This window comes from Astatotilapia calliptera, chromosome 6, assembly GCF_964374335.1.
Source record: "Astatotilapia calliptera chromosome 6, fAstCal68.1, whole genome shotgun sequence".
In the NCBI taxonomy this organism is placed as follows: Eukaryota; Metazoa; Chordata; class Actinopteri; order Cichliformes; family Cichlidae; genus Astatotilapia; species Astatotilapia calliptera.
In genome coordinates, this window is record NC_137427.1 from 42,709,191 (window position 1) to 42,853,369 (window position 144,179).

The window sequence follows — 144,179 nt, forward strand, 5'->3', positions numbered from 1 at the left end:
CTGAAAACATAGTTTTTGTTTGTTTTTTTAAAATGTCAAATATTGCATAACAAGACAAAACTGCAAACATGAACACAGTGTGTTTTTCTCACTACAGGAGTGAAGTCTGGAGACAGGCTAGGGTACTCCATGTGCTCTTTATCCACGTTTTTGTTGCCGTCACAGTGTGTTTTGGTTCATTCTAATGCTGGAAGACCCATCCACGACCCATGTTCAGTGTTAGGGAACACGAGACTTTCACTACATGGTTGTGTCCATTGGCTTCTCAGTGCGGTGAAGTCATCCTGTACCCTTAGCAGAAAAACAACCACAAAGGATAACGTTTCCACAACCATGCACAGCTGTGGGGATTGTGCTCTTTGCATCATATGCAGCATTTCTCACATTCCCAACATGGCAGGTCAAAGAGCTGCAGTTTGTTTGATCAGACCTCAGCACTTTCTGCCAAGTCTTCTTAAACCATGTAGATATTCACTGGCAAACTTGAAATGGGTCTCAACAAATGCCTTTGTGAGCAAGGGCAAGTGCTGCAAGATTTTAATGCTCTGCCTTCTGATTATTCACACCCCATGAGGCAAGACTTCACAGAGATTTAAAAACAAAAAACCCCTTCAACCTGGCAATTTTGGTTCAGGAGGCCCACCACGGTCCAGTTAAATGTGTGCAGATTTGTGCAATTTCTTAAAGCAATGGAACAACTGAGTAATACATGTAAAAAGGGAAATCAAGTAAATATGGAAACATCAAAATAGCCATTATTTTAACTGAATCCTTGCATCTCTCCCTTCATCTGTTTTCTTACATCTTTATCTGCAGGTAGTCTTTATCCTTCGAGCCTCTACCAGAGGCCTGGGAGCTCCAGGGTCTGCTGTCCTACCCCTGCACTCTTCTGGATAGAGATCAGGGATGTTGTTCCTGGGCTCTACTGGAGCCACTGGCCCAGTTTGGACAGTTCAGACGACCACTGTTGCCTTCATGAGTGTATTTGTTTATCCACCTTGAGAAATCACGAACACTTCATCTGTGATTGTTGTTTTTTTTCTTACCACTGTTCCTGCTATGGCGTTACCGCCCATCTCTGATGATTACCATCACCATAGCAGGAAAAAACAGTGGTAAGAACACCCCCCCCCCACTAACTAAGAATAACAATAACATAAATAATATAATGTGTAACATGGGCAGTATTAATGTGTCCCAGTTTTTTTAGCTGCAGTGACAGTTGACATGGCTGTGAGCAGTGTTTCCTACCTGTGTGGGCCTCAGTGGTGCACGGACACAAAATAAACAAATGATTCGTTTTCACGCGTGTTTAATGAATGAAAGATTTACTGTGGTACAATCAAACATTCTGTTACAAAGGTCCAAAATAACAACGGTGTGCTCTTGTTTCTGACACTTGACTCCAGCTGCAGTAAAGACATTCTTCACTACAGAGGAGGCATTAAAGAGTAGAAGTAAAACGTCAGGGATGGGGTCAAATTTACAGACATTACTTTTGGTAAACAGGTTTGATGAACTTAATTGCAAATAATATTGGCAGCTTCCAGCGTCACACCTCATCCTGTAGTAGATGCAGCTGCACTACATACACGGGGAAATCGTCCTGACTTATCACCAAGACTTAAAACTTGACCTCTGACACCGACTTTGAGGTCAGATGTTGAGGTCACCAGGATTCGACCTCATCCAAGATCTTTAGTCGCTGCACCTACGTCACCTGGATCTGCAGTAATCATATTTACAAAAATACACAATCAGCCTTTCACAGCTTGTTTGCTTAATTAAAACTAGCATTTGGCTCTAATGAGTGATGAGGCTCAGCTGCATGAAGCTAACTCGTATTAACAATATTAAAGCCCAGTATTGTAGAGGTGGCATCAGCCGAGAGGAGGGAAGTAGTGATAAAATACTGAATGCTGAAGCTCCGAGTGCCAGCAGTAATGACAGCATCTCCCAGTCTCAGCTGTGAATGTGAACAAAGGTTAAGTGATCTTCATGGAGGAGAACGAGCCTGGAAGCTTGACAGAAACAGATTTCTGATTTACTCACAACAGTTTGTTCATAAGCCTTATGAATTCCTTGACCCAGAGGAAGTTTTAAAAGAAAAACGTTAAAGCAGCAAATCAAAATATCTAAGATGCCAAAGTCAGGTTATCCTTGAGTTTTCCTTTGGACAAAGCAGGAGGCGAGAAGACAAACACAAAAAGAGGCATCAAAGTCCCTTTGACTCACTGCCTCATTCAACAGCTCCCCAAGGTGAGGCATTTGCATTTTCACTTGGTTGCACAGTTCAGCATTCCAGAGCAGTTAATGGAGCTAAAATCAATGACAATCTCAGTCCTCTTGGGCTTGAACTGCCTGTGAAAACACCAAACACACACAGACTGGTCAGAGACGCACCTTTACACACAGAAAATGCTTAAAGAAAAGAAAATGCACCTTTGAAAGATTTTTATTGGCCTCCTACTCTGATAAGTTATAACAAGGTTCATGTAGAGGTTTGTAACCACAAAAATCCATAGTTCAGCTCACAGACACGTCTTGGGATCTTTTTAAGCCACATCGAGCATCATAACTTGGGTCTAGCAGGTGTTCCTGAAACGGCCCCCGAGTTGCACAGGCCTCCCCGAGTCTTGTCTGTATGATGAGCTTTCTAGAAGTGCAGGGTTACGATACTCGTTTGAAACAACTGTGATACAAACAGTGCTGTGGCTGCAGACAGACACAGCTCTTCCCCTCACTAACAGCAGAGTCCAGACTGTAGAGAACTAATCGTAGCAAATAAAGAGTCGAATCCAGAGCAGCACAGCTGCAACTCAGGCCTGAACAGAGAGGCTGCATGCAGGTCTGTACAAGATAATAAAGTTGATCATTTCTACCTTTACGATTATTTATTAGTGTGTTTCTTATTTTGTTGTGACCAGCTGTGTTCTTATCTTTAAAATGCAGGTGTGATCAGTGCATCGTTCACAGTGAGTGCTCTGGCGGGTACCTTTTTATTTTAGTCTAACAGCAGACCTTATCTACAGCTCATTAGATCTTGTTTTAACATATGGCATCGAACCTGAACATTTAACAGTGTTTCCTGAAAACCCTCTCCTGTCTGATCATTTCCTGATAACATTTACATTTACAATAATTGATTACACAGCGGTGGAGAGTAGACTTTATCACAGTAGATGTCTTTCTGAAAGCGCTGTAACTAAGTTTAAGAATATAATCCACCCACTGTTATCATCTCCAATGCCCTGTACCAACACAGAGCAGAGCAGCTATCTGAACGCTACCCCAACAGAGGTAGATTATCTTGTTAATAATTTCACCTCCTCACTACGTACGACTCTGGATACTGTAGCTCCTGTGAAAACTAAGGTCTCTAATCAGAAGTACCTGACTCCGTGGTATAATTCTCAAACACGTAGCCTAAAGCAGATGACTCGTAATCTGGAGAGGAAATGGCGTGTCACAAATCTAGAGGATCATCATTTAGCCTGGAGAAATAGTTTGCTGCTTTATAAGAAAGCCCTCCGCAAAGCCAGAACATCTTACTATTCGTCACTGATTGAAGAAAATAAGAACAACCCCAGGTTTCTCTTCAGCTCTGTAGCCAGGCTGACAAACAGTCAGAGCTCTGTTGAGCCAACCATCCCTTTAACGTTAACTAGTAATGACTTCATGAACTTCTTCACAAATAAAGTTTTTATCATTAGAGGAAAAATTACCAATAATCATCCCACAGATGTAATATTATCTACAGCTACTCTTAGTACCATCGATGTTAAGTTAGACTCTTTTTCTCCAATTGATCTTTCTGAGTTAACTTCAATAATTACTTCCTCCAAACCATCAACGTGTCTTTTAGACCCCATTCCTACAAAACTGCTCAAAGAAGTCCTGCCATTAATTAATTCTTCGATCTTAAATATGATCAACCGATCTCTAATAATCGGTTATGTACCACAGGCCTTCAAGCTGGCTGTAGTTAAACCTTTACTCAAAAAGCATCTCTAGACCCAGCAGTCTAATTATAGGCCAATCTCCAACCTTTTTTGCTTTAGTAAAAAACAAACAGTTAAATGTGTAACTTCTTTACACTGACAGAAAAGAGTTTCACTGGTCTGGCCACCTTAGGATCAAAGTGAGCTGTTTGTGGTTGTAAAATGTAAAATGACTTTGATCCCTCTGGTCTATAGGGTTGGTGAAATCTTGATTTGGTACTTTCTTGGGATCACCAGCAGGTGGAGCTGTGGCTGCTCTGCACACCCTTGATCCTATTTTTCAGCCGTTCATCCCAGCTGAGGAAAACGACACGTTTCTCCCGCTGAAACAGGCGCTTTACTTTTCTTTACATCTTCTTTTCCCTTTAAATCAAATACATCAATCATCCTTTTCTGACCTCCATAACAATTCCAACCCTTTCACCACATTTTCACTTGCACAGTTCATTTGTTGTGCTCCCTTCCATGTCTGTCCGCTTAGTTCTCAGATCTGGTGGTCCTTTGTTTATACTGACTTATTGTAAGTCAACACGTCTAAAAGATAGCTGTTGTTGTTAATTGGGGCTATGTAAATAAGCGTACTGTATGTCTTGATGCATGCTCAGTCATCCAGGTAAATCCCACAGTTTGATTGTGTTCATCTGGACGCAGCGCTGTCAGAGGGAGAAACCTCTCGTCACTCATCCAATTTACAAATGCAACCTGAATTTTGTGAATTTGCAGAGTTCTTGGTAACTTTGTAAAGCAATCAAATAGAAATAAAACAAAAATACACCCACTTTAGCCTCTGCACTCAAGAAATGTTTTATTGCAACTGATATAAAATCTGAAGTTTAAGATTTGGATGCAGTTCCACTTACTCGTGCTATTGGATTTAGCATGCATCTATTGGGCAGTCTCAACTACAGTCACAGTATGACAACATTCACAGAGATTTTTCTCTGTACTGAATGAAGGAGGAATTGTGTGAAATTTAGGTGAAGCACCATCATCACAACAACTTTTAAGAACAAGCACAAGCTTTCGTTTTGCTATTTGGCCATAATATCTGCAGCAGTGGGATTCTGCAAGCATGGAAAAGCTTCCTGATACATCCTGAGTTACAACATTCTGAAAGTGTCCGAGACAGACTACTGCAGAAACGTAACCACCGCCTGGCCTGAATTCAGTCTCTGGTCCGGAGTAGTTTGGCCGTACTTAAGGCAACAAAGCATCAGTTTCTCCTTCTAGACTAACGTGTAACTTACCTGCACTCGATCTTTGCCATACTGAGCAGCCTTCTGGAAGCAGTCATTTCAGGTGTGTCATGGTACTTATCAGAAAGATACACCACCTCCTTCAGACCTGGAGAAAGTGAGGGAGGGGTCATAAATTAATCTTATTTGATATTACAGAGGATGGAATATTGCAAATCAATTAAGGTTAATTGATTAAACACTAAGTAACAGACACACCGATGAGGGTTTAACACTTTTTAAATATACACGCTTTTCTGTTCCAAAGGACTGACCCACTCTGCAGCCTGATGTAGCAGTGAATCACATTCTTAAATGTAAAAAAGGCCATCTATGTCCACTGTGAATGACCATTATTGAACAGAGGTGGTGGCCACAACCCACACTCACACTTTGCACCAGGTTACATCGTGTATGTCAAGTTTATTTATAAAGCACATTTAAAAACAACCAAGGCTGACCAAAGTGCTGTACAAGAAAATACAAATATAAAATACAATAAAACACAAGTACATAAAACACCTCACTGATAAAACAATAAGTTAAAACAATAAGTTAAACCTTGCTAAAAGCCAATGAGAAGAGGTGAGTTTTAAGAGCAGTTTTAAAAGTTCCTAGGCTTGTGGAGAATCACAAGCGTGAACCTTTAATCTGACAAGTAAGTCAGGTGATAGGATGTGGCTCACCTGAAACCCCTGGAGGTAGTAATAATAATAATAATAATAATAATAATAATAATAATAATGGATTGCATTTATAGCGCTTTTCAAGACCCTCAGAGCGCTGTACAATTCCACTGTTCATTCAGTCTCACATTCACACTGGTGGAGGCAGCTGCAGGTGTAGCCACAGCTGCCCTGGGGCAGACGGACAGAAGCGAGGCTGCACCACCTCCGGTCAACACCAGCAGGTGGTAGGTGAAGTGTCTTGCCCAAGGACAAAGACAGACAGAGCTGGGGATCGAACTGGCAACCTTCCGGTTACAAGATGAGCTTCCCAACCCCCTGAACCACGGTCGCCCCCTACGCCCTCTTATCACACCTTGGCTCATATGATAACACTGATGACTAATAGATGGTCAGCGACCACTGGGGTTTAAACACTGTTGGTTTGAAAACAGCCTCTCGTCCTCTTGGATGAGAGGCTGTTTTCATCTTCAAAAAACCTAAAGAAGTCAAACTGCCTTCCTTTCAAGCTCCTAAGACGACCACATCCTGGGTGACCGAGTACCTGCACAGACAGCAAATCGCATTGTTATTATAATTTATGTCTTCTCTGAGCAGTCTAAATCATCTAGAACTAAATGAAAATGTGAATAACTGGGTGGTCTTTGAAACAAATAGGGGGAAAGATGTTGTTCTCACGATGTGGTCAAGCATGCTGCAAACACTGGTACTTAGAAAATGTGCCAAGAAGAGGCAGAAAATGAAAGCTGACTGAAACAGATGCCACACACCTCAAACTTTTAAGTACTGGGAGAGAAAAGAAGATTACTGCTACGAAGAAGTCTTAACTAGTCTGAGAAGATTTTCAGAATGACCATAATGAAGAATAGCTGCTAAGAAGCAGCGACTGAGCATTAAGGAGGTCAACAAATGTACAGGAAGACTTCAGATCTGTCAGGGAGCTGCAGGTGACTGCTACTAGGTACTGGTTCCTGTGCCCACACACACACACACACACACGCACGCACACACACGCACACACACACACACACACGCACACACGCACACACACACGCACGCACGCACGCACGCACGCACGCACGCACGCACGCACGCACGCACGCACGCACGGGGGGTTACATTTCTGGAAACAACATGGGGAAATTTGTGAAAATTGACATTGTCTACAACAGCATCTTGTTGCATCATGGAAACCCTTCTGGACTGTTGTGGGCACCAACAAGACAAAGGCCACAAGCAAACTTTAAAGCGACGCCGAGCTTAACTAACCAAGAAAAAGTAACTTTGATTCGGACAGTCCGTCAGTTCAAGTACTCAAGTGTGGACTTTAATTCCACTGCACACTTTTGGGATTTGGTGGATTTGGATGGATCACACAAAGTTTCATCCAAAGCAGGTCGATGGGAACAGCTAGAAACCTTTTGTAAGTCACTAACAAAAGAGCATCACAGCAAGTACAAGAGCAATGCCAGAAAACATGCAAGCTGTTATCAAAGCCGAGAGAGGCCATAAAAATACTGTTTCTAACAAGTTTCTTTGTAGAATAATAGCTGGGCACAAATGGAAATGTGCTTTAATCACAATTTTTTAAATAGTTTTGACTCTACTTGACAACATATTTTAAATCAGTCATTATGGGATGGAGGTGTGGACTTTTAACTGAATATATAACTCTTACAAGGGACAAGTCACAGAAAGACAAATACAGTCGTCTGACTTTGTTGGGTGTCTGCTAGATTTGTTATTCAGACAAACTGGTGATGGCTAACCAATCAGACCATAATAATCCATTATTATTATTATTATTATTAAAAATGAAGTGAGTTCTGCCAACATTGGCGGCTGTGACTCCTAATATTATTACCTGGACCTTCATGAATCAGTATGAATGTAGAAACAGTTACAGTGTGTGCTGTTAATACTCACCTGCCTGAATAATGAGCTTGGCACACTCATTACAGGGGAACAGCGCCACATACATGGTGCAGTCCTTCACATCAGCACTGTTCTTATTCATAATAGCATTCAGCTCTGCGTGGCACACTGTGAGACACGACATCGAAACAAACCTCAGTCACTAAAACACACTGCAAGTTTGATAGCACTTCATCATGTAGCCTCTGCTGCCCCCAACTGGCCAAACGTTTGAAAATTGTTCCACCCACTTCCATGATCACAGGTGCATAAAATCACACACAGATAAACATCTGTGAAAGAATGAGTCGCTCAGGTGTGAGGGCAGATGAACAGATACTTTTGGCAGTATGGTGCAAATGTAGATAGGATTTGGTTTACTCCAGACATTCTCCCACACATAAGGTGGATGAAAGCAGGAGTGCTTTGTTACTTTAATGCACCAAATACACCATTTTAAAACAAGCTGTTGTAGAAGAAAGCAAAAATGACAGTGTGCATTCTCACCATAAGGGTATTTAGTGTCAAGCCGGTCATCAGCAGAGCGAGACCATGGCAGCAGGTCATCATTACAGCCATTAGGCATACCATTGTAACCGATGCCCACTATCTTATTCTCCTGGTTCACTATACATGCTCCCACCTGTGAGAGACACCGAGACAGAGGGACATAAAGAGAGGGACACACACAAAGAACTGATTCCTATATTTATAAAAACAAGACCATCAAATTAAAATTATTATACCACCACGTCCTATTTTACAATAAGGCATGCCCCAAATTCGCTCCCTGACAGACTTTCTAATATTCAGCTCACCTTAAATTTGTGTGTGTTTTCTCTTTCTTTCATCTGCATATTTAAATTGGGAGGAAATACAATTTTTGGGGCACGTTCAATTTTTCCCTGTTTTTCTTTCCTTCAGAGTCTGAGTAACTGTGTTAAATAATCATTACATCAACAGTGAACATCACATCTGAGCAGGCCTAAACCTTGTCTCCCTGTTTTTGGACAGCAAGAGGAAACAAACTAAACTAGGATTGTGCGAAGACAGCTTGACAATGAAGGTGACGTTTGACCGTTTTCACATTAAACTATTGCATTAGAAACGTTCCTGCTAATACATTATATTTTAACACAATGGGAGATTGTGCCTTTCGGCCGGCCTGGGAGCTCCTCAGTGTCCTCAGACAGCTGGGGAGAGATGAGCGAGCAACCACACATTCTCATGCCAACATGCAAATGACAACAACAACAGTAAACTCATAGTAAAAGACTCTTCTAAACCTGAACCACACCTCAGTTCTGTACACCAGAAATTTGGATATGAACTCATAGTAAAGTATCTGTTTCAGCCCTGACAAATAAGCAAACGCAGACGTACCTGGGAGCTCGGGTCTTTGCTTCTTTGTGCTGACAGAAAAGCCACAGCCATGAAGTACTCTGGCCACTCAAGGTAGTCCTCTCTTTTCTTGGTTTTGCCACTATAGAGAAAAAACCCAAGAGATTTATGAAGTTATGTGAGAGAAAACAAAAACTGTCCAATTCTGGTTTAAGGGACTTCACAGCTTTGTGAGCCGTCACTCTGGTACCTCACCATCAATGTTACGATTCAGTTTGTGTTATCTGATGTGTACATTCGTATGTATTAATTGATGAGCTGCCAAAACAATCATTTACATATAAACACCACAGAGTCTCCTGAGTAGAAGCTCAATGTGCATAACCTTTAGTAAAAGCTTGAACATAATGGTTTTCAGTATCAGCACTTGTAACAAGACTGATACTATTCAGATATACACCAATTAGTCACAACATTAAAACCATGTCACTAATACTCTGTAGATCTTCCTCCTGCCCCAAAATCAGCTAAGCTGTCAGAGTATGGAAAGAGTGGACACAGTGCCTGTTGTGTCTGGCACTGGGATGTTGCTCTGGCTGCCCTCTGCAGCAGTTTACAGGGATGGTAGGGTGCCAGCGTTAGTGTCCAACAGACAATGACAACACTGAGAGTTTTTAATTGTATTAAAAGATGAATAAGAATTGTATTACTATTTAGTATTGCACATTATTTTTTTAATTAACATTATGAATAATAAAAATAATATTTCCCCCAAAATGACTCACATAAGCCCCCTGACAAACAAACCTCTGTACTGAGCCACAAACGATAACACAAACTACTGAGAGCCACGGGGCTTATGTTTGGAGAAACAAGGGCCAGATGTGCAACCAAAGAAAACTGTCCCAGCAGAGAAAAAGCAGAGGCGGCAGTGTTAGGCTGTGGGAGATACTTCCTAGTGTCTGGAAAGAGGGAACTCATCGAGGTGGAAGAAATCATGAAGACAGAAGGATAATGGGAAGATGATGAAAGCTTTAAGCAGTCAACAGCAAAACTGGGTCTGTTGTTGCAACAAGGACCAAAACATGTGTCGATCTCGGAAAACTCCACTTCAAGCGAGACTAAACAGATAACCTGGAGTACAGGAAGTGTATTTGGGACTGACGTCACTCCCGATTATCGTGTTTGAGAGAATAAATGTAGAAAAAACGGGATTTAATTTGGTTCTCGGCAAGGTAGAGCCGTGCAGGTATCACTGGGAGCAGCATCAGGAATAGAGCCTCTGCACACGGTGAGTCAAAATCCACAACAGTGCAGATTAAAGGTTCACGCTTTTACTATTGGATCGGTAACTTGGGGTATGTTCCGACCTTTTATGCAATTTTTTTTTTGGCATTCCACAAAATCTCTCCAACTGGGAACTTCCGGCGATGCAGGAACGCACCATAAAACTCGAAACGTCACTAACAGCCCAGTGAGACAGTTTTACGACCTCCGAGCATTAAAAATAAATGTGAAAAACACTGTGACGGACTGATAAATGAAAGACATTGGCTCAGGGTGGAACATATACTAAAACACTACGTAACAGCGCACCACACGCGGACAGACTCAGCTGCTTCTCGGTGGAAATCCGAGCCTTTCCCGTCACGTGTAGAGAAAGGTTACCTGTTTAAACTAGAACGCTGTTGGGTTTCTTCCATATTGTAACAAGTAACTGGTATAAATCCCTCTGACAACGGCAGCCTTTGTTGATACCGCACCGTGAACCACGTCACAACACAGGAAGAAATCTCCCGCGCTTAAGGCCGGACTGTGGGAGTTTTTCTGCCCTGACTTTTGCTTCAAAGGACTGCAGCTTCTTCGGTCACAGTGGCGGATCGAGAAAGTCTTACAGGGGTGGGGCAGGGTGGCATATACGTCTTTGGTAAAGTACGTGAAAATCACCTATATGTAAATGGAGCCAACAAAGCACTTTAAAACTATTTATTATATCATTCTCTCCACAGCAGGCTGAAGAGCCTCCTGTAGACCCGCCCACATGTAACTCACACTGGGTTGATTGTGTTAGAGGACAGGACAGTGCTCTTCCTTGATAATTATTCACACAATGACCATATGACACATTTATAGTAAGTTTAACATTAATGACGTTTCTTATTGGCCAAAGGTCCTTGTACCCCCTCAACTGAACTGTACAGATCCACTTCTTTGAACTATGACATTCAGTCATAATGAAAACGATAAACACCCACATCACTAATTACTTGAGCTCAAGCTCTAAGAACATAATTAGAAGGTTAACAGCTGCCATATAAAGAGCAGCACTTGTGAAGTACACTTCATGTCTGTTTGGCACTAACAGGTCATTCATCAGCTTGTGCAGCTACACTATAGAGATAAAATTCAGGTATTTGCAGTCAACAAGCTACAAGGGTATAAAAGTGGCTCATTCTAAGGAGCTCTGAATTCTGAGCACGGTAACGTAATAGCATGGCACCTTTGCAACAAGTCCCTCTCTCCTATATTCTGTGACCAGCTGTAAGTAGTATTACTGCAAAGTAAAAGAGTTCAGGAAGCCCACCAAATCTGTAGCCAAACGTTAAAGAGGGAGGGTCACTGACTGATGAACTCATGGTGCACCAGGACCTTTATTAAGACAAAAGTAACAAAAACATCATGTGAAATCACAATTTTCCATTTTAGTGCTGGAACTGGTGACACCAGCAGACTCTTGTATGCGAGGCTCTCCCAGAGCGCTCTGTTTCTGGTGGAATGCCGTTCAGTCGGACGCAGGTCAGGTGACTGATAATATTCAGTCTTTACCCTAAAAAGCTCTTTGTCTGAATCGTTGTGCTGATAACTTTCTGTTGATGCATTGAGCTGACTGTGAGTGCTCCGGTTTACATCTCTGCATGAATTATATTGATGCTGTCAAACCTTTTACTCCCTTTGATATCTCTGTCTGTTTGTTAAGCCTCACTATTTTTCTCTGATTAAACTCATTAATGGGTGGATATGTACCTGTATAATAAGTATACAGTATACTAAAGTATAGTAAAGCTTTAGTGCACTAAAGCTTTGAGTGTTATTATTCAGTGTTCAGTGTGCAACAGACTGGAGGTGCTCTTCAGCCTGCAAATCTCACAGTTAAAGAAGTATAACTGCATCAAAACAGCTTTACACTGAAAATCAGGCTGCTTCTACTGCAGAAGTACAATCAGGTACTTACAAGTTGGCAACGTTTTGTATCCCGTCAGTAGCCCATTTACACTCTTCCTAAACAAACAAACAAACAAACAGCAGGTTAAGAAATAAACACTTCAATTTGGACACCTTGGAAAGTTTTCTGTTTTCAAATGACACAATCTCAAACACACACACACACACACAGGTGATGGCAAAGCTGCGTGTAGCCACAGCCACCCTGGGGCGCACTGAGGAGAGGCTGCCGGACACTGGTGCCACCGGGCCCTCTGACCACCACCAGTAGGCAATGGGTGAAGTGTCTTGCCCAAGGACACAAGGACCGAGACTGTCCGAGCCGGGGCTCGAACCGGCAACCTTCCGGTTACAAGACAAACTGCCCACTCTTGAGCCACGATCGCCCAAATAAATAAAATCCAGGAATAATGTTCTCAATTGGTCAGTAAATGGTGATTTCCTACCAAGTTTGGTCTACAAAATAAGTTTCTGTAGTGATAGCAGAGATAAGCCAGAAGTCGTCCTCATATGCCCAAATATGGGCCTTGTACCAGGAAGCAAGTTTAACATACCCAGGGTATCTTTTTGTTCTGGATTCACTGACACTAACATCAGCAATCACGGTGAATGGTCACATGAAGCTGGTTACCAACCTGTTAAGTTACCCTGGCTTTCCTAATCTAGGTACACGCGCGTGCAAGGGGTGACACTGGCAACATCTGACCAATCCCACTGAATACTGAGCAGCAGCTTTAAATGTGTCAGACAGTAAGACTGGAAAAAATCTACTATAAAGAAAGAAAAGAAAAGCTGGCAAAAATGCCAACAGACTTATTCCATTAAATGAACGTTTAAATTAGCATAAGACAGTTTTGTATTTTTTAGCTGCATCCCAGATGGTGTTGAACAGTCTGATGGAAAGCATAAATATAAAAACATAATTAAGTGTAAGTTTATTCTATTTGCGACTGATATAAAGTACAATTAGGTGTCCTGAGACTTAATTATAGGCAGTGATTTAATGATTCCACAAAATCCCAGAACACTCCAGGTTAGTGACTGAGCAAAACTACAAACATCTCAAATGAATTTTCCTAAACGACTGTGTGATTTCTACCATATCATGTTGAGGTTTCTCTTTAGATACGTGTCACTGTGACTCGCAGCCAAAGAAGTCGTGGAGGTGCCAGCAGGTCTAAATGAATGGTACTTAATTGCATAGACAGCATAACAGAACAGAATTTAAAATAATAACACAAAATTTAAAGTATGGTTAACTCATTCCAATCATGAGAAAGCTTGAAAACATAAGGTTTTCAACTCAGCTTAATTACCTTTTTTTCCAAATTACTCAGTGCACAAACAGTCAAGAAGGTCACATGTCTACACTTTGGTCTATTACGACTACAACACAGGACAGATAAGGAGCAAATTACTCACCTTTGAAGGATCAATTGTGTAACTGGAAGCATGTGATGAGGTAGACGACTGGCATGGCTGTGTATTGTGCACCTAAAAAAAGACGAGAAGGCAAAAGGAGATGCAACTAAAATGGCCATTTTTAAACCATTTGGGTAAACTGGTTGCAGATTACCAATCGTTTAGAAAAGGTGGTTTAATTTAATCTGAAAAAGCCGATTCACGAGGTCCTGATTCGATTCAATTAAATTTGGACTCAGATATAAAAATATGGATATGCACTTATAAATGATCAGAATTATAATATATTTCCTGTCTATGTATAAAACCAAAGCTGACACTGTGAGACTTCATCAGAGGTGTGAGCATCACAGCAGAGGCCTTTGTGTCAAAGTGACTGAAGATCAAACAGAGAAACATGAAGCAGATTTTCCTGGATTGGCTTTTTATAGCAGATAATCTTAAAAATATTCTGCAGTAGAACAAAAACGTAAGAAAACCATCAATCAGCATCTGAACATGGCCTGATGCTGCTGAAGTGAAGCAGAGCAAAGTTAGAGGTTTGATTACAGACACAGCTGAGAGTTTTGCAATTTGGCATCAAGTTTACATTTGTTCGATATAAATTTGATTTGAATCAGGAAATCAATGTTTTAAACCCACCCCTAATCAATTGCCACGTATCAACAGAATTACAGGGAGAAAAGCATGTGCACACACCTACCTCTGTATTTCTCTGTTCGAATTTTGTTTCCAACAGCAGGACTCTGCTTATCAGCTTTTCCCAGCTTTCTCTGGATACGGTGACGACTTCTCCCACATTCTGGAAAAGAATATGATAATTACAGAAAAGAAGCGCTCGGGTTATTCTCTTTCCTGTTGTCTATCAGAGAGAAGACTAAAACAAGACTAAAGAAAGGGCAACATATTTTAAATAAGTAGGGAGTATCTTAGCTTTGTCTGTTTTCCTGCCTTGCTCCAGGCGTTTCTCCAGAATACTGACCTTGCTGAGGCCAGACACTGCATAGCTGAGCTTTTGTTACCATCCCTGAGTTTGGACCCAGTGTTTTCAGTTGAACGTTTTTCAATATTGATATTTTAAGCGAAGTAGATGAGCGCTTTCTCATCTACTTCAGTTCTGGGTTTTAGTTTATTTTGCATCCTTAGGGTCCCCAATGAATCTTGTTTCCACTGTGGTCCCTGTGCTTCTGTAGCTTTGTCTGTTTGTGATTCCATGTTTTGTTACTTCCTGTACTTAAGTAGGCTTTTGTCTCCTGTGCTTCAATGTCCAGTTTAGGTCCAGTTGCCTTGTCATGCCTTATTTGTTCCCTTTGTGTCCCTCTGTAGTTACTCTCATCTCCTCAGTCAGTCATGTGTCCATGTATTTTGACCTTTTGTCTGTGTCAAGTAAGCATATGAATGCTCAGTTGTTCTCCCAGTGTCTCCCAGTTTGTTCCTGCCACTCTTCTTCCTTGTCCTCATCACCTGCCATGTTTCTATTGTCTCCATGTGTGTTCTTTGCTGTGTGACTCCTTTGCTACCTAGTGCCATGGTTTTCTCTAATTGCCTAGTGTTCTGTATTCCTGGCTCCAGTGAGCTCTTTATTTTGCATTTCTGGAATGTCACATGCAATAAAGCCGTTTTTGAGTTCAGGTTTTGCCTCTCGAGACCTGCATACTGGGTCCAAAACTTGTCTGCCATATACACCACTCATGGTGTTGACATGTGTTCAACCCTGAACATATCCTCAGACTTTCATGCCTATTAAACTTTGAGACGCACTGAATCTTTTAAGATTTTTTGACATCATTTGTTAAAGAATGTCCAGTATATTGGACATGATACACCCACCCTGCTAGGGAAAACAATGTGCATTTCCCGACTGGTTGTAAGTGACTGCGGGAGGTGACGGTAGCAAAACTTCAGAAAGTGTGACACAAGCTTCAAAGTGAAAGAGCTGTACCCAACATCTCTCAAAGCACAAATGGTCTCAGTTTCCAATTTGCACTTTCCACAGATTCATTATAGCTTGGAGAGTTGCCAGCGAGTGTTTATAAATAAATTTGTTACTTACGGACAACTATGGCAACTATGGGGCGATCGTGGCTCAAGAGTTGGGAGTTCGTCTTGTAATCGGAAGGTTGCCGGTTCGAGCCCCGGCTTGGACAGTCTCGGTCGTTGTGTCCTTGGGCAAGACACTTCACCCGTTGCCTACTGGTGGTCAGAGGGCCCGGTGGCGCCAGTGTCCGGCAGCCTCGCCTCTGTCAGTGCGCCCCAGGGTGGCTGTGGCTACAATGTAGCTGCCATCACCTGTGTGTGAATGGGTGGATGACTGGATATGTAAAGCGCTTTGGGGTCCTTAGGGACTAGTAAAGCGCTATACAAGTACAGGCCATTTACCATGCTTGCCAACAAATCAATCACACGGTGCTGTTTGCCAACTGGTGAGCGAATCACAGGTCTGTCTGACCGGGGCTTTACCAGAGATGTTCCCATCAACCTCGAGTAACCACTTGCAATTGGTCAGGGAGTACCCAGTTTCCCCCTCACAACCGGTACTTGCCAGATGGCCACTGACTATCGTCAAAGCCTGTGTGATTTGGGCCTTATTCATTTTATTCTAAATTATCATCACGATTTTCACGGGTGGAGACAAGTTAATGTCACATGGTTAGCAGTCACGTGTTAGTAAAATCTCAAATAACCAACATCTGTCACAGGAGTTCACTAACATGGAGGCTGTTGTCCTTATCCTCTTTTCCTGGCAGCTCTGCAGCGTCACTGCTGGAAGAATCAGGGGAGTGTACGTCACCAGAGGCACATGTTCCATTATACAAGGACAATGGTTTAGTATGGGAGGAGTTTGTGGGAGATGTCATAGGATTTTCCATGTGATGTATGACAAATGACTTCCTGGATACCTAAAATAGATAAAAACACAACGATCAGCTGTTAATGTTACATTATTATCGTCACGCCTCTCTGTAAACGTGATCCTCCAAACATCTGTGAACGGCTTTCAGTTAACAAAGACATGACTTTCTTTGAGTGCCTGTCGCATTGAGTAAACTGCATCACTGATGTACAGTTGTGTACAATGCTATGCCATTCTCTGGACATCAGCTGGTCATGTACGACTCCACACCAGACTTAGGTGCCAGAGCATTCGACTCTGGGCTACAGGACTGCTGTATGGTAACCGTTTCTCACACTGTGAGGTGGAACTATGGGCTGTGACTGATGAAGCTTCCAAAGTCCACAAGAACACACAAGTACGCATATTGATAAATGGCCCACGAGTGGGGTTGAGCTGTACCATACAGTGGAAGAAATGCATATGTACTTTATTGTTACCATTTTTTAAACTGGCAAAAACAAAAAAAAGCACATGGGTGGCAGTTCTGTTTTATTTTTTAACTGGCAGGTCCACTGGCACGATTATTCAGCAGCAACCACCCCATCTCATGTCCATAATTTGTCTCTTTTTTCCACTGCTGGAGAATATCAAGGCAGCTCTCTGATGTTATGAAATGTATTGAATGCCAATGAAGTAAATGACAGTGTATTTGACCACTTTAGCACCTCTGCTGTTTTCTGTGTGGCTGCAAACTGTGGTACAAATGGTATTTCTATTTATCACTGTGAGAACAAACAAGTCTGACTTTTAAAAGTCAACACACTTGTATTTGGTTCAGAAAAATCATCAGAAACATTCTTAATATTAGACTTTTTTGGCCTAATATATTCATCCTATACTACATATGATTTGTGGTGAGTATGTAACAGTTATAGTTTAATGTAGTAACTAATAATCAGTACATTACACTGCTGTGTTACACTGTTACTCAGCTGAATTGTGTGTGTCTCAGTGGTTTGTCCTCTGAGCCATTCAAATGTTTTGGGGGGGTTTTTTCGGGGCTATTTTCGGGGCTTTTCTTTATTTCTTTCACTGTCCTTTCTTTACTGAGACAGGACAGTGAAGAAAAGACGGGAAAGCTGGGAACGAACAGGGAGAAGACACAAGAAATGGCCTCAGGAAGGATTCAAACCTTTGCCTCTCCAGTAGGCGTGCAGCATATGGGTCACCTACTTGAACCAGTGAGCTATACTGGTCCCTGTGGAGATCCTGTTCAGAGTAGTTAACAGTATTTTTTACTCAGGAATAAAACATTGAGCAACTCTCTGTACCTTTGGATATTATTATATCTTGTGACAAGTCATATATTAAATGTTTGCTTTGAGAAACTTGGAGTGAGAAATGACTGGTGTAACACAGTGTGCCACTTGTGACCCAGCAACAAACACAAACTCAAACACACTACAGAAACTTCTGGAACAAGCGCTCTCCATTTGAGGCAAATACATGGAAATAAAAACAAATGGCAGGTTTCGTACCTTCTTCAGCTGGCTGTGTTTCTGCAGGACCAAATTAATAATGTCACAGATGACAGAGATTTTCCTTTGAGAGAAGCCCCACTGCAGGAACTGCTGCTTGGTCAGCAAGGGCTTATACTGGAAGATATCTCGTAACACCTTGACAGACAAAACGGAGACAGGAAACACACTCACAAAGCTGGACACATTGTTACAGGACTGAATGGACTTTCTTATAAAGCACTTTTCTACTGTAAATGGGATTAAAAGTAGAGAGAGCGGGCTCGCTGTCTGCTCTTTGGTCAGATGGAGGCAGTGTACACAGTACGTGCTACAGCCAGTCTGTGTGTACTCCTGCTGTTGCTGGTCCATGATGAAGAGTGAAGCACATACTGACAGTGATGAAGAGTGAAGCACATACTGAGCTGAAGTGTTGAAAACAAAAAGATCTAAACTGCAGTCTTTGCTGTGCTTTTCATGCTTTATTTTTTGGTGTTTGCTGTTTTTTAGCACTTCTTTCGTTCCCAGTGAACGTTATCATTATTGGATTAAAACACACATGACATTATCGAGCAATGCTACATTAGACTTGTGTTTAGGAATGGGCACGCTATAGCTCTATTAGCTATCCCTTGTGTAACATGTGTTAACACTGTATGTAAACCCTTTAATTTCATATCTATTCTTTACATACCTGGTCAACAAACCTTTTCTCTGCACCCTTGCTTGTGACCATGGCTAGCTTTCCTTACTTTGGCTTGCCTTCCTTAAAGTGTAGCGTGTGAAAGTATAATATCTACACATGTGGAAAATACTGGCAGTGACCAGTGGTACCGCTCAGCATCCTCGTAGATACACCTACAGCATCAGTTTCAATACCCTACATCACCCTGCTCTCAAGTGATCTCATTCACACGATTTTCAGAAACCGTGACCTCTGACCTGGAGGTAGACATCACTGATATTCAAACTTGTCCAAGGTTTTGGTAGAAGGGTGACGACAACACCCCACCAGCTTTTTACTACTGAGAGGTAAAAACTACTGACAAACGATGTTGTATTATTTTAAATGTGTCTCACATTATCCTTACAAATACCAAGCTACAGCCACAGACAGCTTTGTGTCAGTGATTAGCCTCCTGCTTGCTGCAGCGCTCTGACATCATCAGATCTACTCTTCAGTGCAATGAAATTATAAGAGCTGTTCTTATCCATACACCTTTTCCTAATATTTAGCATTTCTTTATATTTATTTTTTCCTTTCAGTAATAACTGCTTTCCTCACACAACAAAAGGCCAACTGTGTGATTACTGAACGTAACATAACTCAATGAATGAAGCATGACAGGATTTGGAAACAAACAACAAGGTGAACCAGATAAATGTTCTGTGTTGTAACTAATGTGGGTGAGTTCCTCATGCTTTTCATTCCCTATACCAAACATACTGTTTCTTAAGTCTGTTTGTGTGCATCCTTTATTCCTGTTGTTGCATCCCCGTAACAATGTTTAATCACAGAAACAGGCCTCACACAGAGTAACACAAATAGACCCATGTTCTTGGCAATGGTAGGTCAACACTTTTAGGTCAATACCATCTTTGAACGGTTGTCATATAGTGCTCTGCAAAACTCTTAAGCAATCCTTCATTTCTTTCTTATTTTTTATTCCAATAAGCTTCTGTTCATTTCTTAACAGTGGTCTTGAGTAATAGTTCCTGAGGCCTTTTTCTTTGAACGTTGGCGGCTTTTTCATTCATTTCCACTCAAGTCCTTGTATCTGACCATTTTCAGAAGAATGGTTTTTCTTTGTTAAGCCTCTTAACACCAACCTGTAAATCACTCGAGCATAAAAAGCGGCCTAACTCGAGGGATGAACCAGTGCTTTGTCAACATATAACAGAAACAAAGAATCAAACTTAAATTGTGTCTAGCACAGACCTGACAGAGGCATCTAACCCGAGGGCGCAGACCTCAGCACTTTTGAAGCACGGAGAAACAAGGGGCGGCTCAATCAGTATAACAGTTTTTGCGCATTAGCAAAAAGACAACACTCTAAACACAGGAATTTGTTACCTTATAAACGGCCTCTGTAAAGCGGAGGTCAGTTTTACCCGTCAGCTCTAAACCAGCTGCCATCAGTTGCTCAGCAAAAGGTGGAGAGAAGGAGGTGAGAGTGAAACTCAGTATTGGCAGAAAAGCTGATGGATCTCCTTTGGACAGCCTGGCAGAGTAACACACAACAGCATTCACAGCATTAGAGCAGATACAGAAATCCATCTGCTGTGCTGATTACACATTCGTCGCTTTTCAGAATCAGGTCGTTCAGAACATTCAGATTTACATTTTGTTCTTTTTTTATTCATCTGGTATATCTGATATGTATTTACACAGACCTGACAGAGGTACAACCATCTGTATTATGTGCAAATTTACATTCAACATAAATACTTACAGAATATGTACAAATTCATGCAATCATGCAATCCTGCATCTTCCCAAAATGGTAAATGTAGTATTATGGGGTATTACAGGCTTTTGGTTGTTTTGTTATTACATTATTAACATACATTCACACATACTTAATCATGTAGAACAAGCCAAGTATTTTCTTACTATTTCTTACAAATGATTCCAAGAACCGTGAAATGATGGGCGGTGCTGCCAAAGCTGCAGAATACACACATGTGCTCTGATACCAATTCACAACCTCTGCCTAACTGGAACCCCGGTGTGAGGCTGACACTTGGTCTGCATGGCCTTAAGTGGCAAACATTTATCTTTCAGTCTTCACAAAGAGCAGCCAGTCTATTGCCAGAATTGTGAACAACCTGCTAAGGACCAAAGTGCTGAACAAAAAAAACATACTGGAAAAACCTGGAAGGTGCAGAGATATTTCTCAGTATTGGGTGGAGCATGTTAGAAAAAAAAAGGGCAAAAAACCCCCAAAACAAAACAAAAAGAAACATTGGACCTAACATTCATTTGATGCACAGGCAGGGGTGGAAATTAGCACTCGCCACTGGCGGGTTTATATTTGAACAGAAAAATACGTTCAATTTGAGATGCGCCTGGGTTTCTGCTATCTAAATGCCACTATGCGATCCGAGCAGATACTAAAATGTGACGTCGTCAGACTGGCTGGTCAGTAGCGTCACACGATGAGTCATGAGAGCGTCCTGTTCACAAAAATTAAAACTGCCATTTTTGAAACCCGGCAAGGGGAGAAATGGCTACAAAAAACAAGTCGATCCGAGGAGGTGCTAATGGAAAAGGGGCTCTGGAAGGAGGAGGAAAATTTCAACAGTAGCTTTTGAAATGTAGATTTACATTTCTGGAGTTTAGTGGGACGAGTCAAGGGAGGAACCCAAAGTTAAACTGTGATTTTTTTTTTTTTTTTAACGAAAACGTGAAACAAGCTGACAATGGTGAGCTACACGACTGGCTTGTTTTTGATGAGAGCAGCCAGTCAGTGTTTTGTCTTTCGCCCGTGCATGCACACACACACACCCCTACTATAAGCCTACAATGAGAATAAGCATGTAACCTATGTAGTTAGGTCAGGTATTATTTACATGTATAATATAAGATTATGCCACATGCTGACTGCCTGTTGTAAGATTTAATCATTGGGATTAATGTGCAATGTTTGACTTGGTTCTGACCTATTGTGATAAGCCAAAGAAAAGGCTAGTCAGAGTACCCGTCCCTGCAGCTGTGTTTGGCCTGAGGACGGGTGGGAAAGTTACCCAGCAGCAGGGGCGGGGATACTGGTCCTATATTAGGGGACCAGAGGACACCCCAGCACTCCCTTTTCTCCTGCTGCTGTCCATCTCTGGGTCGCTCTGCTGTCTGTGCTTAAGGCTGTGCACCCCGGGATTTTTGCTTTGCTTGCTATACTCTGTATGTATTTTCTTGCTGTTCATATGATTCAGTGTAAACTCTGTTCCAAGAATTCTCCTCTTTTCCAGCATCTTTTTGACTGCCTTGATTTTAATTGGATCTAAAAAAGTTGGATCTCCACATCGTCGGTGGGATAAGGTTATCAGGATGGCTTCAACCACACTACGTAGAACGTGTTAAAATCTGCAGGGTTCATTTTGTGACAACAGTGATACCTAGTGTTTAACTGGCAACATCAAGGCGATCCATTCAAGCTCAGTTAAACTAAGAGGCTCCACTCACAAAGATTATTGTGCAGCTTGGGGGGAGCAAGTGTCAGGTAAAGAGTAGGGGTGGGGGAAAAAAAATCGATACTGTGTAGTATCGTGATATTTTGTTTGCTAATAATGTATCGATACAGGAACAGCAGAAATCGATATTTTGTTACAAAAAAGGTTTTTGTGCTCTGACTTCAGAGCACGTTGATCCTTTTTCTGAGCAAGAATCCTGACATTCCTTCACTGTCCAAATGTGTTTAACTTTTTTTTGGCAGCAATAAACATGACAGTTTACTTATTTTAATTTAAGACATGTTTTATTTTAATTAAGTTTAAAACTTTTTTATTTAACGTAAAATTATATTTTGTTTTAATTTACTTTCAAATTCTTCAGTTGCTGAAGGGGCTGCATAGTTTTCATATTGCATAGTTCAGAATAGCTGTAATTGTACCAGATGGTTGCATTCAGTTAAGTTGGACTAGACTGTAATACAAACCGTTCAGTTTGTCAACAATAAAACTGACTGAGATGAGAGAAAGACTGAGTGTGAGACTTTGTTATTAGATAAAATGAATATTGATCAAGTTTACCTTTATGGACAGAATCTGAATATCGCAAAATATTTTTAAAAAATCGCAATAATATCGTATCGTGCGTTAAGTATTGTGATAATATCGTATCGTGGGATGTTTGGTGATTCCCACCTCTAGTAAAGAGTGGGCTGTCTTTCTTTATGAAGGCTGATGGATTGATCCACGGCTCCACGAGCCCACCTGTCAAAGTGTCCCTGAGCAAAATACTGGAACGGCTGCATCCATTGGAATGTTATCTAGCATTTATGAATGGAAATTAAGTAATACGCTTATAATATTCATAATAATATGCTCACTAAAAAAGACAAATATTACTAGCAGTAATTGGAGAAACGCTACAGAAGAAAATGTTTAAGAAAGCACTGGCAATTCACAAAATATCACATTTCTGCAATGAAGAGAAGGAAGGAATAAGTCAAAGAAAAGAGACTTAAAACAAAATCTATTTTATTCATGAGCATGAGAAGTTCACTACTCTCTGAATTAAATCTTATTTATTAGCATTGGCTATGGGTGCTTATTGTCGCACTCAAAGTAAATGGATGGAGCAATGCAAAAGGAACACCAACTGGAAAAAAGAAATCAACCACATACATAAACTTAGAACGAACAATGAAAATATCTGAAAACTCAACAAATCTCTGTTGTTATTGAGGGATTTTACCAAAAGCTACAGTCTGAAAAAACTTAACCTTTCTTTACACAGATTAAAATGAGGGCACAAATTATTGACAAAAATCAATGGAAATGATGTGATCAAGAATTATCTCTGAAAGAACTCAAACAGTTTATCAGTAAACTGAACAAGAAAAAATCCCCAAGTGATGATGGACTCACTGGAACATTTCAGAGGCTCTTTCAAGATCACATCACTGACTTATTAAATGTTTTAAAGGAGGCCACAGACGCTTGTAGGTTTCTTTCACCAATGTGTCGGGGCTTAATTACACCTGAACCTGATAAGAATCAAATGATACAAAATGATAATTGGAGGCCAGTTACACAAATTAACAATGATGTCAAATTACTATCTTATATTTTTACAGAAAGACTTCAATTCTGTTTGGATGCCATTATAGTTGAGTGTTAATCAGGCTTTGTGCAAGGAAGACAATGATGCATTTGAAGGGATCGCCATCTCAGGCCAGGAAGTTAACAGATGATACAGCTATCTCCTCGAAAGATGAGTTTCAGATTAAAAAACTGTATTAATGCTTTCTCTGAAGTATCAGGTCTTACTTCAAATAACAAAAGGTGTCCTGTTCCCTCTCAAAGAAGCTTGTATCCATAAAGAAATTGAAGGTATTCCTGCCAAAGAAGTAGTAATGACCTTATCTGGGGATTCATATTTGTCAATATCAGTCTGAGAGAGAAATATCTCATTTTCAGCATCAAATTCAACCTGAACTGGATCAAACGTGTCATTAGAGACAAACATAGATTCTGGTATTTAATACCAAACCTTATTTTTAAACATAGAGGGACAGAATCCCTTCTTATGTAGCGCTTTACACAACTTGCCTCATTCGCTGCCATTTGCACAAACACTTTTTTCTATGCTCTTTCTACACAAGTGCTTTCTATCTAACATTCACACACATTCATACTCCGATGGATCATTGTGAAACTTGGTATTAGTATATTGCCCATTCAGACTGGAGGAGACAGCGATCAAACCACCAACCTTCTGATTAGAAGGTGATCTGCTCTTCCTGCTCACCCAAACAAAACTCCAATTCCGTTACAAGCATTTTCATGCTGGCTTCATCTTTACAAACATAATTTTTCCCGACATAAATCTCTGATTTGGAATAACAAATGTATTAAATACAAAAAAATATTTTATATCATAGACTTCATTAGGGCAGCCCGGTGGCATACCTCACAGCAAGAAGGTCCTGAGTTCAAGTCCATCACCTCGCCGGGCCCTTTCTGTGTGAAGTTTGCATGCTCTCCCCGTGTTTGCGTGATATTCTGGGAGTTAGCGGGGTTAGGTTCATTGGTAATTCTATATTGCACATAGGTGTGAATGTAATTGCAAATATTTGTATGTTTCTATGTGTTGGCCCTGAGACAGACTGGCAATCTGTCCAGGGTGTACCCCGCCTCTCACCCTATGGAAGCTGGGATATGCTCCAGCCGCCCCGCGACCCTGAAAAGGATTAGCTGAAGAGGATGGATGGATACTTAATTGTACTTCATATCAATATTGATTACATCCACCTTTGTTCTAGCGTTCGTGTCACATACAAATGATGTCACGGGATGGTCGACTGCATTGCTATAACGACCTCAGGCACATTAGGCTGTACTCGATAGTACATGTAATGGAAACATCAAATGGTATGCTTCTCTCCAATGAAGAATTTTGTCTACATCTCAATTTAGCTATAAATCATGACGATGATGCTAAAGTATTTGGCTCAATACCATCAGGGGTTTGTATGCTTTTTAAGAATAAACCTAATATTCCTTCATACCATATGCCGTTGGTATCTCCAATACAAACTGTCATTGGTAAGATATGCTTATCTAAGTATTCTGAAAACAACAATAAATCTATTAGACCTTTATTTCAGAATAGCATAACCAGGGCTGCACATAAGTGGTCCGCGGGTGAGCATTCGCTGTCAAAATAAAAAATGCGCACAAGATAAGAAGTTGCAACGCGTGTTTGCATACATAAGATTTTCTGGAGGAGGACAGACATTTGTTTAGAACTCTTAAAGATGTCAAGAAGCTCCTTTAAGCAATTACTGTGATGTTCCTCCACCTCCAAAGAAATGTCAGGAGTCCGAACCACAAAAGAAGCGCGTATTCTCGGAAAAGTGGTTGCAGGAGGTGAGCTGGCTTCAAACAAATGATGAACGCACAGAGATGTGGTGCAGAATATACATATATATATTCTAAGTTTGGAAACTACCTAATCAGTTTTTAATTACCAACAAAGTTAAAGACATTTCTTATAAGGTAATACACAGAATTTACCCATCTAAAGATTATCTTCAAAGCAAATTCAAGTTAGACATTGATGCAAACTGTAGCTTTTGTAAGACTTGTAAGGAATCTGCTATGCATCTTTTTTGGTTTTGTCCCCTTGTACAAAACTTCTGGCAGAGATTACGTGTCTTCATCTCAGAAGATGGATTTAAAGGTTTTGTACTATTTTGGAAACATGTATTATTTGGTCCCCACAAAAACCAAAGACAATTCAACATAGATATGATTAACTTGTTAATCTTAAAGGCTAAATTTCATATTCACAAATCCAAATGTTTAGGAAGACATCCCTCCTTTTCTATGAGTTTTTGCAATATCTTAATTCAATTAAGAAATCCGCTAACCCAAAACTATGGTTGTATGTGGAAAAATGAAGATCCTTCAATCACCGCTCTTTGGTTTAATTAGATAAACTTCTCCCCCTAGCGTATGTGTATTGTATGTTCTGGCTAATGTTTGTTTGTTTCTGGTACAGTTTCTGTAAGTACAAAACCTTTAATGCAATACTGTTTCATTTTACTTTGTATTGTACCAATCTTTAAATAAGGATCTTATTTAAAAACAAACAAACAAAGAAGATAGGAATGGAAAACGATGGCGTCGAGCCGAATAGGCACTCTTGGGAACGAGCTTTGTACCCTTTAGCAGTAAAAATGCTACAACTGAAGAGCCGTGGTTTTTAATCAAAGTGTTTTTCTTACACAAATTACTAATAAAACATTGTAACGCGAATACTGTTAGTTTGGATCTCTTTAGTAACAAGGGACTGGCGGTGGTGACGCTTACCCATTGTAGTCGACGTATCCCGGGTACTTGATCACTCGCAGGAGAGCTTCCAGTTTACGGAGATAACCTTGAACATCTCCAGTAGACAACATTTTAAATAGATGTAAAAGAAAGAAGAGCCCGTTGATACCAATCCCCGCTTTATTCCCAAAAAGGTACGAAGGAGTTTCTCTGTTGTGACAACGCCAAATTTAAAGAAGCCGAATTGATTGTTTAAAAAGTCGAAGCTCTATTAACACTCCTTTATCCTCTTTTCCACAAAGAGACATAACTCGTATGAATCATTCTTCTGCCGCTTTTCCTTTTCCTTTAGCTAGTTTTGTTTCTCCCGGGTCGTCAACAACGCGACGCTCGATTGGCTCTTCTTCTTCTTCTTCTTCCTTAGTTATTAACGGCAGCTTGCATCCAACAATGTTGCACTACTGCCATCTCTTGGGCTATACTGCTACATCATTTCCTTATATGCTCCTGATGACTTTGGTACTTCTCAGAAACGAAATTCCTTTCCCTTCATCATGATTTAACTGAGCAACCACATTCTCAAACTTCAATTCCCTGTTAGTATCCATTTCTACACTCGATATTCTTCTTTGATTGACTTATTTCCGGCAGCTAATAAGCACACGTTCTATTGTTTCTATAGCATTACACCGATTACATAAACCAGCTAGATGTTTCCCCATGTTGAAAGGAGTGCCATTCAAAGAGCAATGACCTGTTCTTATTCTATTTATTATTATCCCCTCCGGCCTACTTATTCCTCTGTCTTGTAACTCCAACTGTATTTTATACAGTTACCTTTTACCTCATTACTCCACACCATTTTTCATAATGTACTATTTTCCAAACTAATATATCTACTAAAATATCTACTCTTGTAATAGCTTCCTTAGCCAGCTTATCTGCTCTTTTGTTACGCTAAATACATACATACATACAATTCTACACCACATATACTAAAAACTAAATTGATGTTCTTTTTTGAAATCTTGATATTTTATTTTATAATTCAGGAGCCACTACTGCTACACCAGTTGTTTCAGTTTTTGGCTCTTTCGATCCATCTGTATAAATCTGCAAGTAATCACTCTACTTGATCTCTACTCTGTTATAAAATTCTTAACAAATATCTGTTATATTTCTTCTCTTTTTAATATCTGATGTCTACAGTTGTGTATTTCCATGGGTCCTAATTCTGTGCTATATACTTGAAATACTCTACCAACCCACCCAAAACTATTTTTTAATCCTTTCATTTTTCCAAAACACTTTCTTAACAGGATGACGCTTATTATGAGCTTTCAGGTGTATCCAATAATTAACCATTAACCACTGTCCCCTGATCCGACTTGTAAAGCAGGCTGATTGGCTCTTGGGTCTGTGCGCGTTGCCTACGTCATGCAATAAGTTGACGTCAGTGACGCAGACGCTGGTTCTGCTTTTGTTTTTTTTGTTTTTAAAGCTTATTTATCACATTCATGTTAAATACGTAAACTTTAATCCACTGATAAAGACAAACCGGGGGAAGACACATTTTCTTTCGATTCAACCTTTTTTGTCTATATGACGCGATACAAAAGGTGGGAGGGCCGACAGGAAGAAGAGAGTGGAAACATAATTCAGTTGGTAGACTCCTGTATTGAAGGGCTCTGCTGAACCGGAGGACCTGTTGTTCTGTTGTTATCTGTACTCGGCTTAATGAAATTACTGCAGTATCCGTTTGATAATAAGGAACTCGCGCTTCCAGCTGTCATTGTGCGCAGGTCAGGTTGTCAGAGGAATCATTGAAGTCAGGTTGGTAGCGCCACTTACGTTTCTGTGACGAACTCATATGTTCTTTAATATGGAAATAAAGAGAACGCATTTGTGTCCTCGGTGCACTTAAACTATCTTGGTAGGCTAACTTGATGAATTGAAAGACTAGCATAAGAGTGAAAGACAGTTCAACCAATGGGTTAAGAGGTTCAATGCTACTGTGATTTTGTGGCCAGTGGTATTGAAGGGAGGGCGGGTCTGCAAGTCAAACTACCGTGCTGGCTGGAACTTCCAGCGTTGATGTTTACAACAGTGTAATGGAAGTTGTTTATGTAAAACAGCTGACGTTTGACCGGCCTTCAGACTAGCCGCTGTCTCCTTGCTGTTGGCACGCAGGTACCGAACAAGCCAAATTTGAAGCTAGTTAGCAGCATGTGTGCTCTGTGGATCTGACAGTGTTTGCTAAATGTAGGCCTGTGTCGGTGATCGTTATTTATTCTGAAGCAGTTAGAGTGCTGTCAGATTCTGGTGGCTGCGTAGGCTTTTTAATACATGAAACGGGACACAGCGGCTCATTACTTTGCTTCAGTCTTAACCCTTTATAATCTCGATTTTTTAATAACCAGGTTTGATCTAAAAAGTATGACCCCTGTTCATAAAGTAAATGGTCAAATGTTGCCTCGAACAGTGCTCACTGTATACATCCATTGATCATGTATTTAATGTCATGTCAAAGTATGCAAAGAAGAAACATGCGTGTACAAAAAAAGATGTAGTCTACTACTTTATTTTTCACACAGGTAAGTGGAAATGTAGCATATTCCTTTATATCATCTAAGTGTCTCCCTCCTGTTACAGATGGGTCAGGCACTGTGGAGGCTGCCTCCCAGACAACAGCAGCAGCTTCAGGAAGAGCTCGCTGATCGACTGGCTGAGAGAGGAGGGGGACGACAGGAGCAAGGTACTCTGCTTCAGAGCAGGAAACAGAATTGACTTGGAAATGATGGAAATTCTATATTTCACTGAAATTTTGAAACTGAAACGTTCTGGTGTAATTTATATAAATATTCCCGGTGTTAGACTGCAATCCAGGGTGCGGCGTCATTTATAGATGTAGCCAAGTTCTCTGAATGATATAGATTTAAATTACTATCTCCTATTTGTAATAGTTTTATATGTGAAGATAATGAATCAAAAATATACATTTTCTTCCGCTCAGTCCAGGGTCATGGGGTGGGGATGCTGTCACAGCTGTAACAGGGGAAGAGCAGGGGCTCACCCTGCACATGTCACTGATCTGTCAAGGCTAACACAGACAGATAACCTGTCACACTCATGGCCGATTTAAATTCACTAATTACACGTCTTTCGAGTGTGGCCAGAGAGGGGAACATGCAGACTCCACACAGAAAGGGCTCCTGGATTCAAACCAACGGCTTTCTTCCTGTGAAGTGATGGTGCTAACCACCACACCGCTGGACAGCCCTAAAGTCAGCATATATTTATTTATTCCTAAATCTGTATATATTATTAAGCATTAATGAGTTTCTTATGCCATGTACAGTAATTACACATGCTGTCATTTGAACTGACAGCTAACTGCATTTATCCTCTCCTCTTTAGGATTATTTTTAACTTTTGGCAGTTTCTACCAAATCCACTGAAAACAATTAACCAGTGGTGAAGCTTAGAGTCAGAAAATGATTCATTTTTCTCCTCGAGGTGAATTTCAATATCTGCGACTGAATAGAAAAACATTTTCTTCTTTACCCAGGGAGAGATGCAGGCTCGCAGAAAAGAGCTCCACAGCACTGCTATCGGCCTGACATCTATCATCTGCTGAGAACACGCAGTGGCGGTATAAACATACAAACACACACGATGCAATCTGTATTAACAATTCATGCCTGTCGGGAATCCAAACATCTGTGACCATGTCCCCAGGGAGGAAAAAGTCCTTCATTCTCGTTTACTTACATTTGGGCTTCACTTCTCTTCACTTTCACTATGAAATAATCCACTCAGTGAGATCATGTGAGATAAGGATTTCTAAACTAAAACAAGGAAATAGGTTTCTGTAGCATCCTGTCCTTTGAGGCTCCATTTTTGTTTGTGTGTTTGTTACATTGTCCATTCCACACATCAGTCGGGTCCCCCTCTGACACGATCGTGCTTGGGTAAAAACTTGTGATGCACATGTACTAACTTGTTATGTTGTAAACTGTTTGGAAGAGGGACAGCTTTATTGAATAAAACCATGCTGATCGCATCTTGCAGACGTCTGCTCTGTCAGTTGATTGCACCACTTGATAAACCTAACTAAACAAGAAACAATCAAACAGTGTCAGTAACTACAGCTTGTTGGTCCAACATAAACTAATCAAAGTCTATTGGCAGCAACCAAACAACCCAATGACATCATACTCTGTACTAAACATGTAACTTTAGACACTTATTTCTTAAAGCCAACTTGACATATAATGTTAAATCGATGCCTTTATTAATGTAGTGTTTCATCTCCACTTCAGTACTGTTTAGTTGCTTCTTTTAACATTTTGTACATAATCAGAATAGCTGTAGTTAATAGGCTATTACTTTTGATTCATATGCAGGACGTTAAACCTAAGAAAGAGATAAATACTTTCATCCAACTTGATTATTAGCCACACAGAAAGGCTCCATCCGGGGTTTCAACCTGGATCCTGCCATTAGGTGAGGCTGGTGGGCTGTAACTATTCTATTGTAGGAAAGGATTGTATGCTGTCCGAAGGTTTCCAAGAAATTTGGGTGTAATTAGTGAGAGGCATAGCTGTTTGGCCATGAGTTCTGCCATGAGTTCTGCTTAGTAAATGAGTTTTTTAGCATGTACTTAAAATCAGGACAAAGTACGCGTACAGTGCTTCAAGTCAGTTTGCATTTTGAAGTCCTGGTACTGGGGTCTCTTAGTTGGCCCCGAGGTCTGAACACACTGCAGCTTAAGAAAATGTATGCAAATCGAAAAACAGAGCAAATTATGAAAACGTCTTCATCAATTTCACAGCTCATATGTTCTAAAAGCACGCAGTGCAACCAAATACAGAAAAATGCTACAACTAAATCTGAATACGTCTGTCTATTTTGTCTCTCCTTTTTTGGTAGGTAAGGAACCTCATGGTTTTATAGACTTGGAGATGCTGCCACCTGAACTGGGCATCACCATACTGTCATACCTGAATGCTACTGATCTGTGCCTGGCTGGATGTGTGTGGCAGGGTCTGGGAAATGATGAATATCTTTGGCAGGGGTAAGGCACTTCACCTCGGTTTTTTCTTGTGGTAATTACATTTTTACTAGAAGTGTTACAAATGTCTATGTTGTTGTTTTTTTTTTAATAATCCATGTCAATTCCTCCAGGCTATGTAAGTCCACTTGGGGCCACTGCTCCATCTACAACAGAAGGCTTCCTGCTGGTTTCTCATATAGAAGACTATACCTACAGCTAGATGAAGGCAGCCTGACATTCAATGCTAACCCACAGGAGGTAATATATAAAGTTACACCCAGGATCTGTAGTAGAGACGCATCAACTGTGAATATTTCTTTTGTTTCCATCAAATCTCCTGCCAGCCAATATGTTAATTTTTCCAGGATTTCAGTGTAAGAACAAAATAACTTAATCCCCGTCCTTCACCTGACCTAATGATTTAGTCAAAGGGTCAGTATTGGTTGATGCGCACATCTGGATTTGGGGCATCTGCAGTCTGTTGTCTAAACCTTCAGTGATAACAGTTGATACAGTTATACACTGGAGGAAATAAGTATTTGATCCCCTGCTGAATTTGTAGGTTTGCTCACTTACAAATAAATGAATAGCATCTGTGTGAAGGGAAGCCAATGCAGGAGAAATATTTATCTCTCTTTCTGGTCCCTGTCAGTACTCCTGCTGGAACATTTTGGATCAATTGAAGGCTTTTCAAGGAGCTTTTAGTTTTTAGCAATAAATGCATGAACTAGTTTTTCAGCGTCACTCTGAGACAGGATATTTCTAACTTTAGAGATGTTGCACAAATGGAAGAAAGCAGTCTTACATATTTGTTTAATATGTGCGTTGAAGGACATGTCCTGGTCAAAAAGGACTCCAGGGTTCCTCACAGTGTTACTGGAGGCCAAGGTAATGCCATCCAGAGTAAGAATCTGCTTAGATACCATATTTCTAAGCTTTTCAGGGCCGAGTACAATAACCTCAGTTTGATCTGAATTAAGAAGCAGAAAGTTAGCGGCCATCCAGGTCTTTATGTCTTTAAGACATTCCTGCAGTTTAACTAATTGGTGTGTGTTATCTGGCTTCATGGACAGATAGAGCTGGGTGTCATCAGCATAGCAGTGTAAATGTATGCTATGTCTTCTGATGATGCTGCCTAAGGGAAGCATGTATAATGTAAACAGAATTGGTCCTAGCACTGAACCCTGTGGAACTCCATAATTAACCTCAGTGTGTGAAGAGGACTCTCCATTTACATGCACAAACTGGAGTCTATTAGATAGATATGATACAAACCACTGCAGTGCAGTACCTGTAATACCTACAGCATGTTCTAATCGCTCTAATAGGATATTATGGTCGACAGTATCGAACGCTGCACTGAGGTCTAGCAGGACAAGCACAGAGATGAGTCCACTGTCAGAGGCCATAAGGAGATCATTTGTAACCTTCACTAAAGCTGTTTCTGTGCTGTGCTGTGCTCTGAAACCTGACTGAAACTCTTCAAATAAACCTCTGCAGATGATCTGTTAGCTGTTTGACAACTACTCTTTCAAGGATGTTTGATATGAAAGGAGACTGACTTATGATTGGTGATGGCTAAAAAGTGGCTAAAAGTGATGGCTTTTTAACTACTGCCAGCTCGAAGGCCTGTGGTACATAACCAATTGAGTCGATAGGTTGATCCTATTTAAGATTGAAGAATTAATTAATGGCAGGACTTCTTTGAGCAGTTTTGTAGGAATGGGGTCTAAAAGACACGTTGATGGTTTGGAGGAAGTAATTATTGAAGTTAACTCAGAAAGAAAAATCTCTAAATAAATATCAATGGTGCTGAAAGTAGCTGTAGATAATGTTACATCTGTGAGATGATTATGGGTAATTTTTTCTCGAATGGTCAAAATTGAGTTTGCGTTTTCCAACAGGGGTGGACAAGGCTAAGCATCAGGCTTTCAAATGAATGAAAACTCTGTTTAGGTCTTTGGTTGATCAACAAGCTAGAGTGGGAGATTGCTAGCATAACAAAATAAACTAGCAACCTGACTGCTCATTAGTTTGGTAACTCTTGTAGTTCAACAGCGCAAATGACGGCGCTGGGCTGGGGTCAGCATTTACTCAACGTTAGTGTCATTGTGGGTTATTGGCTAGCTTAGCTTTAGCATGCTGTCTGTGCAGGTGCATGTTGTGTTAGCAACATTGTGCTGTTGTTTCTGTCCTCAAATAGTCTCTACTTTACCATTGTGCTCGTGTCCCTTTGTGCGAAAAAAATCGAAGTAATGTCCGTATCCACACTATAAACTGTGCCACTATTTTCCTTTCCCCAACACACGGACTGAAATCAGCTAATCGTAGTGAGAGTGCAAGAACCAAGCTGTCGTTACACTGTCACCACGCCTATATAATAAATACTGCATGAAAATTGAGTGTTTTGTAGATTGGGAGACGCTGCCGCTCACAGTAAAAGAATTTGTCGGCTACAACTTGTAGTTTTCTCTTGGGAAGCATTTGTTTTAGAGCTGCCTCTCTGTTCGGCGGGCTTTCTGTGTCTGACCCTGAGACGCAGACGTCCCCCTTCCCTGAGTCGCTGAGTCAGTGTCTAGATTCTAACTTTAGTCCTACAAGTCTTTGCTATTTCAGAGCATCATTTTCCTCTTTGTGTTTGTAGGGTATCAGTTACTTCATGTCCAAAGGTATACTAGTGGATCACCCCACTGAGCTGGCAAAGTTTATTTTCTACACCAGACGGCTCAACTGGAAGATGCTAAGGATTTATCTGGATGAGAGGTTAATACACACACACACACACACACACACACACACACACACACACACACACACACCACTCTTCACTTGACATTCACAACAGTTTGTTAAGCTGAAAGGTTGACACTTGCAGTTCATAGGTCCATGAATGTTTAGAGACAGTCACATCATAATAGATTAGTTTGCAGTCCAGTGTGATGGTGCTCAGAGGGAAAATGTTTACCTACTGTGTCCAAATACATTTGGTCCTAACTATCCCCAAATATATAAATATGCCTTTACTGCTAACTATTAAATGTATTTTCATGTTAGTATAGATATTTTAATATGTTTGTCTGGAACAAGTCTCTCTTGTAAATGACAAATTGAATCTCAATGGGATAAATAAAGGTTAAATAAATAAAGATAGTATCTGTATGCTATTCTGTGACTGCAGCTTGTGTGACTGTATGTTTCTGTGTGGGCAGACGGGATGTCCTGGATGAGTTGGTGAAGCTCCATAACTTCAGTAACCAGTTTCTCCCCAATGCTCTGAGGGATTTCTTCAGACACATCCATGCGCCCGAGGAGAGAGGAGAATATCTGGAAACCCTTATTACCAAGTTCAGCCACAGGTTTTGTACCTGTAACCCTGGGCTTGTTCGAGAGCTGGGCCTCAGTCCTGGTTAGTACTTAGTGTTCCTGCTTTAAGTACAGGAGTTAACTTAAGTGTCACCAGTGTGTCTGGGCCTCGAGATGGCTCTTTGATAGAAGATAGTCTTCTTCCTCTTCAGCTGCTTCCTTTATGGCTTGTCACATAGGATCATTTCACCGTATCCCTCGCATCCTCCTCTGTCCAACCAAGCCCGTGCATGTCCTCTCCTCTGTGGGCCTCCTCTTTTCTTCATGTCTGACAGCTCCAAATTCAACATCCTTTGTCCAATGTGTCCACTATCGCCTCTCTAAACATGCCCAAAACCATCTAATCCTTGCTTCTCTGAATTCATCTCCAAACCATTCATCATAGCAGGTCTCACTATCATCTTGTAAACCTTCCTTTTGTCACAAATCACCCTGACGTCCATCTCCACCCACTCCACCCTGCGTGCACTTGTTTACCTTTCTTGTGCGTCGCGTTAAACGGTTGACCCAGCATATTTAAATTCATCCCCTTTCACTCTTTCTGCTCTGTGTTCACCGTAGCACCCGCCTGCCTCTCACACACACAAGTGTATTCTGTCTTGCTCCTGCATAGCTCCACTGTTGCAAGCTCTCTTTCACCTGCTCTCATCTGCAAACATCAAAGTCCATGGAGACTCCTGCCTGACCTTATTTGCCAACTTGTCCATCACCATAGCAAACAAGAAGGGGCTCGGAGCTGATCCCTGATTTAATTCCACAACCACCTGGAATCCATCTGTCACTCCGACCGCACACCTCACCACTGTCTCACTTCCTTACTATCCTTCCCCAGCTGTTTATGCTTCTGATTTTCTGACTTCCTCATACACATTTCCTAGCAGCTCCATTTGACCCTCTCAAAGAACATCTCATTTGCATCTGTAGAGCTCTTTCTTGGCATGAAGATGGCTCACCAGCTTTATCCCTCTGTAGTTGCTGCACATCACTCTTGTTTTGGAAACACTGTACCCTTCCTCAGCCATCCTTTGTTAAATAGTCTGATCAAAAACTCCTCCAAAATAAGACACGGTACGTCATTTGAACGACCTGCCTTTCCACTCTTCATCTGCTTCATAGCGGCCCTGATTTTGTCTCATTCACTCTGTCCTCCATCCGCCCTCCTCTCTCTCATTTTCTGTGTTCATCATCTCCTTAAAGTACTCCTTTTATCTACTCAACACACTATCTTTACCTGTTAGCACATAGCCACTGCTATCCTTAATCTGCTGCACATCTTTTCCATCTTAATAATCTCTCTGCCTTGCCAGTCCAAGTCCTTTCATAATGTCCACCCTCACACACAACTCTCTGTAAAACCTTTTCTTTGGTGCTAGCATTAAAGAGATGCCCAGCAAACACTAAGATGCTAACATTCGTGGATATTTTGTTTTTGCCAGAACCGTTAAACTGATGTTGTCATTGACAGCGAACCGTCTTGTATTTGATTTCTGAAACAGATAAATGATAATAAGAGTAAAACTGGAAGCTTCAGTTTTTCGGATTCAGAAATGTCGAGGGAGTGTGATTTTCATCGTCCTGCTGTAGTAACAACAAACTGTAGTATGCAGACATGACATGAAAACCTCATTCACTGCCACATAATAAGGATGTCAGAAGGTTTTATTCTTTCCCTGCATTTACCAAAGGCTTTGTTAATGTCAGCAGAACACAGAGAAACCAATGCCTCTCTGGATTATTGCTAACTCGTCTGAACTGCTTGTGTGGTTAGGAATTGTAGCAGGATCAGTCTGACACTTTAGAGCCCAAGACTAGAGAGGGATGGATTACTGCCTTTTCATGGATGTGGTAATCTAACCACCTGTCCCCTCTGGAAAGTCTTGGAAACAAGAATGCTCTAGAGCTATTTAGTAGTAGAAATCACTCAGATTGACGAGTTTTTCCACTTTCTGTTCCTCTCTCCAATTCCAATCTGGTGCCTTCTCTCTGCAGATGCTGTGTATGTGCTGTGCTACAGCCTTATCTTGCTCTCCATCGACCTCACCAGCCCACACGTGAAAAACAAGATGTCCAAGAGGGAGTTTATCAGGAACACACGACGAGCAGCACACAATGTTTCGGATGACTTCGTAGGCCACCTCTACGATAACATATACCTGATCGGCCACGTTGCTGCGTAGCTCCAACTGTCAGCTGACCGTACTGCACTGAAAAAATAAGAACCGGCCTCGTGTCTAAAAGTATGGATCACCACAGAAATGGATTCGAACAACTTTTCACATCTAACGAGGAATACGACGGCTAAATCTTACTGGAAAGATCAGAAACAAATAAAATTGTCACTCCACTGCGAGAGACACTGCGCTACCAAAAATTAATGTTGACATGTGAAAGAACCTAATTTCTTTAAAACCCAGTCACTGCAGAGGAGGAGATTTGAAGCAGAGCCACGAAGACACTGCACTGATTGAAAGGGACTACTGACTGATGGTGGAGGAAGAGCAGGAAAAGCTTCGTCTTCAGTCTGTTTTCAGATGTCAGGGTAATTCTGCTGATTCCGTTTAGCTAAGCGCTGCTCGTCTCTCAGCTGCAGGACGAAGCCTGGCTCACTCTTGTTGGTAGTGACACACGAAATTAAATGGAGCTAACACAGTATCAAACATACCATCAGTTTAATAAGAAGATTAATTGTTAAGCAGTTGAGCCCATGCTATAAACAGTAGGCTTGATCAGCCGTATGGACACTATGGCTAGTAGATCAGTTGTAGACTGTTTTTGAAACTGCTTTGCTGAATAAGCCTAAATATGTCTCAAAACCCTCCGAACTATAATTTAACCACTGGGCTCTCATCCTGAGGCATAAGAGTCAGTACACATGAACACTAAACGATGCCATGTAACAGGGTTTTACCTGCAGTATCTGTAACAAACACAAGTTATGGAGGCTATAATACTACTGTGGCAACGCTGAAGTCAAACAGAGGATTCCTGCTGCAAGTCGGAAAGATTTTCTAATTATATTAATGAAAGAAAATTGAGACACTCTATATCCACATGTAGTTTAAAATGAATGTGTGAGAATCTTGTTCTTGCAGGAGGGCTGCTGTTGTAAATTTTAAATATTGCAAATTGCAATACAGTTGATTGTTAGTAACAGCTAATAAACATGCATATCTTTAGTTACTTTTAGTTGAAAGTGAGTATGTGATTTAAGAAAACGTGTCATAGCAGTGGCTTGGTGGTGATGGAGATGGATGCTTATTAAGAGAAAAATAGCTCAAATCAAGTGTAGAAGGAGATAATGTTAGCCAAGAAAAGAGGAGTTTTATTGGGTCTTTGCCTCCTGAACAGGGGTGGATGCCAGAACTCTGTAAATAACATTTATAACAGAGTATAACTATGATTTAGGGCGTTCATAAAACTGTGTCCTGAACAGAGTTTAGCCCAACTGCTACAGTTTAGTTTTATTTCCTGAACAAAAAAGTCTTCCACTTTGTTCTGTGACATTAATCACATGTAGTGTAATTCTGTTTTACAGTAACACCACAACCCCTGCAAAAGCAGTCCCATGCTTTCAGAGGTCAGTGAGAGTGAGTCGGTGCTCTCAAGTTTTATTTAGCTTTCTATTTATATAACTAGCTGCACGGTGTCTGAGCTGTTATTGATGGATTTGTAAGGTAGCACTACAATAGGGAGGACATAGATTGATTGTGGATACAGATACTCATTCTACTTTTTACTAAAAGTAAAGTTTTAATCAGGTGACCTGAACCATCTTGTAGATGTGCTGCAATATGCTTCGGGTGCTGGGGGGCTTCCCATGATGCACGGAGCACTTCTTCTTCACTCACCTCTCTGTATTTAATTATGAGCAGTGATTAAACTCTGGTTCTCTCCTGTAGCGTGCTTCCTGTCCTGTCTCTCTCTGCTCTCTCTTCTTCTCTTTATTCCCCACCACAATACTCACTCTGTGCTCGTAGCTTCTAACAGCGAGTGCCAACAGCCAGAATGTAGCTGCAGCTAAAGGGATCACAGCGTTCACTTAATGTAACCATAGCAACAACACATTTTCTGTGGTTTAATTAAGGGTTTGATTTTATTTGATCACGGTGGGGGTATTGTAAAACAGTCAAAAGATACTGGTTTTGTTTTCTGTCCAACTCATTCTCTTCTTTAGATCATTATCACTCAGACATTTGACACGAATGTTTAAATTATGAAATCTTTATTGTTGTTTTTTTCTGTGTTCTTATGCTATGAAAGTCAAAATGCACTGAGAACTTGTTCCAAGGATGTGTCTTTATTTTCCTGACGAGTTTCAACCAAGGGAGAAACTTGTGGCATTCCCTCAGAGCAAGCGAGACAAGCAATGCTCCTCTTGTCTAAATTAAAACGTACGAAAGTAAAGCGATCTCTCTCCTTTAATATCAGACGTGCTGTCGTGAATCCTTATGCTACGCTAGCGTTCTCTGTGTCCATCTCGTTAACAACGACTGAAGCTGTGCAAAGCTGAGATGCCGGCAGCTGCTTTTCTGGTGAATTGCACATGCACAGCTAAATGCACTGAGATCAGTTACAACCTGTGCTTGGTGTGAAACTCAGCTAGCATTACCAAGTAAATGACATTAAGTGATTTATCAAAGTCACAGATGAGTTGCCACCTTAGCAGGCGTATAACAGAGTAGATGGAGTATGGAAAAGTATTTAATAACTTAAAAGTAAACCTCTTAATTCAGCAGATTTTAAAATTATTATTCATAAATTTTACCTTTAAAGAATTTTTTTTTTTTTCCAGCGATACGTGAACCAATCATGAACCAGACACACATTGGGTTGTCAGACGTAGACTAATAGAAACCAAAAACCCAACAAACACTTACACAGCTATGAAAAACCTGATGGGGATCAGATAGGAGCAATGCTCCACGTTCTCAAGCTTTCTAATCGAGCAGCAAGCTGTCCGCAACTAATTAGCATTAAGAATAAATGAGAGAAGGGCGAGAACATGATAATGGGACTGACAATAAAAAATGCAACAGGACAGTGAGTGTACAAAGGCTCCGAGGTCACGTGCAACACGTCTTTGTGTATAAAAACTGGTGAGAACCAGAAAAGGTTAGGTTTAGATTCTGCAAGGTCGTCATTTTCTGTTAAGCAAAGCTCAGGCTTCAGTTAAAGTTAACCTTAGGATATGTGGTTGTTAAGTTCATGACTCATTACACCGGCTTCTTCCTCAAACTCAAAAATAACTGGAGTGTGTAAGAGTGTTCGTATTTGAGGTAAAACATTCAATCTCGACTCCAGATACTTGATGTGTGTGATTCAGAGACAGACGCAGAACAACCTGTCCCCTGCTGCTATTTGTTTTATGCATTGCAAATGATTAAAGATCGGGGGCTACAGACACATTCCCATCCATACATACATGTAGGCACACTTACTGCTGTGCATGTGTGACCATATTCATACAGTGCCAACACAACTGATTGCTAAAAGAAGGAACTTAATGTTGTCGTCAGCTGTGTTACTACTGGAAATGCTTGAAAATTGGACCCTTTTTAAAACGTGGATAATACAGCATTTAATTTACAGAGAGAATGAATTAGGAATTTGCACTATTTTTCATGAAATTAGTGTTTCAGTAATATGTCACTGAAAACACAAATGTACCCACATCAGCTGTAATATAAGCACATGGTTGTCTTGAACAGATGCGTATGACACTCTAAATTATTTTGTTTAAAGCCATGTTTACTTATTTTCGTATTACATGAGGCACTGAGTTTGTCAGACTCCAGTTATAGATTATACCTTTAGAAGGAAAGACATGTACAGATGATGTCAGATAATGTGACATCGTGTGGTGTAACGGCTCCGCTTTTGCTGATGATTTTGACCCAAACGTGTCTCGAGGCTTTGAAACGATCTGAAACTCAACTCCGTGGTGACATCTGCTGGCCAGTTTGGCTATCGCCACATCGTGATTATGCTGTCCGGTGAAACGATGATGCAGACAAGCCCAGTGCAGACTGTAATGATCAGTGTGGTTCATCAAGTATCTCCCTCTGTTAATATTTGTGTTGATCAAAAGAAATGAATTCATAAAGTAAAACATACAAGACTGTTGTGTTTACTGTAATAAGCACACAGGTTTCCAGCTGTTTACGGCTTCGTTTTTTGCTCACAGCTCTCAAACTTTGATTGATTTTTTATTACTTTTAAGTTTTCTGGGAGTTCCTGTCATCAGGTTTGTTCTACACACTCTCAAACAAAGCTACAAGCTGGCGTAGTGTGACTTTTTAATTATTTGCATAAATATACACACTACCAGTCAAACGTTTGGACACAGCTTCTCGTTCAGTGTTTTTTCTGTATTTTTGTGTAGATACAAACTGAAAACATCACATATATGAAGCAAGAAGCGCCTTGAGGCGACTTTTGTTGTGATGTGGCGCTATATAAATAAAACTGAATTGAATTGAAGATGGGATTATATGGGATTATAAAGATAATATATAACTCTAAATCTGTTTTATATTTTAGATTCCTCAAAGTAGCCACTATTTGTTTTTCAATGAGCTTCATGATGTACCTGAAATGGTTTCACTTCACAGGTGTGCCTTGTCAGGGTATTTAAATGAAAATACAAAATGAGTTTTCCTTTTTTAACTTTTATCACATTTTCATGGGCTAATTCTGACCATGTGAACACAAGGAAAGCAGCGGGGCCAGACGGCATCACCGGCCGTCTGCTGCGCTGACCAGCTAGCAGGTGTGTTCACTTCCGTCTTGCCCAAGAACAGCAAACCCTCATCCCTGAACGATTACCGGCCAGTTGCACTGCCCTCGGTAGTAATGAAGGCGGTCGAGAGGCTGCTGAAGAACATCATCTCCTCCTCCATCCCAGACACCATAGATCCGCTCCAGTTCGCCTACCGACCCAACAGATCCACAGAGGATGCCATCGCCCACGTCCTGCACACCACTCTCAGCCACGTGGACAAGAAACAGGGTAACTATGTGCGAATGCTGTTTGTTGATTACAGTTCAGCGTTTAACACAATAGTGACCTGCAGACTGTTCACAAAGCTGAGGGATCTGGGACTCAACAGCCATCTGTGTGCATGGGTGTTGGACTTCCTCACTGGGAGAACTGGGTAGGTAGATGCCTCTCTAACATCCGTCGGGGCAATCGTGACTCAAGAGTTGGCAGTTTGTCTTGTAACCGGAAGGTTGCCGGTTCGAGCCCCGGCTCTTGGTCGTTGTGTCCTGGGGCAAGACACTTCACCTACCGCCTACTGGTGATGGCCAGAGGGGCCGATGGTGCGATATGGCAGCCTGGCTTCTGTCAGTCTGCCCCAGGGCAGCTGTGGCTACAACTGTAGCCTCCACCAGTGTGTGAATGTGAGAGTGAATGAATAGTGGTATTGTAAAGCGCTTTGGGTGCCTTGAAAAGCGCTATATAAATGCAATCCATTATTATTATTATTAACAGCATCACCATGTGGAGAGCATCCTCACACAGAACATGACATCGTGGTTTGGGAACAGCTGTGTGAAGGACCAAAAAGCTCTCCAGAGAGTGATCCGTACAGCAGAACGCTGCTGCAGGATTGCTCTTCCCCCGCTTCAGGACACCTACACCAGGAGATGCCGGACTAGAGCAGATACTGAAGGACCCGTCCCATCCAGGCAACAAACTGTTCCAACTTCTGCAATCTGGTAGAAGGTTCCGCATCTTCCGGGCAAGGACAGAGAGACTCAAGAGGAGCTTCTATCCCCAAGCCATCCGGGCCCTAAACCATTAACCTCTTACTGCTGTGGATGCTCTGTCTTGTAACACAACCACAGTGAACCTTTGGCTTTCTGTTATTTATGAGATAATTGCACCAGAAGCATCATAATGTCATAGTATAGTAATGTCACTAGAATCAGAACAAATCTTTGACTGGTCCTTTTTCATAGTTTTTTCACAACTTTGGTTTTGGAAAGTCTTTTATTCATTGGATAACAGCTCTATATAACTTACCCACCAACAGGTCATATCACAATGTTTCACCCTGGAGAGAGGGACCAGACAAGGATGAACACGGTCACCCATATTATTTGCAATTTTCCACAGACATACTGGTCGTCACAATACACGAGAATTGGAATATCAAAGGTATTTAAACCTCCCTATTGGAGCACAAAATTAATTTATATGATGGAAATGTATTACTGTGTCTACAGGACAAGCTCAGTAGTTTGTAGTTGGATAGAAGTAGAATAAATAGATTCTAATAACGTTAAACTTTCAGACCTTACAAACATATTACCATTTCAATTCCCAATTAAATCTTCTTGGGAGGGAAGGTTGGGATCAATCAATCAATCAATCAATCTTTATTTATAAAGCACTTTTCATACAGAGAAAATGTAGCACAAAGTGCTTTACATAGTTAAAAGCAGCCCACCCCACCCTCCAACTCACTCCCCGCACTCTCAATACACATATATCCCCCCACCCACACACACATACACACACGCGCACACTTAAAGAGTAAAAATTGGGCTGGGCTCGCATGAGCCAAGTGAGGAAACACTATAACAGGGAGCCGTCTGCACCGGGAGCCGGTCACAGACCGCAGCCTCCAGGCTGGGCACACAGCAGGAGGGAGGCAAAGGAGCCCCCCAGCCAGTCTGAGAGGACCCCAGAGACCCAGCAGCCACGGTCAATAACAGCCCCGGTGCAGAGAGCGCCCTCCGAGGAAACACTGGAGATATGACGCAATACAATATATACAGGGTAAAATGATAAAATAAATAAGAACAGGATACAATATAAATATAAATAGAATAAGAAGATTAAAAAACGAATAAGAATAAAATCAAACAAATATTAGGTAAATCCTAAATTAATAATAGAATAACAGGATAGAATAAATAAGCATAAAATAAATAAACGCTAAGTAAAAGCTAAATTAAAAAGGTGGTCTTGAGCCTGTTCTTAAAAACATGTACGTTCTCTGCGGCCCTGAGCTCCTCCGGCAGGCTGTTCCACAGACGAGGACCATACCACTGAAAAGCTGCCTCTCCGTGAGTATGTGTCCTGACTTTAGGGACAATCAAAAGGCCAGTACCAGAGGACCTCAGGGTCCGCGAGGGTTCGTATGGTAAAAGCAGATCTGAGAGATAAGAAGGCCCAAGACCATTAAGACATTTAAAAACCAATAAAAGAACTTTAAAATCGATCCTGAAACACACGGGGAGCCAGTGCAGCGATTCTAAAACCGGTGTAATGTGGGCCCGCCCTCTGGTCTTCGTCAGCACACGAGCTGCCGAGTTTTGCAAGAGTTGTAAAGTTGAAATATTCTTCTTAGGAAGACCAGAGAGCAGGGCATTACAGTAATCAATGCGACTGGTAATAAAAGCATGCATCAGCATCTCCGTGTTGGCCCGAGAGAGAATAGGGCGGACTCTGGCTATATTTTTTAGATGATAAAATCCAATTTTAGTTACATGTTTAATATGTGGGATAAAACCAAGCTCAGAGTCAAAAATAACACCCAGGTTTTTCACTTGTAGCGAAGGACATAGTGAAAATGCCTCTAATTTAGACAAGAGTTTCTCTCTCTGAGCCTCAGGACCAACAATTAAAACTTCAGTTTTGTCCTGGTTAAGCTGTAAAAAGTTTTCTGCCATCCAAGATCTTATATCCAAGATACAGTTAAAAAGGGCATCCATTTGTCTGGTGTCATCAGGAGACACGGAGATGTACAGCTGCGTGTCATCAGCGTAACTGTGGAAGTTCACTCCATGCCTCCTGATGACACCGCCGAGAGGGAGCATATACAAATTAAAAAGTACAGGGCCTAGAACCGACCCTTGAGGCACACCACATGTCATTTTATGGATCTTAGAGGAGCATGTATCCATACTCACCATAAAAGTTCTGTCAGAGAGATAGGAAGTGAACCAGCTGTGTACAGCACCAGAGAGGCCCACCATGTGTTTCAGTCTGTTTAAAAGAATAGCGTGGTCTACTGTATCAAAGGCTGCGCTTAGATCCAGTAGCACCAGGACTGAGAGCTTTTGGGAGTCCCAGTTACATCTAAGATCATTTAAAACCTTTAGGAGAGCCGTCTCTGTGCTGTGGTTCACCCTAAATCCAGACTGGAATATCTCCAGGATCTGTCTATCATTGAGAAAATCAGTAATCTGAGTAAAAACAAGTTTCTCTAAGACTTTACTTAAAAATGGTAAGTTGGATACAGGTCTGTAGTTATTAAAATCATTACAATCCAAATTGCTCTTCTTCAGAAGGGGCCTCACCACCGCCGTTTTAAAGGCAGCAGGGAAGACACCCAACTGAAGAGAGCAATTCATCATGCATAAAAGCTCAGCCTCAAAAAATCCATAAAGTGTTTTAAAGAGTGAAGAAGGAATTGGATCTAAAAGACATGTGGTGGGTCTCACTGTGGAGAAAACCTTCTGAAAGTTCTCAGCATTAACCAGGACAAAGCTGTCCAGTGTCTCCTCAGGTACAATCGAGCCCTCAGATGTGTTTACAATCATATCGCGATTAGATAAAATATCAGATCTGATGGCGCTGATCTTTCCCCTGAAGTGGTCTGCAAACTGCTCACAGAGCGAGTCTGTGGGGGTTCTTTGGGAGCTGTTAAAATCAGGGTTAAATAAATGATCTATGGTGGAAAAGAGGACCTTGGGATTATTTTTGTTAATACTGATTATTTTGGCGAAGTATGAATTTCTTGACTTCCTTAATGTATTATTGTACACTTTAAGTTGCTCGCAAAATATTTGATGGTTGATAGTATTTTTATTTTTCCTCCATCTCCTTTCTGCTGCCCTGCAATTTCTTTTGAGTTTTTTGACTTCTTCGTTTCTCCAGGGTGATGCATGTTTTACGTTAATCTTTTTGGTGGTGAGTGGAGCAACGGAGTCAAGGCTTTTCTTCAGTTTGCTGTTGAAGTAACTAAAAATCAAATCGCAGGATGCAGGTAAAATCACAGGGGGGCATTCGTCTAAAACCCTGGTAAAATTTGCAGCCACTTCAGAGGTTAGATAGCGCCGCCTCACAGTTCGCACCGAGGTCTCCCGCTGAATAAAACCGGTGATGTTAAAAAACACACAGTAGTGGTCAGAGACAGCCAAGTCAACAACAGAGGACACGCTGGTGGACAGCCCATGGGTGATGACCAGGTCCAGAGTGTGTCCTCTGTTGTGAGTCGACTGCGTGACATGCTGGGTAAAATCCAAACAGTGAAGGATGTTTAAGAATTCTTTTGTTGCAGGGTCAGAAGGATTATCTATGTGCAGGTTAAAATCACCGGTTAAAATTATCATGTTATATTTTGAATGTATGTTTGTTAAAAATTCTGAGAATTCCTTGATAAAAGCAGCGCTGTCTTTAGGTGGTCTATAAACTGTGACAGATAAAACTGGAGGGCTGCTGAAAACAATAGCATGGAATTCAAAAGTGGTAAAATGATCAAATAAAATTTGTTTGGTGGTGAGTGTGTTGTTGGCTAAAGATGCAGTCCCACCACCTCTCTTACCACTTCTAATAGAAAAAGAGAAATTAAAATTTGGTGGGGAGGCCTCAGTGAGAACAACTGGTGCATCCGAACCCAGCCATGTTTCAGTTAAAAATAAACAGTCAAGTTTATTATCTATAATTAAATCATTAATAATAAAAGACTTGTTCGACAGAGAGCGTACATTTAAAAGTGCCATACTGATTGAGACTGGTGGATTTTTGACAATAGAGTTGGATGGATGTTGATATTTTTGAAGAGGCCGGAGGTTATTAATATTTTTGGAGTTACTGGATTTATGATAATTCTGTTGCTCTCTGTTTGTGATTATGACGGGTATTGTGTTGACTGTGGGAGAGAAAGGTCCTAGTCCAGAGTTTTGTGTATTACTGTTAAAAGTGGAACAAATATAGGAGCTGGGACCAGGGGAACATCAGTCAGTGGCAGACGGATCAGCAGGTAATGTCAGTTTGGGGTAGTGACAGGGCGATGTGCGGGAGTGCTGTACGCCAAATGCCAAATTGGCGGACAGCAAACGGCGTCCCCAGGCGTTGAGGTGGAGCCCGTCTGCCCCAAAAAGATGCCTCCTCTCCCAGAAGGCATCAAAGTTGTTAATAAAACCCACGCCGTGGGAGACACAGGCGGAGGAAAGCCAGGTGTTAAGGCTGAGCAGCCGGCTGAAACGGCCTATCCCTCTGCCACAGGTGGGGGTGGGCCCAGAGATAAAAGCACTCACCTGCAGCTGACCAAGGAGGCTGAAGAGTTCGAGGAAGTCCAACTTCAGCAGCTCAGATTGCTGTTTGGGGATGTCATTGGTGCCGATGTGGATGATGAGCCGGTTAACCTGTGGGTGGGATGCCAGAATGTTGGGAATTCTGTCCACTATGTCAACAACAGTGGCTCCCGGGAACGACAGCGTGAGCGCCCCCCTCATCCGCACGTTCCTGACGATGGAATCCCCGAGGACCAGCGTGGAGAGAGGAGGTGCCACTGGGGGCTGTTGGCCATCTGAGATGCCCGCGCCGCGACGCCGGGGGTGTTCAGATGGAGATGCGCCAGCCGGACTGCGTGAGTGACTCCCAGGTAGCCGCGCCGTGGGTCCTCTTCTCCGAGGAGCCGGGGTAAAGCACAGCTCTCCGCGGTGAGTTTGCACCACAGCGTCGGGTTGCCCGCCGCGGCTCCGGGGGCGTAGTGGTGGAGATGGCGCAGACCTCTGCGACACTTGATGGTTTTAAGGTAACTGGTTTTGTCCAACATAGGCTGGACCAGGGGTAGGGAACTCCAGGCCTCGAGAGCCGGTGTCCTGCAGGTTTTAGATGTGTCCTTGACCCAACACAGCTGATTTAAATGACCTCCTCAACATGTCTTGAAGTTCTCCAGAGGCCTGATAATGAACTAATCATTTTATTCAGGTGTGTTGACCCAGGGTGAGATCTAAAACCTGCAGGACACCGGCTCTCGAGGCCTGGAGTTCCCCACCCCTGGGCTGGAGTGTGCAGTCTGCATGTATGAAGTCTGGCTCATTTTTGGTGCAGCATGTTCTGGGGTTTAAAAGCCACAGAGATGCAGTGTTTGTGGGAACGGTGCTTGTTCTGTGTTGTAGCGTCCTAATGACACCCAGTTTGTGCTCCAGTGGATGATGATGATGATGATGGAGCACAAACTGGGTGTCATCAGGACACTACAACACTCTTTCAATGATGAGGATGTACATCCTGGACAGGGAGGAACGCTGGTTTGAGCGCGGAGTCAAGGAGGCCATTTACATGAAAGGGGAAAGACCATCTCTGAATCAACGAGGGGCCCAAGGGTACATCTGTCACCATCTTACAATGCTGTGATTGCAGCCATTCAACTCTCTGTGAATGGGACTCATGGCCATTGATCAGTGGTCATGACAATTTGCATATTAATGACCTGGAACTGACCTCACAGCCCATTGTTCATTCAGTGGGCTGGTTTCAGTCATTGTGCAGATGTGCTGTTTATAAGGTTGGAAACCTGCAGTCAGCTGAGGCTACGTCCACACTAGCCCGGATAAATTTGAAAATGGTGCCCGTGTCTGGAAACGCTCCGCGTCCACACTATCGTTTTCATTCGTTTTCACAGTTGTGCGTCCACATTGAAATGCCCGAACACGCTTACGTTCCAGTCCTGCGCATGCGTGACATGCATGACGACTCGACCTGCCTCATTTCTTTCTGCCGCTTATTTACTTTCCGGCTCTTTGAAACGTTGCGGCAAAATGTCGAGGAAAAGCACCGAGTTTTTCAAATGGACTAACAATGAGGTGGAGTTGTTGCTGCGAGTAACACAAAAGTACAAAGTTGCAAACGCAAGTGTGCATTAAAGAATTTGAAGAAAAGATATCTGGAGCGCAAACGCCCTCCGCTATCTTAGTTTAATTGGTCACATGACTGCATCACATGACTAAAATGCGTCATCACTGTTTTCAAAAAGGCCCCGGGTTCGCTGTCCACACTGGGACCCGAAAACGGCGTTTTCAAATGTGTCCACTTTGGAGAGCGTTTTCAAAACGTTGCGTTTTCCTTGACCAAAGACGGCGTCTCAGTGTGGACGGGACGCCAAAACGGAGAGAAAAAGATGCGTTTTCAATCAATAACGTATTAGTGTGGACGTAGCCTGAGACTGAAGAAGTCACTTGGTTTTATTTTCTCTAACTCAAAGTATGCTGAAGTGAGCATGAATGAAGTTTCAAAATATGGTGGGTTTGAAGAGAAGCATTCTCCATTCATTTGAGTGGAAAAAAAATTATTGAAAAGTTAAATATGTTAAAAAGCCGGAAAAAAGAAATGTAGCACACTTTTCCAGAAGCAGCTGAACGTTTTGATATCAGAACGGTTTCTGTACCACAAAGAAGTAGCTTAAGTACAAAATGATAACGTGAACACCTTATAAATAAAACTGAATCAAAATGAACTGAATTCAGTGTTTTCAGATTTTATTTCTTTGTCTGTTTTCCGCTGCAGCAGTTTCACGAGCATTACTTTGCTTTTCTTGATTTTAGCATTTTTGTAAAGTTTCAGACGAATCCTTCACAGTGCATTTTTGTGTCTGAACTACGTTTACTCTACCTTATCCTACAGTTTTGCTGTAGTTGTTATATATACTGTAAGGCAGCGGGTACATTATAGTGCTTGAATTCAAAGACCATAGACCTTTGCATGACCCAGCCCCCTCCCCTTTCCCCTCCTAATGTCATCTATGCCCTTTGACCCCAGCAGGGCTGCCAGACCATCAGAATTTTTCACTTGTGTTGTTCCAGAGCTTTCTAAGCAGCTGCTGTCCAGGCTTTGTGCTCTCAGCTGAAGACTATGCTGTTCATGTCTCAGCTCTTGTCAGATGTTGTACAACACTCAGCCACAGCTGGCAGAGCCATGCAGCCTGAGCAGAGAGCCTCACAATGATGATTTATTAGTTCAGAAGAAACACAAGGACACAATCACTGTTGGCTCACGTTTTCTTTTTGTCTTCTTCAGTTAATTTACTGCTGCTAGTGCAGTTCTAGGACAGCAGAGAGCTGCTAGCTTATGTTTTCATCACAGACAGGAAGGAAGGAGGAAATTGAACGAGGTGAGTTCTGAAGATTATGTGAATGGACAAAGTTATTTTATCAGCTAAAATGTAGAAAGGAGTTGCTGATATCTGATGAGGGATCCTCTGATAAAGTTTATTTTAATTAAATATTTTTATACCAAACTTGAAACAGAGCAACACTGCTGGATGTAGAAGAAGCTTCCCATCACAGAAACAATGAGCGTACTTAACACTGTGTTTTCAGTGTTTTCACAGCAACCAGTTGTGTTCTTTGTTTTTAAATCTAGCTTTCTGCACTTTCTTAACTCTGTGAGAGGTCTTTAATTGTTAGTGATTCATGAGTCACTGGTAAGTTCAAAACACTCCGATGTGGAAAGTGTTAAAATGATGTGACTGCTCACAGCTGAGGAAAACCTACAATATTCTGATGACAGGGGAATAGAGACGTCTGACATGGAAAAAACATTCATCGGCTCCAAGCTATTAGATTCAGCAATACTATAGAAAGATTAGTGTGAACGCTGATTAAGCATTGACAGTAATGAGATCCAAGTCGTTTTTGGCATCTTCAACACTGTTCAACTTAGAAAAAACGTCGATTCTGCTTCTTTTGAACATGTGTGCATATATGTTCTAATGTATTTCAGTGTTTAAATCCTCATTCAACCTACTTCTCTTTCAACTCTACTTGCTTCCACATACGTTCATCTATAGACACCATTTAAACTTTAAAACGAAGCCAAGACATTGAACTACACAACTTTATAATAATAATGGATTGGATTTATATAGCACTTTTCAAGGCACCCAGAGCGCTTTACAATTCCACTATTCAGTCTCTCTCACATTCACACACTGGTGGAGGCAGCTACAGGTGTAGCCACAGCTGCCCTGGGGCAGACTGACAGAGGCGAGGCTGCCATATCGCGCCATCGGCCCCTCTGGCCAACACCAGTAGGCGGCAGGGTAAAGTGTCTTGCCCAAGGACACAACGACCAGGACAGAGAGCCCAGGGATCGAACCGGCGACCTTCCGGATACAGATGCGCTTCCCAACCCCCTGAGCCCGTGTGCATGGTACGCACTGTTGACAGCTACAGTGAGAGAAGCAACTGGCAGTGTGGCAGAAAGGATTCATCTGAAAGCTGCTGCTGTGTCCACAGCTTTCAGTCTGCAGCCATTCTTTGACCCTCAAAATGTAGCACCGTTTCTCTTCTTTCCAGTGATGAAAGTGATGAATCTCTCAAAGCTAACAGATGTGAACAGATCCGATTGGAGGGAGTACCTTGTAACTGAAGCATAGATGCACAATGTATTTTCAATGAGGAGATTGTCTTAACAGCAGGAAAGACCCTAGTTTTTAAATTGCTCAACAGGAGCAATTTACCAGGAGCAACACCAGTGGACTTGCTGGTTAAGGTCTTGCTGGAGTTTGAACCAAATTTACCAGGGATTTGCTGCAGAGTGACAGTACGTCACTATTTCCTGCAGTCCAACCGAAAGCTGTTGGCAGGTACTTTCAGTTGATGAATTTTTCTTTGGCAGACAGGTGGTTTAAATCTGGGCAGTTGATGTCAGTTGATGGTTTTCAGATTTGTCTTTTCTGACTGGATGATTAGAATTTCAACCATTTATCTGTCTGTAGTGAATCCCCCACATTTCAGCTCATCTAATGTAATTCCTCTTTTTTCAGTCTGTATAGTTGACACATACGTATTTTAAAATAAAATACAACACACGCACACACACCTACACACACACACACACACACACACACACACACACACACACACACACACACACACACACACACACACACACACACACACACACACGCACAATATATTAGAGTGAACAGAACATGCAAATATTTTGGTTTTGAGTTTGAGATTTGAGATAATTACAGACTTAAGTGATTTAAAGTATGTGAGCTTTCAATATTCTGATTCAACAAGTTTCCCCCAAATTTGAAGGTTACAGCTATTGAATTCAAATCATTCAGCTATTCAGACTACACTTTCTTCAGGAAATGAAGTGGCCTGCTTGATAGCCTAGACGATCTAGACTCTCAGGAAAGAGTCACTTTGATCCACAGTGCAAAATCTATGAAATGTTGTTGTTCACAGTTGCTACGCAACCCTAAATCGCTCGTGTGAAAGTGCTGTATTTAAAAGCTGTCTGTTCAATTCAAATTAGATAAAGAAACTTGACAGTGAAGTAGACAAACAGCAAAAATAGGCCCAAAATAAGTAACTGAGGCCATCCCGTAAAAAAATAAAAAATGCTAACCCCCAGCTGTTCTGTTTTCACACAACATCAAGTGTAATTTACTGCTGACGATGAAGTCTGTGTCAAAATCATTAAAATAAAGCACCTCGGTTATTGCATTCCATACTGAGGGCACCAAACATATTTGTATTAAAGGTCACGGAAATCCTAAAACCAAAAATGTCACTGTTACAATGATGCAAGATGACTCAGAGATGATGATTCATATACATCCTTAATTTGCATCGACACCAATAGATTTGATAGCTTAAAAAAAGGTTTCTTCAGATGACATCAACATTTGTTGCATATACACAGTGTTAGTTGGTCAGTGGTAAGCAGTCATATTACCAAACAAAGAGTTGGTGCTTACCTGCAGTTTATATGTGACAAACAGTGAATGCAGTGTAAGCTCCAGCCATCTGTTAAGCAGCTGTGGAACGATGTCTCCTCGTGTCTCTTTGTTGCTCTCTGACACTCTGACTGTTCCCCTCGCAGACGAAGAGATGAGCTGAGCTAAGTGGCGCAGAGATGCTTTATGGGTTTAAGAAAATCGTCCGAGGAGCTTAGCTCAGTGACAAATTACTAACATTAATCTTGTCATACACACCCATAACTTTTACCTTTACCATTGACAGTATTAGGAATGTAATGTTATAATACTAATTGCTATTTTCCAAGTGGGATTTTTAGTGTGTCTACATGTGACATGATAAATACCTAACCTGCCAGTTTACAATGAACATTCCAGATGCATTTGTTTCTAGAATGACAAAAACAAGCACAAGCAAAAAACAAAAACAAAAACAGTGCAGCCAGCATTTCCCAACTCAGCACGCTCCTCTGTCATTAGAGAGCTGTTATTGTACAATGTGCATTGCAATTTTTACAGTAATCCAGATCAACTGAACTGAATAAATTGAAGTTAATTGATATTGACAATAAGAGAAATGGTGCTACACTCTGCAAACAAAGTTACCACACTTTTATTGGAAATTTAAAGTAACCAAAATTAGACACATATTCTTTGTTAAAGACATTTCGAAATTTAAACTACAGACTTACAGGTTTTTATCAATTTGCTGTTTTTATGGTTCTCTAATCACAAGAGGACAGCATAAAAGGTAAAATTCAATTCACTTTTATTTATATGGTGCCAAATCATAAAAGTCTCCTCAATGCACTTTATCTTGTAAAGCAGAGACTCCATGATAATAGAAAAAAGCCAATAACCAAATGGCCCTATGTGAGCAGCACTTGGTGACAGTGGGAAGGAAGAACTTTAACAAGAAGAAACCTTCGGCAGAACCAGGTTTAGGGAGGAGCAGTCATCTTTGAAAAAACACTTAATGACTACAGACATGAGGGCTATAGGTCTGTAATCACTAAAGCTGTCTATTCCAGTCTTTTTGGAGAAGGGAATGATGGTGGACACCTTCAGACAGGTGTGAACAGTGGCATGAGTCAGGGAGAGGTTGAACAGCCTGGTGAAGATCCCTCACAAGGCCTTGGTTAAAGCCTGCACAGACAGCCTCTGGGATGCCCTTGGAGCCAGGATATCTTCTGGGGTTCACCACCCTCAGCTTCCTCCTGAACTCCTGTTCCTGAAGGGAGAGGGGGAGGTTGGGGGCAAGGGCAGTAGAGGTAGGGTTGGTCTCAAACCGAGCAAAAAAGGTGCTGAGCTTCTCTCACAGGGCTAACACATAGAGAAACAGTCCAAGGAGCTTGCAAAGAAAAGCGTCTGGACTTCTTTATGTTGCTTGAAGACGTTTCACCTCTCATCCGAGAAGCTTCTTCAGTTCTAAGGTCAAATGGTGGAGAGTCCCAAATTTAAGCCCTAGGGGAGTGTCCCCCAAGGGGGTCATGAACCCCCTGTTGATCCTCTACCTAATCACACGAGCAAAGGTCTGAAAACGGGTCTAGGTCACAATCAGCCAAGGTTTCGGATGAGCTTCGGATGCTCCAGTACATCTTTCCAGAAGGAAGCAGGCTGAAGAGTGTGTGTGAGGGGTGTATGGGGTCCTCCACAATGCTGGTGGCTTTGCGGATGGAGTGAGTGCTATAAGTGTCCGTGATGGAGGGAAGAGAGGTTCCAAGGATCTTCTCAGCTGTTCTCACTATCCGTTGTCGGGTATTGCAATCTGATACGGTACAGTTACCATACCAGACAGCGATGCAGCTGCTCAGGACGCACTCGATAGTCCCTCTGAAGAAGTTGGTAAGAATGGATGGAGGAAGATGTCATGACCCTGTGCCTTCTCGGCTGACTCTGTATGGCTACAAGTGTTTTTGTTGCGCTGCATCTCTCTCTCTCTCCCCTGCACTGCGCTCTACCGGGGCGGAGTCATGACGGCTCCAGCCCCTGGCTCGGACACCTGCAAGCAATCATCTCACTCACTTCTTAAGGCGGCTGCTGAGAGTGCTTCCTCGCTGGATTATTGTGTAACACTCGTCAGTGTCATCACCTATCTGAGCCTTTTTCTGAGTTTCTGTCGTGCCACTACTTACCTGCCTTTCCTCTCTGTGCCAGGATTCTCGCCAGCCTGAGGACCGCCGTTGGTGAGCTAAAGCCGGAGTCCGAGCTACCTGAGCTTCAGTGGATTTTGTACATAGCCCTCTTCTTCCCGTGCCTGTGCTTCCCGGAGACCCTCTTCCTGTGCCCCCTCACCTGTATATATTCGCACCTGGTGTCTGTGTGTGTAAATAAAACGTGAACTTTAGTGACGGTCTGACTCCGAGTCCCTCCTGAGCCTGACAGAAGATGTGCTTTTCTCAGCATCCGCAGGAAGTAGAGACGCTGTTGAGCCTTCTTGGTTATGGAACTGGCATTAAGGGACCAGGAGAGGTTCTCCGTCAGGTGGGCACCAAGGAATTTGGTGCTCTTGATGACCTCCACAGAGGATCCAATGATGTTAAGTGGGCAGTGATCTCTTTGTGCTCTCCTGAAATCAACAATCATCTCCTTTGTTTTGTCCACATTCAGAGACAGGTTGTTGATTCTACACCAGTCCGTTAGCTGTTGCACCTCCTCTCTGTATGCTGACTCATCTTTCTTGCTGATGAGACCCACCACAGTCGTGTCATCGGCAAACTTGATGATGTGGTTCAAACTGTGCATTGCTGCACAGTCATGAGTCAGCAGAGTGAACAGCAGTGGGCTGAGCACACAGCCCTGAGGGGCTCCAGTGCTCAGTGTGGTGGTGTTGGATGCTGTTGCGGATCCGAACTGTCTGAGGCCTCTCCGTCAGAAAGTCCAGGATCCAGTTGCAGAGGGAGTCTTTGAACAGCATTCGTACATATGTGTCCACAGATGGCCTCATCTGTGGACACATATGAACTGCAGTGCGTCCAGTGTCATGACCAGCCTCTTCAAGCACTTCATCATGATGGGTGTGAGAGCAACGGGACAGTAGTCGTGGTGGCAGGACACTGGGCACTTCTTTGGCACAGGAAAAATGGTTGTGGCCTTGAGGCATGCTGGGACAACAGCAGTGCCCAGGGAGACATTGAAGTTGTCAGTAAGGACATCTATTCAATTCAATTCAATGTTATTTATATAGCGCCAAATCACAACAACAGTCACCTCAAGGCGCTTCATAGGTACAGAGAAAAACCCAACAATCATATGACCCCCTATGAGCAAGCACTTTGGCGACAGTGGGAAGGAAAAACTCCCTTTTAACAGGAAGAAACCTCCAGCAGAACCAGGCTTAGGGAGGGGCGGGGCCATCTGCTGCGACCGGTTGGGGTGAGAGAAGGAAGACAGGATAAAGACATGCTGTGGAAGAGAGACAGAGAGACATCTGTCAGCTGGTCTCCACGGTCTCTGAGCACTCTTCCAGGAATGTTATCTGGACCCACTGCTTTGCGTGTGTTAACTCTGCAAAGAGTTTTCCTCACATATGCAGAGGTCAGACACAGAACCTGGTCGTTGTGAGGGGGGGTGGACTTCTTCACCAACACATCATTCTGAGCGTCAAATTGTGCATAGAAGTTGTTCAGCGCATCTGGTAGGGAGACATCATCATGGCAGGCAGGTGTTGCCTTCCTGTAGTTGGTGATGGCCTGGATGCCCTGCCACATGCGCCGCGTGTCGCTGCTGTTCTGGCAGTTTCTCTGGATTCGTCTGCCATGCACGCGCAGAGGGGGAGGAAAAAAGAAAAAAAAAAGAAAAATGGAGAAACCAAAAAATAAACTTAAAGTTAAAGAGGTACCTACACAGGGAATGTATGTAATAATGTAAATATCTACACAGATATCTACAAGTTATATATGCCATGTAAAGGAACAGGTGCAATATAAGGTGCAATGTGATCAGTGGTACTGCACATGGTGTAAGAGGTATGAGTAGAGGTAGGAATGTTGGTTGCATTATATTAGAATAAGTACGGTTTATAAATACAGTGAAAATGTCCATAAATCTTAACAGCACAGTCAACCTTCAATCAGGGTGGAGGTAGGGCATGTTTGACAGCCTGTGGGTAGAAACTTTTATTGAGTCTGTTTGTCTTTGCCCTGATCGACCTGTAGTGTTTACCCGAGGGGGGGGGGGGGGGGGAGTGAGTGTCCAGGGTGCGAGGAGTCCTTGGCTTTCCGCGGAAGTCTTCCAGTTTAAATGTCTCTGAGAGGGTTACTGAAGTGCCAGTTGCCTGCTTTGCTGTCCTCACCACCCGCTGCATCTGAAACATTTAGGAGTGACCAACGTACATGAAAACAAGACAGGAAATCAGGAAGTGGGCAAAACACTTTCTAACACTATTGTAGAGCCTCAGGGTGCTGGACTTTGGGTTATGACCTCTATCATAAGGATCTATCAAAGCAAATTTGTCTGGGATGAGGGGCCAGACAAACTAGGCATCTAGTGCGTGAGGTTGCGAGATGCAGACTAAATATAGTTGAGCTCAGCTCAATGTATAACTCAGCTCTGGAACCAGTTTCCTGGAGTGATTCTGGATTTTGTTCTTACTGTGTTCTGTACATTGGGATTTTCCTTGGTAGATGAAAAGGTTGCTTCTCAGCAACTTGAGTCCCTGAGTGGGGTGCTGGAAAGTGCTCCATCTAGGGACTCGATTGTTCTGCTAGGGGACACTCGTGTGGGCAATGGGTAATGACAGTTTGACGTATGTTTTTGGACATTTTTGGAGCTCAGTGTTCCAACATTCAGAAGAAGGAACTGCTCAAATGGCTAGAGATTGATGAGGTACAACACAAATGCTACGGCAAGGGGGAGCCAGGATGACAGGTCATGGGGGACATAATCTTTCTTTCATTCCATTCTTCCTTCTTTTCTTCTTTTTTCCAAAGACAGGATCATGGTGAAGGTTGAAACCTGGGGCCTCCAAGACTATATGATCCTACATGAAAACTATGTGAAGTACCCTCTGAAGGTCTACTAGATGATGTGAATGCAGTACAATATGGGCCAGACAATATAATGGGGAACAGAAAGAAATAGGCAGGAATACAAGAGGAGCGAAACACCAGCTACTGGTAGAAAGAGCTGTATCCCAAGACTGCAAGACCAGGCTGACCAACCTGTGCACTGCCTGGATTGATTACAAGAAGACCTATGACTCAGTGCCCCACACCTGGGATGCCTAGATCTATGCAAGATCAACAGGACCCTAAGAGCATTCATCATGATGAGATAGCCTTTATTTGTCAGTTGCAGTTGCCCACAACCGAGATGACAGACCGTACAGCCAATACACAAACATCACATTGGGGAGACAGGTAAGGCTAGGTAGCAAGGGAAAAAAAAACATCAAAATGTGTAACATAAAAGGATAATCCAGCAATACACAGATATCAACACACCATAACACAACAAAACACAGACAAGCAACATGGGAGAATATTCCAGTGTGTATAGCTGGATCTGGGACCGCTGCAATCTTCGATTGCGCCTCCAGCTGATCCACTGTCCACATTGGATGGGAGGTAAGCAGGAACTCAATGGGGATGTGGCGGACAACACTAGAGGCCAAATTCAAGCCCAAGCCCACTAGCACAAGTCACCATCAAGTGCGGGATATACCAAGGAATTGTGCTGTCCCCACTGCTGTTCTGCATAGGCCTGAACACAAAGCTAGGAAAGTGAAAGTCATGACAGGTCAGCTGAATGGTAAGAACAAGATCCAGGCTATCAACACCTACGCCCTGCCCGTGATCAGGTACCCTGCCAGGATAATAGGCTGGCCAAAGGAGGAGATAGAAGCCACTGACATCAAGACAAGGAAGCTCCTGACCATCGATGAAGGGTTTCACCCCAAGTCCAGCACCCTGAGGCTGTACGCTAAGCAGAAGGAAGGAGACCGGGGACTAGTGGGTGTCACTACCACAGTCCAGGATGAGACAACAAACATCCACGAGTACATCAGTAAGATGGCCCCAACTGACAGCGTGCTCAGTGAATACCTCAGGCAGCAGAAACCCAAGAAACAGGAGGAAGAGGAGGCACCATCATGGAAGGACAGGCCCCTGCACGGTATGTACCACCGGCAGATAGAGGAGGTGGCTGATATCCAGAAATCCTACCAGTGGCTGGACAAAGCTGGACTGAAAGACAGCACAGAGGCACTAATCATGGCAGCACAGGAACAAGCTCTGAGTACAAGATCCATAGAGGCTGAGCAGCCCGTTCTCACTCCTGGGGCGTAGCATCCCGACGTTGCACGTCCCGCGGTGTTCCTGAGGAACGCGAAAGGTGACCTTCTGCGTTCTTATGGTCCGCGAAGGCTTATGGCTGAATTCCAGTGGAATGACGGTCCCGCGGTAATAGACATTCCAGCCATGTGTTCCAGACCTAAACCTAACCTCATTCCAAACCTTAACCAGCAGTTAAATGACGTAAAATAGTGTTTTCCAAAGCCATTTTAAGAGAATGAACGAACATGTGTAGATTGAGTCCAAACCATTCTCATGTGTTCTTCTTTTTCCGATGCTGTCATTTAGGAACATGTTGGGTACCCGAAAGTGTAAAATGTTGACGATTTGTCACATAGCGTAAAATATTACGCTTAGGGAGTGAGAACGTGTTGGGCTGAGGTCTATCACACCAGGCAAGACCCCAGGTGCAGGCTGTGTAAAGATGCCCCAGAGACAATCCAGCACATAACAGCAGGGTGCAAGATGCTAGCAGGCAAGGCATACATGGAACGCCATAACCAAGTGGCCGGCATAGTGTACAGGAACATCTGTGCCGAGTATAACCTGGAAGTCCCGAGGTCAAAGTAGGAGACTCCCCCTAGTGTGGTCGAGAATGATTGACTGAGCTAAGATCCTCCTTAGCTCTGAGCTGATCTGAGCTAAGATCAGATACGACTGACAAAATGGTGGTGGTTAAGCAACCAGACATTGTAGTGGTGGACAAGCAGAGGAAGACGGCCGTAGTGATCGATGTAGCGATACAGAATGACAGCAACATCAGGAAGAAGGAACACGAGAAGCTGGAGAAGTACCAAGGGCTCAGAGAAGAGCTCAAGACGATGTGGAGGCTGAAGGTCACAGTGGTCCCCGTGGTAATTGGAACACTCGATGCAGTGACCCCCAAGCTAGGCGAGAAGCTCCAGCAGACCCCCGGAACAACATCCGAGATCTGAAGAGCCAGAAGAGCGCAGTCCTAGGAACAGCTAAGATACTGCACAGAACCCTCAAGTTTCCAGGCCTCTGGTAGAGGGCCTGAGCTTGAGGAATAAAGAACACCTACAGGCGCGAGAGGGGAGCTTTTTTGAAATTAACTTAAAAAAAAATACAACTTTAACTTTTTCAAATTATTTTTTTTATAAATGTAGAGACAAGGTTTTTCCATTTTTTGAAAGAATGGAACCCAAATCTAGTGACTTGTCAATGTCATTTCCAGTTTCTGTGCTCCTATCACAAGACCAAGCATTGTTAATTCAGAATAATGTCAATGATGCAAAAAACAAACAAAAAAACAAACAAATAAAATACAAGTGTCCAAACATTTCCCATGAAGTTAAATGCTATTCTGTTTTCACGGTTGTATTTTCTTGAAATGCTGTATTTCTTCTATCTTGCAAGCAATGATAAGTTGTTGTAGCTACTGAAAATGAATCCAGTGATGCAATGTTTGTGTAAATGCATAGTTTCTATTTTATTTTATTTTATTTTATTTTATGTATTTAGTAATATCAGCTGGGCTCCCGTGATTAAATAAAGGTTTAAAACAGGTCAGAATGAGATGATGAGAGATAGCCTTTGAATGTACCTACTTATGCAAAATTTGCTGCTACTGCATAAATTCATTCATTCATTCATTTATTTGTTCATTTTCAGGCACAACAAATACCTATATTGAACATAAAATCCACAAAACAAATTCAAGTCTTAATCATGCTGGATAGGAGAGTCTAAGGGAGAGGAGTGATTCTGTATTAGCTAGCCGTTGTAAACATTGTAACTGTTCCCACATAATATTGCATGTGCATACTTGGGTCCTTGATCAGTTGGAAATGCACGGAGTCCTTGACAGTAAATAAAATACCCCTAGGTTTTCTTTCCGGTGTCTGTTTAAAACACAGCGCAGGCAGCTTTCTATCAGAACTCATCCTAGAACAGAACGGTGTAAAAAACCCCGACAACAACAACAAAAGCCCCCCAAAAACCAGAGGGTGAACAGAACTTTCAAACAGACATGCACATTACAGCCGTGATGGATCGCGTGTTTCCGACGCATTGATGAGCTGCTTTTTCAGACTAATTTTCTCCAAGCCCACATGCTTTCTTCACAGTTTACCTGCGCTCACGTCTTTGTATGTGTATTTTCGAAAGTTAATTTGTAATATGCATCAGCGACGTTACCATTCATCATCTTTACACACACACCCACACACACACACACACACCACAAGGTCAGCCACTTAACCCTCTTTAATCACAGGCGCCATTATCATCATCACGGTATTATGTGGAAATCAGCACCGAGACATAAACTTGCTGTCACGTTTATATTTCAAACGAAAAACGCTCCTGTTCCTACCACAAGGGTTATTTAAAAGCTCTATAATAATCTTCTTCTTTGCCCGAAAACACCCAATTACCTGGACTTTCATTTGCAGTTATTCTTTTCTGAAGCAATTTAAAAGCATTTTTTTTCATCTAACATTTTACGGGAGTTGCGCATAATTTTCCAATAGGCTATAAATTTGCGCTTTAATCATACATCCAACGTGACCACAATTATATACCTTAATAATAATAATAATAATAATAATAATAATAATAATAATAATAATAATAATAATAATAATAACAACATTACATTATGTTACAAACACACACTGTAACGGATTTGAATGATTGTAACACTTTTCCACGCAACGTTTAAAAATATTTCATTATATTAGATTTCATCATTAAAAACAATTTGTAACATTTTTAAACACTCAGACAAAAATCTAAATAAAACAATTTTACTTGCCCACCAAAAGCCTCAACATTGATTTATATGCCCCTGTTAACTTATGTACAGTGTTCCGTGAAAGGATTGCACGGCAATCTAGTTTTGCATTGCAGTGAGTAACAGCTAATTCTTGGCTACAAATGAAAAGCTACTACTGTTAGATTCGACAGGAACAGATTCTCTTGGTTTACTGCGAAACTCAAAATGCATTAATAATAAGTTTTTCTTTTCTTTTTCTAAACCAAATTAGAGATGGTTTAATATTACCCTTTCATACCGCAGGCTTCAGGCCTTCACCTTGGAGACTGTATAGGCGCATTTACCATATGCGCTCAACATTAAATGTTCATACTGGTCGGAGGCTACACTCTCCTTCCCGTCTAAAGAAAGTATTGGTCTGAATGAGTGTGAAGCTTAATAATGTGTTCGAGTGATTAGAGGACGTTAGCGCATTAGACATTAGCTACTGACAGTAGCAGAAAAATATGAACATAATCTCAGATGGTCCAGTAAGCCACACTGAATCCGTTAGAACACGCACCTTGTGACAACAACACGGTGCGTGTCATCCATATGTTTAAAATAAGTGCGCATGAATGTTTCAATTTTTTGAAACAAAGAAAGGAAAAATATATATTGTCACATAAAAAAAGAACTATTATATACAATAGTGTTATTATATTATATTATATTATATTATATTATATTATATTATATTATATTATATTATATTATATTATATTATATTATATTATATTAGCAGACACCCGAAAGGTTGGTTTGGTTGCGACCTACCTTCAGTCCTGTCCTCGGGTGCCTGGAGCCAGTGCACCGCTGCCGAGAACTGCGCACTGAGCCTCGAAGCAGACTGGCAGACCATGGACACGCAGTCAGCTTTTCAGCTGCAAGACACAGGCGCCAAAGACGATATCCTTCACAGATAAATCAAGTACTGAGTGCACATACAAACAAAACATACAAAAGCGCTCCACACTTGATGTAGAGTGAAGTTTTCAAAAGCTTGTCTGTCCAGGTTCCGCTGCCTAACGGATTTGATCCTCCACGTATTTTCACCGGTTCTGGGTGAAGAGAATCGTGAGCAGAAAACAGGAAAGGATAAGATTGCATTTAAAGCAGACTAGTTTTCTTGTCTCTCAAATACTGAATTTACACCTGACAATGGTGATATCCCCATTTTTGGAATGCTATATTTATTTTATTATTTTTTGCTAGTATTTTGGATTAATTCCCACAGAATGTACAGAGAAAAAAATCTGTCGCTTGGTTTTAGCTAATGTTTGTTATCTTTTTAGCTCTATTGCTTCACGAAGGCTACAACATGTTATTCATTTACAACATTTAAAACGTTTGAAACAATTATATACAAATCCAAAACCTTTAGCATCACGTTTTTAAAATTCCACATATGTTACTGTTGCAGGGATCCCAAGGTCATTAACACCGACATAAAATTATATAATAAGATGTATTTAATTATGTCTTCTTTATTTATACATGTATTTAGTTGTTTATTTATTTATTTTTGTGAAATTAAAGAAATGTGTTGCCCAGTTTCTGTTCAGTAATTACACATAATTGCTTACCTTTAATTTTTAATACCAGGCCTTTTTGAAATAAAGTTCTCCCAACTGAAAAGCAGGATGTTAATTTCAGGTGTGACGGATTACCTGCTGCCTTGATTTAAGAATAAGAATTTATGAGTAATGACGCCATTTGCCAAAAATGTTTCAAAATCAAACTCAGAAATCTGTTTTTAGACAAGAGTGTCTTATTAAATATATTAACATGCCTTTTTCAGACGTGTTTCATGGATAATTCATAAATATATATCTTAAATAACATATATCATACTTTGCGTTTTTTTCTTTGCGCAGCCTTCAGTGATATGTGAAAATAAACGAATAAAATAATGATATGAGGAAAATACAGGTTTAAATAAACCATACGTGTTGTTTTGTATTGTTTTGAAACATATATTATTGTCTTTTTGTACCTGAGAAGCTGCTTGATTATTATTGTCTGAGAGTCTTTATGCTGTAGGTGTCTCTGTCTTTCAGTTTCTCGGAGAATTTCTCTGTGTGAGACTCTTTCAACCTTAGTGTGTGAGTGTCTCTGTGCGCATGTGTGCGGGCGTCTGTGCGCGTGCGCGTGCGTAAGGAATATCCTCTTGGCCTTGGGAAGAAATCGGCATGCGACACACTGACAGAAAACAGACTGTGGCATACAGGTTCCTCTCAACTAATGAATTCCTGATCTCTCTCTCTCTCTCTCTCTCTCTCTCTCTCACACACACACACACACACACACACACACACACACACACACACACACACACACACACACGCAGACCCTTAAAATCAGAAGCTGCAGCTCACAGCGCAATAAATAAACAAATACATAAATAAAAATAGTGCTTCATCCTTTTTAAAATTTTACTCGGATTATAGTTAATTGAAGCTACAGAGCGCACAAACAAACCTGATTCTGTTTCTTTGTTTACTTTGCTGCAAACACCACGTATTCATTAAATAATGCTGGCAATGATGAGATTAAAATGTCTTTGTGTAAGGAGAGGAGGGCAGTGCTCACTGCGTCAGTGTGTGGTTTCACCAGCTGACCTGCAGGGGGCAGAATAACCCTCTGAAGGTCACCATATAATATTAGAGACGTGAGAGCAAGAAGTCTGTAAAAATAGAAGATTTAACACCTATATACTTGAAAACACAGTATGAACACACCTTTACTTGTTTTCATATTAGTCAAGCAGTAAAACTACTAATATTCAACATAAGAGTTCAGACACGGTGTTAATACCAAACTGTCCAAGCATATTTAATTGATCACAATCTTCCATTGAAGGTTATTTTACCAGGAAAAGTTGTGACTGAATCTAAATTCCTCTGCGTGAACAGAAGCCAGATTGGTTGTAACCTTTCCGTGGAGTCTTATTGAAAGCAAACCAGAAAAAATAGGAACTGTATCAATAACCACAGGCATGTAACTTTAACTAAAAGTGCACGCTGCTCCACAGTGAGCATGGATGGAGAGACGGGGCGTCGTTCTGGACAAAACTAAGACTTTAAGAGCATCCATCAGCTTCTGGAAGTCCTCTTTTTCTGCAGCCACGGCAGCTGAAGGCCAGCATAGACGTTCCCCTATGGTAGCCTCTTACCGCTAAGGACTCAACCACAAAGGTTTATCACTAAAATGAAAACTGATCTCTTAGATCCAAACAGTTTAGTTAAACCTGTGAATAAAATGACCACCACAATTGTCCTGTTGATAATAATAATATTACTAATAATAATGATAGTACTTTTTCCTTCTTGTATTTGTTGCCAGCAGACAAAAAGCCTTGGTGTCATTATTACATAAAAAATAAACCTTGGGCCCTAACATGGAAAATATCATCAACTCTGCTTTCTCTCTTCTTGAAAATAAAGGTAAGTTGGGACCGCTTTTGTCCCTGTGCATCAGGGAGAACACAGTAGATTAGACTACTGTGTTCCTATAGACCCAAATATGTTATCATACATTCAGAACTGCATAAATGTTGACCAGGGTCAGAAGGAAAGAACACAATGAAGCCAGAATAAATCTATTGTAATCTTTAAAATTCTTTTGTTTTTGAAGCACTTTGTGGTCATGTACCCTGCTTCCTATGATGTTACATGATTGGCTCATGCCATCTGAAATCAGACAATTATTATAATATCATTTTGGTAAAAATCTATGGTCCAGTGTTTGAATATGTCTAATGACTGTTGTGAAATTAGCTTCATATATCTTAATATATTTTTGGTGAACTTGAATATTTCAAAAACTGTAAGATAAAAACCCCCAAAGTCTTTCTTACCATCAACATGATTCAGACTTTTTAATTTGGACGATACACCAAAAATGACGTCTCACTAAAATGTGAAGAAAAAAAACCCAAAACAAAAAAACAGCCCTCCCATATTTGAGCACAGATTAATAAAAAAACAACTGCTGACAATTTCTGAATGGTTTGGAGTTCTGTTCCATCACAATGCAAATGAGCCACGTGGAATAAACAAGTAGGAATTCTTAGCTTCAGAAAAGAAGAAAATGGTATTAAAATATCAGTAGGTAGTCTAATCTGAATCGAGTGTGCAGAATTTACTCTGATACTAATAATGTTAGTCAAATTATACTTTAGAAAATAATTACAATAAATATATTTTAAATACGTTATTATAATAAAATAACAATACTGGTTATATTATTATAGTTTTCATTTTTGAGACGTCACTCCATCTCAATCTTCTCCAATTTGCATTAAAATGTTATCGTTGCAAGTTTGGACAATTTTAGCTTCATGTGTATAATACTAATATGAAGATGAGATTTACATTTTAACATTGTTGTGGAATGGATCTATGTACTATTCAGAAATTGGCAGCAGTATTTTTTACAATACATTTTTTTTCTTTTATTAGTGTGTGCTCAAATATGGGACTTTATGGGATATTCATCATTTTACATGTAGCGTCCCAAATTACATCCTGTATTATTCTGATGTTAAGAAAAGAAATTCCAGGCCTTTGTCTCCAACAGTTTGAGGGATCCGTGTTCAAACGTTGCCTCCAAATTAAATGTGCAAAGAAAACGGCACCAAAGTGTGTCGACTGAAAAACGTACTAAGAATTTCATCTTAAAAATGATTCTACATGCTTCATTTTACAGTATTGTGTTTACCATTCATAGATTATCATTAATTTTCTCTTGCAATATGAAAGATAATTTTATTAAAGTGTACTCAAATATGGGAGTGTTGGCCTTTTTTCATATTTTAATTAGCCAGCATGTGCCTCAGGTTTCAGTGTTCAGGAACATTTAGTGTGTTTCTGCTTCACTTCTGCAGAAAGGTTAACGTTAGGTTTACGATCAGGGTTAGGATGTTTATCATGTTAAATTACATATGAAGAGCAACAATTCATATGGTAAAACTCTGAAGAGATTTGGATTTAGTTCTTATATTGTTTTATACATATTATTATTTTTATAGAGTAAGGGGTAGCTTTTCCATCCCCAAATGCTAAGACAAAAACCAAGCAAGCTAAAGGTAATGCCACTTCTTGTCCAGACAGATATATAAAGCGTAGAATTACCGATCAAAAAGGGTTTTATGTCAAGGTCTCTGAGTTGAAAATATGTCAGAATGTCTGTGTAAATGAAACAGCTTACAAGAAAACTAGCTAATAGGCAGAGATGTGAAAGTACAAAGATTATGTGTCTGTTTGAAGTTTCCTTACACACGACTACATATACAAGCAAAAACACATGACTGAGGCCACCACAGTGGTTTTACAACCCGAGACATATATAGGCATTCGTGCACACGCACACACAAATGCACACAAACGCGCACGTACCAACACACAATGTATAAGAGGCAGGTTAATAGCTGGCTTAATGGGCTACTTACCTGAGTCGGACATACAATAAATCTTGTCCTGTGAAAGGTCTCTCATTTTCAGCTGGAGACACTAAACACAGCATCGCTTCAGGCCGATGTCAGATAATCACAGAAGGTTACTTCCCACGGCAGTGATATGTTAATACGAACCCTCTTAGGCACTGAGCTTACATCTCTGTCCAGAAGTATATTACTGATTAATCAGTGTAAATTGTGGATCAACCTGGCAACCATTTATTTATAATACAAATCAGAAAATGAGAAAGAAAAAAAGAAAGAAATGGAAATGAATCTTGAATAATTTGGGTTGTTGAAAAAGACAAACTTGGTGAATCCAGAGACAGAAACCTCGGATCATCTTCAACAGGAATCTCTAAGAATTAAAATGTTCGTGTAGACGTTGGCTGATGACAAATGTCTAACCTCCTATTGGGGTAAGATGCATGCCATACCCCTTTATTTATTTTAAACTTTGATATATGCTATAAAAATTAATTTCATACTACTATTACAATTATTCCCGAAGACTGTTCCAGACTGGCGCTCTTAACAGGTACTGACTTTCAATCCCATGAGAACTGTGCAAAATGTTTTGGTCTTGCATATATGGAAATACAGCATTCCCATTTATGTAGCACATATTTCAATGAATTACTCCAAATGTTTCCCATTAATATGACAAAATACAAAGAAATGACGGATGGGTCAAGACTTTGTATTTCTTTGTAGGAGTCAACTGTTGCAACCTGTTTTTAAATATATGAGATAGTTCAAAGCGTGACCTGCTGCACTTCCTGAAGCAGTAACCCATCCGATGGCATCACTCTCACCTCTCCTTATGTCAAACTTGACCAACCAACTCTCCCACAATTTGTGTACTTTTTGTGTACAGACATGTTTTGGCCACGAGCCCTTGTCTTCAAATTACTGAAAACAAATAAAAAATCCCTGAGTCTGTGTCCTCAGCTGAAATATATCGATGTATTACTAGACAGAGCATAAAGAAGTAGATCGTTCAGACAACAAAGTTATTTTCAGCTTGAGTAATTAAGTGCCTGAGTTATTAGAGATCTTCCACTTGTGCTACAATCAGCTCCTTTCAGTGTGTGCTGGAAGAGGTAAATAGTGACCCAGTCTACAACATGGATATGGACATTACATATTACTGCACAATATATATTATATTATTGCACAAAAGGATGAGATGCTGCAAACTGCATCCATGACAGACACAACTGCATCATGTTGCTAACACAGTATAATCGTTGTAATCACCTGTAAAGACAGCAGCATAATGCAGGGTTGCTAGCCAACAAACAGGACTGATGTTAAAGTGAATGTTGACCCCAGCCCCAATCCAACACCACACATCAAAGTGGTCAGTAAGATGAAACTCATCTATTACGATGATAAATCACTGAAGCTCGTTTAGCTGCTAACGATAGCTGTGTTTCCATAAGAAGCACAGGTCGTAACTGATCTCAGAGCAGTGAAAGCTGAGCCAGTGGCAGCTTGCCTCACATGCTGGTCTCCCATCAGTTTACTGTGAAAGACCAGACATTTATCCTCACAGCGCAATGCAAATCACCAGGAAACAGCTGGTGATTTGCAATGTGCTCCACTGGAGCTGGCCTCACTTAGTTTTTCACAGGACTGCATATTCATGACTGTGTTAGTTTTCACTGTAATGTTTTAATACATTTAATGGATTTATTTATACATTTACACAAATGTAATTTAAAATTGGAACATTTTGTCTTTCATACTGAGACCTAATGAGGACACAAATGAACTGTATGACCATTTTTAGGCTACAGTCAGACCTGAATGAAGATCACAGTCACGGATTTCCTTCAGAGCTCTTGGTGCCACCAGAGATTACAAATAAACTCTGATAAAGGGGGAAGTAACAAAGTGCAAAAACATTTTGCTCTTTACATTTAAACAAATATCTGTACTTTTTATTCCTCACATTTTCAAAACAGGCTTGTTACGCATTTGACGGGCGTTATTATTTCAAATCAAATCAAATCAAATCACTTTTATTGTCACATCACATGTGCAGGCACACTGGCACAGCACATGCGAGTGAAATTCTTGTGTGCGAGCCCCACAAGCAACAGAGATGTGCAAACACAACAACACAAACGAGCAAAATACAAGAATGGCCAACCTGAAACTAATAAATATATGTACAATATATAATAGTGTATGCATTTCTGGATGTGTATACTAAATATTTTCCTACGTGTGTGTGTGTGTGTGTGTGTGTGTGTGTGTGTGTGTATATACACATTTTTACAAATTAAATAGTAAAAAAAAATGAAAATAAAATAATAATAATAATAATAATAATAAAATACAGAGTTGAATATGTGCAAAACAAGTGGCATTTATATACAGTGTGGAGTGCATAATGTTGAAGTTCCAGTAGTGAAGCTGAGGTGTCTATGAAGTGTTCAGCAGTCTGATGGCCTGATGGAAGAAGCTGTCTCTCAGTCTGCTGGTACGGGACCGGATGCTGCAGAACCTCCTTCCTGATGGAAGCAGTCTGAACAGTTTATGGCTGGGGTGACTGGAGTCCTTGATGATCCTCCCCGCTTTCCTCAGGCAGCGCTTCCTGTAGATGTCTTGGAGGGAGGGAAGCTCACCTCCAATTATCCGTTCAGAGCACCGCACTACTCGCTGGAGAGCTTTGCAGTTGTAGGCGGTGCTGTTGCCATACCAGGTGGTGATGCATCCAGTGAGGATGCTCTCAATGGCACAGTGATAGAAGGTCCTGAGGATGCGGGGGCTCATGCCGAATCTTTTCAGTCTCCTGAGAAAGAAGAGGCGCTGCTGCGCCTTCTTCACTGTTTTGTTTGTGTGTACTGACCACGTAAGATCCTCAGCCAGATGTACTCCAAGGAACCGGAAGCTGCTCACTCTCTCCACAGCAGCGCCGTTGATGGTGATGGGGGTGTGTACTTCTCTGCACCTCCGGAAGTCCACTATCAACTCCTTTGTCTTTGCGACGTTGAGGGTGAGATGGTTGTCTTGACACCAGTGGGTCAGGGCGCTGACCTCCTCCCTGTAAGCCGTCTCATCACTGTTGGTGATAAGACCCACCACTGTAGTGTCGTCCGCAAACTTCACAATGATGTTGGAGTTGTTAGTGGCCGTGCAGTCGTAGGTGTAGAGTGAGTACAGGAGAGGGCTCAGTACACACCCCTGTGGAGCACCAGTGTTCAGTGTGATGGGGGATGAGGTGATGCTGCCCAGTCTGACCACCTGGCGTCTGTCAGACAGGAAGCTAAGGATCCAGCTGCAGAGGGAGCTGCTCAGTCCTAGATCCTGCAGTTTCCTGTCCAGCTTCGAGGGAACGATGGTATTGAATGCTGAGCTGTAATCTACAAACAGCATCCTCACATACGTGTCTCTCTTCTCCAGGTGTGACAGGGCAGTATGTAGTGTCAGGGCTATGGCATCATCAGTGGACCTGTTGTGGCGGTATGCAAACTGTAGAGGGTCCAGTGAGTCGGGTAGTGCAGAGCAGATGAAGTCCCTGACCAGCTTCTCGAAGCATTTGCTCACGATGGGGGTCAGGGCTACAGGTCGCCAGTCGTTCAATGAGGAGATGGTGGAGGATTTGGGTACAGGGACGATGGTGGCCATTTTGAAGCAGGCTGGGACTACAGACAGAGAGAGGGAAAGGTTGAAGATGTGCGTGAACACTCCAGCCAGCTGAGCCGCGCATGACCTGAGGACGCGGCCGGGAATCCCGTCCGGACCAGTAGCTTTGCGTGCGTTCACCTTCCTGAAGCACTTCCGCACATCCTCCTCAGACACAGTGTGCGCACTGACGTCATCCGCGGTGCGCACACTGTCCGGTCTCATGGTGTTCGCTGTGTCGAATCTAGTGTAGAATACGTTTAGATCCTCACACAGAGAGGCCGTGGTCTGCGGTGTGCTGGTTTCCCCTCTAAAGTCTGCGATCGTGTTTAGTCCCTGCCACATCCTCCGAGGGTTGTCAAACTGTTGCTCCACCCTGTCCCTGTACTCACGTTTGGCTGCTTTGATCGTCTTCCGGAGTTGGTAATGTGCGTGTTTGTAGTCCGATGTGTTCGCGGAGGCAAAGGCGGTGCTCCGTGCCGCCAGTGCCGCGCGAACATCTCCGTTAATCCAGGGTTTTTGATTTGGGAAGGATTTGACTGTTCTGGATGGGACGACATCTTCCACGCATTTCCTGATAAATCCACAGACTGAGTCTGTGTACTCATCAATGTCCCTAGCAGCCACGTGAAACATTTCCCAGTCCGCGTGATCAAAACAGTCCCGCAGCGCAGACTCCGATTGGTCCGTCCAACAGTGCACTGCCCTCCGGGTTGGAGCTTCCTGTTTCAGCTTCTGCCTGTAGGCGGGCAGGAGCAGGATGGAGCAGTGATCTGATTGGCCGAATGGGGCGCGGGGGAGGGCTTTGTACGCATCCCGGAAAGAGGTGTAACAGTGGTCGAGTAGCCGGTTTCCACGTGTGTTAAAAAGGATGTGTTGATGGAGTTTTGGTGAGACTTTCTTCAGGTTTCCCTTATTAAAGTCTCCGGCTGTGATAAACGCTGCCTCTGGGTGTGCGGTTTCCTCACTGCTGATCGCGCTGTACAGTTCCCTGAGTGCTCAGTCAGTGTCGGCTTGTGGGGGAATGTAAACAGCCGTAATAATCACTGCTGTAAATTCCCTCGGTAGCCAGAATGGCCGGCACTTAGTCATCAGGTACTCCAGGTCCGGTGAGCAGAAGGATTTGACCGGGTGCACGTTTGCATAATCACACCAGCTGTTCTTGATCATGAAACATACACCACCGCCTCTGCTTTTCCCAGTAAGATCCTGTGACCTGTCCGCGCGGTGCACAGAGAACCCCGGTAGTTGTATTGCGGAGTCCGGTACTTTGTCCGATAGCCAGGTTTCTGTGGGGCAGATCATGCAGCAGTCCCGCATCTCTCACTGGAATGAGATCCGTGCCCGAAGCTCGCACAGCTTGTTCTCCAGAGACTGCATATTAGCCAGTAATAAACTGGGTAACGGTGGTCTGTAAGTGCGCCGTCTCAGTCGAACCAGAACGCCAGATCTTCTCCCTCTGCGTCGGCGTTTGCGGCCTCCAGGGCCAGAGAACAAAGGCGTCTCAGGTGAGATGAATGGGGGGTCTGCAAACGGAGCGTCCGTGTTGCAAAACTTGAACTCTGGAAAGTTATAAGAAAGACCGTCTTTTATGTCCAGTAAGGTTTGTCGGTCGTACACAAGGAGACAAGTGCTGCTCGTGAAAAAATAAAGGAAAAGTAAAATTAAACACAGAAGAAAGCCGTTGCTTGGGGGAGCTCGCGACGAGGCTGCCATACTCGGCGCCATCTTGAACCATCTTGAACCATCATGTCACTGCGAGCCTTCAAACATCAAACTGGTTTCAGCCTAAACAGTAACACATGAATGGCCAGGGCATCCACCAGGGGATTTCGCATAAAAGGAGACGAAAGATGCAAAACTTTGCCAGGATGCCATTTTTACGCAGTCTCTTTCTTACTGTTGAATCATGAACTCTGACCTTAACTGAGACATGTGAAGCCTGCAGTTTTTAATGTATTTGCGGGTTTTTTCTGACCTCCTGAACGAGTCAGCGCTCTTGGAGTAATTTTGGCAGGTCGGTCACTCCTTGGACTCCTTCCTCCATTTGTGTAAAATGGGTCTCACTGTAGTTCACTGTAGTCCCAGAGCCTTACAAATGGCTTTGTGACCCTTTCCAGACTAACAGATGTCAGTTACATTTTTTCTCGGGTGCTTCTTTGGATCGTAGCATGATGTGTTGCTTTTGGAGATCTTTTAGCCTGCTTTACTTTGTCATGTGTCTCTTGATTTAACAAGAGGGGCAATTCCTTTTTAACACAGAACCAGGTAGGTTTGGATAGTTTTTCTCCTTTATTCAAGGAAATCATCATTTAAAAACTACATTTTGTATTTACTTGGGCTATCTTTGTCTAATACTAAGATTTCTTTGATGATCTCAACCATGTAAGTTTGACAATTATGAAAACACTGGGAAATCAGGAAGGGGGTAAACACTTTTTCACATCACTGCTATGTTTTTTTCATATTGTGAAACATGCTGCAAAACAACCTGACCTCGACTGTGTTATTTAAGGTTGCATGAAAATACTCTGCAGGTCAGTGCAGGATAAACAGGTTATTTTGCTGTATTGTGATGCATTTAAAGTGAAGAACAGTGTGTTGGACTGGTGCACAGTAGCTGTGTTGCTCATGGTCAGCAGAGATGGGCAGTAACGCGTTACTTGTAACACAGGAAGGGAACTTAAACTCAAAAGCAGGTGACACAAACAGGCGATACAACAATACGAAACTAAACTGAAAAACGAATTATAATATGCACAAGGAGACACAGGGAAAATAACACACAGCTATGAGGGTAATTACACGTGACAGGACAGGAAAGACACAGAAACTGAAAATGCTGACAGCAGACATGAACCTTCAACACAACACACAGAGGCAACCTGGAGGGAGAGAGAGAACAAGGAGCAGCACATGATGGAGTGAGGAAGACACGCAACACAAGGCACCAGAACTAACATCACAATATAAACACAGTTACACAAAGGGAGACACAGAGGGCAACTACACGAGGGAACCCTATTAAATACACAGGGAACTAAACAAGTACAAGACACTCAAACTAGGACACTAGGCTCTGAATAAACTAGGACAACAAAGAGAACTTAGAACATAAATGTATAATACAGTGAGCCATAAGAAGCTCAAAACACTGGGTCTAGAGACCCAGGACCCTGACAGTCTCCCGGATGTCTGCTTCATGTTCTGTCTCTCGTGCTTTTGCGTCCCATGCTTCACCAGTCCTGACCTGGCCTCCTCAAATAGCGCACCTCGAGCTCTACGGCACGACTGTTGGCTGGCCCTTGGCAACTTGTCCCTTAGCACTGGATTGGCTGCTGGACTGTAAAAACTAACCAATCTTAATCAAGGAAAGGATACAGTCAGCAGAATGTATATAAATGTATAAAACCACAGATCTAAAATACTAAAAAAGCTTACACAAAAATAAATCTAAAGCAAAATAAAACGTGCAAATAACAGCCAACTATACATTCTGACTTGTGACAGGTGCATGCTGACCCCAGACCAGCAGCCAAAGCTTGATCTTCAACAGGTAACAAAATCAGTCATGAGCCTCCCCTTAGGTCATCCTTCTTTTCCGTCCTGTCTGGCACCTCCATCTTCATCACCCTTTGTCCAGTATATCCACTATTCCTTCTTTGCACATGTCCAAACCATTTCAACCTTGCCCTTCTAACTTTGTCTCCAAACTGCTCGGCCTGAGCTGTCCCTCTCATATACCCAGTTTTAACCTTGTCTGTTTGGGTCACTCCCAATGAAAATCTTAGCCAAGCTGGTGGTGGCAGAGTTGAAGCTGTTGTCTTTCTGTCAGTGTCAAACTGTCCATCACCACTGCCAACAAGAAGGGGCCAAGGTCTGGTCTCTGATGCCACATCCACCACAGTTCCAGTTTTGGCACCCTGTTGTATCTTGTTTTTGTAGATCTAGAGAAAGTCTGCAACTTCATCAACACTCTCAGAGCAAACATTGCATCTGAAGAGCTCTTACTTGGCATGAAGCTATACTGTTGCTGCTCACTGATTGCCATCCCTCTTCTTAACCTAGCTTCAACAACTTGTTCTCATCGCTTCATGGTATGGCTCATCAGCTTTATCCCCCTATAGTTACTTGAAAATCTATACCAGCACAATTGTTCATCAACACTATTCCTCAGGCATCCTGTCACTCTCCAGGACTGTGTTGAATGACCTGGCCAAAAAGTCCACTGTCCTCTCCCTAGACAACTCCATACTGCCACAGGTATGTCATTCGGATTAACTCCCTGCTGTCAGTAACTCCTTACTAATCTTCTGGAGTTTCTGATTTGCTAACTGCCCTCCACCATTCCTCTTGTTGCTCATATTCTATATTCATCACCTCCTTAAAGTATTTCTTTTGTCTTCTCAACAAACTCTCTTCACTTATTAGTCCATTTCCATTACCATTTAATCACCATGCTGCACATCTTTTCCAGCTCAATCTTTCTCAATCTCAAGCTTTAGAGAAAGATTATACATATTACTTGGCTTCTCACCCAGTTTTTTTTTTCCAGGATAGATTATTTATTATTATTTTTATGAATACAAAACATAGAGTGTCCCTCTCCAAAAGTTGATTCTGTTCGTCTGGACGTAGCATTTTCAGTGGGAGAAACATTTTGTCACTCATCCACTTTTGTATAAGGATTGAATTGCCCATATCAATGGGCCAGACACTGCATACTCTCGAAACACCTCCCACAGGACACTCTGAAGGACACGGTCAAATGCCTTCTCCAAGTCCACAAAACACATTTAGACTGGTTGGGTAAACTCCCATGCACCCTTAAGTATCCAGGACGAAAACCGCATTGGTCCTCCTGTATCTGAGCCTTGACTAACGGATGCTCTCTCCTTTCCAGCACCCTGGCATAGACTTTCCCAGGGAGGCTGAGGAGTGTGATCCTCCTATAGTTGGAACACACACTCCGGTCACCCTTCCTAAAGATAGGAACCACCACCCTAGTTTGCCAATCCAGAGGTAATCCAAGACAGCTCTACAACATCCAGAGCCTTCAGGAACTCGGGGCAGACCTCATCCTTGGGAGCTCTGCCACCAAGGAGTTGTTTAGCTGCCTCAGTGACCTCGGCCACGAAGATAGATGATTCATCCCCCTCATCCCCAAACTTTCCTTCCTCCACGGAAGACGTGCCAGTGAGATTAAGGAGGTCCTAGAAGTATTCCTTCCACTGCCCGACAATGTTCTCAGTCGAAGTCAGCAGCGCTCCACCCCCACTATACACAACTCAGGTAGAGCACTGCTTTCCCCTCCTGAATTGCCTGATGGTTTGCTAGAATCTCTTTGCGGCAGTCCAAAAGTCTTTTTCTATGGCCTCTCTGAACTCCTCCCACACCTGTGGGCGATCGTGGCTCAAGAGTTGGGAGTTTGCCTTGTAATCGGAAGGTTGCCGGTTTGAGCCCCGGCTTGGACAGTCTCGGTCGTTGTGTCCTTGGGCAAGACACTTCACCCGTTGCCTACTGGTGGTGGTCAGAGGGCCCGGTGGCGCCAGTGTTCGGCAGCCTCGCCTCTGTCAGTGCGCCCCAGGGTGGCTGTGGCTACATGTAGCTGCCATCACCAGTGTGTGAATGTGTGTGTGAATGGGTGGATGACTGAATGTGTAAAGCGCTTTGGGGTCCTTAGGGACTAGTAAAGCGCTATATAAATACAGGCCATTTACCATTTACCTGAGTTTTTGCCTCAGCCACTGCCCGCGCTGCGTTCCGCTTGGCCTGTCAGTACCTATCAGCTGCCTCCAATGTCCCACAGCCTAACCAAGCCCGATAGGACTCCTTCTTCACCTCTGGTGTCCACCATTTGACTCAGGGGTTACCACAACGACAGTCACCAAGCACTTTGTGGGCAGAGTGCAGAGGCTTCAGCAATGGAGGAGCTGAACATGGTCCATTCGGCCTGAATCTGCCCAGTCTCCCTCGGAATACTGTTGAAGCTCTGCCAGAGGTGTGCGTTGAAGAGCTTGTGGACTGGGGCCTCTGCCAGGCATTCCCAGTGCACCCTCACTATACAGCAACTGGTCTGTCCAGTTTAATTATCTCCCATCACCTGATTCAACTCATCAACAGGTGGTGATCAGTTGACAGCTCAGCCGCTCTCTTTACCCTAGTGTCCTGAACATATGGCCGCAGGTCTGGGGATATGATTACAAAATCAATCATCGACCTGTGACCAAGGGTGTCCGAGCACCCTCAAGCACCCCACTGCAGGGAACAAACCCTCTCGTCCACGGGGAGAAACCCAAACGTACAGGCAACAAGCTGAGTGGATACTGGGATTTCCACTACAGCCCCCCACCTCTCATCAGGGGAAACTCCAGACTGAGTCCAGCCCCTCTCCAGGAGACTGGTTCCAGAGCACCAACCCGTGTGTTGAGGTGAGTCCGACTATATCTAGCTGGTACCTCTCAACCTCATGCATTAACTCAGGCTCCTTCCCCACCAAAGAGGTGACAATCTCATGTCCCAGTTGCTTGTCTTGGTAGCCGGGGATTGATTCAGACATGGTCTTTCCCATGTAAATGGCCTCCCTGACTCCCTGCTCAAAGCAGCATTCCTGTCCAGGACGTGTAGATCCTCATCATTGAAAGAATGTCTACTCACTTGTAGGAGTCCTGGCCTGACGAGTTGGCTCTTCTGTGTTGTTGCTTGGATGAGTGATGAAACGTTTCTCCTTTGAAAACACTATATCCCGATGAACAGAATCAACTTTTTGGGATTTTCTTACCCGAATGATTGAGGATGCACCAAGAAGTATTGTGAATCATATATAACATACATCTCTATTCTGAATGCATACTATAAAATCTTCACTTTAATTATCTCAAAATGGTTTGAAAAGTTCATTCTGGATTTGATTGATGAATATCAATCGTGTTATAAAAGGTCAGAAGACTCAGGACAATGTAAGGTGCATCATCAATATGATAGATCATACCCCCCAAAAATGATTGAAGTTGACACCAAAAAAGCCTTCAATAGTGTTGGAAACTCTTGTATCAGGTGCTGAGCAAGGATTTTATCTGTAGTGCATTCAGTTTATCCACGCCCTGTTTCAGGCCCCTACAGCAAGGATAAAAATCAATATGCACCTGACTGAAAGCTTCGTTTTATAATGAGGAATGGGTCAGGGATGCTGCCTTAGCCAAAACCTCTGATCATTTGAGCCAATGGTTCTATAAAAAAAGCAGAGTAATAACTTACAAGGAATCAAAATTGATAGTGAAGAACATACTACAGGACTCTGCAGATGATGTCATTGTGGCTCTCCAGGACCCAGATCAAACCTTCCCAGAGAACCTTTTAGCCTCAGAGACTGCTAAACTGATAATGGAGCACATCTTTAGAGTCCATGGGATCCCCTCATTATTGTGGATCCATCCGGTGTTCCATGTTTCCTTGCTCAATCCAGCGCTCTTAAGCCCCCTGTGCCCTCCGTCTGACCTCCCACCTCCCGCCCAGGTTGTCGATGGACACCCGGCCTACTTGGTCCAGCGTATCCTTGACATGCGGTGGTGGGGTAGGGGTCAGCAGTTTTTGGTTGACTGGGAGGGGTAGGGGCCGGAGGAACGGTCATGGGTTTCCAGGCTTTAATCCTTGATCCCCCTCTAATTTCTTCAGGTCACGCCGCAAGTTGGAGTCTGGTCAGTCACCAGGAGGCGATCCTTGAGGGGTGGGGTACTGTCATGGTCCGGGTGAGTGCAGGGTTTTCCATTGAGCTGGGGCTCCGAGTCTCATTCGACCTTCTCACCTGACTGCAATCAAGCTATTGGTATTTAAAACCAGCTCACTCAACACTTCGCCAAATCTTCAGCTAGCCAGTGTTAGTATTAAGTCACCAATTACTCATATTGTGCCTCGGTGACCTCGCTAGTTTTGTTTTTCTATTCTAATAACTCGCCTGGCCATCGTGTCGCTCTTGTGGACAATTCTCACCTTTGTTTTGGACGCTGGTCTTCCTGCCACCATGCAGTCAGGTCACGCTCACTTCCCCACTGCACTCCACCTGCTCGGCTCCCTGCCACAGCTTCTGGAGCCGTGCATTCTGGACTCACTCAGGATGGAAACCTCACCGGACCTTTGGACTACCCTCCTTCCACGCCCTACTCCATCTGTAACACGTAAGACATTAGAATCTTTCCCTCACGACACTTACTGTTAACAATTGGAACCCAGCTGACTCCCTTTTCTTCCCATTCCAGTGACTCCCCTCCGCCCACGCCACAGCCCCTTCAATCCCCTTTGGACCAGTTCATGGACTTTTGAATTAAGCTCCTCATTTTTGTTGATTTAGTTCATAGCTCTCAGTTCACAGTTAGCACTTAAAAGTACCTTCACAGTTCATAGCTTGTAGTTGTCACTTTAAAGCCTGACCTCAATCTGTAAATAAAGCACTGTTTTCACTTCTACTCGTGCCTCCGTCTGAATCTGCATTTGGGTCCATCTTGTGTACTGGCTTCACCAGCCGTGACACATTTGTCTGATGCTAGAAAAGATACTTTGATACAAGATCTCTAATACTGTTGGGATCTTGTACTTCTGTCTAAGCAGGGATATAGTGAAAAAAAAATACCGTTAGTAGCCTGCTAAAACAACAACAACAAAAAACTGGTATAAACCTGAATCACCAAGCCTCAAAAAATGGATCAACACTGACAAAGATATTTACGGGGTGGAAAAGTTGACCTTTAACCTAAGATCCAGAGGAGAAATCTTTATTAGAAAATGGAAGAATTGGACTGCATTCAAAGAACTGAGCACGCCGTCAGCGCAGGATCCTATGTGGTGAATCTAGAATCATAATATATTGTTGTATGGACTGATGTACCCCCCAGTAGCTTTGTTTGTTTTTGCCCTTTCTTTCTTCATGATTATGTAAGCAAAACTTAAAAAAAAAGAGTAAAAAAATGAATTGAGGCTGCTAGCTCTGATGAAGTTCTCTTCTGCAGCATTTTGAACTCTTGGCGGTGTTTATGTGTTATTTGCAATGGTGTATTGTGTGAATGACTGTCACCACAAGGAAGCCACCTAATCTAGTTATATTTCATGCATTCATAATGAATTTAATTCAATGACTGTAGTGTAGTGTGCGTATGTACATCTACAAATAGCCAAGTGTTCTCTCTGTGATGAAGAATTTTAGATCCCTTTAGCAGACTTTATCAACAGGTCTGGAAACTATACTGTAAGTAGCCAGCTGTTGCATTTTATAGTTATAACATTTTGTTCTAAGCATGCTTTCACTCACACTAGCATCCGTTTTGCAAAAATTACAAATGCCTGTTGTTAACCAAACAGGACAGTTAGTGGTAGCTTTAGCTTCTTCCTTATTCTTATGGTTGTGTCAAACAACAACAAAAAACAAAACAAAAACAAAACAAAAACAAAGAAGCAGCCAAGATGGCAGCAGCCAAAATGACACAGTTGAGGTGATTTTACAGTGGATCAGTCCATCCTTCTTGTAGACTTCTTACACTCACATTTTGAAATGAGAAGCGAGAATTTTTTAAACAAATGTCTTAATTCTTAAAATCATGTTCACATTATGTACCGTGTTGACTACTGCAACTTACAGAGTCACCTGGTAACATTTCATCTTTAAAAGAAGCTATTATCCTTAAAAATGAACTTTTATTTTGATGCTTTTTTCTGTTTTTTGTAGCTACTGAATAGGCCCGAGAGACACAGATAGTCATCCAGACCATAAACATCTGTTCAGCTGCATCTTTGACTTGAGTGTCTCTTTTATGAACCGCTGCACAATCACTCATAGGCAAACACGTCCAGAGAAAGAGGATGTGTCAATTACATCCTAACCAAATTCAGTTAACCTTTTATTTCTTAGGTCAGAGATACAGGGCCAGGGCCAAGGGCCAACCAGGATATAACAAACATGCACGCATGCACGCAAGCACATATAAACTAACAACAACATACACACACAAAGGCCTGTGGTACACATTAAATGAATTAATGGTGGTCCAGAACATAGTCTGGACATCATCAATGAGGCATCTGTTTCTTTCCTTCTTTCTGTTGATGTCTCTCTACATCTTTCTCTGTGTCTTTTGTTTACCCACAGCTACATTCTCCAGATAACAACTTTATCTCTTGCTAATGAAGGCTAAATCTTTATTTATTTATTTATTTATTTATTTATTTAAATAAAGTGAAGCTGAAACTACCCTGGCATGGTAGATCTACTGTTGTTCTCAATTTTCTTCAACTTTGCTGTGCTGACACAAAAACAGGCGTTGCACATATCGTGTGACTCTTCTTCACATAAAACGATCCCTATTATGAGATGAGGATGACAAAATTGTGACAAAAATATATAAATAGCATAAAAAATATAACAGTAAAATACAACTTTAAAGCGCCCATAAAAATAGTCAAAATACTGTTATAAAACTACTAATTGGGCTTATAATTACAAATATTTATGTTTCATTTTTGATAACTGTAATAAAGCTGTAATAAATATGTAACTTTTTATTAAATTATTGTGCAGTCATTAGATCTTTACTGTTTTGAGATAGTTTGCCATTTTAACAATAACTGAAAAATGTAAGTGTAAATAGAATAATGTTAATTAGAGATCTCATCAAGTACAAATGAATATGAACCTTCAAAGAGTTACACCTAAATATGACTTTTACTTTGTTACAGCATTACTGCAGTTTCTATATCTGTCAACGTTCTTTCGTGGTTCAGAACCGATGTCTGTCAGGTCAGTCACTCTTCTCTCCCGTCTCTGGTTCCCAGTATCACTAAAAAGGACGGAGACCTCATCAGCACAATCATCTTCACCAGCCTCCCTGGCACTGCCTGCACCACCCCTCCGCTGCAGCAGAGCCACACCCCTGCCACACTCTCTTTTACAGGTGCCAAGGCAGAAATTAGCCACAGGTGGTTGCAGCTAGTGAGTGTAAAAAAACTTTTATATAGTTACTGGTTGCAACATACATCAGATGGTGCTGTCAAACTGAGATGAAGTAAAAAGAGAAAAAAAATACACTTTATTAACTCTGTTTGTGGTGGCGGGCCTTGAATCATACATTTATGGTGGGAGCAAGGGGCTGTATAAAAAATGACCTGATTGGTCAGACTTGTGGCATGCCTGCTCTAAGCACAATACTAACTGAAACCCATTTAGTGAAAACAGAGACAAAGGTCAAGAATAAATAAACTAAAAGTCCAAATGAGCATTAAATAATAAAGAATTCAAAAGTCCAAAATCAGAAATGAAGTGAATGTGCAAAATGGAAAACTTACTTGCTGTGTACATGTTCTGTCCTTCATATATTTGTGGAAGCACAACCTGCACCATTAGACTGTACACACAATGGAGTCTTTGAATTACTGACCATATAAAGTACACACTGTGTATCTGCATGTATGCATGCAATACAGACACACTGACAAGGAGGCCACATGTATACATACACTGAACAAAAATATAAACGCAACACCTTTGTTACTGCTCCCATTCCCCATGGGATGGACGTAGAGATCTAAAATTCATTCCAGATACACAATATAACCATCCCTCCCAAACAGTGGTCACAAATCAGTCCAAATGTGTGGTAGTGGGCACATCTGCTATATTGAGATAATCCATCCCACCTCACAGGTGTGCCACATCAGGATGCTGATCTGACATCATGAGTAGTGCACAGGTGTACCTCAGACTGCCCACAACAAAAGGCCACCCTGGAATGTGCAGTTTTGTCTCACAGCAAAATGCCACAGATGCCACAAGCAATGAGGGAGCGTGCAATTGGCATGCTGACAGCAGGAATGTCAACCAGATCTGTCGCCCGTGCATTGAATGTTCATTTCTCAACCATAAGCCGTCTCCACAGGCGTTTCAGAGAATGTGGCAGCACATCCAACCGGCCTCACAACCGCAGACCTCGTGTAACCACACCAGCCCAGGACCTCCACATCCAGCAGGTTCACCTCCAAGATCGTCTGAGACCAGCCACCCAGACAGCTGCTGGAACAATTGGTTTGCACAACCAAACAATTTCTGCACAAACTGTCAGAAACCGTCTCAGGGACGCTCAACTGCATGCCCGTCGTCCTCATCGGGGTCTTGACCTGACTCCAGCTCGTCGCCGTAACAGACTTGTGTGGGCAAATGCTCACATTCGATGGCGTCTGGCACGTTGGAGAGGTGTGCGCTTCACGGATGAATCATGGTTCACATTGTTCAGGGCAGAAGGCAGCTGAGAATGTCCCAGTTCTTGCATGGCCAGCATACTCACCGGACATGTCACCCATTGAGCATGTTCGGGATGTGCTTGACCGGTGTATACGACAGCGCGTACCAGTTCCCACGAATATCCAACAACCTCGCACAGCCATTGAAGTGGAGTGGACCAACATTCCACAGGCCACAATTGACAATCTGATAGACTCCATGCGACGATGTGTTGCACTGCATGAGGCAAATGGTGGTCACACCAGATACTGACCGGTTCTGGGTCCCCAGACCCCCAATAGTGCAAAAAACTGCACATTCCAGGGTGGCCTTTTGTTGTGGGCAGTCTGAGGTACACCTGTGCACTACTCATGATGTCAGATCAGTATCCTGATGTGGCACACCTGTGAGGTGGGATGGATTATCTCAATATGGCAGATGTGCCCACTACCACACATTTGGACTGATGTGTGACCACTGTTTGGGAGGGATGGTTATATTGTGTATCTGGAATGAATTTTAGGTCTCTACGTCCATCCCATGGAGAATGGGAGCAGTAACAAAGGTGTTGCGTTTATATTTTTGTTGAGTGTATTAATAAAGGTAAACTGTCCAGTCACATCCCAATACATTTACAATGCAGAGTTTTCAAACGTATTTAGTAAAACCCAGTGAATTGCCCTGCAGAACATCAAGGTACCATTAAGAAAAAGAAGAAATGTCCCCAGGTTTCATGGTTATATAAATATAGTGTAAGACTTATTAATATGATGAAGCTAAATATGGGAACGTTTTCATCTGAGGCTGCAAGCCAAGTCTAATATTTACATGTTAATGATAAAGCTTAATAGGGAGGAGCGTGTGTGAGTGTGTGTGATGGGATTTAGGGTTAATATATTTATATGGAGAGAGGTTCTGCCAAGGTAAGAAAGTAGTGCGCGGGTTTATCCTGCCTTTACTCTCTGTCTCTACACTTTACACACCAACTGTGCCAAGTGGCAGCTAAAAGTGAGTATTTGTCCCTGTGCCAGTTTCCTTTCAGTAGAAGGACAACGCAGCTGTCACATACTAAACACGTCTGAAAGTTGTGAGATGGTCAAACACCTACCAGTAACCCAATAGAGCATTGCAATTCTGAGACCCAGATAACTTATATAGTGATAAAACTAGAGGTGAAACATTTGCTGCCCCTTTCCAGTCAGATTTTCTAAAGCAGCAACAGGTGCAGGTAATCATGTCCTAAATGACTGCTTGTTAAACTGTGCTCTTTATGCCTGCAAAGTTTGGCAGAGATTGGACAATGTGCCTTTAAGTGATAGCAGTTTGCTACTTATTGCCATGAAACACCCTTTCCTGTAACATCACTTTAGATTCCACTCACTGAAGATATGGTAAATAGACCCATTCTTATAAAGTGCTTTTCTACTCTGAGCTCTTTACACAACTTGCCTCATTCACACAAGCCCTTTTTTCTATAGTAGTGCGTTCTATCTAACATTCACACTCCAACAGAGCATGACACTAACCCCAAGTTGGGCAAGACACTAACTCTGGGTTAGTATCTTGCCCAGAGACACGTGACATGCAGACTGGAGCAGACGGGGATCGAACCATAACCTTCCGATTAGTAGATGACCTGCTAATAAAATCCCTAGGAGGAGTTTGCTAAAGTGCCATAGACTTTGTCTGTCTTGAGCCATTTTGAAACACCCGTGTCTGAAACCAAGGAAATACAGACATTTTCAGCAAACTTGGCTCATATAAAAATGTTTGAGCATGTTAAGGACCTGAAAAAGAAGATACAATAGGGCCTTTGTGTTGTCAGTGCTTGGGCCTAATAATACCTTCCAAGCATGAACAGATCTGTGAATGAATCTGTAAATCAGTGGAACCACCACAGGACAATGGAAAATATCTCCCCACTACAGCTGTGGACTGTTGCAATGTTGCAACTTCCTCAGCATCACAGACCCTTCAGTCAAGTGCACTTCAGACATCGTTCTTATGATCACCAGCAGCTGACGGCTGACTTGTGGCAGAACAATCCCTTGAGTGACGATGGAAATCATGGGATAGAGCTTTTCTGACAGCATGTCACATCCTTCACTTAAGTTATTAGTGAATTTGTGTTGATTGGAAAATGTATTTTAGTGCCAGACACTAAGAATTGTGAAATAGCAAAATATTGAAAAAGGTCAGAAGCTATTATTTAGTTAAAGGTTGGTAAAACTGGTTTTATCTTCATATTCACTTAAATCATAAAAGTGGAAAAATAAAGTGTTTAAAATACACTTTTCTTTCATTAAAAAACCAAACTGGTCACAGTACAAAATGTTACATATATGTTGCATGAAGTACTAATTTATCTGTCACTATACAGGAATTATAATTTTTTGTTTATTAAACAAAATATCTGTTATACATTTTTTAGCAATCAAACAGAGAAACATTTATTAAACTCTTACATATAGATATTTGAAAAAATGGTAAATCAATCGATCAATCAATCTTTATTTATAAAGCACTTTTCATACAAAAAATGTAGCACAAAGTGCTTTACATAGTTAAAAGCAGCCCACCCCACCCTCCAACTCACTCCCCACACTCTCATTAACATAAATGATGTGAATACACACATATCCCCCCCCCCACCCCCCCCCCCCCCCCACACACACACACACACACACACACACACACACACACACGCACACTTAAAGAGTAAAAATTGGGCTGGGTTCACATGAGCCAAGTGAGGAAACACTATAACAGGGAGCCGTCTGCACCGGGAGCTGGTCACAGACCTCCAGGCCGGGCACACAGCAGGAGGGAGGCCAAGGAGCCCCCCAACCAGGCTGAGAGGACCCCAGAGACCCAGCAGCCACGGTCGATCACAGCCCCGGTGCAGAGAGCGCCCTCTGAGGAAACACTGGAGATATGACACAATAGGATATATACAGGGTAAAATGATAAAATAAATAAGAACAGGATACAATATAAATATAAATATAAATATAAATAGAGTAAGAAGATAAAAAAATGGATAAGAATAAAATCAATAAATATTAGGTAAAGTCTAAATTAATAATAGAATAACAGGATAGAATAAATAAGCATAAAATAAATAAACGCTAAGTAAAAGCTAAATTAAAAAGGTGGTCTTGAGCCTGTTCTTAAAAACATGTACGTTCTCTGCGGCCCTGAGCTCCTCCGGCAGGCTGTTCCACAGACGAGGACCATACCACTGAAAAGCTGCCTCTCCGTGAGTATGTGTCCTGACTTTAGGGACAATTAAAAGGCCAGCACCAGAGGACCTCAGGGTCCGCGAGGGTTCGTATGGTAAAAGCAGATCTGAGAGATAAGAAGGCCCAAGACCATTAAGACATTTAAAAACCAATAAAAGAACTTTAAAATCGATCCTGAAACACACGGGGAGCCAGTGCAACGATTCTAAAACCGGTGTAATGTGGGCCCGCCCTCTGGTCTTCGTCAGCACACGAGCTGCCGAGTTTTGCAAGAGTTGTAAAGTTGAAATATTCTTCTTAGGAAGACCAGAGAGCAGGGCAGTAATCAATGCGACTGGTAATAAAAGCATGCATCAGCATCTCCGTGTTGGCCCGAGAGAGAATAGGGCGACTCTGGCTATATTTTTTAGATGATAAAATCCAATTTTGGTTACATGTTTAACATGTGGGATAAAACCAAGCTCAGAGTCAAAAATAACACCCAGGTTTTTCACTTGTAGCGAAGGACATAGTGAAAATGCCTCTAATTTAGACAAGAGTTTCTCTCTCTGAGCCTCAGGACCGACGATTAAAACTTCAGTCTTGTCCTGGTTAAGCTGTAAAAAGTTTTCTGCCATCCAAGATCTTATATCTAAAATACAGTTAAAAAGGGCATCCATTGGTCTGGTGTCATCAGGAGACACAGAGATGTACAGCTGCGTGTCATCAGCGTAACTGTGGAAGTTCACTCCATGCCTCCTGATGACACTGCCGAGAGGGAGCATATACAAATTAAAAAGTACAGGGCCTAGAACCGACCCTCGAGGCACACCACATGTCATTTTATGGATCTTAGAGGAGCATGTATCCATACTCACCATAAAAGTTCTGTCAGAGAGACAGGAAGTGAACCAGTTGTGTACAGCACCAGAGAGGCCCACCATGTGTTTCAGTCTGTTTAAAAGAATAGCGTGGTCTACTGTATCAAAGGCTGCGCTTAGATCCAGTAGCACCAGGGCTGAGAGCTTTTGGGCGTCCCAGTTACATCTAAGATCATTTAAAACCTTTAGGAGAGCCGTCTCTGTGCTGTGGTTCACCCTAAATCCAGACTGGAATATCTCCAGGATCTGTCTATCATTCAGAAAATCAGTAATCTGAGTAAAAACAAGTTTTTCTAAGATTTTACTTAAAAATGGTAAGTATTTGTATAGCGCATCCAAAGCGCTTTACACATCCAGTCATCCACCCATTCACACACTGGTGATGAAGCTACATTGTAGCCACAGCCACCCTGGGGCGCACTGACAGAGGCGAGGCTGCCGGACACTGGCGCCACCGGGCCCTCTGACCACCACCAGTAGGCGATCGTGGCTCAAGAGCTGGCAGTTTGTCTTGTAATTGGAAGGTTGCCGGTTCAAGCGCCGGTTCTGACAGTCTCGGTCGTCGTGTCCTTGTATGCATGTGACTGGACTGGGATGGACTGACGACTAAAAGTTTTAACTGACTTGGTACTGAGACAAAAACGGTGCCGACTTTAGGATTATTAAATGTCCACAACAATTCACCCAGCCTGTAAAAGAAGGGTGGATGTTTTGTTTTGCTTTGTTTTGTCTGCAAGAACAGAAGAATGACAGAGACTAAAGAGCTGTAGCTTCACAGCAGTGTGAACTGCAGGCTGAACCCTTTGGTTGCTAATTTTGAGTTACTGATGTTTGCATTAAGGAAATTGTGTTTTAGTAGCTGTGTTTTAATTAAGGTATTACATTATATTGTTGGGAATATTAAATGCTAAAGTGAAGAAAAGGTTTGATCCCACTCATGACTGAGCATGTTATTATTAACCATAGTGGGTCAATGTAGAGAGTCAATAAATTTTAGAAAAAAACAAACAAACAAAAAACCCTCCACCGAGGTCTATGAATAAGAGGGGAATGATAGACAGCCACACTCAAAATGGAGATATGTAATGATAAACACTGGTCCCCGTCTTTTGGGCGCTCTCTTGAAGTAGTCAACAATTTAAAAGTAAGATAAAATAACAGGGGCATGTGCTGAGGGGTGGTGCTGCACAAGAACAAGAGTAAAATAAAGAAAATATTGTTTTTAGTTTTGAGAAGTGCAAATTAAAATGTACCATTACACTCAGAGGATCAATATGAAGCTTAATATTTGTTAATTTTGAATGAAGTACATGACTGGTGACTGTTCTGTCCTGAGCTTTTGTTTTTACAGCACCCGCTTGATCATACCAACAGTTTCTCGCCACTGAAGAGGGGTACTTGCAAAAAATAAAGAATGGGGAGGAATATCATCAAAACGGGAAAAAGGTAATCCCCAAAGGGGGTGATAACGCCATAACTTTCACTTATGGTCAAATTCTCAAAATTTGACCCCGAACTTGAAAAATTCTTCAAACATTTAGAGACAAAGTGGAGATTTAGATAAATATAATGTCATAAACCACATAAGGATGAAGTATTTGATTCAATAACATGGTGAAATAACAAGCAGCAAAATGTTGATCATATTAAGTATGTTTATTCAAGGGTGCAGAGAAGATTATTATTATTAAAGACAACAAATGAAATAACGAAAACTAGAAGTGGAAAAAATTTGCGTTAACGGTAATAAAATCAAAACAAAAAGGAATACTAACTAAAACTGTACTGAATGTTCACAAAACTAACTAAAATTAACTAGATTTATAGCAAAATGTGTTTGGTTGCATTGATGTGTGCGTGCCCTGCTATAGTGAAATTAAGGGAGTACGTTAGTCGAGTCGTCTGGGTTGCTGCTCCGTCCACGCGCAGAATCAGGTCAGGAAAAGTCGGGAGACAGCGCCAGAATAGAATTGAGGATGATTTTAATATGACTGTTTTGTAGACATAACAAGAGTCTTGTAGTGGAGAGGGACGTAATGTCCTCCTGAGACCCAGAGAATAAGAAAAAACAGGGAGAAATTATTTTCGTTTTTTCTTTTTTCTTTTTTTTTCTTTTTTCTTTTAAATGAATCAAGTGTTATTAAAATAACAATCTCATAAGATGAAGATCAGGGGCCAACCCAGAAGTCACTGACACTTCACTAACTGTAAACTATTGGTTTAGGAATAAGTGATGGCACTGACCTTTCTATTTCACAAAAGTCAATTTATTTAGGATATCTGAGTAAGTACTGATTTTATTTGGAGACACAAAGGAACATTTGGCACTTCCCTCATCTCACATCTGTTTCATTGTTGTACCCAATCATTCTACAACTGAAATGCCTTGGACTGTTATGGTGGAGTGAACCATATTTTGCTAGACTCTCATCAGATTGGGGCTTCCTTTTATTGATCTTTGGAGAGAAGTCTTCATTACTGGTATTATTCAGGTCTTGTTCACATGTTTGTCCCAGGTTTCTCAGCCAAGAGGAGCTTAAACCCCAGATACTGTCAGTTCTTTTCACACATTGAGATCACTGATAACTCTCAGCAACGACGTGATCTCGTAGAAACAATTAGGTGTTATGGATTCAACTATAATTGCGACTTATTTTTTACTTTACTGGAAAAGATTTCTGCATTTTACCCATATTTTATTTTTAACTCAAAATCAAAATTCCAGATTCTACTACATGTTGGTTTTGCACCAGATAGGACGACAGATTTCAGGTGGCCCTGTGTCTTTCTCTATTACATCTGCCACTGCATCTCGATAATCTTTGTGTGGCTTTTAGTGGGTCCTGACCCTCTCATATTTTGAAAAATCTATGTTTGAATCTCCCTTAATAATTCTGTTAAGAATTCTCTCCGCCTTTGTCAAAAGTTGTGTATTAGGAAAAAGTGAAATAAATATAAATATAAAGTCCCAATGTGTAGAGCACACATTAATAAATTAGTCATGTTCCCTGTGAAAGTAAATGAGCCTAATTCTTAAAGACCCCTGAAATTATTTACTAGATGTTTATTTTTTGAATAAAATAAAAATCTGAGTTTAACAAAACATTTTAATTGTAAATATCAAGCTTACCTTTCCCTCTTCCATAAAATGTGCTTGTGGGCACGCCAGCCATTTTGAAAAGGTGGGAAAAACAATTGGCAAGGCCACACCCCCACACATGTGATATAATTTTAAAGGTACTGTTGTCCTCTCTAAGAAACATCAGGACTTAGAGGAGTGGCAAGTAGAGTATGAGAGCTACAAGCAAAAAACTAAATGTGTACTACAGTGCGCAAAAAATGAATTACTGGGTCATCAGGGGGTTATGAGGGACATTTATAAAACTAAAAGTCCCACTAACCTTAAAGTGCACTTGAAAAGCTCACACAAGAAGGTTAACCTAGCTTACCTAGAAGACCTCATCAGGGGGAGCACACTCCCCCTCCTTGAAGAGCTCCCCCACTTAACTCGCATCCCAAGAAAACAGCTAACCCCAGATAAGGCAGCGTGATGTATCCCGAGATAACAGGACTGGGACATCTAAATAAAGGTGTGAAACAATCGCCTTCAAAAGGTTATCAATTCACTTCAACCAAAATTAGGAACACTCGGTGCGGCAAGAGTTAATAGTCTCAATACCCAAGGATAAACAGAAGAGCATGACTGATATGATGCAACTGAGATTTTGTTACACTTAATTTTTGTAAAACACAAATAAAATTAAACTGAAACTAAGGATTTTCAGAAAATAAAAACTAGACTAAACTAGCAAAGAATTGGTAAAAACTAATTACAACTGGCAAAAAATTGAAAATCTGGAGTCGAAACTAAATAAAAGATAAAACCTAATGAAAATGGCGAAACGTTTAAAACCCTGGTGCAGAGATTGGCAAATCTGACCAGGAACGTTATAAAATGGATTGTCAGAACAGTCAGCGTTAAAGCCACTTTTGACAGTCCATACTAGGATGGCATTGGACATCTTCGGGGCGGAGGAGGGTTGGTGTGACCAAGGTGTGGTTTGGCTTGTTGTATGTATATTTGAGATCATATGGCTCTGGATGGACCAGTTACCGGGGCATGGAAGGAGGACAGACTCATTAAAGGAGGAGAAGGAATTTCCTGGGATTGGAGATCCTCTGGGTGAGTGGTTGATTAAAAGCGTGCATAAAATAGGAGTTATCTGTTGTTATTGATTGGTAATAGATTGATAATTGGCCACATTTACAGCTGTATTGACTTGTTGTGGACGTAGTCGACTTCAGGTTTAAACACTCTAATTAACAGGTTGAAAATAGTGACATTAAAGGAAGAGTATGCAGCACCACCCTGTCAGACGCCAGTGATGGTGGAGCTCACTGATGAATCAGGTGAGCTGGATTCATGGCTGATTTAAAACTAAGATCCCCCTGCTGTGGTCAGTAAGGGGAGAAAAGGGGGAAATAAAATCAAGAATAAAAGAGGCATTTATAAACGTTTAGGTGTCAAGTGAAACGGGACAAAAGGGGGTGTTTTACTGTTATTTTCAATGTCAGCATTATTATTGTATGAGAATCATGCAACAAGCATTGCATCGATGATCATTTATTGAAGCTTTTGACCTTATACTAACATCTGTGTTCCTGTGATTGTTATAACCTCTGATGAATCTTCTATTTACAGGTGTTAGGATAATGATATAATTTTTCATTGCAGGTGTAACCATGATCATTTTTATACATATTGCAACTTGTTGCTCATTGTAGAGTTGTGCTCAAGTTAATAAGGGTTAAAAGCTACAGTCAGCGCGAATGTCTGACTGATCTATTGAGGGGAAAGGCTTCGAGCATAGAAGGCCACACGCGCTTACATAACATTGATATCATGTTATTCTTTGTGATCTTTTCTTCAATTATGTCTTTAAGGTTAGTTTAAATAGTGGCGGTTAATTAAACGACATTTATTAAAATATTAAATACCTGAGTCAGAACGTTACACGCGGATCACCTTAAGAGTCTGGGAAACTTTGTAGCTGCCTAACTTTTTTTTTTTTTTTTTTTGAATGTTCTAGCTCCGTTGATTTGACACATTGGAATGTGTCAAAAAAGGGGGGGAAAGTTGAGCTTTAACATCAAACCAGGATTATTTGAACATTTTATAACTTCATTTGTGTCTTTAATACCTTAGGAATGGTAAAGCTTAAGCTAATAGCGGTCCAAGAAGACGGACCTTTTAGAGAATCAGTGAAAAAGCATAAACTATCACTTTCATGTTTAATCATTACTCATTGAAATGAACTGAGTAGCGTTTAGAAGATTTGTTCTTTTGTTAAAAAGAGGGGTTTCAATAATTTTCAGACACACCTTGCAAATGTGCTTATAATGAGTTGGCACTCGGCCTTTTGAAGGTCAGAAGCTTCGTTCGGCGTGACTGTCCGGACTGATATATTGTAGGTATTGACTTTGAGTGCAGAGGGCTAAATGCAAACACGCTTACACACACATAAGATATGATTAGAATAAGTCCCTGGGACATTCTGAATGTTTTAGACCAATTCTGAATCACTAGAAGGTCAGTAGATAAGAACATTAGATTATTAGGGTTAGGAAGAGAGGTGTTTTGGTTTTCTGTCTCTTACAGAGAAAGGAACAGACACCAGACGAGGTCACAGAGATGCGAGGATCCTCCGTAGCAGAGACAGACACAGTGACTGCCGAGACATCAACTGGGTCCAAGGGTCATGGCGTTTGGGCTCCAGCTAGTCACCACAAAAGGATGGATCCCATAAACACAGCAATAACCATGAAGGGGTTGGCGGAAATCCGGGAACACCAGACCAACGAAGTTCGAGAGGCTTTTGGGCAAAAAGGGGACACCTTCCTGTTCCTTTTTCTGGAGGATACACAGATCGTTGTTTGAAATCGGAGCAGAATAATCCCCTGATCTGTGTTACAACTGAAGGGTTGTCTAACCCCTAAGGTTGAAGAATTAAGAGCAGAGGATCACCCAACTGGACGACATTGGTAGCTGCAGCAATAGAATAAAGGCTGAAAGCAGTGGGAGACAAGGAGAGTGTCATCTGGACCTGCTACTGTTGGAATCATAGTTTTTCTTGCATCTGAATTGCGCAAACACAGAGGTCATCCCACATATGGTTCGCCCCTCAGGGGGACAAAGGACCTCAGGAGTGAGAAGAGATGAACCCGGCCACACTGAATTGAAGGGTGTTTGTGAGGTCATTATTCTAATGACCTCATCAGGGGGAGTGTAAAAAGTGGAATATTATTTTATGCCATGTTATGCCCCTAATTAAAGATTGTGAATTATTATGTAGTTTAGTTTGCATTATTCTCCTGAATTAGAAGAAGCTGATAACTATTGCATTAGTTAAACTGATTTGCATTACATTAAACTGCTGACTTGTTGTGAATGAATGATATTGTTTTATGATGCATTATACTGCTGAGTTATAAGAAATCTAATTTGTCTGAGTAGAAGAGAACAGAGTGTGCTGGAGTTTTCTGCCCCATCTCAGCAGGAGCAGATAAACGGGGAGCCAAGGTCGTAGCTTAGGCGCTGTGTGAGAGAAAGCATGTGAATGTTTAGGCTTTGTATGATAAGGTGGAGGCACCAGAGGCTATAAAAGTTTGAGCAATGCTCCACCATTTTGAGATTTTGAGGCTGTCTGCATCAGTGTCCATCTCCCACGCGTGTGTTCATTAAAATCATCGTTTGACTCAACCCGACCGGACCAGTGTTGTTATTGTGGTTTTTTCTCTTGTCTCCATCCCCAATATTTTGAACCTTAACACTACATATGAATATTACCCAAATGCCTGTCTCAACAGATGTGTGTTGAGCTGTTTTTTAAAAGAAGCTACAGAGTCGTTGGTGCCTAGCAGGGGAGGTAAACTGTTCCACAATATTGGAGCCAGGGTTTGAAAAGAGCGATCCCCCTTCGTTTTCAAACGGCTCCGTGGAACCACTCTCAGTGGCTCTAAGGATCCGGTGTGGAGAGTAGGGTTGGAGGAGCTCAGTGATATAAGTGGGGGCCTCACCTTGTAGGAGCATGAATGTAAGAGTGAGGATTTTAAACTGATATCTACACCCAACTGGAAGCCAGTGCAAGGACTTTAACACAGGGTGATATGGGAGAATTTATGACTGTGGGATAAAAGCATGTTGGACCGCTTGGAGGCGATTTAAGGAAGCCTTAGACAGACAAGAAAAGAGTGTGTTACAGTAATCTAAACAAGAGGAGATGAAGGCATGCATAAGCATCTCCAGTTTGCCTTTGGATACAATAGTCCTGAGTTTGGCAATGTTTCTTAGATGAAAAAAGCAGGAGCGGGTCACAGACTAGATATGAGCTTCGACAGAGATTGATCAAAAATGATCCCAAGATTCAGAGCGGTAGCTTTTATTGAGGATGAGAAATGATCCAGACGTTGACTAATTTGGGGCTTGATGCTCTCTGGGGCAGAAATCAAACACTCAGTCTTGTCTGCATTCATCTGCAAGAAATTGTTCGTCATCCAGCCATTAATCTCTTCAAGAGAGTCCACTAGAGTGGATAATTTGTCTAATTCCCTTGGTTTAAAGGAGATGTATAATTGGATATCATCTGCATACAGATGGTAGGAATTAGTTTTGAAGCTGCTAATGATACGGCCTAAAGGAAGGATATATAATGAGAATAATAGGGGGTGTAGAACCGAACCTTGTGGGACTCCCCATGACAATTTAGCTACAGCTGAGCAAAAGTTTCCCACCGAAACTAAGAATGTTCTATCTGCCAGAAATGAGGTGAGCCATTTCAGAAGAGATCCAGATATCCCTACCATGTGATTTAAGCGGTGAATTAAGATCTGATGATCAACGGTATCAAAGGCCGAGCTAAGGTCTGAGCAATCGGCTCTGTCAGCGGCCATCAAAAGGTCATTGGTGACTTTGAGGAGAGCAGTTTCTGTGGAATATGACTTTCTAAATCTGAAGGTTATCAAGACTGTTATGTTTCTCCAGTGCTTTTCTTTCCCTGGGACCAAACGACTTTTTCTAATATTTTAGAAATGAAAGGAAGTTTTGAGATGGGTCTGTAGCTTGACTGAAGAGTCGGATCCAGGTTCGGCTTTTTCAGCAGAGGTTGAATAACACCCTGTTTAAAGCACCTGGGGACCTAGCCAGACAGCAGGGAACCGTTTATCAGTGTGACCACAGAGGGCCCAATGGTGTCAAAAAAAGTTTGTTCCAAATGATTCGATCTCCCAAACATTCCAGTTCTGTCATCACTAGCAGCTTTATTGCTATACAGCAACTCAGATAAGTTAGAAATTTATGTTGTATTCATACAGCGCAAAATTGCAAGAACCGTTGCCTCAAGGTGCTTCATACTGTAAGGTAAAGATCCTACAATAATACAAAGAAAACAGAGACAACCCCAACAATCAGACGACGTCCTATGAGCAAATGCCTTGGGGACAGTGGGAAAGAAAAACACCCTTTTAACAGGAAGAAACCTCCAGCAGAACCAGGCTCAAACTTGGAAATAACAAAGGAACAATGAAAGTCACCGTACCCATGGGCACACACAGCAAGATGAGACGACACAACAAAGGACAGAGGAAGATGCAGACAGTATATACACACAGGAAGAGATAGGCAAAGTGCACACACCTGGGCAACATAGACAGGGTATGCAAAATGGAACATAATACACAGGAGATGGGAGACCATCAAAATAAAACAGGAAGTAATTCACACACACACACACACACACGTGAACTTGACACTAGGACTGGGGATAAAAGACATGGAGACATGACAGACTGGGGAGATAACAGGAAGAAACAGAGATGAACATGGGAACAGGAAGAAAACGCAGGGACTAAATTTACTAAATTAAGCAGACAAGACCAGAATCGCAGACAGTCACAGAGACAGAAAACAGTTCAGACAGCATGTCGCGGGCTCCTTCTCCTAAACTTCCTCCGAACAAATACAGGCGTAGTCGGGAAGCATTCAGTGTGGATAATTTATTTATTTTGCCGGCCTCCCAGGTGCACAAAAAGTTATTTACAAAGAAATAGAACTGACTTAAGTCAGCACAAACAAATATCTATATACAAAACACAGTCTGCATGTTACCCTCTCTGTAACAGCTCACTGGAAAGAAAGCAAAAGCAACAGGTGGGCCCTGACCGCCTTCTCTTATACCCCATAGCCCCTCCCACTAGGCGTAATAGTCATCTCTTTATTATTATCAAACCGTCTTTCCCCCTCAGCTTATTTCCTGCTGTAGTCCTACAATACATATATGTATATACAGACATTTATGGCCACTTCCCGGCAGCCTACAGTGTTTCACAATAACACCAAACAAACCAAAAGAATAATGCAGTTCACGTGACTCTTCAAGCGCGCGCGAACCCACTATTTAAACCCCGGAACCCCATACCATCGGCTTGCATAACCCCCGTATAATTCGGCGATCCTTAGCGAGTCTCCGCGACCGGCTTTATGGAAGGTAAGTGGGAAAATACGTTGGCCACCTTCTGCGCTGCTCAAACTATACCTCTCACCCCTTTTTGTTTATCTGCCCGGTCGCCGAAAAGCCGCGCAGCCCCGGTAATTGTAAAAACTAATGGTGGTGGTGCGTGTATGCGCCCAGATCAGCTGTCGGCGGCTCGGGACGGGGTGACTCCGTCACACAGCGACAGGAACATGGCCAGGGAGGCAACAAAACACTGAGATGAAACTTGGACAGACTGGATGGGGGAACAAACTTGAAGAAAAACAAGGATTCAAGAACTAGGAATATAAATAATAAAAACTCAGAGGCAGTGAGCACAAGATTAACTAACACATATAATATAGAACTAGAACTAGTAGAAGTGATCACAAATTTCAAAGAAATCACAAGTCCATAACAAACTCAAACACTGTGGCAAAATTAAAACCTTACAAAGACAATTCATTTATGTAGACTGGTTTAGTTCAGATGACCATAACACTGTGTCACAAGCTGGCCCATAGCCAGAGACAAAGAGGGGAGACTAGTCAGGTTGGGTTGTAGATGATTATTTTACAAATAAAATAAATCATTGTTTTATTTTTTATTTTTAATTTGTATTGCAGCTGTTGGTATTTAATATTACTTTTTGCTATAGTACAGTATGTTGGGTAGCATATTGTTAGCTTAGCCACCACACACTCTGCAGTTCTGCACAAGGGGTGTGTTTGTTTGTCGGGTGGTTGCGTTTGCATGTGTTTGTTGTTAGGAATGGCCTTTGCAGCCCTAACTTAATACCAGTACATTGCTGCTACTATCTCTAAACAGTCGAGAGCACCCAGAAGGCATCCATATAGTTGCTGGGGACTTTAATGAGGCATGTTTGATGTCTGTACTTCCCAAATTCCACCAACATGTTAAGTGTCCTACCAAGGGGGACAGGGCACTGGACCATGTGTACAGCAACATCAAGCATGTCTACAGAGCGACACCCCTTCCCTACCTAGGACAATCTGACCACCTCTCTCTGCCCCTCATCCCCGCCTACACCCCTCAGGGAACAAACCCTCCAAGCACCCAGGCCAGATGATGCTGTCCTCCAGATACTGTTTTGTCCTCCAGATACTGTTTTGTCCTCCAGATACTGTTTTGTCCTCCAGATACTGTTTTGTCCTCCAGATACTGTTTTGTCCTCCAGATACTGTTTTGTCCTCCAGCACTGTTTTGAGCTGAAAGATTGTCCAATCTTTGAAGAGCAGGACCTGGAGACCTTCACTCAGTCCGCCCTTTTCTGCGTTAAGTGCTGTTTAGAGAATGTGACAGTGACAAAAAACAAACAAACAAACAAAAAAAACATGCAGTTTTTTTCCTAACCTCAGGCTGAGGCACAGTTCTCTGTACAGCACTGCCAGAGCCAACCTGAGGTAGTGTTTATTAGCAGTCTGAGTGGACCAGGGGAAGAAGCTGTTAGTGAGTCTGGAGGTGTGGGATTGATCTGAGGTCTACCAGGACAAGCACAGTATCCACAAGTCCACCGTCAGAGGCCATAAGAAGATCGTTTGTAACCTTGTGATGAGCTCTGACAGCTGACTGAAACTCTTCAAATAAGACATTCTTCTGCAGATAATCTGTTAGCTGTTTTGCAACTACACTTTCAAGAGTACCAAACACGCAGGCAGTAGGAGAACACGCTCTAAACTGAGTAGCAGTAGAAGGCCAGCAGAAGCTTCCAGTCCAAGTAATTCTTCCTCAGGACACGGAAGAAGTGAGACGCCAGCTGCTGCCGAGCCGTCTGCATCTAGTAGAGCTACGTCATCTCAGTGTTTTATCTTTTCAAAGTCGCCCAGTCCATAAACAAGGTCTTTCCCCCTCAAATAAGTCAAGAGATCCAACATGAAGGATTTTACTTCTAAGGCTCATATAAATAAAGTTAAGTTTGTTTGTTTTTTCCTGCAGAATAGGTCAAGCATCTTTTCCTGTTTTTGAGCAAGCAAATAAAACTTTCTGTAGTGTTTCTGAGCCTGCATATAAAAAAACTTCTTGTCCTGGTTTTATGCTGGAGAACTTAAGAACTGAGTCTTTGGATTTACAGCTTGTATTCTCTGTTCCAGAAGTATTGTAGCAGTCACAATTGTGTGGTGTCTCTTTAAGACAGCCTAAGGCAGGGGTCTCCAACTCCAGGCCTCGAGGGCCGGTGTCCTGCAGGTTTTAGATCTCACCCTGGGTCAACACACCTGAATCAAAAGATTAGTTCATTACTAGGCCTCTGAAGAACTTCAAGACATGTTGAGGTCATTTAGCCATTTGAATCAGCTGTGTTGGATCAAGGACACGTCTAAAACCTGCAGGACTCCTCCTGATCACCCTCTTGTGTATATATTGTCTCAGTCTTCCTTTGTCAGAACGTCAAATCATTCTCTCCTTGTGTTTCCCAGCCTCAGTGCTGTTCTCAGTTCAGGTTCCAGTCAGTTTGTGTCTAGATTACCTTTTGTATCTAATGTGTTGCTTACTGCTGCATCCTTGTTTTCAGTTGGAATAAAAGTCTTGTTTTGGGTTTACCCTGTGCCTCTGCATCTGTGTTTGGGTCCTCACACTCATCCCCACAAAAACTTAACAAGGAAGCAGTGCTGAGCTTGTGCTGTGATCATGACAAACTAGAGGGTACTGAGTAGGGATGGGTACCAGTATCCGGTGCCATGATGGCACTGGTTCTGACATGATGGCAGCAGCAGCCGTTCTTCTCTGCGTGAGTAGCTTAATGTTGTTCGTGTGTAATTTACGTTGAGTAGGCTAACCACGTTATTACATTAATGCATGTAAGGTGAACTAGCAAACATCATCATAGCTACATGCGGCTGTCTTCTTGTTTGATGGCAGATACTCCCTTCACCCTGGCCAAAAAGGCTAAAATGACCAAAGAAAAAGTGGAAAACAGCTAAACATGAGAGGTTTTTGGACAAAGTTTGTGTTTTTTCCATTGATTAAGCACTGCTTCCAGCCAAGAGTGATACCATATATGCCCCATAGCTGCAGAAAAGGCTAACATTGTTATCTTTTTACATAAAACCAGCTGAATATGAGAGGTTTTTGGACCAATTTTGTGTTCTCCATTCTTTAAGCACCGGTTAGAGCACCGTTTGAGCACCGGCACCGTTTCAAAAGTACCAGTTTGGTACTGGTATTGGATAAAACCTAAACAATACCCATCCCCAGTACTGAGTAGATATTGTCACTTTTTATTTCCCCCGGACGTTATTTTATGTCTTCTTTTTATATTAAGCCTTGGACACAAACTCATTGAGCTATGATAAGGTAAGTTTTTCCTGCTTTATGTCATAGATAATATGGAGTTAATAAGAGTTAAATGGATAATGGCAAACCGTAAGATATTAGCTTACAAAATATTAAGATGAGGAATGCTAATTCCATGTTTAGCTGTTATGTAGTGTTAGAAATGCGATGGACAAGGCTGCATTATGACAGATTTCAGGATGGTGTGAAGTGTAAAACATGGGCTTACATGCTGTCCTGATTGAATTCCAGCAGATATAATGATGACATGGGTGTGACGTGGTAAACTCTGCTGGCGTGGAAAGCTCGATTGCTACAGGCCTGGTCACGTATCACAGCTGAGGAATTAGATCACACATCGTTGCTCTCCTTTAACCGAGACTTTGTCGCCTCATTAAAGGGTGTATAACAGTGGGTGTGTGGTCCTGGAAATATAAAGCACATCAAACTTGAGCCATAATGTTACCACAGAACAATACACAGAACCATGGCTCATTCTAACATTTCAACAAGTGTAATTCTGACTTATTCATTTGAGAACTAATAATGCTTCCGTACTTATGTTTGTCCTACGTACGGTGTACAGCACTTCAAAATCAGGCAAAGATGTCCCAAAACACAAGTTACTCCCTAATCGTTTCTATCAAGCCACAGATACATTTTCCACTCTCTCTCTTATCTAATATTCAAATGCTAACAATCCACCTCATCACACTTGATGCTGATTGGTGGAACTCTCTACCTGTGAATGAACAGGTAATCAGAGCCGACGAAAAATTAAGAGTCCTGCCTCCCAGTTGTTTATTAGATTAATACACTAATATCTCCTGAATGGGGTACATTTGTGTTTGTGTTCATGTGTGGAACTGAATGACTTGACCTGAAAGACTTTAAGCCTTGAAAAGAGCACGTGGTGGCTGCAATGAAGAAAAGCCAGGATGTTAACATTCTCAGTACTGGTATTTGTGCTTTCATGCTTCCTGCTGCAGAAAATGGATGTTCTGATGATGTCGATGTTAATGATTAATGCCAATATTAATTCAGTGTCCAACAATCCTAGGTCAGTTGCTCAGAGTTTTACTTGCCCAGTATTTTGCAGGTCCAAAGGTGGAAAATAATGTTAATAAAGCTTTAAAATCAATAAAAAATGATGTCATTAACCCCATGCCCCCCTTTAGACTCTTCAGCTTGCTGCAGGAGTCACTGCAATCAAAGGCTGCCTCAGCCTTCAGTAAGCAGCATGATTTAAACATCCTGTAGTTCATCTGCATACATGCGCCTTTATTTTACTGTAGCTTTACTGTAAATCTTTCTCTGTGTAAAGCAAACAGTTTGCAATGGAAGCAACTGAATGTTTTGTTTTTCTTCATAATTCATGCTTTGTTGGACGGGTAGTTTGATCAAGAACTACCACCAGCCTGTAAAAGTTTAGATGTTGATTCACTCTACCTCAGCTTAGCACCTTGCTGACAGCTCTAGCTCTTTTCTCTGTGTCATTAATCTGCACTTATTCTTCATTTAATTACTAAGTTAAGTTACTGTGTCGTGTCGTGTTGTATTTAGTGCCGATGTGGGACAGTTTTCCAATTTCATTGTACTATTGTACTACCTATGACTGTGCAATGACAATAAAGGGTTATCTTATCTTATCTTATGACAGCATCATCACTGAGGCTGTTGTGTTATCAGTCGTTTTGTTGATAAAGCTTGTGTGGGCTTAATTTTGTGTAAACACATTTCTACTGCAGGTCTACTTTTAGTTGTAAATGTGGGTTTTACTTTTACATAGTGGGCTCTGTAGAGTGTGTATTAATCGAAGCTCAAGCACTGATGATTTTTTATAAACAATGTCTTTGAGTTGCATGATGAATGGTTGCAGCCTTACTCTCACACTGTCATACTGTCAAACATCAGTGGCCAGAAGACTTTGATTTTCCCAAGACACAGAACTTCTGTTAGAGAAAGACAATTCAGACTATTACACACTTTACCAGATGTTGACTCTTACCTCTCAAATGAACAGACTAGCTAAATAAATGTAACAATACAAGGCTTAGAGGATGTCATTTCTTGTTCCATTGCAGAGGCAAAAAAAGGCAACTCTGTTGTACTGTAGAGTGTGTGCAAAAGGCTGTAACTATTGCAGTGTTTACAGTGAATTAGATGGAGGAGTTGCACAGGGACATGGCCACGGGCAGGAAGGATTCCCTGTGTCGTTCAGTGGTGCTTTTTAGTAATCCCAGTTTCTCACTGAGCGTGCTTGTGACTAGCCAGCACGTCATGGAGTGGGTGGGAGGTGTTATCCAGCATTGTCCTTGTCTTGGACAACATCCACCTCTCAGGCACCACCTTCAGGGAGTCCAGCTCCATCCCTACAACATTACTGGCCTATAACTTTATCAGGCTGCGTGCATGGTTGACGCATGCACACTAGTAGTTAAAAAAAAGAGACACGTGAATATTTCATTAAAAAAAAATCAGTGTCCCTAAATTCTCATTTTGCTCCTATATTTTTTCCCTTTACTCTACGAGTCCCTGTGAAAACAATTTTACTACTACTACTTTATATCTTTGCACTGCAGCTCTGTGTGAAGATATAAGGAATCCACAGCTCTGCGACATTGTGCAGAAGTGATTCAATACTTTTCTTTGATTAAGACTCTGAGGACCATTCCTGTTTGTCTACAGGATCAGACTTGGATCAGTAGAGTATGAGAGGCCGTCATCGGCATAGTGAGCACCTCATGTATCAAGTTTGATGGTTCGAGGTGCAGAAACACTGAATCGTGGATTCTTCTGGCTCTTCCTATCATCCTTTCCCATGAGCCACCCAAGTGTGATGCATGGGGAAGGATTATGACCCATGAACTGCCTTTGCCTGCTGAACTGTTTTACCACTCTATACAGAAGCCTGAAACTCTCCTTCCCATATTCTCAGTCATAACAGATCATACCTTCAGTGTGTGAGATGCAGTAGGACTTAGCACGTTAAACTTATCAAAGAAAGCTAAAGACTGCTGAGCTATGATAACACAGGGTTTTGTGGCTTTGTCCCATTCTACTTTAGGATAGACCGTGGCCGGGCAGATCTCAACAGTGAAAGTCTCACTCCACAGATTTGAGTGAACTGGATAGTAATGTCTAAGGTTTGTATGGGTTCTGGCTTCCCTCCATGCTCCTAAAGCAGGTTTATAAACCACGGTGCCTGACCTGGGTGCAGAGCAGATTCGTGTTTGTCACTGTTGCGCTCAGTGCACTTAATGTTGCTTTGACACTCCCTTGCAGGGTGCACTGAGGACTTGCAACCCCTAAAACAGTTACTATTCTCCCTGAGGAACTTTCTGTCTTGACACTTTTTTAATGTGTGGGGTTTCTTATCAGAACATCTCTTATCTGGATCCTTTTTGTGTCTGTGGAGCAGCAGCTGACAGCTCTGTTTTGTTGACGGAAACCTCCCCCGTTTGTATTTTCAAAGAGGTTTTTCTACTTTAACCATGTTGGTTTGACAATCAGAGTTGAAACTTGGATCATTCCTAATTTGTGCTTGCTGGTAGATGAAGGCAACAAAGAGGGAAAACGGGGGAAATGGTACACAATGTAACTGTTTGCAAGAGGATCCACGAGAAAGCCATTTAACTTGTATACCATATGTAAACTTTTGTGCTATTGCATTTACACCTCTGGGGGTATCAAGATAAGCAAGACCAGGCAGATCTCCCTCAGCCTTAGCAGCATCTAGTTCCATCATCACGTTACTGAGATCCTGGAGTTTGGCATGGTCTTTCTTGCCAATTTTTGGGAATACCCAGTTTTTGGAACCAAGCCTTCTCAAAAGCTTCAGATGAACTAAAACAAGCACCAGTATGCTCAGCACTTTGCTGGCTGGTGTATGTGGGTGGACTTAATGTATTTTGCATGCTCAGCTGATTGACTTCCCAGTCATTCGAAAAGAAGATCCATTTCTTCATCACTAATGGCTTTCTGGAATGAACCCCATGTAGTTTTCTGGTCTGTTATTAAACTGTGAAAGACCAGTTGTAACAAACTCACACTGTGATAGAAGTCTGACAAAAATGTGTCATGTTTGGAGTAAGTGGGCGGCTGAGAGTTACCACATGGGAGATGGGGAAGCGCTTGCTTGGCATCGTTGCAGGGTGGCTAATGTGCAGTTATGTTGCATGGAGGCATTAGAAAGTCTTCATAATCATTTTCTCTGACGAAAATAACGTGTTAAATAATCATGATCGTTCTTTATTAACTTCTTTGGACATATTCAAGAAGCCCTAGTACTTCTCATTATTGTCATGTTAAACACACTTTTGTCTTGAAGATGCAACCAGTGAGTTATCAAAAAATAAATCCTTAGTAGTCCTCAGAGTACTAAGTGGAATACTTTTACACAGTGTTCTCAAAAGATGTTTCCGTGTGAGGACTTGAGAGGAACAGTTTCAGGCTACGTCCACACATAAAGGCAGAAATGAAGGAAAACGCTGCTATGAACATGCCAAAGCAGCAGGTGGCGCTAGATTCCTAACCGTGTAGAAATGTTGGCCAATCAGAAGTCTAGAAGCCTCGGTGGGAAAAAGTAAACAAAGCTGGGGCATAGAAGAACCGAGTCGTATGTGTGGAGGGACAGTAACTGTGTGTATATGTAAGCATTTAAACACTGCAGAGAGTAGAATTAACAGTATTGTAGAAATTCATTTCACCGAAACAATAACGTGGCGCACAGTGTGACGTCACAAAATGCGCACACCTTTGACGCTGCGTTTTCTGCGTTTTTCTCGTCCACACGTAAACGCAAAAACTGAGATTTAGAAAATATCCACCCTGGCAGGCGTTTTTAGAAATCTCCGTTTTCAGTGACTGAAAACGCCGTTTACGTGTGGACGAAAGGTGCAAACGCATAGAAAAATCTGCGTTTTCAAAAATACCCGGGTACGTGTGGACGTAGCCTCAGTTTGGATGTTCCAGAAGTACAAGGAGCACGCATCTTTAGAACAGTGGTTAAAGCTCACACTAAGGACTTTGGTTTATAGGACTAAGAAGACTACAGACTTTTGGTTTATCGCTGGCTTATATGGAACAAGTAGTGGAAGGAACAGAACAACAAAAGTGACGTCAGGTAGTGAAGGCAGTATTTAACTGGAAATTATACTTAAACTATAACTAGGAAAAAAAAATCCTTTTTTTTATGTCAGTTTATAAAAATGTTGTAAGTACCATAAGTGTATGTTTAACAGTAAAACAACACAAGCTTCGATATTCAGATATGGAAACTTGTTTCTGCCAAGAGCAAAACAAAAATTGCTCATTCAAAATTTTGAGTTCATTAAATATTCATTAATGTTCTTTAATATTCATATGGATGACAGTGATCATCCTGCCTCTATAGTTTTGGTTTAAACAACAACTTTGCTACGTATTAAGGGCCATACTTTGGACCTAGTTTGTTGCTCTGAACTTACTCCTTTTAATTGCAAAGCTGATGAACTGCTCACTTCTGATCACTTGCTTCTTTCTTGTCAAAATGACCTTTTCTATAACCAAGAACCTTCGTACCATTTATTTTCGGAACATTAATAAGAAAATCAATCCTGATACTCTTTCCTTTGCTTTCTGTGGTCATTTGCATTTTCATAACCTGCTCACCCAAGAGGACTTAGTTTCTTATTATAATGCTAGTCTCAACAGTAGTCTAAACTCTGTTGCCCCTCTCAAAACCAAATCTGCATCATTCTCTCAGTCAGCACCTGGTTCACAGCTGAACTCAGGCTCCTGAAAGCAAAAGGCCGATGGCTTGAACGCCTTTATCAGAAAACTGGTCTTGCTTAATAATCATATTCTGTATTATAAGGAGTGTAATCTGCCTGCTACTCCACCATTATCTGTTCAAATGATGACTCAACCAAGACACTGTTTTCACTGTTCAACTCTTCTTTTAGGTCACCAGATTTTCTACCTGCGCACCTTTACTCGTCCTCCTCTGATTCTCTAATGTTTTTTTCATCGAGAAAATTCACAAAATACACCAAGACCTGGTTTCCGATGTTCCATGTAGCTCTTCCTGTGTATTTCCTCTCCCATCACGCTGTTTCTCTGCTTTCCAGCTTCCCTCTGTTACTGATATTTCAGATCTCATCTGTAAGTCAAAACTTTCTACGTGTCAGCTGGACCCCATTCTTACAGTTTTGGTTAAGGCATGTCTGCCTTCTTTGCTTCCCCTCATGTCTGCTATCGTCTGTTCTTCACTTACCACTGGAACTGTTCCTGCTTCCCTCAAAATTTGTCGCCATCACCCCAATATTGAAAAAAAAACTGGTCTAGATCCCAATAATTTTGAGAATTTTCATCCTATTTCCAATCTACCATTCCTTTCAAATATTCTTGAGAAGATAGTCGCCACACAACTGCACTCACATTTAACTAATAATAATCTGTATGAACAGTTCCAGTCCAGCATTGAAACAGCACTTATAAAAATAACCAATGATCTTCTTATGGCAGCTGACTCCGGTTTACTTTCCATTCTTATTCTCCTCGATCTGAGCGCTGCTTTCGACACTATTTCTCACTCTATACTCCTCAGTAGGTTGGCCTCCATCGGTCTCTCCCATACTCCACTAGCCTGGTTTAAATCATACCTGTCTGATCACACTCAGTTTATTCAACTCAAATCCTTCACTTCTCAGCCCTTCCCTCTGACCACTGGCGTACCCCAGGGATCTGTCCTGGGCCCCTTCTTTTCATTATCTACCTTCTTCCACTTGGACATAAATATAATATCCAGTTTCACTGTTATGCCGATGACACCCAGCTGTATCTGTCCACTAAACCTGATGCTGCTCTTCCCCCATCCTCCCTCACCCTCTGCTTAGCCGAACTAAATTCATGGTTCTCTTCTAATTTTCTCAAACTCAATAGTAATAAATCCGAGCTCCTCTTGGTCGGCTCTAAATCTACATTATCCAGAACCAACAGTTTCTCTGTTACTATCAATAACTCGCTGGTCTTCGTTTCTTCCTCTGTGAAAAGCTTGGGTCTCATCCTCGACAGTACTTTTCGATTCACACATTAATAACGTCACTCGGTCTGCATATTTTCAATTGCGCAACATTAATCGTCTCCGTCCTTTTCTCACCCCACATGCCGCTGCCATTCTTGTCCACAGCCTTGTTACTTCCAGGATCGATTACTGTAATTCACTTCTTTATGGTCTTACTCAGAAATCCATCCACAAGCTTCAACGCGTCCAGAACTCTGCTGCCCGTATCATCACCAGGACCTCTTCTGTCCACCACATCACTCCTGTCCTGCAGCAGCTTTACTGACTCCTGGTCAAATATTGCATCAATTTCAAAATACTCTTGTACACATTTAAGACTATTCATCATCTCTCTGATCTGGTTCAGATCACCGCCCCATCTCGGTGTCTCAGATCTTCTTCTTCTCTTTCTCTCTCCGTCCCCTCCCCCTGTTTTGCCACCATGGGGAGCAGGGCTTTCAGCTGCTCCACTCTGGAATTCCTGACCTCCTGATTTAAGAAATATCACCTCCTTCTCTCTCTTTAGGTCCCAACTCAAAACTCGTTCAAAACAGCTTATCCCACATAACCTCTCCACTCTGCTATTTTAAATTTGTTTTATGTCTTATGCTTTTATGATTGTGTAAACTGCTGGCTTTTATGTTGCTTTTGTTATTCTGCTGTGTGCAGTGTCCTTGAGTGTTCTGAAAGGCGCTTTCAAATAAAATGTATTATTATTAATTTCAAGAAAATAACTTAATATTTTGAGTTAGCTCTGCCAGTTAGGAAGCTCTGTAAAGGTACATTGTTACCTGGAAGCAGAAGGCATGAGGCATCAGCTACCAGTGCTACCAGTACTGCAGTTACCGGTTATGACTGAGCAAACTGCGGAGTAATTTCAGTGTGGTTTTAAAAACAATAAAATCCTTGTGTTACTAGCTGAATTGCATCTGTTGCTGAGGAACTTCAAGGGAACTTCATTGTGGATTAGCAGAGCTAACTTGAAATTTCAAGTTATTTTCTCAAAACTTTGAGATGCCTAACCTAAACTTTTGAGAAAATAACTCAAAATATTGAGTTATGGATGGTTTGAAGCCATTCATAAGCTTCCATACTAGAAGTGTTTCTCTTCTAGTTTTTCTCTTCTAGTGTTTCTCTTCTCTTGTTGGGCTGGCTGTAGCTCAGGTGGTGTAGCTGGTCATCTACTGATCGGAAGGTTGGTGGTTCCTGGCTTCCCCTAGTCTGCGTGCCAAATATCCTTGGGCAAGATACTAACCCCAAATTGCTCTCCGATGCATCCATCGGAGTGTGAATGTGTGTGAATGTCAGTTAGAAAGCACCTAGGAAAAATGTGCTTGTTTGAATGCACAAGTTGTATAAAGCGCTTTGAGTGTCAGAAGAGTAGAAAAGCGCTATATAAGAACCAGTACATTTACCATTTACTGGTTTGAGAGAAGCATTTCCTTGAAAGTTGGTAAATCCTTAGTTGGGCTAAATAACATAACATTTCAGAGTAAAGCTAATAATTAAGTAAAAACTCCTTAAGTGAACTTGCCTGGAATTTCAGCTAAAACAAAATTAAATCTGTTGGGTTGATCTGACTTAGGAATTTATCAATTTATTGCCAAATGACTGTAAACTTCCAGCCAGACAGGTAAACTGAACCGACAACATACTACTTCACTTTGGGGGGAGGACAAGGTTCAGAAGGGGTTTATTATGAAGAAATATACTTTTTTTTATAAGTATTAAAACTCTGACTTCATTTCCAAATATCTCACTTCTTAATGTGTATTTTCATAGATTACTTCCAGGATCAAAAGCATGCATTTCACATTCCCACAGCTAATCTACACTGAACTTCCATGAGATGGTTTTACTAAGCAGTTTCAATTACAGTTCTTGCTGGGTTTGGAAATATGATTTTGAAGAAAAGAGAAAAGAAAAAATCAGAACTCTGCTTTCAGTAACAGTAACCTTTCAGTTGTAAATCAAGTTTAATAATTAAACAGAACAACCTGAATTTCTTTAGATCTTATTCACACGATTCATTGTATCCCAAAGAATTGTTGCTTAACTTTTCAAAGGAAATGTTATTTACACTTTTAGCATAAGATAAGATAAGATAACCTTTATTAGTCCCACACGTGGGAAATTTGTTAGCATGTTCATATCTGTATTTTAACTTGTGCAACTTATTAAATCTTATTGAATGAGACACCTATAAAATCAAAGATCGGGCTAAAGTCTAGTAAGAAATGGCTTGAAAAGTCTGGAAAGCTTTCCTAAGCCGGGACACTCAGATGCAGTTCTAACTTTAAAAACAGACCTAGTCTCCAAGTCTGTTTCATGGTTTAACGTTTGTTTCATGTGGGTTAGGTGATCTCAGAGAGCGAAATAATAATAATAATAAATGTACATATAAATGTATATACCTTAAATGTAATATTGGGACGTGTTAGTGACATCTGCAGGGACATGACACATAAGGCTCAAACTATAGTGATTTAGCAATGACTACCCTGTTACTGTAGGGTCACCTTGAGGTGGATGCTATTGTGATTTGGCACCATTTAAATAAAAGTGAATTGAAGCTAATGTTAATGCTAGATGCTACACTGTCTGAGGGATTTCTACATATCGGCTAGAGAATAAATACTGAAATACAATGCAGATTTCACACAGGTCAAGAACACTTGTGAACACAGTTCATTGCTCATCCATAAATACAATTTAAAATTCTACTTTGCAAAGGAAAAACTGCAAAGAGAGAGAAATGCCATGTGATATGTTGGGGTGGGTGAAAGTACTGAATAGATAGATAGACATGATTTAAGGAGGTTGTCTGTGAGGACAACATTGAATTAGATTCGAAAGGGTTTGAAGCAGAGAAGGCTTTTCTTATTTTTGCAAATTTCTGCCAAAACACTTACTCCACCATCATCACTCCATGGTGACACTGATGTTCCATACCTGCAAAACACTGCACAGTTTTGACTAGAGATTGCACGATACCACTTTTCTATGTCCAATACCGATATCATAAATTTGGATATCTGCCGATACATGACTCCGATATAGTGTGTTTTAATCAATAAAACTGTTTAATATCTTGCTGCATTTTGTATAAGTTCATACTCAAGTTTAAATAAATAACAACACTAAAGCTATTCTGTTATACCTGTATGCAAAAAATACACTGCACCCAAAATATTTCATAGTTCAGCAAAACTGATCAATCTAATAAACTTAAACCTGCTCCATCCTCCCTATTCTGGTATTTTAAAGAGTACTTAGCAGAAATATTAAGCAACCTAACTAATAGGGTTCCAACTCCCAGCAAAAAAAAGAGGGAACCACCCCCACCCTCCACCTCATGATGCTTAATCGACGTAATCAACTTTAATTTGATGCACAGAAATCAATTATTTTTTCAAGAATAATTAAATAGATTCAACATCTTTCTTCAGCAGAACTGCAGACTGCACAGATGGTACCTTCCCAAAGGAAAAAGTACTATAGCTTACTGGGGTATATTAGACTTAACAGTTACTATATACAGTAATTGACTTCTATACATTTTACATCAAATTAAAACTTTGGGTGTCAGATAATTATTTATTAAAAGCTCGACATTTTAAATGAGAATAAGAAAGAAAAGTATGTCTTTGTGCCCCCTTTTCCCTGTTCATGCCCTATCGGCCCCCCTGGCTAAACTTTGCTAGATCCGCCCCTGCACAGTTACAGCCGTCAGCTGTAGAAAAAGATCCTCGAGTAGAAAGTAATATTAAATAAATCCTAACAACAGCTGATCAAGCTTAAACGTGCTGCTGTTGTTCAGCCGCTGGTTTCCTCTTTCTGGTGCAAAGTGGACCAAAAACAAAGAAGAGAGACGATCAGCTGATCATTGATCAGTTTCATGATTGAAGCAGCAGCAGGAGAGAGAGAGAGAGGCAGTCGCTCCATATATCGGTTGTTAAGCTTAATGTGGGAATGCTTTACAAACATTCAGAGATGAACTTACACACTTGCTTCTCTCTGGGAAAACTTCTTCGGAGTTTGGTAGCGAGGCTCCAAACACACACAGCCGCTCTATCACGTGACCACACTGCTCCCATGTGCTACGGTTATGAGCCGAGTTACGTCGTGTTGCAAGTTTTGTGAGGTGCTTTTTTGATATTTAATGGATCGGATTACATTTCTTATTTCTCTCCGATATCCGATCCAGTAATTTACGTCAGTATCGGACCGATACCGATACGTAATATCCGATCGGTCCATCTCTAGTTTTGACACACAAGTAAATGAAAAATGCCACAATTTTTTAAATTTTTTTTTACATTTTTGATTTCCTGCTCTCTTTATTTGACTGGCTGTGTTTTTCAGCTGCAGATTAAAGTGTATTCGTGTGCTTAGCAATGACAGCTGAGTAATGCCATCAAAGCAGCGTAAAATTAGGATATGGGACAACGTACAGATAAAGTAAAGTTTTAAGTAGGTTATGCATGAATTTCACTAAAATTATAATGATTTTATTTTTTTATTGTATATTGTCTTTGTGTGTTTGAGCATGTGTGTGTGGGGGTGGGGTAGAGAGACGACTGGACTGTGTCAGGACTGATGAGAAACATTCCTGTTAGCGTAGCATAACTTTCCTACTGCTCTGCTGATAACACTGGCTCTCTGTCACAGACGCGCACGCGCACACACACACACACACACACACACACACACACACACACACACACACACACACACACACACACACACACACACACACACACACACTTATATCTCCTGCACTGCACTACTCCTACTTATACCATGAGAAACAGACTCTTATCCAACTTTGTGTTAGATTATTCCACCATGCACTAACACACACAAACACACACTTGTGTGTTTGAGTGACCTCATTATGGAAAGAGTTAGTTCTGATATCCTTTCTTATCCTGTGTGCTCAAACACAAACAGTCCAGTGCGCTGAGACAAACACAGATGCACTGACATAGTGAGTTAAATTAGAAGGACACCTTGTGTGCTGTGTATGTAAATTAAGAACAAACTTAGAAACAATAAACATCATATTTATATTTTATGAAATGTTCTTTGTAGGTTACTCTCTTTACTGTTAAACAACCGTTATTAAAAAAAACCTTCTATAATGACTGTAAAAGGCAGCAAATATAATAAACTTTAATGACGAAGTCTCAAATTACAACACATTGTTACAATGTGATATTTAATTACACATTAAACAACACAAAACAAACAAAGTATCAATGTGAGGTCTTTTTGTATGTTTTTTAAATGTATGGTGATACTGAGTTTGGTGCCAAATACATTTAAAAAACTTGTGATATGCCTCACTGTGCTAAAAGCTTTAATATGCAAAAAATACCTATTTTGTGTTTATTATAAAACAAACACAAAATAGGTCAAATACCCACAACACTGAAACCAGTTTCACACCGATGAGTTTGGTTTTATGATGTAGTCATGGTTACATCATTACATGATTTAATACCAGAAATCTAAGCACCTACAAGTCAAATAAGAAAAAAACACCACAAAACCCACCAACTGATCCAGACACTGAGCTTACTTAGTGCAATAATGCTGAAACTGGTGTCTGCAGTCAAATAGACGTATCAGCTGAGCATGTGCCCTGATGCTCACACAATAGCAGGGGAGTTTAATCGTGCAGATTTGGTAGCAGTACTTCTTAAACTAAGTCAAATAAGTGACAAGGGAAGAAAACACGCTAGACAAGGTTTATATCAACATCAAACTATAGGCTACAGAGCGAGACCACTGCCCCACCTGGGCCAACCAATATAATACCTGCATATTCTCCCACGAAAACTGCTACAACAACCATAAAGGCAGTTAAGACGTGGCCAGATGGTGCCTCTCAGCTGTTCCTGGACTGCTTAAATAGGACAAATTAGAACATGAACATTCAGACCTGAAGAACTGCTACATTAAATACTGCACGGACACTGTCACAGTGGACAAAGACATCTGTATGTATCCCAGTCAGAAGCCCTGGATGTCCGGGAAGTCCAACTGCTGCTAAAGGAGAGGAAAACAGCAGTCAGGTACTGAAACCGGTCTCTCCACAGCATGGCTGGACCCAGCCTGAAGAGAAAATGGGCCTCAGCCGGTGCTAAGGACAGATTCGTCAAATCTGAACATCTCTGCTGCTAAAGAACGCCCTGCAGAGACTGCACTTCCTGAGGGTGCTCTGGAAAAACAGCATCTCCTGGAGATATTGAGCTACTGCTCCTGCTGACTGTGCCTTTGCCATTGCAGCACCCAAATTATGGAATAATCTTCCTCTTGACATTCGCGCATCAGATTCTATTCAATCTTTTAAATCACGTCTAAAAACGTACACGTTTGGCTTTAAAGGCTAATTACTGTGGTTTTTATCTGGCTCTGCATTTATATTATGTAATTATTTTACATCTGTAATTTATATTTTATATTGTGATTTTTGTCATGGTTTTACTGGAAAGCACTTTGGTGTACTTTGGTCTTTAAATGCACAAATAAATATGATATGATATATACTCCCCAGGAGGGTGCAGATATAGGCTTGGGTGTGGCTGCAGTTCTCTACTTGTGAGACTGCAAGTTCATTGCATAGAGTCACAATAATTTTGCTCCAACCACTCCTCGCTAATATGACTTTACCAGTATGAAGTTTAGTTAAATGATGTAAGCATTCAGTGTTTTCCACTTTAACTACAAGCCACATCCATTCTCACATGGATGGATGAATTATGGCAATATATGGTTCAGTGTCTTGCTGAAGGACACATAATAAATTTTAATGTAATAACTGTCATCCTATAGGAACTGCTGTAATTGTTATTGTATGTTCTGTATGATCAATTTAGTAATTTCCACAATTCAGCTTTTTTTGTGCAAAGCTCTGCAGTCTTTAATGAAATGAGGACAGTGTGTTTTAACACACCCTGGATGTGGATCAGAGACCTACAGGGTAATAAAAGGCAACACAGTTGAGTTGTTGTGAACATTGTTTAGATCAGAATATTATTAGTAGGATCAACCAATGAAAACTACTTTTTAAAATGTCCTTTTAATGTATTTGAGAATGCTGCTATATATATTTGCATTTTCTTATATATTATTTATCTTCTCGGAGGTTGTGCTCATAAATGTATGTCTGCCTGAGTTGTGTTGAGGCGGAGGGGGGGGGGGCATACTTACCTGTTTTAGATCCGTGAAGATGATGGCATCCATCAAACCAAACACAGGAAACTGATTTGGCTTAACAGCATAATCACTGGCGCCAGACGTGGCACCGAGGGCATATGTGTGTGTCTGTGTGTGTGTGTGTGTGTGTGTGTGTGTGTGTGTGTGTGTGTGTGTGTGTGTGTGTGTAACCTGCAGTGAGCAAACAAACACTCACACATATCATTTGTTCAGTCAGATTTTTTTCCATGATGTAAATAACAAATATATTTCAGGAACACTGTAGCTGTTGGTCAGTCGATCTGAAGAAATGTTTCTGCCCAGATGAATGGGTGTAGCTTTGGGTGGATTTCAAAACTTTCATGGGTTTGCTGAAATAGAAAAGGCATTAGTAAAGAAAAATAACCTCCTCATTCATTATATGTTTTTCCTTAACATTAAAAAGGTGTGATTTGACATTTGTCTTGTGCTTTGAAAGCATGACTCAAACACTAATGCAACATTCACCCAGACTGTTCTTTTCAACTCCCAAACTGAAGTTATTTCCTTTTAAATAATATATTAATTAAAGGGCTTAGAAAAAACACAACATTTCTGTAGGTTGTGTTATTAACATGTCGCCTTTAACAACCAGCTTGTTAGGGCAGGTCATTTGACCTATTGTCATTCATTATCTAGTAATGAGCAAGATAACAAGCTTGTTTAGACTACAGAGACAAAGAGAATGGAAGAGAGAGAGAAGCAGAGAGTGAGAGACAGAGAGTATGTGCGTGTCTCTCTCTCTATGTGTGTCTGCCTATGATAATTTGCTGTGGCTCCAGTCTGACACCTTTAAATGGTTGTCATCAGTAACCATATGTTTCTCTCCCTTAAGAATCACTTAATAGGCCTCTCAGCAGTGCCCCGTCTGCAGCCAGATCCTCTATATTGTAACAATCCCAGGACCCAAATAACCAGGAAAATTCAATTTGAGTAAAATGATGTAGATATTTTGATATTTGCCTAATCATTGAGTTTAAAAAATGTCAATGAATTTAAAATTAGTTTATCATTGTTTAACTTCAATCCCACCGACGCTCATGGGAGCAGAGTGGAGAGGTACTCTCTGTCAAAACTCTTCAAACTCTTTCAAACAAACTAACAAACCGACATCATTTCATAAATTATAACCCTCAAAGTTAATGTCTATATTCTTCTACACAGTCAGAGCAAATGTATATTAGCAACAGAAATAAAGTTAATCCCTGATTATACGATTTAAAAGATAGTAAAGAAGCTGTTAGGTAGCATACACCAGCAGATTGTCATCAGATGAAATCTACAATTTGCATTTAAAATAAACTTTTTGTTTTACTTTTTTTCTTCAAAATGTAGCTAACTTTTCTAAAAGCAAAGCATTTCACGTTGCCATGGTGCAGTTGAAAGAAATAAAGCTAGATCTCTCTGCTGACTACAGGTTTTCAGTATATTAAAAAAAGATACTTCACAGAGTAAACCAAGGGAAATATAAAAGTTTCACCACCAAATGCAAACCATTCATCGGACGTGTTACAGGATAGATGTATGTATAAAATCCTACAGGTCAGAAAAAAATGAGTGCAGAAACAGCATTGTTTAATGAAGTTAAGAGCAGCCTGCAAAAGAATGACTAAAGTAGGGTCAAGGCTGATTTCCAGCTTAGTGCACAGTGAAATGCATGGACTTACTCTATTTTTTATTGATTAGGTGATAGACGACAGCAGCAGCTGCTTGAATTTTGAAGTATATACACTACTGGTCAAAAGTTTGAGAACACGCCAATTTTTCCAGTTATTTATTGCAATTTAAGTCATTCAAGTCCAATGAATAGCTTGAAATGGTACAAAGATAAGTGGTGACATAGCTGGCCATCGGCCCCCCGGGCATTTATGGGCCGATTTTTTTTTTAAATTTTTTTATTTTTTATAACAGTATAAACAATGAGAGGTGGTGGATTGGCCAGATGCTGGCAGATGTGTAAAAATAACTCAGTTGTTTGGTGGTGGGTGTGGCGGAGCTGCCACAAGAGGCCAGCAGGTGGATGAGAGAAAGGGGAGGCAGGAGGAGAGACCCGAGGCGGCCGAGTGTCAGGTGAACTGAACATCAGGTAAGAAGTTATGACCTGCAGTGTATCTGGGTCAGATATGAACCAAGTTCAGGTGGAGTTTATTTTCGTTGTGCTGACTTTTTACAGTCAGTTACAATAACTCGTACTGCTACTAGCTAGCTTGACGGAGTTTCTATACAGCTGGGTGGTGCTATGATGTTACTGATCCATCCATCCATCCATCCATTCGCTTCCGCTTATCCTTTTCTGGGTCGCGGGGGGCGCTGGAGCCTATCCCAGCTGTCATAGGGCGAGAGGCGGGGTACACCCTGGACAGGTCGCCAGTATGTCAGGGCCAACACACAGGGACAAACAACACAAGCTGCATGTCTTTGGACGGTGGGAGGAAGCCGGAGTACCCGGAGAGAACCCACGCAAACACGGGGAGAACATGCAAACTCCACACAGAAAGACCCCGGCCTGATGGTGGAATTGAACTCAGGACCTTCTTGCTGTGCGGCAACAGTGCTAACCACCGTGCCAACGTGCCACGTAATATTTTCAGAGAAAATATTACGTGTTTTGTGTTGAGGTGAAAAGGAACAGTTTGTCCCGGACTTCAGCTACAATGAAAAAGACACAAAGCTGGAGTTATTCTGTCTTTGCTGCACAGCTGCCTCTTCTTCTTTCATTCTCTCCCCTCCCTCTCCTGTTGCTACTTCAGTCATGAAACTGATCAATGATCAGCTGATCGTCTCTCTTGTTTGTTTATCGCTCACTTTGCGCCGAAAGAGGAAACCAGCAGATGTCGCGCTAAACAACAGCAGCACGTTTAAGCTTGATCAGCTGTTGTTAGAATTTATTTAATATTAATTTCTAGTATCAGCTGATGTTTGCTGGAGCCACAGCTGTAAAGCTGCTGGTCATGATGTCGGTTTGGATATGTGGTGAGAGGGAAACATGAAGATGAAACCAGGAGATGTCCTTACTGAATCATCAGAGCTGAACAGGTGATGGAGAAACAGGTTTAACCTTTAGGTGACATGAATGAGTTGAAGTTATGAACTGTTTCTGAGAGACAAATAACACCAGGATCCTTTTCTAAGTAGCTGACAGCTGGTAACTGTGCAGGGGCGGGTCTAGCAAAGTGTTGCCAGGGGGCCAGGTAGGGCATTAACAGGGAGAGGGGGGCACAAGGAAATACTTTTCTTTCTTATTCTCATTTAAAATGTCTCACTTTTATTAAATAATTATGTGAATCTTACAACCAAAGTTTTTATCTGATGTACAACGTATAGAAATCTTACACATACCAACAAGACTGTACATCACTGTCACAACAGCGTCTGTTTTCATTCAAAGGCTTTATGGCTTTAATACCTGGGGGGCCGGTCTCTAGTCAAAATGCCCGGGCCGATTTTTTGTCCCAGTCCAGCCCTGAGTGGTGAACTGCCAGAGCAGAATTATACAAAAAAAGCCTTTTCAGGGAACACAAAGCGGGCTAACAAATTAAAGCTGTTCCAATGTCTTTAAAATTTATTATTGCGCTTGTTGTTGCCCCAGTCCAGAATGAATAAAGCATTGCCGATATCGAGACTCAAAAATGTCTGAACACCGACACAGATTCCAGGATGTATTTCCTAATGAAGAGTTGATCCCAAAGCACCAGTTTTTAAAGCACCGCACTAACAAAGGCTTTTGGACCTGGGATTGCTCTCCGGACAACAAACACAGTCAGTTTAAACAGATTGTAAGGCATACTGGCAACTTTGACAACATACTCTTGTTCTGCTTTCTGACATGGTCACCTGTCAGGGAACAAGGTACTCTAAAGGCATGATTGTGACTTATGGTTCTACTGCAGGTCTTCCTGATTTTGCAGAGATTGTTTAAATGGCACTTTTAGGGGAATGAGTGCCTTTTATTGTAAGAAGACAGATGTCCTGCTCCACATCTGCCTCCAGTGTTGAGCGTCATCTCTCTGTGTGTTCTGTTTTCCAAGACATGGAACGAACTGTGAGATTCCTCATTGATCATGAAGTCAGGAAACTTAACCTCAACAGTGGCACACCATCAACTGTGGACGAGTTGGTTGTAGCTGTTAAAGAAACAAATTTCCATCCCCACAGATATAAAACTCCAATACAAAGACGAAGACTTTGATGACTTCTTCACCCCAACTTTCACAACTGAAGTAAAAGATAAAGACACGCTTAAAGTAGTGCAAGCACCACTAAGCTTAATACTGACAGCTGTTCCCCAGGAAGAAACACTTGAAGCATCTTATCTGAGCTCGCTATGCGAGTCTGTGAATCTCTCTGTGGACTCCTGAGATACTGAGTCCTTCCCCTTGTGAAAGGCAGAACCCGTGGCCTGCTGTGTTTCCCATTCCAACTTTCTCTACAACTGGAGGAGATGTGAAGTGGTTGTCCAGAATTCAAGGATAGATGGCCTGCTCTTTTCGAACCATTCCAGGTAAGCGATTTGCCATTTTATTCTGAATCCGTATCTAGTAATTTATATTTATATTTATAAAACTATAGTCCAACATTCAGTTTGTCATTGTTGTCCACTCCAAGAACAAAGTAACTCTAGAGTTAAAAAGAGCGATGGAACTCTGAGATGCCTCGTTGAGCATGTGGGAGACAGTGGACAGGCTGGATCACTCTTACGTACAAGCTTAAATCAATCCGGTTTTTGTGAACTGACTTAATTGTGAATGCCCTTTCAAGATGTTTTTATTTTATAGTTTCCATTCAGGTTTTTTTGTGCACACACTGAAAATGCAAATAAGACCAAGTGGATGGAAATTCCACCTTCATTTAATGGACAGGATCTTGTTGAGTTTTCACGGTGGTCTTCCCAGAAACTGAGATTATCTGAATTGAATGACATCATGAAACAAAACGTTTAAAAAAAACTGTCTTAATCATCGAAGGAATCCCAGTATTTACTGATGTTAGCCAAGGCTTGCAGCCTATTCCTTGGGGTGATATGTGCCCTTAATCTCTAGTATTGGCCCAAACTTTGGAGCTCTTTCAAAGTGTTTTTGTTGGACCCAAACCAAGCCCAAGGCTTATGACGCTCAAAAACAAGCTTCTAGCCTAGGCAATCAACTTGACTGCTGGCCCTGCAATGGTGAACAACTGCTTGGTTTTCTGTTCAAGGATGTTATGCAAGAACAGAACTGCATCAGTGGAATTCTTCAGGATCTTATAGAAATGGGAAGTTTTTAATGTGAAGGTTTGATAACAAGCCAAAGTTTGTAATTTCTGGTGTTTAAATCGTTTCAAAGGCCTGTTTTCTGTTATGTTTTACACACTAAAATTCTCTACTGTGAAGCTACACTTTAAATTGAATTATTAGAGTGGAGAGATTTCAATATATAAAACAGTTTTATTTGCTGTTATTTATCGTCCACTTGCGCCTTACTCACAGTTCCTGTCAGATTTATTTTTTATCTGATTTACTTCTCAGCTCAGATAAGATAATTATTGTGGATGATTTTAAGCTCCATGTAGATACTGACAGCCTCAACAAGGCATTAATCTAATATTAGACTCAACTGGCTTCTTTCAAATGTAAAAGAAGCCACGTATCACTTTAATCACAGTCACTCTTGTTCTGACATATGGCATAGATAACGATATGAAGATAAAGATTCCTTTATTGTTGCTGTTTATATACATCCTTGTTTAAACTCATGAATTAAATAACCGTACAATAAAATAGTAAATATAATAAGATAGCAAAAATAAACCAAAATGAGCAAAATAGTAAACATAATGACATTAAAATAACAAAATATAAAAGTATAAATACACACAGTTCTGCTAAAAAGGATATTGCACTTGTTGTTAGGTAGCTGCAGCCATAGAGTGTGGGTGTCATCATGTGTTGTGTCGTGGTATGCTGGTGTTCTATTGAGCACCAGTATTACTTTAACCTTAACTAGTAATACCTTCATTTCTTCATAATAATAAAATACTCGAAACCATCCCACAGATGTAATATTATCTACAGCTACTCTTAGTACCATTGATGTTAAGTTAGACTCTTTTTCTCCAATTGATCTTTCTGAGTTAACTTCAATAATTACTTCCTCCAAACCATCAACGTGTCTTTTAGACCCCATTCCTACAAAACTGCTCAGAGAAGACACATTCACTGCTAAGAAACCACGCTCATGTTTGTGTGGCCTATCATAATTCAGATGTTTTATTCTTTTCTAGACTCTCTTTAGTTTTTGAACTTGATAAATGAATAAATAAATATATATATTTTTACCCTTTCAATTTTTTATGAAATCACCTAAAGAAGAAAAATCAGCTAATGGAGACATGACTACATCCCCTTTGCTGAATTTTAAATAGGTATTTTGTGAAAGTCAAGCTGAATTACTTCAGAAATTATATGCTTCCAATTACTGAATCTGTTGGGGGCTCGAAGAGTTGGCTCATGGTTTTGGGGGATGTTCTGTGGTGCACAGAGAAATTACTTTTTCATTGTCTTCTTTGCTTGTGCATTTATACACCACTGCTGGGTTTACACTTTGTCTCCTTACCATTGCAAGTTGCTTTAGTCACAGGGGATTGTTGAACTGGTGGTTTAAAAATAAAACCTATCTGAACTCAATCTCTAAATGTCCCCATCATTATCTTTCAGCTCACCTTATTTCTGCCAACAGCCAGTAGAGGTCAAATCTCCAGCAAACCTTAGAAAGCAGAACAACTTTCCTGTATACTCAACCTTTCTTTACAATAACTTTGAATGCAAAGCATGAGGATGCTGTAACTGTGCTCCTGTCTCAGGGAGCCTTTTCCGGTATGAGCAACTCAACTCAAACAGCAACAACAAAAAAGCGATGGACGTGTCCTATTGGACCTTCTGGTTTTGTGGTTGTGTTTCTGCACATGTAAATGAGTGTTTGTGTGTGTTTGTTTGTTTAGAGAGTCACTGAGGGCATTTAGGGTCAGAATGTCAAGACGGGCCGACCGAAAGTTTGTGATCTTTGACCCTGGCTTGTGTCCAGATCAAAATATGTAGATCCTTCCTGTGCAACACACACACACACACACACACACACACACACACACACACACACACACACACACACACACACACACACACACACACACACACACACACACAGTGCAGTTGTGTGGCAGATATATGGGCTGGAATGTGGCCATAAAAATAATGCAGAATCACACTGAGCTTTTATAGTTATAGAAACAAGGGTGGGAGATGGAGGTGGGAGTGGCTGAAAAACGCGAAAGGGGCATGAAGCTGGAGAGGACGATCTGTGTCAATATTTGTATAAACAAAGCAATTTTATAACTGAAGCTCCTTAGATTAGCTACAGATTTATGAATCATCAGTGCCGATGCTAAATCCTCTTTTCGTGTTACAAAGCGACAATAGGATTTGCTAAAGAGTGTGCAGTGTCCATGTTTGTGACTGAACAATGCATGCAATTTATGTAATAGTGTGAACGTATTGATAACTCTTCAAACAGTTAAACAGCAACAGATGACCTGTCGTCATCTAAATCAGCTTTTTTTCATCTAATACGTGTAAACTTGTTAAATTTGTAAGAAAAGTTTTAGTCTGAAAAATCGTTATTTCCCTGGGGAATAATGAAGTTCAAGGTCATTGGTTACTCGTTAGTCCACTCAGGAATTTGTGACAGAAAAAAGGGAAAAATGGCTTTGAGTTTCACCCAGAATGTCCTGATCAATGTGCTATATTAAAAGACAACAAAAACAAAAACCTAAAAAAACAGTTTATACCAAATACACGGGCTTTGGAAAGTTTTTAGAATCAAATAGTGTCTGCAATTACATTTCTTGATGTCATACAAAAGTAACTGAATGAAATTTGGGGGAAAAAGTCTTCGCCATCATCTGTGATGACAAATACTCCCTGTATGTCCTTTATGTTGTATAGCTTGGCAGGGGCTCCTCTTTTGTGTCCCTGTGTGTATTGCATCTGTTCCGCCTGGCTGCTAGGCTGATTATCCAGACAAGGCATAAATGCTGGGTGGCCCTCTATTGGCCTGGTGTCTCCTCTGCTTAAGATCAGGGGCCTCAGTCACCTGATTGTCATAAAAACAACTTTATTAGCTTCTCTGGAGCCAACTAGGTGTGTCTGTGTGTATGTGTATGTGCATGTATGCTGGTAGTGCTCTGTGTAGGGCCATACCAGTCACCTGATCCTCATAAAAAGATAAATGGTCCATGTTCCAGGCCATTTATTATCGTTGCTGGAAAGAGGTTTTTGAAGCATGCTGTTTGTTTATAAATCTACTTTAACTTAAAAAACACTGCACTGTATTTCCAGACAAGAATGATGCAATTCTATATCTAAATATCCAAAGAATTGATTTTTTATAAACATTTTTATTTGATAGGAATCTAAATGGATTTATACCAAAGATGGGATAAAAACAAAAACAAAGCCCAAAGCATTGAGAGGCTCAAGAAGCACAACAGGATAAGAGCACATTGTCTTAGTTTTTTGTTAAAGTCGTTTGTAGCCATATTTAACCATTAAATGAAAGTGGCTGCACCACCTGCCTGTATTCAAATTCAAACAGTCATACACAGTACGATATGCAGTGAAATGCTTGGACAACTGCTCGTGACCTAAAGAAAACAAAAAAGGAAAAGGCTATGAATAAGATAGGAAATAAATATGAAAAATTAAAAAGGGTAAATTTAACTAGGAAGGAATAAAATATAAATTAAGGTTAAAAATGAAATAACTGTACAACACAAATTAGAATGAAGGGTAAATTTAACTGGGAAAGAATAAGATAAAATATATAAATTAAAGTTGAAAATAAAATAACTGTACAACAAAATACACAATATAGTAGAACTATATAAGAATGTATGAAGAAATCTAAATATAAATAAATATATACACAATAACAGCAGCTGTACAAGTATTAACCGGAAATGAAGAATATAGTGACCAGTGTTGTGCAAAACCAAAGTCCAGAAAGTCCAGTGTGTGTGTAAGAACCATATGTGTGGGTCAGTACTGTGTGGTGGTGTGATTGAGAGACCGTATCGCCTGCGGGAAGAAGCTCCTCCTCAGTCTCTCTGTGTTGGTCTTCAGGGAGCGGAATCGCTTTCCTGACCTCAGCAGAGAGAACAGTCTGTTGTTGGGATGGCTGAGGTCCTTCACGATCTTCCTGGCCTTAGTCCAGCACCGCCTGCTGTAGATTGAGTGCAGGTCAGGGATCTCGGAGCGGATGGTGCGCTCAGCTGACCGCACAACCCTCTGTAGAGCTCGTCTGTCCTGCATGGTGCTGTTCCCGAACCAGGTTAAGATGTTTCCCATCAGGATGCTCTCTATGGTGCAGGAGTAAAAGTTCCTGAGCACCTTGGAGGGCAGTTGGAAGTCTCTCAAGCGTCTGAGGTGGTAGAGATGCTGTCGGGCCTTTTTCACCACGGTGTTGATGTGACAGGACCATGACAGGTCCTGCGTGATGTGAACTCCGAGGTATTTGAAGCTGTCCACTCTCTCCACTGGGCACTCATTGATGACGGGGGTCTGGTAGTTCCTCTCCTGCTTAGTGCTGAAGTCCACTATCAGCTCCTTTGTCTTACTGACGTTTAGAAGGAGGTTGTTCCTCTGGCACCAGTTCTCCAGATTCCTAATCTCCTTCAGGTAGGCCGTCTCGTTGTTATCAGAGATCAGGCCCACCACGACGGTGTCGTCAGCAAACTTGATGATGGTGGTGGAGCTGGTAGTGGCCACACAGTCATATGTGTACAAAGAGTACAGCAGGGGGCTCAGAACACACCCCTGGGGGGCTCCAGTGCTGAGAGTGGTGGAGGCTGAGACATGTCCGCCCATCCTTACTGCCTGTGGTCTGCCAGTTAGGAAGTTGGAGATCCACTGACACATAGATGAGCTGAGTCCCAGATGCTCCAGCTTGGTGGTGAGTGTGGAGGGAATTATGGTGTTAAATGCAGAGCTGTAGTCTATGAAGAGCATTTTAACATAATTCCCCCTTCTAGTGTCCAAGTGAGTGAGTGATGTGTGGAGGAGATGAGACATGGCATCGTCTGTGGAACGATTTGGACGGTAAACGAACTGTAGTGGGTCCAGTGTGTCTGGTAGTGAAGAAATGATGAAGTCTCTGACCAGGCGTTCAAAGCACTTCATCACTACTGAGGTGAGGGCTACAGGGCGATAGTCATTGAGAGAAGCAGGGTGGGGTTTCTTCGGGACAGGAACAATGATGGACTCTTTGAAGCATGTGGGGATCACCGACTGAGATAAAGAGATGTTGAATATCTCAGTGAACACAGGAGCTAGCTGGTATGTGCAGTCTCTTAGGATACGACCTGGGATGCCGTCTGGTCCTGCTGCTTTCCTGGTGTTCACTCTTCTGAAGGCTCTCCTTACTTCATGCTCGGAGATGACGAGCACGTTTCCGGTGCTGGCAGTATCTTCCTGTCTGCAGCCGTTAGCGCCGCTAACACTAGCATTGTTGGAGACCTTAGCTGCAGCCTCGAAGCGAGCATAGAAAGTGTTCAGCTCGTCTGCCAGAGTCACGGCCGCGTTCGTCATACCGGTTGTTGGTGCTTTATAGTCCGTTATTGTCCTTAGTCCCCGCCACAGGCTCCTAGAGTCACTCTGTTGGAGTTGTGACTCTAGTTTCCTCCCGTAGCGCTGCTTCGCCTCTTTCACCGCCCTCCGCACGTTATATGACGCGGCTTTGTACGGGTCCATGTCCCCCGTCATGAGTCCCGTGTTGTAGGCAGCGGTGCGGGATCTCAGAGCGTCGCGGATGGTTTTATCCACCCACGGCTTCTGGTTGGGAAACGTTGTGATAGTCTTTGTCTCCACGGTATCATCCGCTAGTTTCCCGATGAATCCCACAACCGCTTCCGTAAACACGTTGACGTCATCGTCGGAGCTGTTTCTGAACATGCCCCAGTCTGCGTCATCGAGTGCGTCCTGTAACGCGGCCACCGATAAGATGGCGCCGGTGAGGTCGGCTGCCGTCACGACTGCTCCGACCACTTTTTCTTTGTCTTTGTTTTTTAAGTTAGTTTTCAGCGTTTCTAAATCGGCAAAATCATCACCATTGGGTACATTAGGTATGACAGTGACACTCTTGTTTCTATTGGTATACAATGTACTCACAATTCGAAGTTTTTAACTCCGGATCCGAGCTGGCCGAGTGAGATCTCGAGGGAGAACAAAGGGAAGCGGCGGCGGCCTAGAGGGAAGCGAGCCGGCGTCAGGAACAGGCTGAGAGCTCGTGCACACCGCACACCTCTGCCTAGCATCCTGCTCGCCAACGTCCAGTCACTGGAGAACAAGCTTGACGACCTCAGGGCCAGGATAAAGTTCCAGAGAGACATTCGGGACTGCAATCTCCTCTGCTTCACCGAGACATGGCTGAACCCAGCGGTGCCGGACCACGCCATCCAGCCGGCCGAGTTCTTCTCGGTTCACCGCATGGACAGGACACGGGACTCGGGGAAGTCAAGGGGAGGCGGCCTGTGTTTAATGGTGAACAACAACTGGTGCAACAGTGCGAACGTTGTTCCTCTCACACGCTCCTGCACACCAAATCTGGAACTACTGTCCATCATGTGTCGTCCTTTTTATCTACCTCGGGAATTTACATCGGTCATTGTAAGTGCCGTTTATATTCCACCACAAGCGGACACGGTCACCGCCTTATGCGAGCTGCATGAGGCACTCACACAGCACCAGACACAACACCGGGACGCTGCGCTTATTGTGACGGGGGACTTTAATAGCGCCAACCTCAAACGCGCAGCGCCGAACTTTTATCAACACATCACCTGCCCCACCAGGGGTGTATTATGGGAACGGCAGTCATTTGCCAATCATTTCATTCCAGAGTGATATATATTTTAATAATATCTGAACTGCTTGTACAGAAAACCTGGGACAGGATCTCCTTGTATTTGGCTGTATTATTCTGACCACTCTATTTGCTGCAGAGAGGTAATGCCATAGCATTTTTCATTATTTGCTGCTACAGCCATCTTTCTTCACTATGAACCTGTCAGTCAAAGCAGCAGTGCCCCTAACAATAAAGAATAAATGAATCTCCCAATATAATAAACTGTAAATATAAAGGTGCAAATCACTTACAGAAATCATACTTAATTTTATAAATGGCTGCTCAATTGATTCCTTTCTCAAGTCGTCACTCAAAGAATTGCAATCTTTACTTTTTGGTTTCCTCTTTCAGTCTGGGAGTCTGCTGCTTGGCTCTGCTTTGTTTATATGCCACAAACAGAGTCAAGGGATGTATTGCTAATCTTCTTAAAGAGTTATCATCATACAAAAGCTATTCTTGAGAAACTGGACTGTGCTTGGTCACTCCTTTAAGGTTACAGTTCAGTTTTATTTATATACTGCCAAAGAAAGTCACCCAAAAGTGCTTCATACTGCAAAATGATACAGTACAAGAGATTGTTGGAAACCCCCAACAATCACCCTGTGAGTAAGCACCACGAAAGTGAGAAGAACAAACTCTCTTTCCCCAGGAAGAGATGTCCAGAGACAGGCTCAGGAAGGATAAACTGTTTGGCACAGCTGTTTGTGGGGGTAAGCTGTTCCTTTCTTCAGTGTGTGGTATTTGTTGATAACCGTTTGTTGTTCATCTGACAGTTATTTGTGTTCTGACTCTATACTTCTCACGTACATTGACCTGGTGTCTGGTTCTTAGACCTGGTTCTTAGAGTGACTTTTTTTTGCCTTTGCTGATTCAAATAAGGATTCATGTTAGATAAGAAAATTAACAGTTTTGGATAAGAAAGTTAACTGTTTTTGTTCAGCATCAGGATGTGGGAAAGCTATAAAGGAATGTTAGTGTGTTTAGTATTTGTTTTGTGGAGCAAATGCTGAACAGGAAACTAAATAATGTGGATATATCTTGATTTAAAAACAAAAGTAAAAGAAACCCTAACAAGCAGAAAAAGAACACGGTGTAATGCCCCTTTATGCAGGCTTAAGAAAGAATCCATCTCAGTGTCAAATCCTACATTGTTTCTTGTGTTATCTTTTCTCACTGACAGTTGGGAGGACAATGCAGACAGCTGGAGGAGAGCCAGTCATATAAATGAATGTCTTCCTTCATTTGGAGATATACCAAAAGCAAAAGAAGATACATGGGAAATGCAAGATGAAGCGTCAGAAAACAGCCAGAGTAACAGATGAAAGCATGATGCAATGCAGGAATTTAGCGATTCTGGAATTCCAGAAAAGTCAACTAATATTCTGTCAGCAGCTGACAGAAGCACAGAGCTCTGTATATATCTGTACTGGGAGATATTGTTTTCATTTCTATACACTTCCTGTTCCTGCTGCATGAATAACTGCCATGCACTATAAACCTCTCAGTTTTCTGTAAGCTCAGTAAGACAACACCTGCTCTATTAGTAGTTATTGTTATATGTAAATTGATCTTGGGAGGAGGAATGATTTGAAGACTGTCCATCTGCCAGATTTAATTGTGTAGAATTTACAGCCACAGACAGATACACAGAAGGGGTAGGGAGAAAAAATGAATACAACATAATATCGCAATAGCTTGCATGGTAATAATATATTGATACTGAGGCAATAAATATTAATGTTGCCAATTCAACTTTATTAATATAGAGCCAAATGACAACAACAGTTGCCTCAAGATGCTTTTTTAAAGGTAAAAAGACAATGCAATAATACAAAGAAAACAGAGAAAACTACAACAATCATATGACCTCATATGAGCAAGCGCTTTGGAGACAGTGGCAAGGAAAAATTCCCTTTTAGCAGGAAGAAACCTTCCAGCAGACAAGGCTCAGGGAGAGGCGGCCATCTGCTGCGACCGGTTGGGGGTGAGCGGAAGAAGAAAGGACAAAGTTAAATTCATGGAGCTGTATAAACACATAGTGAGTAAAAAACTGACTGAAGAAGAAATACTCAGTGCATCATGGGAATTCCCCAACAGCCATCAACATAGCAGTGTAAATGTATGCTCCGTCTTCTAATGATGCTTCCTAAGGGAAGCATGTATAATGTAAACAGAATTGGTCCTAGCACTGAACCCTGTGGAACTCCATAATTAACCTCAGTGTTCATTTACATGAACAAACTGCAGTCTATTAGATAGATATGATGGTTTGGAGGAAGTAATTATTGAAGAAGTCAGTTGAGTCCACCCTGAAATTCCCAAGACTGGCTGTAACTGAGAATTTTACATCCATATTGATACTGACTCTGACCTCTTTGCTTGGAGTTTTATGAGTACCACATTTAGTTTTATCCAGCATGTGTCTGGCCCAACTTACACCAAAGGGCACCCTTTGCACATTGTTCTTACTTTGGCTCTGAATGTTGATTCTATTTGTTCTAAGGACATTTTTATTATTGACCACAGCTGTGTTATTTTTTAATTTATCTGCAACTGTTACGTCCCTCTGCAGCTTCTAATCGTCTCAGTGTTTTCAGCTGGTGCTAATTGGCCACACCTAGTCAGGTGTGGATAAAAGCATACCTGAGGCAAGCTTTCCGGCAGTGCACTAGTCTTTGCCTTGGTGGCACCAGCCATTTTAGCCAACCTGGTTTTCCATTTTAGGATGAAACCTCTTCTCACCCACACTCTGTTGTTCGTCTCCTTTTTTTATGTTGCGGCTTTTGAGCCGGGTCGTAACATAAGTGGGGGCTCGTCCGGGATATTTGGACATTTTAGTGGAGACTGAATGTCAGTTTGTTTTGCTTTTAAGTGGGTGAGTGATGGTGGTCACTGTAATTGAGCAAACTCCCTTTAGTTAGTGTGTTTCAGCTGGGTGGCTGTGCTGCCCTTCCATCGAAGCACTTGTTTGTTGTTTTGCTTTATTGTTTTAGTTTATTGTGTTTGGTGGCTATCCTGGGTGGGGGTACGCTTCAGAGTTTGGTAGGAGACTATATCTCTGGTCTGCTGCCTGCTCTCGAGTTCGCGTTTAAAGTTGCCTCGAGCCTGGTACACCACTGAAGACTAGGGTAGGAAAAGTAAGGGTTTTGTTGTTTTTAGTGTTTTAGGCTGGGAGTTGCACATAGTAAATCAGTGGCACCAAACTTGGTAGGAGGTTTGAGACCATTCTTGATTATGGTCTGTAGCTGAGGCAGGTAGGCTGTTTTTAAGTTGGCATTGTGTGCACACCCTGTGTGTGCGTATGTCAGTGTGGATGGATGCTAATGAGATCCTTGTGAGGTGAGTGTTTTGTGCTGTGACCTTTAGTGTTGTGGGGAATATGGCTATTTTGTTGGATCACTTGTGAGTGTTGTTGGCCAGGTGATGGCAATAACACTGTGGGGTGCTGAGCCACCCTTGATGTGATCATTGTGTGGCCATAGCTCTCCAGTTTGTGGTTGGTCACTAGTGTGCTTGATTTACTGAACTTTTTGTATTAAAGTAACTTGTTGTGGTATAGGGCCACTTGTATGTGACTGTTTGTGTGGTGGAGACAACAGATCACTTAGTTGTGATTATTTGTTGCTACTTTTGGTTTTGTGTTGTAGCAGATCAGGTAATCATTTTGGGTTTGACTGTTGTGCTCCTTTGTGTTGGTCACATGTTACTTTTTGTCTGTTCAGTGTGGCAACTTCAAATCCTCATGCCCATCCATGCTTAGAGATGCCAACTATAACGTGAACACTGTGCTTCTGTTAGCTTTAACTTTTATTCCAGGTTTGTGGGTCAAGGAACTGAAGGCTTCAGAGGGGCTTTTAATAAATTTAAGGGTCCTAGAGGAACCCTTTTAAGGGAGGAGGTGTTACGTCCCTCTGCAGCTTCTACTCGTCTCAGTGTTTTCAGCTGGTGCTAATTGGCCACACCTAGTCAGGTGTGGATAAAAGCATACCTGAGGCAAGCTTTCCGGCAGTGCACTAGTCTTTGCCTTGGTGGCACCAGCCATTTTAGCCAACCTGGTTTTCCATTTTAGGATGAAACCTCTTCTCACCCACACTCTGTTGTTCGTCTCCTTTTTTTTTATGTTGCGGCTTTTGAGCCGGGTCGTAACAGCAACTGTGACGAGGTTTTCAGCCTGCCATGAGGTCTGCTCTTGCTTCTTAAAATTCTCCACTGCCGGCATGTTTTCTAAGGCTTTTATTTCATTTTTATCCCCTTATAATGATGTTGGTGTCCCAACAGATCCTTTTAAGAACATTGCCTTTCTATCTGTCCTTGTAAACGAGTCCCAATTGTACAGTCTTCACCATGTAAAACACCACTTATCGATTCTGTTTTGGTGTACCCCAAGGTTCTCTTATGGGGCCTGTGTTGTTCTTGTTATATTTGCTCCCCCTTGTGCTCATTCTATCCCCCTTAAAGGACATCTCTTATCACTGCTATGCAGATGATGTTCAGTTGTGACCTTGTTTCACCCAAATGAAATGTCTGAACTCCATAGTTAATTAAAGTGCCTAGACACTGTTAAACATTGAACGGCAGACAGTTTTCTTGAATTAAATCAAGATAAAACTGAAATAATTCACTGTGCACCAGAAAAATGCCCCCTTGAGTGCCCCCTAGACTCTTTAACTGTCTCTCGGATTTGCGTTGTGGCTTCGAAAGGCTTTGTTGTATATCTTGAGAAATTACCAGACTCATAGAAATGTAGTGTGTGGACTTTAAAAAAAAAAATTGTAGGCAGTGTTTTGGAGCCATTTTGCAGTGTTCAATGACCAGGGCCCTGTTTCAGGAAGCCGGTTTAGTGGAAAAACTGAGTAAGTATAGCCTGAGTTAACGAAAACTCTGGGTTTTCGGTTTCACAAAGCGAGTTCAGCTGCAGCCTGAGTGAGTCACTATGACGACACACGCCGTGAAGCTAACCTGCCCCCTAGCAGGTTTACTACAACTAACCCTGACTGTCTCCGCCCCTTTGTCGGAAACCTGACAGTAGGAAGTGTCGGACATGGCGTACCACTTCCTTGAAGAGCCAGTAGATCGTGAAGCCCAAATTCTCCGCAGAGCTCTCCGCCGGGAGAGAGTGATCAGAGCGCGTGTGGACATTTTATCATTTCCTGATGATTTTCTGTGCGAACGTTACCGTTTCTCAGCACAATCTATAAGTTATTTGGATAACATCCTCAGGCCATATATTACGCATGTGACACATCGCGGACATGCTCTCAGTTCATTGCATATTATTTGTATTGCACTTCGGTTTTTTGCAAACGGGAGCTTTCTGTATAATATTGGTGACGCTGAGCACGTTTCCAAGGCTACCGTCTGTCGGGCAGTCAGGAATGTTACAGTTGCACTGAAACGTCTCCTGTACTCATTTGTGGTGTTCCCCGGTCATAGACCCACAAGATTTATCAAAGAGGGATGCCACAAAATTGCAGGTATCAGGATGACCAAAACTTAATGTATGATGTGGTGATACTTGGACTACTACTTAAATTGCACATTTATTTTCAGGGTTCCCAGGCGTGATTGGCTGTATAGATGGCAATCACATTCCAATCATTGCTCCTTCAGTAAATGAAGGAGACTATGTGAACAGGAAGTCTTTCCACAGCATTAATGTGCAGGTACATAGTTCCCTGTAGCATGTCAAACTAACAAATTATTTCATCATAGTAATGGATGCTAATTTGTGTTCTCTGCACTGTGAAGATCATATGTGATGCTGCCAACATTATCACAAATGTGGAAGCCAAGTGGCCAGGCTCTGTCCATGACTCACAAATATTCCGTGAATGTACACTGAGCACAAAATTTGGACATGGTGAGTTGAGAATACTTTAAAATATATAAAGACCAATTGCTTCAGGGACATTTGAACTGAAGTGTATCCTTCTGTCTTAGGAGAGTTCACTGGCTACTTGCTTGGTGATAGGGGGTATCCATGTTTACCCTATTTGCTTACCCCTTACCCTGACCCTGAACCGGGCCCACAGCAGCGATATAATCTGGCTAATTGCAGGACAAGAGCCAGAATTGAAATGACTATCGGAATGCTTAAGGCCCGGTTCCAGTGCCTGCAAAGACTCAGGGTCACCCCAGAAAGGGCATGTGACATTATTGTGGCATGTGTGATTCTTCACAACATTGCCACAATTAGAGGAGAACACTGTCCTTCTGAACCAAACATCAGCAGTGATCCAAACCATGAACATCCTGACCCTCCCACGGACATACAAGATGGAAGAGCAGTCAGAGACACCATATGTCACAATCATTTCTTTTGACCCATCACCTCAACATGTTGAAAGAAGAATAAACAGGTTTTTTGTTCAACTGGCTTTATTGGTCGCCTGTATTTCCTGTACACAAAGTATTAAAAGATGTAAACCTCATAAAGTGTCTCTGTTGCTTCCTCCTCTGTAACAGCTGTCAATGTTTCTTCATTATTTTCCTGTAGTAAAGAAATAAACAACATTGCTGTTCTACTGTAAACTCATATAATCTGTGGAGTATTACTCACAACTGCATGTTGGTCTGGCTCAACAGGAGGCTGCACCAGATGCAGTACACCACCACCATCAACTGATAGAATATGAGGTTCATACAGGTCACTTATAACTTACAAGGGACCAAATGGCAATTAACAAACATACCAATCACCTTACACTTCATTGTCATTATGCTCTCAAAGACAACCAAGACTGAGGGAAGGCAAAATCAGTAGGAAAATAACTTCACTACAAAATAATCCATTATGGTAAAGAGTTTATCAAATGAATGAGCAGCACTGCAAAGGTGACTGTGAAGAAAGGATGTATGCACATCATGTATTATTTTGAATTTACCCCCTATGTAGGCACTTGTGTCTTGCGGGGTTATTGACTCAGAGGATGTCCCCGCAGAGATGCCTTCAGCCACAGGGCGCCCACTGCTTTGGCTGAGGGCCAACTGCTCAGCCTCTGTGAGTGGTGGTGGTGGAGGACCCCCACCTGTTTTTCAGGCCTCCGCTTCTTTTCTGTTGGCTATAACGGGCCACATTTGAGCATACAGAGTAAGCAAATATGTACTTGTAATGTGCTCAGATAATTTCAATAAGTGCTTACAGAAAGAAAATTAATGTAGCCTCTAACTGCAATTGATTTACATGGGACAAACAGACCAAGCACTATGGCTCATAATACAATTACACCTTACCTGTTTGGACTATATTTTTATATTTCATTTTTACTTGCTGCCAGGAACGTTTGGGGCCTGTTGGGTTGCACCTGCGCTCACATCACGTCACAAAATAAAATGTATAAAATAACAAATAAAATAACATATGATAAAATAACGTGTTAAATGGGTGGAAATCCCTCGATCAATGTTTATATTAACACTCACGCATTGACTCTGTCGGCTATGTTTTGCCATGCATGCTCACTTTCTTTTGCAGCTGTGGCTGTGTTACTTTTTTCCGCGGAATTTGCATGTTATCGGCATATGCTGCCATCAGAATTTCGGCCTCAAGCGCTGTGAAATACATTGACCGCGCCTTCTTTCCCTCCGTCTCCATGGTGACTCGCTTAATCTGTGCTCCGCTTATCAGGGCTTTATGTATCCTCGTCCGCGCGCTTCACTTGGGGTTAAAGCAACTCCGCGTTGACTGAACTAATTGTTATCAGCCTTTCTGAAACCGAATATTCCGAGTTGGACAGTTCGGGGTTACTCAACCGTGAGTGTCGTTTTTCACTCTGAGTTTTCCAAACCGGCTTCCTGAAACAGGGCCCAGAGCAATAAAACATGAAAGCTCTCATCATGTCAAATTTCATGAATTTAAAAGCTTTCCAAACCTGTTAAAAACTAGCCTGTGTTTCATGACTGCCATTCTACCAGGGTTTGCTGGTAAATGAAAAAATTTCCACTGAAGAATCATCAAGGTCTATTCTTTTTTTTTTATTTATTTGTTTGCCTGTGCCATTTGGTTCTTTAGCCGTCAGAATTGTTGTCTGAAGACCAACATGGAGACCCAATGGATTTACTTTGCCATCACAGCCTTGCCATATTGGTCCATTTGATCTACCTTTGTTGTTATTATTTATTTTATTTTATTTTGAGTTGTTACAGACGGGACAGACATGACTGAGGGATAGGAAAGGGAGAAAGAAAGAGGAAGGAAAAGAAAAACAGAAGGGAAGAGGGACAGTGAGAAAGGAAACTTAAAAAGAGAAAGAAGAGAAAAAAAATCTGCAAAACAGCGAGGCCGTGAAAGGTGAACTGCGTTATAGTGAGGGACCACTGTAATATTATAACAAATATGATATAGAGCGCTACACAGTCCATCCTTCAGTTCATCCTTAAGAACTTTAAAGTGCTTTACCTCTTTTTATGGTATGGTAAACAGAAAAAAGGTAAATTTAGTACATTTCATCCATACGAATGAAGCACATTGCAGTTATCTTAAATGCAATGCTATTTTAAAGAAACTGTATGTGATTACACTGTGATTTGGGTCACACATCAACAAGGTAACTCCTACTTAATCCATTTAATACTACTAGCTGACACTAGCTAGACAAGTCTGAATATTTCTGTGTATTAATCGACACACTGTTGTCCAGTTAGAGTTAGGGCTAGGAAGAGGATGATGCATAGACAATCTGGCAGTGCAATTACAATGATCACACTACTACTTTTCCATGTACAATGGCTTGCAAAAGTATTGGGCCCCCTTGAACTTTCCCACATTTTGTCACATTACAGCCACAAACATGAATCAATTTTATTGGATTTCCACATGAAAGACCAACACAAAGTGGTGCACACGTGAGAAGTGGAACGAAAATCATTCATGATTCCAAACATGTTTTACAAATAAATAACTGCAAAGTGGGGTGTGTGTAATTATTCAGCCCCCTGAGTCGATACTTTGTAGAACCAGCTTTTGCTGCAGTTCCAGCTGCCAGTCTTTTAGGGTCTGTCTCTACCAGCTTTGCACATCTACAGACTGAAATCTTTGCACATTCTTCTTTGAAACAGCTCCAGCTCAGTCAGATTAGATGGACAGCGTTTGTGAACAGCAGTTTTCAGATCTTGTCACAGATTCTCGATTGGATTTAGATCTGGACTTTGACTGGGCCATTCTAACACATGGATATGTTTTGTTTTAAACCATCCCATTGTTGCCCTGGCTTTATGTTCAGGGTTGTTGTCCTGCTGGAAGGTGAACCTCTGCCCCAGTCTCAAGTCTTTTGCAGACTCCAAGAGGTTTTCTTCCAAGACTGCCCTGTATTTGGCTCCATCCATCTTCCCATCAACTCTGACCAGCTTCCCTGTCCCTGCTGAAGAGAAGCACCCCCAGAGCATGATGCTGCCACCACCATATCTGACAGTGGGGATGGTGTGTTCAGAGTGATGTGCAGTGTTAGTTTTCCACACATAGCGTTTTGCATTTTGGTCTCATCTGACCAGAGCAGCTTCTTCCACATGTTTGCTGTGTCCCCACATGGTTTATGGCAAACTGCAAACGGGACTTCTTATGGTTTTCTGTTAACAATGGCTTTCTTCTTGCCACTCTTCCATAAAGGCCAACTTTGTGCAGTGCACCACTAATAGTTGTCCTATGGACAGATTCCCCCACCTGAGCTGTAGATCTCTGCAGCTCGTCCAGAGTCACCATGGGCCTCTTGGCTGCATTTCTGATCAGCGCTCTCCTTGTTCGGCCTGTGAGTTTAGGTGGACGGCCTTGTCTTGGTAGGTTTACAGTTGTGCCATACTCCTTCCATTTCTGAATGATGGCTTGAACAGAGCTCCGTGGGATGTTCAAGGCTTGGGAAATCTTTTTGTAGCCTAAGCCTGCTTTAAATTTCTCAGTAACTTTATCCCTGACCTGTCTGGTGTGTTCTTTGGACTTCATGGTGTTGTTGCTCCCAATATTCTCTTAGACAACCTCTGAGGCCGTCACAGAGCAGCTGTATTTGTACTGACATTAGATTACACACAGGTGCACTCTGTTTAGTCATTAGCACTCATCAGGCAACGTCTATGTGCAACTGACTGCACTCAGACCAAAGGGGCTGAATAATTACGCACACCCCACTTTGCAGTTATTTATTTGTAAAAAATGTTTGGAGTCATGATTTTCGTTCCACTTCTCACGTGTGCACCACTTTGTGTTGGTCTTTCACCTGGAATTCCAATAACATTGATTCATGTTTGTGGCTGTAATGTGACAAAATGTGGGAAAGTTCAAGGGGGCCCAATACTTTTGCAAGCCAGTGTGTGTGTGTGTGTGTGTGTGTGTGTGTGTGTGTGTGTGTGTGTGTGTGTGTGTGTGTGTGTGTGTGTGTGTAAGAGAGAGAGGACGGAACAGCTTTTTTGTACAAGTCCAGGATGGTTATAACATCACATGGCATGTAAAACAAAACTTTTAATCAGATTTATGTTTTTTTATGAAAAAAAATATGTGCAGAAAACTGCTGGTAATGAAAAGATGTCTGTGAACCCACAAGAAAAGGTGTAGCTTAGTTTGACAAGGCGTGTTATACTGTAAGGTAAAGCCCTACAATGATACAGAGAAAACTGAAAATCCCAACAATCAGGTGACCCCCTATGAGCAGCACTTTGGCGACAGTGGGAAGGAAAAACTCCCTTTCAACGGGAAGAAACCTCCGGCAGAACCAGGCTCAGGGAGGGGCGGCCATCTGCCTCAGTTGGTTTGGGGTGAGGGGAGGAAGACAGGACAAAGACATGCTGTGGAAGAGAGCCACAGAAAAATAATAACTAATGATTAAATGCAGAGAGTATTTAAACACGAGTAAGTGCGTGAGTGGGGGTGAGTGAAGGAGAAACTCTGTGCCATGGAAAGCCTGAAGGAGCCTAGGCCTATTGCAGCATAACTAAGCGTCACCCAACCCAGTCCTAACTATATGCTCTGTTAAAAAGGAAAGTTTTAAGCCCTTTATCTTAAAAGCAACAGTAGGGCATCTGTCACAGAAGAGCTGAAAGCTGAAGGCTCTGCCTCCCATTCTGCTTTTAAATATCTAGAAACCACAAGTAAGCCTGCAGTGAGAGCAAAGTACTCTATTGGGGTGATATGGTACTATGAGGTCTCTATAATAAGATGGAGCCTGATTATTCAAGACCTCGTATGCAATGAGAATATTTTTAATTAGATCCTGGATTTAACAGGGAGCTAGTGAAGAGAAGCCAGTATGGGTGAAATATTTCTAAATATTGCTATTTCTTGATTAAGAGATGATTAACTTGGGAAGACCACGTGGCGCTAACTGCTTGCAGTAATATCTATTTGCACAAACTTATTTGCAGCAAGGATATGGATGCATTAACAGGCATTGCAAGCAATTGTTCTTTCCCATTTTTAATTTCTAGGGTAAGGAGTAGTCTGCAAGGATACATTCAAGATCTCGCTGCTGTCAGAAAGCAACAGAATCACATGCTGTGAATGTTCCTCTATTGGGCTACATAGAACTAGCTTGGCATATTATCCCATGCTACAGTGCCTTGTACAGCAAGTTCTTGTGTGTCTTATTTGTCTGCAGGCTACATGTTCATAACGAACACTAACGAAGAGAAATTACCCTTTTAGCTTTAAGTTCTCTGTGTGGGCTACACAAAGACACATACATCTGACATGTAACTTAGCAGTGGAAATGGCTTCTCAGCTACATTTTAGGTCTTTCTTTGTCAAAAGCTTAACAGACATGGACACTAATGCTGCCACACAGCACAAAAGGCTGCAGTGTGCTTGTGTGTCTGTGTGTGATGGTGATCTGGCAAATCTTTAACGGCTTAATGAGGTAAGCAACAACATGCCTGGGGCCATGTTGGAGACAGAACACACACACACACACACACACAGTCACAAAAGCTTGTGAGCTAAAGATAGTTGCTATTTGAGTTGTCAAACGTCAGTGAATCATAGGGTCACACAGAGTTGACCTTAGGGTGGCAAGACACTGATGAGTAAATTTCTTTATTACCTCTAGCATTTATTCTGCTGTATGACACAGTTGCAAAATAATAGCATGATATTCAGTTGTACATTATAAAGCAGAGCTCATGCAAATTGTCAGACTCATTTTTTCAGGTTTTTAGGAAACGACCATGTCTGTACAAAAAAGCAAGAAAAACATGCACCTCTTTCTGCTCTAGCCAGCTGTCTGCAGAATCAGACGTTGTGATATCTTTATTGTAAAAAAAATGACAATGAGATCAAAACACACTCATGTTTTAGCTATTTTTTGTTATTTACTGGCTATCGTAGCGTCCATAAACTTGGTAATACTGACAGAAAACCATTTAAGGATGTGGAATATACTCACTGACTTTGAGCTATGAGGTCATTAGGGGTCATTAGCAGTGCTGGCGCTGTCCTGTACCATGAGGTCACTGCTAATTACGTTGGCCTTAAGATTAGACAGTACAACACACACACACACACAGGCCCCATACAGTAGGCCCATACAGCAGGATAGAATGGATAATGTGATTGTACTAATGGCTGGACATCAAACATGAAACATGAGTTAATGGATGGGACCACCATGGCAGGCACACAAAGTCAAAAAAGAAGAAGAAAGGACACAGAGACAGGCATGTGCTTATACAGATACTGTACTTTGCATGAATATTGCTTTTCACTCGTTTTTTAAACGGAGTGACACTGAATTAAACTTTTTTTGGTGTAATTGATTCTAGATTTTTGTAGTTGACTGTAGACTTTAAGTTTGAACAGAAATTTGCAATTGCAGTATTTTAAAACATGCCATTGAGGCTTTTGAATTTTTTTAAATTATTTTTTTATCCCTTTATATAAATTGTTAAGACTGTTAATTGCTAAGTCTTCGAGCCAGGGAAACAATTCCCATTTGGGCTTGTGTCAGGAAGGACATCCACCAAATCAAACATGTGGAGCTACTCACTGTGGCGGTCCCTGGTGACAAGGGAGCAGCTGCAAGTAGCATGTATAAATTAAGTTCTAGTCAAGTTAATGCAAATATTAAGGTTAATATTCATACATTCAGCTGTGCAAGTGCTTTTAAACTGATATGAGAGGAAAATGCATGCACAAGACGATAAAAAAAAATCAATCAAACACTAATGCCAAGAATGGAGAGTGTGACTTCACTCAGACTTGTGCAGGCGCAGTGAGAACACGTAAACTTTACATAGAAACAGGGAGATTCTGACCCAGACCCTGCTCTGAGCCAACATGTCACCTGTTTATGTTGGCAAAGTTACAGTAGTGCCAGCTGAGTTGGAACGTTTCACCCAATAAAGCTGCAAAGAGGTTTGGTCTGACTGAATACGGGATATCAGTGTTGCTGAATATGGAGGACTAACTTTAACTGAGTATTGCCCGATCGACCGATCACTGTGAAGTATGCTTTTCAGTAGATATAGAATTATTTGTACTTCATGAGACAAGAAAATGTTAAACACTGATTTAAAGCATAGACTAACATTCTGTCAGAACTCTATTGCCCTGTCTATAATGCAGCATAGTTATCAGAGCAGGAGGAAACCAGGCTTGACCCACTATCCTTTTGGGTCACTTCAGTGCTGTCTTAACTCCAGTTCTTGCTGAACTGAAGCAAAATGCCAAATCCCTCCTTGCAGCAAAATCAGTGTTATTGCTGGCTGTGACCCAGCTGCACTCTGACAGTACAGTTCATTTGTACTAGTAGACTAGAAGGTCCAGGATGGGACAGGTTAGTGTCCCAAACTGAGGAGGGCAAAATGAGTCATTGCTGCCCTGCCTATGGAAAAAACTTTTCATTTGTTAAAATATCAGGTGCAGATCTTTCAGAGTCACAACCTGGTAAAGGGAAAACCCAAAGAAGCAAGAGCAAAGACGTGCAAAAGAGGCCACTGGAGCATGGTGTAAACTAGAGCGTTTACTAATTTAACCCTGATAAAGATTTTGTTAGGGTAGCAGGGTGGCAGGGTGGTTAGCACTGTTGCCGCACAGCAAGAAGGTCCTGCGTTCAATTCCACCATCAGGCTCCAGTGGGAGTGAATATAAGTGCGAATGGTTGTCTGTCTCTGCGTGTTAGCCCTGCGACAGACTGGCGACCGCTCCAGGGTGTACCCCGCCTCTCACCCTATGACAGCTGGGGTAGGCTCCAGCGCCCCTACGCGAGCCTGAAAAGGATAAGCAGATGGATGGAAGATTTTGTTTAAAAATAGGCATGCTTAAGAAAAAAAATGAAATACTGTTAAGGCTGCAGCTTTTTTTGCTCTACAAGCATGTATGAGATGGAGAAGTAGTGCTAGCCAAAGATAGAGAGGGAGAGAAGAACAGTGTTAACAAACCGTGTTGGACTGCAGCAATTTATCAGAGTGTCAGACTGTTTATTGAAAAGACTGCTGCTGGAACGAGAATTATAAACATTGTCTGTACTGTGTCTAACCAAAAGGAAATAAATCTATTTTATTCTATTCTTGTCCATAGGTAGGCAATATAAGTGGCTTTTACAATAAACAAATATTAAACTGGAAAAGGTGAACCCTAGTTTTCTGGCAGTAAGCTCAAGAAAAGCATGACCTGATACGAGTAATTTTAGTAGTTTTACTGCAAATAAATAAATAAAATAGTAATAATAAAAGTCTCATTTGCATCAAGTGCTTTAAGGCAACTGAAAACTGAAGTAAATCTTTATTATTTGCCCTTCAGCAAAGAACCAGCTTTAAATGGCAGCTTTAGGAACTTTTCACTAGCAGCCTATTGCAAAAACTGATAACTTTTTCCGGTTTGACATCATAAAATCATATTTTTATACAAAGATAATCTCAGCATGGCACGCAGTACATGCTTAAAAGACTTTATGAGGAAAGTAGATGAAAGTCATGTCCTTAAGATACAGATAACATTTTTGCTGGATAAAATCCTGCAAAATCCTGACACTGAGAGATGCATCTAGTCCTTAAATTGATGCATCTGCTGTTGGCCAAAAAACCCCAGACATGTTTCCTTTTAACAGATTTAAATAAAATAAGACTTTTTATTGCTACTGTATGTGTATGAACTGAAATATCATTCCAAATGAAACCAGGAGCTGCTGGTTTTACACACAAATGTCCTCCGGTGATGTACGAGACTTTCATAATAATTTTTTAACGTGAAGGCTCACTGTTATGAATGATCCCAAACCATACATTTTTCCTAAGCAAGTAGTTTTTAAGTGTTTAAACCAACCAGCAAGTAAAACCAAAAAGAAAAGGCAAAAAAGATATTATTCAAAACAACAACTAAAGAGTAGCAATTGATGCAGGGCATAACATTCCCAACTAGACTTCTGGCTGACAAACCTGCAACTGACTACTCAACCAGTGTGCAGACTTGTAGAGCTTCATATGGATCTTCATCATTTTAGCTAACCGGAGAGTCTCATTGCCCCTTTGTTGGGGTACATCAGAACATAGTTGACTTAATACTGATTTAAATCAACTTAATGCTGAGTTGACTTAACACCAGTGATACCAAGAATCTTAAACAATGCTTAAAAATGCTCTTGGCAGAAATTCCGAAAATATACAGTCTCCATTTACTACTACTACCTCCCCCCCCCCCCCCCCCCCCCCCCCCCTCTCTCTACCAGCAGACAAATGAGATTTCCATTTTTTTAGAGCTTTATTTATGGTCAGTTGGCTCTGTGCCAGAAACTCCGGCATCACTCACGCACTTATCCACACATCCATACGCACATGCTACTCTATCTGTAGCACTGCTTTAAGAATGGCTTCCTGTAGTCCAAACAAAATGTAAACACAGGGACAAGAAAAAAAGAGGGCGAGGGAAAGAAAAAAGGGAAGGAGACAAGGAATCCAAATTGTACTTTTCACTGGTTGACTCATTCAGTTTATAATCAGTTAACATGTCTTTGTATTGTTGATAGTTCACTTGTATTCCTGACATTTATCCTACATTAAAGTATAACAATTCTGAATGTATATATATTTAATATCATATAAAATGAAAGTCAGATCAACATGTACTGAGTCAGGCACATAATCCTAAATAATTATTTGAATAATAAATTGATGAACATGTTCAGTGTATAGTGTGAGCGCTGTGAGCTGGTTTTGTTCAGGCTTGTTTCTGTTGATCTCCATGGAGACAAGTGTTTCCAAATAAAAAATAATCAAAATAATTTACATCAAAGTAAAATTGTAAAGACTTCCTCTAAAGGACAAAGATGAAGAGAATTTGGACAAGTATCTGTGTACAAGGGACAAGACACACACATCAACGCTCACACTAGACGGGATAACAGAAGGCCAAGAACTGATCTCCTGAGTTCCCAGAATTGCGCAGACAAAAAGGATTCAACTCTGTGAGATGTGCTGCTGCTTGAAAAGGGCACATTTTCTTGGTTTAAACCTTTGATATTTTCTCTGTTCTTCTGTTCTGTTGTATGAATTTTACAGAGCATACCAACTTTTTTGAATGTTGGGTTGTAAACCCACTATTCCCATATCAAGACTTACTTTGGAAAAAACAGACTTTGTCTTCAATGACAATACTTTTTGGTCATGGTTTTTGATGGTTTTTATACTGTCAGGTCCAACTAATATCACAGAGCTCAAAGGAATGAAAAATGTTAAAAATGGCTCCCAAGTAAGGGACAAGGTCTCAAGGAGTTACAGATAGCTTGTGATAAATTCAAATAAGATGTTTTTTTGGAATTTGAGATTTTTAAAAAATGTGAATGTGAAGGAAACTAGTTTGTTTTTCCACATCTTTGTGACTTGTGCTGCTGCTCCTAGTACCAGATGCTTTGTTCTCCATGTAGTAACTTAACACACAAAATAGTGCATTTTTTGCAGAACGCGTTGCCAGGCATGAATCATAAAGCAGACTATGGGATATGATCGACAGAGGCACTTAGCTGGGTGAACACACTGTGGCAGCAATAAAAGTGAATTTGAACCATACTGTTTGCCTGGTAGTCACGCTTTGCAGAACACATCTGCATTGCACCAAAATCCACTCTCTGGACCAGTGTGAGACGGTCATCACAAAGGAGGGAGGATGAAATGGATGAATTTGGCACCTCAAGCCCTAACTGATGTCTATCCTTTACCAGGCTCACCAAAGAAGCAGAGTCTGCCTCTCTCCATGCTTTCATAAGGTTTAGGTAGTATGTTTGTGTGGCTCCAGTTCTGCTCCATGGCACAAGTTCATAGTAAATGATAAATGGATGGTAAATGGACTGGTTATATAGCTTTTCTACTCTACCTGAGCACTCCAAGTGCTTTATAAAGTATAGTGTATGTCCCGGACTCACTGGGTGACCACAAAGGGTGAGTACAGACTACTTGGTGAGTAGTTTGGAGCTGGAAGAAAGACTGTCTCCTGGTATCAATTGTCTCAGTCTAGCCCTTCTGTTGTATAGGTGCTGCTGGCATTCCTGGAGCAAATCCTCCCATAGTAGTCTCCCCAGCATGTGTAGTGTTGCTTCAGGTCCAAGACGAACTGAATCTTGGATATTCTTCCCAGCTTTCCTTAAATAATACAATGATCGACCGTGCGTCCTGCCAAACAATAATGGTACAAAGGGAGAAAAGATCGGTCTGAGGAGGTAGACGTTTAGTCAGACTTATTTAAAGCCTAGTAATTTGCACGGTTGTTTTATCAAGCGAGACATGAACAATGTGCCCTGACAGTCAGTACCTCTTTCAGGATGCTGATTTAGGAGATGACCTGAAACAGCCCCTGACTACACTCTTTGCAGAGACTCTGTTTTGGGA

General features: G+C 41.6%; 2 protein-coding genes and 2 long non-coding RNA genes across 7 annotated transcripts; 3 read left to right on the top strand and 1 right to left on the bottom strand.

The window, feature by feature from the left end:
- Window positions 1-1,295: 1,295 nt before the first annotated feature.
- Window positions 1,296-27,084, bottom strand: LOC113024787 (uncharacterized). Of its 2 annotated transcripts, XR_013909872.1 has the most exons (13): window positions 26,713-27,084; window positions 20,249-20,396; window positions 18,196-18,333; window positions 16,533-16,721; window positions 14,525-14,623; window positions 13,822-13,893; window positions 12,410-12,456; window positions 9,220-9,319; window positions 8,344-8,479; window positions 7,849-7,965; window positions 5,249-5,345; window positions 4,584-4,654; window positions 2,262-2,361 (listed from the first exon to the last, which is right to left on the bottom strand). XR_013909872.1 is itself a non-coding variant. In XM_080303280.1 (12 exons), exons 1-12 carry the CDS (start codon window positions 26,802-26,804, stop codon window positions 2,277-2,279), a joined length of 1,320 nt encoding a protein of 439 aa, XP_080159406.1. In that variant the 5' UTR covers window positions 26,805-27,084; the 3' UTR covers window positions 1,296-2,276. The 2 variants fall into 2 exon arrangements, 1 of the variants encoding a protein (XP_080159406.1); XM_080303280.1 differs by lacking the exon at window positions 4,584-4,654 and having other exon boundaries at window positions 1,296-2,361.
- Window positions 27,085-28,151: 1,067 nt separating this feature from the next.
- fbxo8 (F-box protein 8) lies at window positions 28,152-37,914 on the top strand. 3 transcript variants are annotated; one of them, XM_026172123.2, is made up of 8 exons: window positions 28,152-28,292; window positions 29,326-29,428; window positions 30,242-30,325; window positions 31,606-31,750; window positions 31,861-31,987; window positions 34,374-34,492; window positions 34,939-35,135; window positions 37,082-37,738. In XM_026172123.2, exons 2-8 carry the CDS (start codon window positions 29,326-29,328, stop codon window positions 37,267-37,269), a joined length of 963 nt encoding a protein of 320 aa, XP_026027908.1. In that variant the 5' UTR covers window positions 28,152-28,292; the 3' UTR covers window positions 37,270-37,738. The 3 variants fall into 3 exon arrangements, with proteins under 3 accessions (XP_026027908.1, XP_026027906.1, XP_026027907.1); XM_026172121.2 differs by lacking the exon at window positions 28,152-28,292 and adding an exon at window positions 28,294-28,506; XM_026172122.2 differs by lacking the exon at window positions 28,152-28,292 and adding an exon at window positions 28,722-28,863 and having other exon boundaries at window positions 37,082-37,914.
- Window positions 37,915-54,739: 16,825 nt separating this feature from the next.
- Window positions 54,740-55,179, top strand: LOC145429614 (uncharacterized). The gene is made up of 2 exons (XR_013909874.1): window positions 54,740-54,905; window positions 54,985-55,179. It is a non-coding gene; the product is annotated as an uncharacterized LOC145429614 (long non-coding RNA).
- A 76,087-nt stretch (window positions 55,180-131,266) lies between these two features.
- LOC145429613 (uncharacterized) lies at window positions 131,267-132,821 on the top strand. Its single transcript, XR_013909869.1, has 2 exons — window positions 131,267-132,246; window positions 132,327-132,821. It is a non-coding gene; the product is annotated as an uncharacterized LOC145429613 (long non-coding RNA).
- The last annotated feature ends 11,358 nt before the right edge of the window (window positions 132,822-144,179 follow it).

What these genes read in the sequence shown, in the direction of transcription:
- LOC113024787 (XM_080303280.1), bottom strand. Translation starts at nt 26,804, where the DNA reads ATGTTGTCTACTGGAGATGTTCAAGGTTATCTCCGTAAACTGGAAGCT. An exon ending in GCAAAGACCCGAGCTCCCAG is followed by an intron (nt 8,480 to 9,219) that starts GTACGTCTGCGT and finishes TGTCTCTCACAG; the next exon opens with GTGGGAGCATGTATAGTGAA. An exon ending in ATGGCAAAGATCGAGTGCAG is followed by an intron (nt 2,362 to 5,248) that starts GTAAGTTACACG and finishes GTGTTTTCACAG; the next exon opens with GCAGTTCAAGCCCAAGAGGA.
- fbxo8 (XM_026172123.2), top strand. Translation starts at nt 29,326, where the DNA reads ATGGGTCAGGCACTGTGGAGGCTGCCTCCCAGACAACAGCAGCAGCTT. An exon ending in GATGAATATCTTTGGCAGGG is followed by an intron (nt 31,751 to 31,860) that starts GTAAGGCACTTC and finishes CAATTCCTCCAG; the next exon opens with GCTATGTAAGTCCACTTGGG. An exon ending in TCAATGCTAACCCACAGGAG is followed by an intron (nt 31,988 to 34,373) that starts GTAATATATAAA and finishes TTGTGTTTGTAG; the next exon opens with GGTATCAGTTACTTCATGTC.